This window comes from Myotis nattereri, assembly GCF_964212035.1.
Source record: "Myotis nattereri genome assembly, chromosome: 1".
Taxonomy (NCBI): Eukaryota; Metazoa; Chordata; class Mammalia; order Chiroptera; family Vespertilionidae; genus Myotis; species Myotis nattereri.
In genome coordinates this window covers 27,791,620-27,935,798 of record NC_138075.1, presented here as the reverse complement: position 1 = coordinate 27,935,798, position 144,179 = coordinate 27,791,620, and the positions used below count along the sequence as shown (strand labels likewise).

The 144,179-nt window shown below is 43.9% G+C and overlaps 1 protein-coding gene across 3 annotated transcripts; it reads right to left on the bottom strand.

The window, feature by feature from the left end:
- Positions 1–38,346: 38,346 nt before the first annotated feature.
- Positions 38,347–142,840, bottom strand: DCAF5 (DDB1 and CUL4 associated factor 5). Of its 3 annotated transcripts, none has more exons than XM_081110129.1 (9): positions 142,586–142,838; positions 113,847–113,990; positions 110,609–110,645; positions 109,058–109,197; positions 107,099–107,228; positions 88,788–89,001; positions 68,817–68,883; positions 48,402–48,529; positions 38,347–42,074 (listed from the first exon to the last, which is right to left on the bottom strand). In XM_081110129.1, exons 1-9 carry the CDS (start codon positions 142,797–142,799, stop codon positions 40,311–40,313), a joined length of 2,838 nt encoding a protein of 945 aa, XP_080966255.1. In that variant the 5' UTR covers positions 142,800–142,838; the 3' UTR covers positions 38,347–40,310. The 3 variants fall into 3 exon arrangements, with proteins under 3 accessions (XP_080966255.1, XP_080966256.1, XP_080966257.1); XM_081110130.1 differs by having other exon boundaries at positions 109,058–109,194; positions 142,586–142,811; XM_081110131.1 differs by lacking the exon at positions 113,847–113,990 and having other exon boundaries at positions 142,586–142,840.
- Between the last annotated feature and the right edge of the window lie 1,339 nt (positions 142,841–144,179).

Below are 144,179 nucleotides of genomic sequence, written 5' to 3'. Positions count from 1 at the left end.
TGGGGGAGATTATCTGGAATGAGAAAGGAATGTACAAAGAGGTGGGGAAAGAAATGGAGATGAGAAAGACAGTCTCCAGGAAATATAGCCTTTTCTCTCCAAAACAATGGTGTGGCTTAACAACCAACTGGAATATGTGGGTTCTGAAATATTTGCAACAGTTGAAAAGGGAAGTGACTGCAGAGCCAGGAAAGGCCAGTGAATGTGTTTAGCTCCCCCATGAATATCGCTTCCCCAGGGCGGACTCACAGATCCTAGATCCAGGCATATGGTGGTCCCAATGAGGAGGGGGGTGAAGATGGGGCTTCCACCTGGACAACAAAGACATGGGCAGAAAGGAGGGGAGGAGGAGAGCAGAGCTAGAATGAGCAAGATCCAAACAGCTCTGCTGGAGAGGGCAGGGCAGTGGACACCTGAGTGGGTATGGTGGCTTTGACTCTGAAACATGTTATCCATCTGCAAAATGGAGATGTTAACAAGATCTCTGAGGCAGGGTGTGTCAGTCAGGGTCCTCCAAAGAAACAGAACCATCAATGGGGGGCAGGGGGGACATATGTAATACTTTCAATAATAAAGAGTTAATTTTAAAAGCAAACAAAGAAACAGACCCAATAGGATGAATATATAGGAAGTGGTTTATTATGAGGAGTTGTCTGATGTGATTGAGGTGGTGGGCAAGTCCCAAGATCTGCAAAGTCAGTAAACTGAAGACTCTGGAGAGCCAATGGTGTGGTTCTAATCTGAGTCTGAAGACCCGAGAATCAAGAGAGCTGATGGTGGCCCTCGCTGGTTTGGCTCAATGGATGGAGCATCGGCCTGCGGACTGAAGGGTCCTGGGTTTGATTCCAGTCAAGGGCATGTGCCTGGGTTTTGGGCTCAATCCCCAGTAAGGGGCATGCAGGAGGCAGCTGATCAATGATTCTCATCATTAATGTTTCTATCTCTCTCTCTCTCCCTTCCTCTCTGAAATCAATAAAAAGATTTTTTTTTTTTTTTTTTTTTTTTTTTTTTTTTTTTTTTTAAAGAGAGCTGATGGTGTAGTTCCAGTCCAAAGGCCACCAGGCTCCAGACCCCAGAAGAGCCAATGTTTCAGTTCAGTTCAAGTCCAAATGCAGTAAAAAGCCAACATCCCAGTTTGAAGGCCATCAGGCAGAAAGAATCACCTCTTACTCAAAGAAGGATTCGCTTTTTTTTGTTCTATTCAGGCCTTCAACTGATTGGATGAGGCCCACCCACATTAAGGAAAGTAATCTGCTTCACTCAGTCTACTGATTGAAAGGTTAACCTCATTAAAAAAACACCCTCACAGAAACCCCACAATGTTTGACAAAATAGCTGGGTGCTTGTGGCCCAGTCAACTTGACCCATAAAATTAACCATCCCACAAGGGTATTTTGAAGATGCACCAAATGAATTTGAATGTGTAGAAGCAATTCATTTATGTTCAGGTGTATAGATGGTGGTCAGCTGAATTCTCACTATACCTGTGCCTTGTTCTTGGCCTGAAATTCCCTCTGTTGCTTCCAAGATAAAGCATGTCCTTGAGTTGAGGGAAAGGGGTGGGGACAGCCACAGAGGAAAAGGTAAGGGAAGTAGCAAGTAGAAGAATGTTTCTGTTAGTAGCAAAAAGCTAACGGAGAGTCAGGACCTGAGCACCTTGGGGAACTTTAGGATTAAGAAAAAAGATAACTAGAAAGGCTGAAATATAGGGCCACAGAGAGAGGGACCCAGGCAAGGCCCGGCCACACCCAACTAAAGGTTATGGGTGTGACGCTCACCCACACCATCCCTGTAAGGCTGGATGAAAGTAGGGCTTACGCCATGGTTCCAGAAGAATGTGCTTTTTAACTATCTAAGTGCCGGCCAAGAGCATGTTCATGAACATGTCCTCTCCTGGTCTGGACCTGATTCTGGGGCCATGTCCCTGTGTGGGGGCTAAGCAGAGTCGGCTCTCAGGGGTCCCAGAGCATGTCTGCAGCATTCCAGACAGCACGTCCCACGCAGATGCCTTTGTCACAAGGAATCCAACATTGTTGTGGGCGAGAGCAACACCTTCAGAACTGAGCAGACTGCAGAGACCACCAAACCCTATTCCCCACCCCTCATCCCTGCTGGCACCCCACGCTCAGGGGCCCCCATTTGGGTCAGGAGGGTGGGTGTGCCCAGAGGAAGGGAAGGGCAGGTGGGTGGGGGCTCGAAGCCCAGCTCTAGGGTATGGTTCCTGTGACACCTTGGGCTGGTTACCCAGCCTCTCCGGGTTTACACTCTCTTCTGAGCACAGTGGTTCTCAATCCTGGCTAGAGTCGCTTGCTGAACTTCAAAACACAACCATGCCCGGGCCCAAAGCCAGGCCTATAGAATGAGACCCTCTAGGTGTAAAACCGGGGAACTGGTAACTTAGAAACGTCTACAGTGCACGTCCATCTTTTCTAATTTGCTTCCAGTCTGCCGACTTGGCCACTAGATAATGAAGCTTATTAGGATGGAGTGGCCGGGGGCGGGGGGAGGAGGGGGTGAGGGGGCAGGGAGAGGGGTAGTGATGAGGACAATTCCATGTGGCTCTGCAATGCAAAGAGGAGCCACAGGAGCAAATTACAAGGAGGCGGGTTTGGGTTCAAGACTAGGAGGAAAATTCTAACTGTTCCTGCAATGCCTCTTCTGGAATGGCCTTCATGACCAGCCTATGAACCACACAAGATGATCAGTCATGCATAAATTTATATTGAACGCGTCCAATACTGCCAAACAGGATGAAGTACCTAGTTTAGAAGACTTCGCTCAAAATAGCTTTTGGCTGCTTCCAAAAATCAAATCCAAGAGTTACTGCGTTGCCTCTATTATTTATTTTTTAAATGTACTTTTTATTGATTTTAGGGAGAGGAAGGGAGAGGGAAAGAGAGAAACATCAATGATGGAAGAGAATCATTGATCAGCTGCCTCCTGCATACCCCCCACTAGGGGGGCTGAGCCTTCAACCCAGGCATGTACCCTGACCAGGAATCAAACTGTGACTTCCTGGTTCATAGGTCAATGCTCAACCACTGAGCCACACAGGCTGGACTGCGTTGGCTCTTACAGCAAGTTCCTTAACCTCTCTGAGCACCCTGGCTTCTTCCCTAAGCCAGTTGCGAGGATTACCCACACGCCTCACTGTGGTGAAAGTTGAATGACATTAGGAAGTGAAAGTTCCTGATTTCCCTGGTTGAACCTGAATGAAGGTGACTCCTCACACCATTGGTCGGGATCTGATAGGACAACAATTATTTCGAGTTCTGGAGTCATTCTAACCCTGGAGTGGAGAGCTCTGGGCCAGGCTTCCACTCCCAGCTTTGCCACCAGGAGTGACACACGTGACTTCTCTGAACCTCGATTTCCTCGTCTATTAAGAGGGCTATGAGGGTCAATGGGAAATTCTCATAAAGCTCTTAGCAGAGTCTGCCATTTGGCCAATGCTCCACCAGTGTTGATGCCTTGTTATCATCGTCACCCTTGAGGTAAATCTATGGCCTGCCTAGCGGCCTGTTTGGAAGGAGACAAAGTTATGTGGATGCGTAAGTCTGGTTGCTTGTTATGGAAGCGGCCTCACCACTGTGTCCACAGCTCACCTGTGTTGGCTGAGTTCCATTCCAGACCCAGGTTCTGGGCTCAGGAGCTCTGCTCCTGCTGAGCCTGTCTGGGCACGAGAACAGAAGCCAAGACAAGTGTTTGCTTTGGAACAAAGAAGGGACAAGGATGGATTTCTGGAGGCGCCCGCCAAGTCCGAGAAAGGAGTCATGTGTTTCTCATAAGATGGAATGCTGGGAGTGGATCCATTTTCCTGAACTGTCTGGGGTAGTTTGTTACTAGCCTGGCCAGGGCTTGTGTGGGTCGGGAGAGGGACTGCAGTAGGACCAGGGCCCACCTAGCCAGGCCTAGATTTGAAAATAGACTTGAATTTCTTTTGAGTCTTCAAAGGTTAGTCTAAAAATATTTCTAAGTTCCTATGCTCTGCTCCGTAACTGGACGTGTGTGTGTGTGTGTGTGTGTGTGTGTGTGTGTGTGTGTCTGGGGGCGGTGAGGGCGTGGCTGTGGATGGGGAAGGTGTCCAGGTGAGCAATCCTGAGTCACTGGTTCTGGGAAACACTGCTATAGCCCTGGTTTAAATTTCTAAGGGCTCTTTAACTTCTCCTGTCCCTCAGGATAGGATTCAAGAAACTGCTGTCCCGATGCAGCTGAAAGTAGCAGCCTGATTGCAAAGCCCCGCCCTGCCCTCCCACTCCCGGGCAGCGCAGAGCCCTGCCTGGGACAAACCCGAAAGGCCAAGGTGCTTTTTCCAAGGGGGTTTGCTTCTCCCTGTTGAGCTCTCATGTTCATGCTTTGCTTCTAACACCACCACCACCATTTCATTACATTTTACATACATACATACATACATACATACATGGCACCCACAGCTCAGTTTTGTGTTTAGTTTACTTATTTATCTTCTAAATGTTGTTATTAGAGTCAAGGCATGGACTAGTGAGGCTCAGAGGCTCTGCCGAATGCTGATATTCCCCGAAGTATTTTGTGCTGCTTGGCGCTGAGGGGACAGTTCATGGCAAAGGAGGCAGGAAGGCTCCCCTTCATCACCCCTTCAATATCCGCCCTCCTCGTGGGGGCAGTGGTGCGGGGAGATGAGGTTGCCACAGCTTGTTGCAAGTGGGAGGTGGATGCCAGGGGCTGTCGGTGCCACATCTCTCAACAGCTCCAAATTACGGCCCCAGGATTTGGATGGAAAGAACTGGGAAGTGTGGAGAGACAGAACCCTTAACACCTGCTGCTGAATGAGGACTGTGTGTCAGGAGGAACCACTGACCTCATTGCTGTGCCCCTGGGGCCCATGGGAAGGTCCGGTCAGGTGGCCTGTCTACCTTTGCCAAGAATGACCATCTTGCTAGGGGAGGGTAAGAATCAAATGCTTAGTGAGCTCATTCTGTGGGCCAACGTTGAGCTAAGAGCTTGACACACATTCGCTCATGAAATCTTCACTGCAACTATGAGAAATAGGTATTCTCCCAGAGGAGGGGAAACAGAGACTCAGGCTGAACATTAGCCAGGATAGGCTAGGTTGCCTTGCGGTAACAAACAGCCCCAAGAACCTCATGGGTTTTATGTAATTAGAGTGTATTTCCGCAAAGCCGCACCCATGTCAAAATTTCAAAATGTACATTGCTTCACCAAATCCCTGAAACACCATGAAGAAGCAAGCAGGGCAAATTTCATAGCCCCATTTCTCGAACCCCACAGCTCAAGAAACTGAAAACGCAAAGGTGAAGAAACTTGACATGCTCAGAGCTAGTCACTGAAATACCCAGACTCAAGCCTAGTGCTTCTGAAGCCTGATTTGAAGTTCTTCTCGATACGTCCAACTCCCTGTCATTTTAGTCTCTGGCAAGATGATGATTCTTTGCTTTCCCCCAAATTATCTCCTCTCCTCTACCTGCTCACTAATACAACCCCATCATCGGGACATCCTGCCTTCACTGGGCCCTGCTCTGGGGGAAGTCATCATCAATGTGTACAAAACAGCTCAAAGTGTCACAGTGTGAGGCCCTGGCCAGGTAGCTCAGTTGGTTGGAGCATCATCTCAATATGCCAAGGTTTCGGGTTCAATCCCCAGGCAGGGCACATACAAGAAAGAACCAAGGAATGCATAAGTAAGTGGAATAACAAAGAAGTGTTTTCTCGCTGTCTCTAAAAAATAAAAATAAATTTAAAAACAAATGTATCATTGTATAGCCTTAAGTTTAAGAACATCTAAGACAGAGTTCAGAGAACAGAGAATCAGGGCAAAGGGGAGGGCCCAGGAAGGCCGCGCTGAGAAGCGCTGACCTTGATAAGATGTGGGAATTCATTCCAGGTGAAAATTCCCTCCTCATTCTCTTTCCTCTGTTCTACTGCAGTTTAAAATGTTGCAGGTTCCATCCCTGGCCCCAGTTGGATGTGTCTCACATCGATGTTTCTCTCTCTCTGTCTCTTCCCGTCCCTTTCATTCTTTCTAACAATCAATGGGAAAAATATTCTCAGGGGAGGGTTAACAACAACAACAAAAGATATATAGTCTTGGTACAAAATTCAAATCATGCAGAAGATGGAAACTTTAAAGTCCCTTTTCCCATCCTGTCGACCTCTGAATTGCACTCCCCAGGGAAAATGGCTGTTAACAATTGAACACATGATCGTATATATATTCATTTTGGAAAACAATCCAGCAATATATATCAAGAGCCATAAAAACGTCTGTAACTTTTGGTCCTGTCACCCCACTGTAGGCATTTACCCCAGGAAAAGACCTCCTAGGCTTCCTTCCCTTCTGAGAGACGGTCAAGCTCATTACCACACACATCTCTTTCCCGTTGCTGTTCCTCTGTCTAGAACTCTGTCCCCCCAGATTTGCTCATAATTGAGTGTCCATTTAAGTCTCAGCTCAAATGTCACCACCTCTGAGAGGTTGCCCATAGTCAGGCATCTAAACTTGCCCCCTCTCCCCAGAAACCACCTGGCGCGCAGTAGGAATGCAGATCTTAGTTGAGGGGACAAATGTGCACTCACAAAACCACCACCTGATCTATTAGGGAAGGGATGTTATTTGACTCACCTTGGAACCCAGGCAGCTGCTCCTGCAAAGAAACCATTCATACTGGCTTCACCAAACAAGAAAAGCCTGTGGGAGGTCTGGCCGGCCTGGGGCTGTCCTGCCAGTCATTTCTTCGGCTGAATGGCTGCCTTTCAGATGTAGATACTGCATGGAGGCATTCTAACCTAAAGCCTTTTCATTCTTGGCTTCTAAAAACAAAGAAGAGGTAGAGAAAATCCGTGAGTGAGAGGCTCTGTCATTAGAACACCTAGGCCCTAGTTAATTAGGATGAATAATTGAACACTCTCAAGTCAGACAATGGAAACATTAAGAGTTTCCACCAAAACATAAACTTGGCCAAGTGGGCAGGGTGTCCAGAAGTCTCCAGAACACTGGGGGTGGGAGGGACTTCTTATAAAGCCTAGGGGTAGAGGAAAGATGGGTGAAAGAGACCTAGATCCCTACCCAAGCCCCCCAACATTTGCTAGGTTGCCTGGGCTGAGTAACTCTAACTTTTTTCCTTATAGAAAAATAAAACATGTTTCTATAGAGGGGTTAAAACAAAAATTAAAACCTACCATCTAGAAAGACAATATTGTTATAGTGTTTCCTTGTAGTCTTTTTTTTCTTAGCATACTTTAAAAAGTTAAACTGTGATTATATTATGTACTGTCTTATAAACTTTTTTTCACTTAATAATATATTGTGAACATTTTCCCATGCCATTAAACACTACTTAATGCCATAATTTTTTAAGACTGTGTGGTATTCCATAGTATGGCTGTATCATCCAACCAATGCCCTGTCAGACATTTAGGTGGTTCCCAATTTTTATAAGCAGCTTATCATTTACTATTTCTTTTCTTTTCTTTTTAAAATATTTTTTTATTGATTTAGAGAGAGAGGAAGGGAGAGGGAGAGCTAGAAACATCAATGATGAGAGGTAATCATTGATTGGCTGCCACCTGCACTCCCCCTACTGGGGATGGAGTCTGCAACTCTGACCAGGAATCGAACTGGTGACCTCTCAGTACACGGGACAACACTCAACAAACTGAGCTACACTGGCCAGGGCACCCTAAATAAATCCTATATAATAAAAGGCTAATATGCAAATCGACCAAACAGCAGAATGACTAGTCACTATGATGCACACTGACCACCAAGGGGGCAAATGCTCAATGCAGGAGCTGCCCCCTGGTGATCAGTGTGCTTCCACAGGGGGAGCGTCGCTCAACCAGAAGCCAGGCTCATGGCTGGCAAGCACAGCGGTGGTGGCGGGAGCCTCTCCCGCCTCTGTGGCAGCACTAAGGATGTACGACTGACGACTTAGGCCCGCTCCCTGTGGGGGGGAGCGGGCCTAAGCCATCAGTCAGACACCCCCCAAGGGCTCTTGGACTGAGAGAGGATGCAGTCTGGGCTGAGGGACACCCCCCTGAATGCACAAATTTTGTGCATCAGGCCTCTAGTTTAATAATATAAAAAATAAATAAAGGAAGACCTTGATCTTTCTTGTTCTCTCTCATTAAATATTTATTAGGTTTTCCACATGTGCATTTGTATTTCATGTGTGCCTTTTATGGCTGGCTACCCAGTAGCCCTTTCTAATCCCCTTCTCCATTTTCTGCTTCCTATTATGGACAATGAAAAAGCCAACTTTCACTTTCCCAGACTCCCTAGCAGCTAAGGGTGGCCTGTTGAGAACCAAGGAGACATTTGTTATTGGGATGTGGGAGCCTTTTTTCCCTTTCTCTCTCTCCCCCCAACCCCCTCCACACACCAAAAAACCTTTTTTTTTAAAATATATATTTCTTTATTGACTTCAGAGAGGAAGGGAGAAGGAGAGAGAGAGATAGAAACATCAATGATGAGAGAGAATCATTGATTGGCTGCCTCCTGCACACCTCCCACTGGGGAACGAGCCTGCAACCCAGGCATGTGCCCTTGGCCGGAATCGAACCTGGGACCCTTCAGTCCACAGGCCGACGGTCTATCCACTGAGCCAAGCCGGCCAGGGCCACCAAAAAACTCTTATCACCTTGGCCCTGTCTATGTGGGTGCATGATTCCAGGAGCTGTGGCAGCTGTCTTAGAATCATGAGGCAAAAGCATAAGGATTTAAAAAGAAACCTCTATCATATAAGCATAACCAATGGACGCAGACACCAGGGAGGTGAAGGCATGAATGGGAGTGGGGGAGGGGGGCAATAGAGGGATAAGGACACATATGTAATACCTTAATCAATAAAGAAAAAAAAAAGAAAGATAGAAGAAAAAAAATAAATAAAGAATAAAAAGAAACCTCTGGTAATGGTTAGTCCTCAATTACATCCAGGGATCAGGGGGCTGCGGTACCTATACTGGAGCTGCTCTGGAATCTAACTCCCAAAATAATAACTTTATGGTTTACGTTAGTGGTTTTCAAAGTTAGTGGTTAACAAATTAGAATCACCTAGGAATTTTGTTAAACTAAGATTGTGAGATTCTGTATTGTTAGCAAGATCCCAGTTGATCTTGCCGCCGCTGGTTCAGGGACCACACTTTGAGTAGCAAGCATCATTGTTACACTTAGCTAGACATGTCCAAACTGATACATCCTTTTCCTGGATGTGAAGGTCACCCTCCTTATTTCACAGGTGCAAGTATAGGGAGCCCTCTGGGAGCAATAAGACAGCCAGAAGGGCCCCTCCCTGCCAGGGGTCCATTAGCCACTGTGGCACCAGCCCCCAGCTGGTGGGTTCCTAAGTTACTGCATCACCCAGGGATAAGCCAAGTCCTGTTCGTGAGGCTGTGGAGTATCTGTGGAGGTGCTGCCCTGTGCTCGCTACCCAGCCAGGCCACTTTGTCCAACCAGACCCATAGGGGCAGATTCCGCCTGAAGCAAAAGGGACTCTAACTAGCGCTCATCCTTTTTTGGGGACCTGCCTCCACCAGCTTCTCCTCAGCTACATTCCAGGTAATGAGCGGAGGGGCACTTCAGGTAGCATCTTTCTGTTAGGTTACTAAGAGCCAGGTCTCCAAAGACAGTGGTGGTGAAACTTCAGGCCAGAGAGAAAGGATACCCGCAGGAGCCTCCTACAGACTCATCCACGGATTTATCCTTGCTTTTCTCTTTCCTTCCAACCTCAGGAAGACTGCGGCTTCCCTACGGACACACAGTGCCTGCCTCTCTGCTCTGCGCTCTGAAACCCTGAGCAAGGTCACAGTGGCCGCAGGATTCTCCTCCTTCTCCCTGCAGGTCCCGCGGCCCGCCCGTGGCTCCATTTCTCTGTTCCCTGGTAAACCACATCCCTCAGATTGATTTGTCGGTTCTTGTACCTCCGTCTCCTGGGGTCCCTTCACTCCTGTCCTCACTCTCATCAGGCCTAAGTCCTCGCCACCTGCTGAAGCGCTCTAGTCAAGGTCACCATGACCTCCAGCTTGCCAATCTAAGCATTTCAGGGTCAGTCCCTGTCTCACCTCTGACTGCAGCTTTGGGCACAGTGAGGCCCTCCCTCTTTCCTGTCTATCTGATTACCTTTGTCAGCCCCCGCCCCCCGCCTTCCCCCCGGCCTGCCCCTTGCCCAGCTCATCCTTTCCTCTTTTTCAGTCTCCTGGGCTGGTTCAGCCCCCTCTTCTGGACCTCTCCAAGGTGGAGGCCCATGGCTCAGCGCTCACTCCCTGTCCCTTCCCTTCTAAGTGTCCCCAGGGATCCCATCTCTCCCACAGCTGCCAGTTCCATCTACAAGCTGTTGAAATGGGTGTCACCAGCCTTACCTCCCCTCCATGACCCTCACCCCAGGTCCATCAGCCTCACACCTCCAGCTGCACACTCAGCGTCTCCCCTAGGGTGCCTGACAGACACCTCAAAGAGAATTCTTTTTTTCTTTCTTTTTTTAAAAATATATTTTATTGATTTTTTACAGAGAGGAAGGGAGAGAGATAGTTAGAAGCATTAATGAGAGGGAAACATCGATCAGCTGCCTCCTGCACACCTCCTACTGGGGATGTGCCCGCAACCAAGGTACATGCCCTTGACCGGAATCGAACTTGGGACCTTTCAGTCCGCAGGCCGACACTCTATCCACTGAGCCAAACCGGCTACGGCAGAGAATTCTTAATATATATATTCTTATTGATTTCAGAGAGGAAAGGAGAGGGAGTGAGAAATAGAAACATCAATGATGAGAGAGAATCACTGATTGGCTGCCTCCTGCGTGGCCCATACTGGGGATGGAGCCCGCAACCCAGGCATGTGCCCTGACTGAGAATCGAACCTTGACCTCCAGATGTATGGGCCTACACTCCAAAGACCCTGGAGCGGCACTGAGACTGTGAGAAATGCTGATGCCTGGGCCCCGGCCCTGGAGATCCTGACTTGGCTGGTCGGGCTGTGAGCCTCTCTGGGAGGGGTGAGTCACTCAGTGCCGTGAACAATGCGGCCTGGCGGGTGTTTCTGAAGGAGCCCGGTGCCAGGCCCTTGCTGGCTGCTTGGAAATACAAAGGGATGTGGTTTCTCAGAGTTTCCATTCGCCTTGGAAAGCCAGACTCAGGAAGTGAGCTCAGGGTTCTGGGGATGAAGTGCAGGGTGAGGGGAGGAAATGGCTGCCGTGAGGGGCGTCTACACTGTGCCAAGCCTGCTCCGTTGGTTCAATCTTTCCTGCAAACCTGTGTGTTGGTGTAAAAAGGACCCAGGTGGTCACCCAGGCGTTTGGCCCTGGAGGGCTGGGAGACCTTGGACGCTTGCTGCCCAGGTTAGGGTCCCACCAGCCCACCCGCCTGCCCCCAGTCCTGTGCCCCAGGTACAGACCTTGGACTTTGAGTCTGAGCTCCCGCCTTGGGCTTCTCCAGCCCTTTTCTTCATCCTGGGGACAGTCAGGCCAGGTGACCTTTACAGCCAATGACCTTCATAGATTTGGGGCTTGGTACCTAGGAAGCCAGTGGAGCTTGGCTGGCTGCATGCTAGAATCACCTGGGGAACCTTTGAAAATGCCGCTTAGACCTGGCAGGCTAGTTCAATTGATTAGAGCCTTGTCCCGATTAGCCAAGGTTGTGGGTTCAATTCCAAGGTCAGGACATGTTCAAGAAGCAACCAATGAATGCATAAATAAGTGGAACAACAAGTTGATCTCTCTCGCTCTCTCCTTCCTCTCTTTCTCTCTAAAATCTATTAAAAATTATTTTTTAAAAATTAAAATGCTCTATTAACTTAAAATCTCTGGCAGTAGGACCCAAGCATCAATACTTTTTAAAATTCTTTATTGTTGAAAGTGTTACATAATTCCCCTTTACCCCCCATTGACCTCTCTCTGCCCACTCCCACCCCCCAACACATGCCCCCACCCCCCTATTGTCTGTGATCACTGGTCATGCTCATATGCATGAATACAAGTCCTTTGGTTGATCTCTTACCCGCACCACAACCCTCCCCTGCCTTGCCTCTGAGGTTTGACGGTCTGTTCGATGCTTCTATGTCTCTGGATCTATTTTTGTTCATCAGCTTATGTTGTTCATTATATTCCACAAATGAGTGAGATCATGTGATATTTATCTTTCTCTGATTGGCTTATTTTGCTTAGCATAATGCTCTCCAGGTCCATCCATGCTGTTGCAAGTAGTAAGAGTTCTTTCTTTTTTACAGCAGTGTAGTATTCCATTGTGTAGATGTACCACAGTTTTCTAATCCATTCATCTACTGATGGGCACTTAGGCTGTTTCCAGATCTTAGCTATGGTGAATTGTGCTGCTTTGAACATAGGGGTGCATACATTCTTTCTCATTGGTGTTTCTGATTTCTTGGGATATATTCCTAAAAGTGGGATCACAGGGTCAAATGGGAGTTCCATTTTAATTGTTCTCCACAGTGGCTGCACCAGTCTGCATTCCCACCACAGTGCACGAGGGCTCCTTTTCCTCCACATCCTCACGAGCACTTGTCCTTTGTTGATTTACTGATCGTAGCCATTCTGACTGGTGGGAGACAGTGCCTCACTGTTGTTTTGATTAGTGAGCATCAATATTTTTTAAAGCTCCCAGAAGATTCCAACAAGCGGCTAACCCTGGGCAGTGCTCAAAGCTCATTCTTTCTGCTCGGGAGAGGCCGTCCTCTGGTGGCTAGAGCCTGGGCTTGGGAGTCAGACAAGTTTGACCAACTCTTGACCTACTAGCTACATGAAGTGACCTTGAACAAGTTACTTAAGATCCCTCTGACCCAGTTTTCTCATTTATAAAGTGGGGGATGGTACCAATCTCAAACTAGAGTTTTCTTGTCTGTTCGTTTGTTTTGTTGAAAGTGTTAATCCTCACCTGAGGATATTCTTTCCATTGATTTTTAGAGAGAGTGGAAGGGGAGGGGGGGGATAGACACAAAGGGAAACATTGATGTGAGGAAGACACATCATTGGTTGCCTCTCACATGCACCGGACTGGGGCCTCGGCTGGAGCCTGCAATTGAGGTAGGTGCCCTTGACCAGAATCGAACCCTCAACCCTTCAGTCTGTGGGCTGACACTCTAACCATTGAACCAAACTGAGTAGGGCCACAATTAAGTTTTGAAGGATAACATTAAATTAAATAGGGTACCTGATTCATAATAGGCATTTAATATGTATTATGGTTGCCCTAACCGGTTTGGCTCAGTGGATAGAGCATCAGCCTGTGGACTGAGGGGTCCCAGGTTCGATTTCGGTCAAGAGAATGTACCTTGGTTGCGGGCACATCCCCAGTAGGGGGCGTGCAGGAGGCAGCTGATCGATGTTTCTCTCTCATTGTTTCAAACTCTCTATCCCTCTCCCTTCCTCTCTGTAAAAAATCAATATATTAAAAAAAATAATATGTATTATGATTTACTAGTATAGTTCATTGCTCAAACTTGTCCTCATTGGTTGAGTAAACCTTCCAACGTGCCAAGGAGATATTCACACACACACACACACACACACACACACCACATTTTAAATTCTGTTCCCTGAGGCTACATAAATCCTATTGTAAGCCTTTTTAGTTTCCTTCTTACCTCTCACCATTGCCAGCCACTTTCTTGGGCTTGTAATGTTTAGGAGGTTGCCCCTGGCTGCCATCGTTTTGTGTTTTTGTTTTTTAAATTTTTATTTATTGATTTTTTTTAATGTACTGATTTGAGAGAGAGAGAGAGAGAGACAGACAGAGAGAGAGAGAGATAGAGATAGAGATAGAGAGAGACATCAATTTGTTGTTCCACTTATTTATGTATTCATTGGTTGCTTCTTGTATGTGTCCTGACTAAAAGTTGAATCCAAACCTTGGTGCATCGGGATGACACTCTAACCAACTGAGCTGTGGGCTCAGGGCCTGGCTGCCATCTTTGAAGCCTCTCTGTCCTCCTTGAGTCCAGCTTGCAAGGCACTGCTGCTGCTGGTGGGTCCCACCAGGTAGGACTTTTCATTTCAGTCTTCAAATCCCTGGGTTAGGAATGGGGCAGGGGCTCCGGTGCACTCACCCAGGAAAAGCTGCACCGCCTGATTAAAATGTTGTTACCTTGCTTTGGACTAAAATTATCTCACTTGGCAGGTGAATGCCTTGGATTAATTAAAATGCACAAATAAATCAATGAATACTTATTCAATGCATTTTTCCTCAACAGAACCTCTCAAATGTGAGATTTCTAGAGAAAAATCCTGGCAATAAAAGGGATCACTGGCCATGACATGATCGGGGACCCCTAGACAGGATAGGATCAACCAGAGGGGGACAACATTTAGCCAATTCATATTCAGGCCTTGGGGTTTGGGTTAAAACCAAGATGTGGTGGCTGACCTTTGAGCTCTGAGTAAATGTCAGGAGGTCACACTCACAGAACCTGTCTGCCATCCTAGGCCAAGACTGATGTCTGAGGTGAGGGGTGGGAGCTGAATTACAGAGAAATCTTCATGGTTGAGTCTTTGCCTTAATAGACATGATTATTATAATAGACTAGAAATTTGTGCACGGTGGGGTGGGGGGAGGAGAGGGTGTCCCTCAGCCCGGCCTGTACCCTCTCACAATCCGGGACCGCTGGCTCCTAACCGCTTGCCTGCCTACCTGCCTGATGGCCCCCAACCACCTCTGCCTGCCTGCCTCATCACCCCTAACTGCTCACCTGCCTGCCTCATCACCCCTAACTGCCTCTGCCTGCCTGCCTCATTGCCCCTAACTGCCTCTGCCTCAGTCCCCGCAGCCACGGCTTCGACCAGAAGGACGTCTGGAAGATTGTTTGGCTGTCCAGTCTAATTAGCATATTATGCTTTTATTATTATAGATATCATCTCTGAATTCCTATCTTATACCAAGCATTTAACATACTTTCTCTTGGTAAGTTCTCCCAATAGCCCTATGAATTAGGTACTAATGTCCCCAGAGAGAATATTTTCATTAATTCATTCAACAATATTAAGCTCCTGCCCAGCCTGTGTGGCTCAGTGGTTGAACATGGACTTATGAACCAGGAGGTCAGGGTTCGATTGCCAGTCAAGCCACATGCCAGGGTTGTGGGCTTGGTAGGGGGTATGCAGGAGGCAGCCCACCGATGATTCTCCCTCATCATTGATGTTTCTTTTTTTTTTTTTTTTTTATTAGTTAAGGTATTACAAATGTGTCCTCATCCCCCCCCATTAACCCCTAACCTCCCCCCCTCCCGCCCCGCACACTCATGCTCCCATCCCCCTGTTGTCCATGTCCATTGGTTTGGCTTATATACATGCACACAAGTCCTTCGGTTGATCTGTTCCCGTTACCCCCGCCCTCCCCTACTTTCCCTCTGGGATAATTGATGTTTCTATCTCTCTCGCTTCCTCTCGAAAATCAATAACATTTTATTTTAAAAATATATATAAGGCTCCCAACATATGCTCAGTTCTTTTTTGGAAGCAAAAGCCAACGCAGTCCCTGTCTCGTGGAGTTTGCAATCTAGAGGGGGAGACTACTATTACTGAGATAATACACAGACAGATGTATCAGGACGCTTTTGGCAACAGGGCAGATTAAGCTATTTCAGACAACCCTCTCTTGCTACCATATATAAATCCTGCATAACATACAAGAAAAACACCTGAAAATATACAGCTGAGTTCAAAAGAAAGAAAGGAACATTCTCACATTCCAGAGATAGTATAAGAACTCAAAGCCAGAGTAAGCTGATCAGATGGATGATTCACAGGGTTTTGACTGGATAAAGGCTCTAAAGCCTGGATCCTAAGAGTTCTAGGGCCCTTGGAAAAATAGGAGGCAGCCCCAGGCTGTTTGAGGCAGGAGAGCTGGAATTTGTCCCTTTGAATTTATCCTTTTAAGGCTTGGAGCCTTAAAGAGAACTCTTATCAGGGAAAAAGGCTACAAAAACTCTACCACCAGGGCTGCAGAAGGAGACACAAAATGCTCTCACTGTCCTGGGCTTGGGAGGGAAGTTGCTGTGAAAGATGGAAGGTCTAGGCCTGCCCCACAGGAAGGAGAGAGGTACATGGCTCTACCACATCCCCCCTCCCTCGGCGAGCCCCTGACCTCAGGACTCTTGTGCCAAAAAGTTAATATAAAAGTTAGTCCAGCCCTTAGGGCCCTGACAGAAGCAAACCCAGAGTACTCTGTAAGAATATTTTTACAACTCACGGCAAAAACAAACCCCAATGAAGATGCGTTCCCAATCAAAAAATACAAACTGCACAGGGAAACACACTACCATAAGAGATAATCAATAAATACAAAACAAGACCAAAAGACACAGAAGAATTTACCCCCTAAGAAGTGGAAATAATAGAAAAATCTGAAAACAGAAGAGAAACATTTTAAGTGATTATGAAGAATTTTTAAAAGAAAGAAAATAATAATAATGGGATAATATGAAAAATAGATGGAAAACAAGCCAAATAGAAGTTCTATAAGTGAAAAATACAGTTTAAATACTTTATTAAAATTGATAAGTTGAATAAGACACAGCTAAAGAGACATTTAGCAAATTGGGTGATACCTCTAGAAAAAAATCACTTTGCTAGTAGCACGGTGAGAAAAAGGAGAGAAGAAACATATGGAAGGAACCAGGGCTAAGAGAAGAGGAAATGATGGCAAGATCTAGCACCCTTAGCTGGCAGATCCAGGAGAATGGAGAGAGAATGGGGGAGGAGCAGTATTTGAAGAGTTAAAGCTGGGAATGAATCAAAATGGAAGAAAAACCTAAATCTTCAGATTGAATAAGCACCCAGAGTCCTGAGAAGAATAAATAACACACATTCATACCTTAGGCACTGGAGAACAGCAAAGCTAAGCAGATAATATTAGGAAGTGTCACAGTTCTACGATGGGGGTAATAAACACATTCCTAGAACTGCATGCAAGTAGGAGGGGAAGAGGAAAGGGGTGCTATGCTGATCTTCCCTAGAGGTCAGGGAAAGTGTGGTGGTTAATTTTACGTCAACTTGGCTAGCCAGTGGTCGACAAACTGTGGCTCGAGAGCCACATGATGCTCTTTGGCCCCTTGAGTGTGGCTCTTCCTAAGCCTTAGGAGTACCCTAATTAAGTTAATGACAATGTACCTACCTATATAGTTTAAGTTTAAAAAATTTGGCTCTCAAAAGAAATTTCAATCATTGTACTGTTGATATTTGGCCCTGTTGACTAATGAGTTTGCTGACTACTGGGCTAGGCTATGGCACCCAATTGTTTGGCCAGACACTAGTCTAGGTATTCTTAGATGCAACTAACATTTACAATCACTAGATTTGAAGCAAAGAAGATGAACCTTCATAAAGTGGGTGGGCCTCGTCCAACCAGTTGGAGGCCTTAAGAACAAAGGCTGAGGTTTCAGAAGAAGGAATTCTGCCTCAAGACTGCAAGTTAGAAACCTTGCCTGAGTTTCCAACGTGCTGCCCGGCGGATTTCGGAATCAAGACTGCGACATGAAATCTCACCTGAATTTCCAGTCCACCAGCCTGCCCTATGAATTTTGAACTTGCCTGCCCCCACAATCAAGTGAGCCAATTCCTTAAAAATCTCTCTCTCAGCCCAGCTGGCAGCTGTGGCTCAGTAGTTGAGCATTGACCAGGAGGTCATGGCTTGATTTCCTGTCCCGGCACATGCCCAGATTGTAGGCTTAATCCTCAGTGTGGGACATGCAGGAGGCAGCCAATCAATGATTCTCTCTCATCATTGATGTTTCTATCTCTGTCTCCCTTTCACTTCCTCTCTGACATCAATAAAGATATATTTTAAAAACATTAAAAAAAATAAAAAAATATTATATAGATATAGGTAGATAGATATAGATATGGATACAGTTTCTCTAGAAAACCCTAACCCTGCTCTTCTCCAGAGACCCTCATCCACCTCCAGAACCCTGCCCAGCTCCTCAAGCTGAAGTTATTTGTTTGATCAGTGCCCTCAAGTGCCAGTGGGTATGTGGAGTATCACCCCCCTCATGAACTTCCTATACCCAAGATACCAGCTGCTTCCTGGCCAACGGGTTTGGCATGGGAATGGGCAGAAGAACCACTTAGCTAAGACCACAGGGGCTGACCTATACAGGATAACAGCCACAGAGAACTCAGGTGGCACTCGGCATTCCTGCAGGGCTCTCATGGCCAGGAAACGGCGTTGGGAGTACAGTGCTCCCTGTGCTGTGGTGGAAACACCCTGGACCTCAGAGCCAGAAGACTGGGTCCTCCTCTGGTTCTGAACACCTAGCTGTGTGACCTTGAGCAATGACCTAACCTCTCTGAGCTCCTGAAAATGTCCCTTGCATAAGGTTGCCAGGGGGATGAACACATTGACGACTTGGGAGCTCAGCCCCTCGTCTCAAGGTCCTGTGCTAAATGCAGACCTGTAAATATAGCAGAGGATCTGCCCCCGCCTGCTGGCTGCTGCTGCTCCCAGAAGCACTCCCAGTCCCTGGCGATGGTTACCAGGATGCCGGCTGTAACCAGGTGCTCCTGTGGTCAAGGAGACACTCCCCTCCCCCTGAAGGGCCTGTGGATAAACAAACAGGGACGTACTCGAGGGGCTGCTGGCCCACATGCCTTTTCTCTGCCCTGTCTGTTCCTGGTGAGTAGGGCTCATTGCTGGGGGGCAGGGGAACGTGGTCACCCCCCACTAGGGCCCTTCATCCTCTCATCTTCCTCCACCCCATCCCACCAGACACTCATGCACACTATGCACTCAGACACACTCAGGACATATACACTTACACTCATTCACACACACACACACACACACACACACACACATCTATACTCACCTACCAGGCAGCAACATTTACATATACACTCACGTGCATATTCATTGACATGCCCATGCTCACATCCACCCATATGCATACACATGTATAACTACACACACATCCCATTAGACACACACATGCTCACACACATTCATACACATATTCCCAAGAACATGTAAAACAAACAGTATGTGAAATAATTTTAGGTGGTTCACATATTTTAGAATATTTTTAATGGTTCGGGATTTATTTTAATATGTAATGAAGAATAATGGCATACCTGTCAAACTAGTGATTTCACAGCAGTGATTGTTCAGGACAAAGGTAAAGAAGGCGGGATAAGACTTAAGTTGCTTTAAAGGGAATTGTTGAGTGAATTGTGGCAGGGGTCCTGGAATGACCCCTGGAGGCTTGTGCTCTGGGGAGACATGGAGACTTGGTGGCCATGGAGTGGAGGGCTGGGGGCTCTGCGTGGAGCATGTGGGGAGTGTTGGCACCTTGAGGTGCAGGGGGGCATGGCTGCTGTGGAAGGAGATTCTCGGACCCTCCTAGAAGGAAAGGGAAAGTTATACATTTTTTTTTCTTTTAATCCTCACCCAAGGATGTAATTTTTTTAGAGAGGAAGGAAGAGAGAAACATCAATGGGTTGCCTCCTGCATGTGCCCTGACACAACCTAGGAATTGAACCGGCAACCTTTTGGTGTATTGGACAACACTCCAACCAACCCAGCCACCCAGTGAGGGCATGTCCATTTTTTTATGGTTATTGCTTTCTGTGCCCTGTATTTTTAAAACAATCTTTGCCTACTCGAAGCTTATGAAGATAGTCTCCCTGTTCCCTTCCAGAAGCTTTAGAGTTTCAACTTGCGTTTTGAGGTTTGTGATATATACTGAACTACTTTTTGTGTATGAGATGGGGCCGAGGTTCATTTTTTTCTACATGAGTAACTTGTTATTCTAGCACAAATTATTGCTATAACTTCCCCTACCCATTGAAGTGCCTGCTGTCTTTCTCAAAATCAATTGAGTGCATTTTGTGTGGATCTGTTTCTAGACTCTACTTGTTCCACTGATGTATTGGTTAACCTTTGCCAATACCACACTTTTTAAAAAAATCTTTATCGTTGAAAGTATTATAGATGTTCCCCCCTTTTTTCCCCATTGACTCCTTCCATCCCACCCCAGGCCTTTACCACACTATTTTCTGTGTCCACGGGCTATGCATATATGCATATAGGTTCCTAGGTTAATCTCTCTCCCCCCGAACCTCCCAACCCCATCCTCCCTCTGAGTTTCATCAGGATTATTACAAGAGCCTCCCAGTTTGTCTTCCTATTTAAGTTCTTGTTTTCCTTTGTTTATTCTCCACATAGCAGCACACTCAGGTGATTGTGCTAACATTTCAGTCAGATCATGTCATCCCTTTGCACAAAATGCTCCTTCCTCAGGGCCTTTTGCACTTGCTATTCTCTCTGGCTGAAACCCTCTTACTCCAGAGATTTGTGTGATTCACCCCTCACCTCTTTACATCTTTTTTTTCTTTTAAATTAATTTTATTGATTTCAGACAGGAAGGGAGAGGGAGAGAGAGATAGAAACATCAATGATGAGAGAGAAACATTGATTGGCTGCCTCCTGCACGCCCCCTACTGGGGATTGAGCCTGAAACCTGGGCATGTGCTTTGACCGGAATCGAACCCAGGATCCTTCAGTCCACAGGTTGATGCTCTATCCACTGAACCAAACTGGCTAGGGTTAGTCAGTCAACCTTTTTTTTTTTACAAAAGCACCAAGGTTGTTTAGTGGAGAAACAATAATGTTTCCAACAAATGCTGCTGGAACAATTTGATATCCACATGAAAACAAGTAACTTCAACCCTTACCTCACACCATATACAAAAGTTAACTCAAAACAAATTATAGAAATACAGGTGATTTTTGTATATTGACTTTGTATCATTTGACCTTGCTAAACTTGTTTTGTCTAAGGAGATGGGCAGTCAGGACAAATAAAGTGGGGTGAGGTCATGTATGGAATGGCTAATTTGGATCAGGGAGTCAGGGAGGCAGTGACGTATGAATAGATTTGAAAAAGAGGCAGGGAGCTCTGTGACAGGGGGAGTGGGTGTCTTCCAAGGCTGCCCAGAATCTTTACTCACAACAATGGTGGCAGCAGAAGCAGGGGGTTGAGCCCAGCCTGAGAAAAGGAGCTTCCTTGGGGGTGGGGGGTAATACAGACTGTAACTTGGGACATCCAGACTGATTCTGATAGTAGGCTGACTGCCTGGGGAAGCAGGTGCCTATTGTCTGGATGAAGTAATGCATGGAAAGTTACTTGTCACTTTCATGGGTGGCAGTAGCTGGGGGCCCAGTACTATTGGGGCAGAGAATGTTTCACAAAATACTTTACATATTCACTCATGTATTTGTTGTCTGTCTGTCTCCATGGGGACAAGGACCCTCAAAGAACAAGCAGGTGACCCCAGTTTCCATGTGATGAGCAACCTGGCAAGTCCCCTTGCATCCTCCCAAACTCCGTGAGGACCCTAGGATTCCTGGGGAGGAAGTCAAGTGGAGGGCCAGATGGCCAGGGACAGGTGGTGCAGGCTCTGGGAAAATTCTTGAGCAGAGTGAGTCATAATTCTCATCCCACACAGTGAAACGGAGACTAGGTTGCATGTCCTTTACTTCATTTAATTCTCATAACTGCCAGTGTAGATTATACCACTGTCATTTCCCAGGTGAGGAGGCCCAGCTCAGAGGTTAGATGGCCTGTCAAAGGCCACACAGCTAATAGGCGGTGAAGCTGCTTTTCCCCAGGGCCCAGTGTCTTTCTTTTCACCTGGCCACACACCATCCAGGATGCTTGGCAGGCTGAGCTTGGGTGTCGCAAGTGGCTAAGGGCTCCCATTAGGCACTAGGAGCCCTTGGGTTGGAGAAGAGCTTGGGTCAGATGCTGCTTCACACTCAGCCATCTTGTCCTAGAAACACTGTAACTCTGAAGATTATACAAGAGCTGGCCAAAGGCTCCAAACCCAAGGGCAAGTCCATTCAAATGGAGGGAGACTCCAGTGACGAAAGGGATCATTAGCCAAAGGTTCAACTTGGAGCATCTGTGAATTCACAACAGTGACAGCACATCTGGTGAGTCTTCAGATATAAAGCACCTGGTACTGTGTCTGGCACACAGTAGGTGTTCAATCTCTGGTTGCTATTATTATAATACAGACTTAATTTCCTTCTGTAAAAATTGAATTGGAAGCTGGATTTCCTTCTGGGCTGAGACTTGGAGAGCTCTCCAGGGCCAGGGCTGTGGAAACCAGATGAAATTTGTTCCTAATGGGGGTTCTGTGGAAGCTCAGCAAGTAGTTCTATCAAATTAGCAGGCCCAACAGACACGAGGGAGCGGATTTCTTCCTGAGCCTGGGCCTTGCCACCCCTTAGTCCCTTGAAAATCAGATTACCAGAAGGGCAGGGCCAGGGAGGAAACTGAACTAACACAATTACCAGCCCCAGCTTGTCCATCTCAGCCTGGGAACAAGGCGGGGAGGAGGGGAAGCAGAGGGGAGCCAGAGCCTCTCTCAGGAAGTTATGAATCCAAGAAAGTGGATAGGATGAGCCCATCCCTGCCGCAGGGCCCATCTCCACCGTCCCATCTTGGGAGTAGTTGTCTCATCTCTGTGCTCTTCCCACAGAGCACCAGTAATAGAGGCCTCTGTCCTCCCTTGAAGATCACTGTGGTCATTCCTTTTATAGCTATGATGCCATCCAGCCTCGGCTTGACTCTCCCTAGTGATGGGGCGTTTGTTACCCATCAAGGCCTTATTTTTCATTATTGATGCAAAACCAGCCAGCTGTGGACTTGGGGTGGTGAAAACACAATACAATAAATATACAGATGACGTTTTATAGAATTGTACACCTAAAGCCTTTATAATGTTATTAACCAATGCCCGCTCCCCAATACATTCAATTAAAAAACAAAACAGCGCTAGCCAGTTTGGCTCAATGGATAGAGCGTCAGCCTGTGGACTGAAGGGTCCCGGGTTCGATTCCGGCAAGGGCACGTACTTCAGTTGCAGGCTTCCAGCTCTGGTCAGGGGCATGCAGGAGGCAACCAATTGATGTGTCTCTCTCACGTCTGTGTTTCTCTCTATCTCTCCCTCTCCCTTCCATGCTCTCTAAAAATCAATGGAAAAAATATTCTCCAGTCAGGATTGATTAAATAAATAAATAAATAAATAAATAAAATTCACCTGGACTCAAGTTGGGAAACTTTTGGGAAAACAACAACAATAAAACAGAAAACCAGCGAACTGTAGCCAAGACCACTGATACCTGGTCTTAGATTTGCCACAAACTAGGCGTAGAACCTTGGGAGGTTTTGGGCCCCATTTCCTCATCTGTAAATGAACTTGTGGCCCCGTGGTAGGCAGTGTCTGTGTTCTTAGTGTCTTTCCACCCTGTCCCATTGTTAACTTGTGCTTTTCCAGGTGGACTCTGATCTATCAAAATGCATCAGCCCAACGCCATGACTCTTGCCATTTAGTCTCAGGAGTCATCGTGGGTGTTGCCCTGGCCATAGTGTCCAGGCAGAGCCATCCCTTCAGACTTTCCTTCAGTGACTACAGGAAGCCACTCTTGGCCCATCCCCAGTTGGGAACAAGGCTCTGACTGATTATGATGGAGGAAGCCAGTCTGCGACAAAGCAGACACACATGGAGACAGAGCTGGGAGAACTGCAGGGGAAGAGACAGAGCCCTGACGAGTCGAGAGGCCACTCTGCCACAGGACTTTCCCATTATGTTGGGAGCCAATCGATCACCATCATTGTTCATGCATTTTGAGCTGCATTTTCTGTCACTTGCCACCACCAATCTCCTAATGGGGAGAGACATCATTCAAGCTTAAAAGTGTTGGAATTGTTGACAGGAAATTGGCTTCTCTGTCATTTCCATCCAATGACTGTAGTCCCACCACTGGACATATCCACTCTGTTTCCACAGGAAGGGGGATTAGGAATCTGTTGGAAGATTCCTCTCATCTCCTACCTCGGTCCATAAGCTAGGAGGGACAGGAATTTTCTAGGCCAGTGGTCGGCAAACTCATTAGTCAACAGAGCCAAATATCAACAGTACAACGATGGAAATTTCTTTTGAGAGCCAAATTTTTTAAACTTAAACTATATGGGTAGGTACATTATTATTAACTTAATTAGGGTACTCCTAAGGCTTAGGAAGAGCCACACTCAAGGGGCCAAAGAGCCGCATGAGGCTCGAGAGCCGCAGTTTGCCGACCATGGTTCTAGGCCATACAGCAGAAGCCCACCCACAGAAAATGATATGGAGGAGGAGGCGGAGGAGGAAGAAGGGGAAGAGGTGGAGCATAGAGAGGGAGGAGGAAGTCCCAATAACTCAGCTCTGTTACTGAGCCACTGCAATCCCTTTTTCTTTTCTTTTTTTAATATATTTTTATTGATTTCAGAGAGGAAGGGAGAGGGAGAGAGAGATAGAAACATCAATGATGGGAGAGAATCATTGATCGGCTTCCTCTTGCATGTCCCCTACTGGGGACTGAGCTTGCAACCTGGGCATGTGCTCTGACTGGGAATAGAACCGTGACTTCCTGGTTCATAGGTCAACACTCAACCACTGAGCCATGCCAGCCGGGCCTGCAATCCCTTTTTCTGCTGCTGTCACTTTAAATTGGGTTTCTGTCATTTGTACCTGACAGAAGTTATAAAGATTATAACTTTACTTCCCATGATATGGACTCTTCTACCAATTTTGCCAAATTCAAGATTGTATTAGTATTTTTCATTGGCTGTTTGGAGAAGCAGGTGAGGTTTTTGGGGGAGCAGATTCAGCAAACATCGGCCAAGTACTGCCTGTGTGTTAGGAACAGGGCTAGGTTTTCACATGGTTAACTTCATTCATTATCCCAAACTGCTCTAGTTAATTTTAGACCCACTTCTCAGAGAGAGAAACTGAAGCTCAGAGAAGTTAAGTAACATTTACACAGCTAATACTGGCAAAGCCAGGAAGGAAAGACATGTTTTCTTAGAGTCACACTGTTGACTGGTGATAAACTTATGGTTAGTTAACAGAACAGCCAAGACCCCAGAGTCCTTTGCAACTTCCATGCCGAGAAAGCCCTCTGTGGCGTCTGGCGGTGCGCCTCCTCAGCACTGAGGAAGTGGTCTGCTGCAGCCCATTAGTTCTGCCCTGGAGTCAGCTTTGAGTCAGCTCCAGGGAGCCTTGGGCCAACGCTGGGTTTTCAGGCAGGAAGGGCCAGAGGCCACTGTGCACCACTCAAGGGCAATGGCCCGTGGGCAGGGTTAAGGTGGGTGAAGCTCACCCAGTTCCCACATGAAACCAGAAGCACAAAGCAGAAGGACCAGGGGCAACCACGTGAGAACACACTCCCCTTCTGGTTTTTTTCTTAAACATGTTTATGGAGATATAATTTGCATATCATAAAACTCTGGTATGCAAAAAGTACAATGGTTTTTTAGTCTATTTTGAGTTTTATAACCACCACTACAAACTAAGTTTAGAAGATTTCTTGATACGCCAGGTTACGGGTTTGATTCCCAGTCAGGGCACATATAAGAATCAACCAATGAATGCATAACTAAGTGAAACAGCAAATTTCTCTCTCTCTCTCTTTTCCTCTACAATCAATTTTATTTTATATTTTTATTGAATCTTTATTGTTCAGATTAATACAGTTGTTCCTCTTTGTTCCCCCCATAGTTCCCCTCCATCCGGTTCCCACCTCATACTCCACCCTCACCGCCCCCCGCCCCCCACACACACTGTCCTCATCCATAGGTGCACAATTTTTGTCCAGTCTCTTCCCGAATCCTCCACACCCCTTTCCCCACCCACCCCCCCAAGAATAGTCAGTCCACTCCCTTTCTATGCCCCTGATTCTATTATAATCAACAGTTTATTCTGTTCATCAGATTATTTATTCACTTGATTTTTAGATTCACTTGTTGATAGATGTGTATTTGTTGTTCATAATTTTTATCTTTACCTTTTTCTTCTTCTTCCTCTTCTTAAAGGATACCTTTCAGCATTTCATATAATACTGATTTGGTGGTGATGAACTCCTTTAGCTTTTCCTTATCTGTGAAGCTCTTTATCTGACCTTCTATCCTGAATGATAGCTTTGCTGGATAAAGTAATCTTGGTTGTAGGTTCTTGGTATTCATCACTTTGAATATTTCTTGCCACTCCCTTCTGGCCTGAAAAGTTTCTGTTGAGAAATCAGCTGACAGTCGTATGGGTACTCCTTTGTAGGTAACTGACTGTCCTTTTCTTGCTGCTTTTAAGAGTCTCTCTTTGTCTTTTGCTCTTGCATTTTAATTATGATGTGTCTTGGTGTGGTCCTCTTTGGGTTCCTTTTGTTTGGGGTTCTCTGTGCTTCCTGGACTTGTAAGTCTATTTCTTTCATCAGGTAGGGGAAGTTTTCTGTCATTATTTCTTTAAATAGGTTTTCAATATCTTGCTCTCTCTCTTCTTCTGGCACCCCTATATTTCTGATGTTGGTATGCTTGAAGCTGTCCCAGAGGCTCCTTACACTATCTTCATATTTTTGGATTATTTTTTCATTTTGCTTTTCCGGTTGGGTGTTTTTTGCTTCTTCGTATTTCAAATCTTTGACTTGATTCTTGCGATCCTCTAGTCTGCTGTTGGAACTCTGCATAATATCCTTTATTTCAGTCAGTGTATGCTTAATTTCTAGTTGGTCCTTTTTTATAACCTTGAGGGTCTCACCAGATTTCTTGAGGGTCTCACTACATTTATCTGCGGTCTCACCAGACTTTTTGAGGGTCTTATTAAATTTATCGGCGGTTTCTAGAAAGTTCTTAAAAAACCTTAAAAGTGTGGTTTTGAACTCTATATCCAGTCGTTTGCTTTCCTCCATTTCTGTCATTTGTGACCTGTTTCTTTGTCTCCGCATTTTTTATGCTTTCCTGTGTTGGTAGAGTGGCTTTGTGTGCTAGGTGTCCTATAGGGCCCAGTGGCTCAGCCTCCCCAATTACCTGAGGTGGACACTCTTGGTGCACCCCTTTGTGGGCTTTGTGCAGTCTTATTGTAGTTAAGCCTTGATTGTTGTAGGTATCACTGGGAGGAATTGACCTCCAGGCCAACTGGCTGTGAGAATCAGCTGTGCCTACAGTGGGAGAACTTCTGTGCTGAAGGTACCCTTATGAGGCAAGACTTGCTTCAGTGGGGCTTTGATGCTTACTGAGTGTAACCCCTGAGTGTGTCTCTTATGGATCTGAGGAGTTGTAATTGGATGGTCCCACTCTGACCACTGGGTACACTGGCTCTTGGATCTAAGGAGGTGCTAATTTAGCCTCTGCCTGAGGCTACCCAGCAGGAGCTACGAACAGATCTGCAGATTCCCCTTCCTTGTTTGGGGTTTGGAGGTGCCCAAATGAGGCCCAGCTGTGAAGCAATGCAAGCTGCTGTGGGGTCTTGGGCCTTCTCTTGGAAGTTCTGGGTCTCTCTGACCCAGCTGCGCTTTGTTAGGTAATTTTCAGATTTCAAAGAGCCAGGGCATTCATATGCAAAAGCCTCTGGGCACAGCTTGGGTGGGGCGGGGTCTCAGGGAATCAACAGGGCGGAACAAGCAGCTATGGCTGATCCTCAGCCCTGCCCTAAGGGGCCCCATGTCTCAGGGTCCCGGTAATCGCTGCAAGAACCTCTGAGGGAAAGCCGTCCTCAAGTTCTGAGTTCTGCCCGCTGCCAGACAGTCCAGTTTCTCCCTGTATGAGTCTGGGTCCCCAGAGACTTCCCGGAACTGGAGTTCAGAGCAGTTGGGGGCTTGTGACTCCCTCCTGATTCAGAAAGACAGCCACGTCCTCAGTTGCCAGCCCTTGCCACGTGCGCCTCCGTACCTCTGCACTTCCGCACCTCCTCTGAGTCTCAGTGTGCTTTTCTCTTTCCTTCTAGTTGTAGAATTTCCACTCAGCCAGCCTTCCTGTGGTTCTGGATGATGTCCGTTTTGTCTTTTAGTTGTATTTTTGAATTTGTTGTGGGAGGCAGCAATTTCCAGTGTTTACCTATGCCGCCATCATCCTCTAAAATCAATTTTTAAAAATAGAACACTTCACCACCCCCTAAACAGCAAACCTATGCCCATTAGCAGTCACATCCCTTCCCTCCCAACCACCCCCCACCCTCCCCACTCCAGCCCTAGGCAACCTGAATCTGTTTCTTTAGATTCGCTTATTCTGGACATTTCATGTAAGTGGAGTCATACAATATGTGGTCCTTTGTAACTGGCTTCTTTTACTTAGCATAATGTTTTCAAAGTTTATCCATGTGGTAGCATGAATCAGTACTTTATGTCTGTTCATGGCCAATTCATTGTAAGATGGACCACAGTTTATTTATCCATTCATCAGTTGATGGGCATTTGGGCATTTCCACTTTCTGGGTATTATGAACAATGCTGCTATGAACATTTGTGTACACATTTTTGTATGGTCCTCCCTTCTCTGAGTTTCTTTCTGTGTTCCCCACTCTCATTTTCCTTCCCACGTTGGTAACAGTTCTTGTGCATGTAATGTGTATCTTATGATAAATGTGTATTCCTCTCGTGCGAGTGTACTTTTAATTTATGTATGTGGTATTGTGTTATAATTCTTATTCTATTTCTTCACTCAACACTGTTTTTGGATCTACCTATGTGGGTCCTGGGATGGGCTGCTACCACATTTTGCACATTCATTCCCACAGAAACGAATATTTTACTGCTCCCACTTCCCTGACACCACCCACCAACCCACTGTGGACATCCTGGTACATGTCCCCTCCACGACCTGGTGAGAATGTGTAGAGCGTATGTTTAGGAGTGGATTGCTGGGACACAGAATATGCACACACTCACTCTGGGTAGTGCCGGATTGTGAACGGTCTCCTGACGGCAGGCAACAAGGAGGAGCTGGAATTTTTCATCCATTTTTCTTACACAGAAATAATAGCCAAAGCACACTCACCATGCAGATCCGCAAAGCCGCAGGACACCAGTGCTGAGATGCACCTTGCCCAGGAAGGAAAAAAGACAGACGTATCATTTTGTTTCATGTCTTACATCACTTTGCTAAGTTTCTAGAACACTGACTCCATTTAAACATTCTGGTCTCATAAAGTGAGGTTGTTCTTAATCCCTCATGGATTAAAATTTTGAGGGAAAACTACTGTTCCCAAAACTTCTTTTTGTGCAAAGATCTGTGACCCTATAATGACCATTTTTGTGTGTTATAACTGAAGAGGAGGTGCTGGGGGGATGGGGAACTGGCTCCTAAAACCCTCCCTAGCACTCAGGAGCGCCAAGGAATGGAAGGAGACGGAGGAATCCAGTGATCAGCTGGGAATTTTTACCTCTGATTTGCCGTGACTTCCTAGAGGGAGAGGTTAGAATCCTTACAGATAGTGGAACCTGAGAAATTTCTTCCCTGGGGGAAGGTCCTACATTTTGGGCCTATTGCCCATCTCGGCAAAGCTCAGGATGGTTATATCACTGTGGGTCTACCGAAGGGCTTTCATGTTGAAGAACTCACCTCCAGTTACCCTGCATCCCGACACCCAAGGTTGCCCTTCTACACACCAGATGTGTGCCAGCAGGTCTTTAGCAAAGAATCTATTTACACATCCTGTGAATCCCTTTGTCCTCATTTTGGTTTGCCCTAAGTTTGAATTTCTCAGGCTTGGCTTTTTAAAGGTGAAAGCCATACTCCTGCTGGACAGTCCCCGCAAGGCACTGGGAGGGCAGCTGGGAGGGGACACAGTGGCTGCGAGTGCCTGGTGCTCCCTCTACCCATTGCCCCTTCTTTCCCCTCACTAGCTTCAGGTTTCCAACTCTAGCTCTGTGGCTGCATTTCCTTGGAAGTATTCAGGACAAAAAGAGAACCCAGCATTACACAAAACCAAGCTTCATCTCCAGTGCCACTTTCTCACAAATGCTGAGGGAGCAGAGGAGGAGGAGAAGACATCTCTGGAGTCCTCAGGACTCTGCTGCCTTCTGTCCTCATCCTGGACATGCAGGTCATTGTCCCTGGAAGAAGACATGATTATGATGACAGTGATAGCAGCTCTCTTTACCCAATGCCTATGGCCTGCTGAACATTGTGCTGGTGATATATAATATAAACATAAATTTATTTATTTATTTATTTATTTATTTATTTATTTATTTATTTACTTACTGCAGGCAGTCCTCGGGGTACGTCAGACTCCACATAGGTCGTTTCGTGGTTACGTCACCATCTCCCATTTATTTATAAAAAACAAAAAGTTCGGTCATTTCGACGTATGTACATAGGTGCTTTATGTTTTTTATTATTTATTTACCACAAGTAAAGGTCAGGGATTGTTATCTCTCTTTTAAATTTTTTTTACTGTTTCACTTCATTACTGCTGTGTATGTGCTCCATGTGAGTGACGTAGGTGCTTATGTAGGTGGGTTCCGACGTACGGCCGCGTTACATCGTGCCATAGGAACGGATTTCCAACGTGACCCAAGGACCGACTGTAATCCACACAGCAGGATTACAAGGTAAGCTCCATCTCAACTTTGTGGGTGAAGAAATTCAGGTTTCGAAGCCGGTTCCGTGTCACAAAGCAGAGAATTGCCGGTCTCTTTGGCTCTGCAGGCCACATTCTACTACCCCAGGCTACCCTGGAGCCCTACTTTCCAGCCCACCACGGGCCTCATCTCTCCCTGACTCACTACTTCTGCTATTCTAGGGCGCCTGAGCTCTGACTCAGCGCATGAAGGAAAGGAGGTTTCTTGGCACCAAGAGGGGACACAGAGCTCAAGAGACGGTTTAGAGATGGGATAAACTTGTTAGTTCCCTCTCTGCCTGGACGAAGGGGAAGCAACAGCAGCAGAGGAGAAATGCCCAGAAGTGGGCCGAGGGGGGACCTGGTCATGAGAGGCTATTTCTCAGTCTCACCCTCCGATCCCACTGCCCCTCCCAGAGTGGGGCCCACATTACGGCTCAGGGGAGAAGGACTCGACCACAGCAGCCTGGGAAACTGGGCAGCCGAACCTCTCCTAGGCCTTAAAGTCACACTGAGGGCCGAGAAGAAGAAAGTCCCTGTGACTGGGCTCACAGGGCGTTTTCCCTCCACCCTTGACTGCACAGCAACCTGGGCTCCCAAGCCTGGCTGGTCATGGGTGTCAGAAGAGGGGAGAGGAAGGAAGACTGGGGAGGATAATGTGCAAAGCTCGGGGGAGGATCCCTAGTGCACTCGGCACGGGGGACAGGGAGAGAATAGAGGAGGAGACCCTGGGGCTCACATGCCCGCCTCTCTGGACTGAGTTCCACTTGACAGAGTGGGGGAAGGACGATGATGCATAGCTCTGGGAGGTGCCATTCAAGTAGACCATGGGGTTAGGCGCTCCACAGGCTGCAGAGGCATAGGAGGGTCCTGCGTTCGGGTGCCGAGAGTCACCGTAGAGAGGCTCCCTTATTCTAGATTTTGAAGATAGGGACCCTGGAGCTTGCACACCGTCCGGGAATTGAAGAGGCCATCTACTGTCCCGAGGTCAGCTGTTCCTGGCAAGGGCCTGGCCAGAGTCTCCTTCCTGGCTGTCCAGGCCTTGCCCCTGGCTCTCTGGGCCCGCAGGGCTTCAGGGGCAAAGTCCTTAATGTATCACCGCATCAGCTTCACAAGAGCCAATTCCACTTCAACACAAAGTCTAAATGATTTTGTTGGAAACAACAGCTGATCCTCTTGAAGACATAGCTTGGCCTCTCAGGCCTCCTGTTCCAATAATTCCAGTCTATTCCATAAGTCCAACTTCTTTCCAAAAGAGACCCCAGAGGCAGGCTTGCCCATGTTCCTCCACCTTTTCGGGCTCTCATCCTCCTCCCAAATCTCTGCAGCCGCTGTTGTCCAGTGCATCGTGTTCAGGATTGGCCCACCAACACTTCTCTTCCCTCCCTTCTGGGTGGAACCCAAGAACTCGCTTTTCCCTGAATTCTCATTTCACACATGCTAATCTGTAGAACAGTGGTTCTCAACCTTATGGCCCTTTAAATACAGTTCCTCATTTTGTGACCCAACCATAAAATTATTTTCGTTGCTACTTCGTATCTGTCATGTTGCTACTGTTATGAATCATAATGTAAATATCTGATATGCAGGATGGTCTTAGGCAACCCCTGTGAAAGGGTCGTTCGACCACCACAGGGCTCGCAACCCACAGGTTGAGAACCGCTGCAGTGTAGAATGAAGAGGTAGAAACCGCATTGATGTTTACAGGCAGGGGATCCAAATCCCACCCCTCAGAGATACCATTTCATCTTAGGAGGACATGAGGTTGCCAACTGCACCACGAATCAGGAGAGGAGAGGGGGTCGATGGGCCAGATGTAGCTGCTGACTAGACCCAACTGGCCACAGGAGGAATAGACAGAGGGCCCTGATTCAGCAGGAGCCTGGCCTGGGACAGCCTCACTGGTCTCATCACAGAAGGACAAGCTGGCAGAGCTGTAGGCTTTGGACTCTGGCCTGAGGAGAAGGACAAACTTGCCTTCCAGCCAACTCTTGCCCCTCCGGTCAGCCAGACCTGGAATGAGACAGTCCCCACCAGCTGTTCTATCTACTGGGGCTGGGCCCAAGGCTGTCACGTTGGCACTGACCAGCCTTCCCTAGGAAGGCTCAACTTGGCAGCTTTGCTCATGAATTCCAACCCAGGCAGCTGCTTGAGGAACAAAGTGCTGGAGTTTCCTTTGGGCAGGCAAGTTGAAAACTGAGATAATGATAAAGGGATCTGAGCTGTAAGCTGTTTCTCACACCTAGTTTAGGAAAAAGATATTACTTACCGGGGCCGGACAGCCAAGAAGAGCACAGCGCTTTGAACCAGTTTTCTGGGCCTGCAACTGGGCGGCTCCCACTTAAAACTTGTTCTCTCCTCTTCTGATCCTCGGTTGCTCACCACTTGAAAGGTCTCCACTGTTGAGCCCCTGCCTTCCTAAAACCTAAGGACCTCAGCCCGCTCGTCCCCCCACCTGGGCCTTTTATTTTTTTCTCGTTTCAACATGTTGACTGCTCCTCTCTGAAAGGCATTCGAAGGATAGGGATTCATTGACACCTCCTGGTACTGAAAGGAGTGGTCAGTTGCTGAAAGGTACAGCCTGGAGGGACAAGGCACATGTTAGTCTGCATGTAGGGCCCTTGTGTTGATTTTCTGAGGGTGGCCCAAGCTCAGCTGGCCCCGTTTTTCCTTTGCATAAAGCTTTTCCCTCTTAACCCTGCCTCCTTCCGGGCCATTTCCAACCCTTTGCTACAGCTGAATACTGTAAGCAGAAACCCACTGGAATCAGGCTGACTGTGGGTGGGGAGATCAAGGTAAGCACCCGCCCCCCCTAATTAAAGAACCACATCTAGGAAGAGCAAGATGTGAGGAGAGCACTAGCCTTAGGCTCTCAATCTCTAAAATAAGGGCTGGACAGGATGATGTCGCTAACCACCCCACCTCCTTCAGGATAAGGTCAAAATGCTAATTTAGGCTTGAACTCATCTATGACCTCCCAGTCTCCCCCACCCTTGCTCTGGCTTTTCTCCTGGCAGATGTGTTTTATTTGAAAAGCTTGTTCTCCCGAGTATAATTCCATCGCCTCTTTTCCATCAGCAATTGAAAACCTTCCTCTCTCATATTTCTCTGCCTGCCCTCTCCACGTGCCACAAACGGGCTAGATCTCTACTCCAGATCTGTCCTGAGGGTTTAATGGGATGGGACTGAACTCTGACCCTTTTTCCCCTTGGCTGAGCCCGATGTTACGAAATATTTAATACACACACACACACAAAACAATCCTGCATGGAAAACTCTGGTCAAAACCTTTCTTTAGCAGAAGCACAGAGCATTCCCATGGCTTGCAACTCTCCTGATTCTCTAGGGCTGGCCCAGCGCCAGGTGGGGGAATTTCAGCTCAGGCCAGAGAGAAGTTTGCTGTCCCAGCTCCTGAGGTCTGGGTCATCTCCAGCACCACCATATTAAGACTTCAGTTTACTCTGCCACTCCTCCCCTACCCGCTGCAGACTTGCTGCCTAAGCAAGGATCTGGAGGCCTCTGTCAGCCAGACCTGTGTTTTTTTTGTTTTGTTTTTTAAAGCTCCCAGCTCTTAGAGTCTTTATAGACAGTTGGCTCTCCTAGTTGGACGTGGTGTCCAAGGTTTCAAACTCAGCTTTAGTCAAGTCCACCATAATGGGGATACATTACTTTTTTCCTATGGTTTCAGGCTAATTAACAGTAAATTCTTTCTCTGAAGGACTTACTTTCTATGTCTTGGCAGACCCCATCCAAAAGCCTTCCTACTATGTGGTGTGCATGTTGCTATCAACAAGCAATGAGACCAGACAAGAGAAGATATGCTAATGAAGCAAATACTAGTGCTTTCTGTATACAAGGCGCTGGTCCAAGCTAACTAAATATATGCTCAGTCAGTCCTATAACAATATGCCAAGACAGGCATTCTTTCCCCATTCTACAGATGAACTTGAGGCTCTAAGCCAGCCGTGGGCAAACTACGGCCCGCGGGCCGGATCCGGCCCATTTGAAATGAATAAAACTAAAAAAAAAAAAGACTGTACCCTTTTATGTTATGATGTTTACTTTGAATTTATATTAGTTCACACAAACACTCCATCCATGTTTTTGTTCCGGCCCTCCGGTCCAGTTTAAGAACCCATTGGGCCCTCGAGTCAAAAAGTTTGCCCACCCCTGCTCTAAGCAGTTATACACTTGTCAGAGATCCTGGCTCACCCACTGGTTTTGGTAGGCACTTAGACCTGGGCAGAGCAAGGACGATGGGCCAGATACAGAAGGTCACCAGGGCAGAAAGCCATAGGTGCCTAGCAAAGGACAATTGTAGGGTGGGACCTTGCCTCCAGGGAGACCTTTCCTCTCCTAGCATATCGCTGGTCACATGGTTTGGATCCCCTGACCTTTCCTCCCTAGAGATAACATCTAGGCCTCAGTGTATTTCAGCTCCATGCCCAGAAAAGAAGAAAACCAGACGAGTGACGCCTTGACGCCAAGGCTGACGGCAGGATCAGCTGCACTGAATGACCTCTGCCCTGGTGCTGACCAATCAATGAGTAGAAACTCCAACTCTGAAAGGACCCAGCTGGAAAGCTGCTGAATAGTCTACTGAGATCTTCCCCTGGGACCTCCCCTAAAATCTTCACCCTTAAAACCCTTAGGACAGAGGACCCAGGGCACTCTCCCTCTTGATAGCATGCCGTGCCTGTCCCTTCCCCATCGCCATCTCCTCAGGCGTTACCATTGCCTTTCTCATTCCCAAGCTCCAAGGGCCCTTCCTTTACTATAACTTGTTTCCAAAGCCCATTTCTTCTACAAATTACTTTTACTTCAGTGATTTTCCAAATAAATGTTCTCTTATAGTTTGAGTCTTGGCTCTGAATTCTTTCCTAGCCAAAACTCAAGTACCCAGGTTGCTGAATCCAGGTCCGGTCTGACCCCACCATCTAGCACATAACACCTGGGCAGGTTCTCACCATCCCCAACTTGAGAATTCATGGGATGGGGGGGGGGGGGGGGGGGGAAGAACCAGATTTCAGAGTTGAGAGGGACCTCTGTATTTGTTTTCAAGAATTTGAGTTAGTCTTAACAATTTAAGAAAGGGTCTTGGACAGACTAGAAATGTAAAAAAAACATTGATTCTGAGGCATAGAGAAAATGAGTGAAAAAGGTGGTAGGGGTAGGCCCTGCATAGCATCACTAATCTGTCTGGGAAGTCAAGTTGGGGGATGTTTGTTTCCCTATGAAAGCCTATGCCAATCACCAATCACCACACACTCACCTGTTTTGGGTATGCAGTATATTTAAGTGTGCTGGTGTTCAGGTGACTATATGATCGTCATTGTATGGAATGTATGCATTCTAGAAAAGGGAGTTTCTCCCAAACCAATCCTGCATTTTCAGTGATGCCCATTATTGTAAATGAAGACTTTTACTTGGGGATTTTGAACAGTCTTAATGACCAAGTGTTTCAGACACTGGTTCATGTCCTGTTCAGTGCTAGTTCTGTGGATCTGGAAAGCTGTTGAAGCCACCTGACATTTCATTCCTTCCACTGCAGTCTTCCTAATCCCCTTCCCTACAAGGGTCTTCCCTAGACCACAAGAACGTCCCTCATGCCTCAGGATCCTGGATCAGCACCCAGATTCCTTAGTGTTTTATTGACTTTCTCCGGCGTTGGTGGGGTTACTAACAAAGCCAGATAGATAGAGGGAGACTTGTAAGCTAGCATTCTGTACTTCAGCTGGAATATCCCATTAGCTCATGGCATTGGGCTCCAGAAAGAAGTCATTTCCCAACTTCAGTCATTTGAAATGCTAGACATCCCATTTCCTTACTGTGACTGTCTTACAGATAAGCACTGCAGGGCCCTTCTGCATGGCTCCAGGAAAACCTGTTGTGTGAAGAAAATTGAGCAACTCCTCCTGCTTGTTCCTGGCCATGTGAGTGCTGGGCCCAGTGACGTTTATCTTTACCTCTTAACCTCCATTTCAGAAGCACCTCATCACCTTCGTACTAACAGTAAAATGTACTGAGGGTACAGGTGGCTCAGATTGTCTTTCACACACTTCTCTTTGGTTCATGTGGAAAGCACTGTCCTTAAAGAAATTCAAAACCACTTCCAAGCACTTGAATTCACATTATTTCATTCCAGGATGATTACTCAAGGACAAACGAGCACTAAGACCGAAATCTCTCTTCTGAGAGAACCACACACCTTGTCCATTTTCCTGCTGCTGTGGGCAGGTCTGGACTCACAAGCCCTGCTTTACCTTACTGTTTCAACTCTGGCACAGTGTCTTGCTCAGGTCATAAGGGAAGACAGTCTTTCATTGGAAGGTTTATTTTCCTCACAAGAGTCTTGGCTGGCAAGATTTTTCAGTTAACTGGAGGCAGTTTTAGAGGCAGGATGTATAAGGCCTTTTGTTTGTTTTTCTTTTAAGAAAACAAGTTTGCAGTGCATGCCTGAGACAGGGCAGGAAAAGCAATCTGATATTTGAAAACATCACAAAACATTTCTTTGGGGGCTGTTTATAATGTTGCTTTACTGCCTCACTCACTCAGTTCCAACTGACGAAAGGGTCAATTCCAGACCAAGTAGATACCTCTGTGTATCCTACATTTTGTTGTTCAGATGTGACATTTGTCCCAATACCTAGAAGTGACAGTGACCACTGGCCAATTTTTCTTCTGGTCTTCAGTGTAGCTTTGAATCAAGTTTCCAACGAGGCAAGAATTAAACCAGGAAAGAAATGTAAGAAGAGGGATGTCTAAGAAACCTAGTCTCCCTTGGAAGAGAAGAGGAAGCCATGAGAAGTGAATAATAGGTTTATTTGCATATACACAGAAGAGTTAGCGCTGCTGGGAGAGGTGGGCTTGTGAAGAGGTAAGGCTTCAGCAGAGGAAGGCACCGTGACAAACAGGGGACTCCGGCTTAGAAAACCAAGCACAGTAGCAACCTTCGTTTGCCCCAAGCCAACTACTCATTTACTTGCTGTCCTAGGACACAGGAATCACAAAACCAGGTGAAAAATAAAGTGGAGAGAAATGGTTTTACATATCTGGACCAGCCACTTAAAATTTGATGTATAGGATGCAGAAAAAGACATGAGGCACTTTTGAATAGCTCTTGATCTGATCAGTGCCACAGTCTTGCTGGTAAAAAGACCTTTCCTGGAAGAATCTGGAGATTAAACATGCCTCCCAAGTTGGAGCCTCTATACCAGTGGTTCTCAACCTTGGCTGCACATTAGAATCACCTGGGAACCTTTTTAAAATCCTGGTTTCTGGGCCTCATCCTCTGGAAATTCTGTTTCTTTGTTATGGGGTGGGGCCACAACATTAGTAACAAAGAAACAGAATTTCCGGAGGATGCGGCCCAGAAACCAGGATTTTAAAAAGGTTCCCAGGTGATTCTAATGTGCAGCCAAGGTTGAGAACCACTGCTCTATACTATAGGCCCTAAGTTAGGGGTTTGGGCAAAGGGATCCTGGAAGTGGTTCCAGCCAGGTTTCCAGGACCACAATCACAGACAGATTTCTAGAAATGAGAGTGGAGTGGCCACAGAGACAAGCATTTCTCCTGCTCCTGTGGATACCCTGAGGGCCTATCTCCTGGCACGCTGACCCTGGGGTGCTGGGAAGAGTCTCTCCCAAGGATGAAAGGCATCCTTACTAAAAAAGGATCTTTCTTGGATACTAAAGTTGAACCAGAATAAACTTTGACTTCTCTTTTGAGTACCCAAATGAGATGAAGGTTTTTTAACATGAAAAGACCAAATTCTGCATTTGGGAACAGTAACTACCAAGTGGCTAGTTCACAAGGGAACTTGAACCACTTCTTTATTCCCCAGGAAGATATGTGGATTATCAGAGAAGTCAGAAAAGGATACCTACTGATTAAATAAAAGAAAAAGATTAGGTATGCTGACTAGGAAGGGGAAGAGAAACACACACTGAATGATTATATCTTTTTTAGTATATAAAGGATTAAAAAATTCCAATTTAATAAATTTTGGAAAAGCAAATGTAAAATGACTTGGGCTTATAAAACCAGAATTTACAATTATCTGTGAATAGTCAAAGACAAATCATAAAACCATTTTGATTACAAATCCAAAGCAATTCTAATGGTTACAGAACCATTTTTATTCCCCCAGTGAGATTACAATTGTTAAATTGTAAGCATCCCCACTGCTACTCACACTCCTTCAGCTCCTTCTCCTAAGACAGTTTTCACTCCCAAGTCACATCACACAGACCAGGCACATCTTTCCTTTCACAAAGCTTAGCAAGTTATCTCCTTTTGGCTTAACCAACAACCTTCTATTTATAAATAACCCCTCGTCCCCCAGTGCCTAAATCCATCCGAGTCTTCATCCTGCATAGGTTTTCTCCCGTTGGTCCCAGTTCCAGTAGGGCAGGTCCTCCTCTAAAAGGATCAGTGAGGCCACATCAGTCACACATTGGTTCTCGCCTACACCAATGCTGACTGGGCTCCTAGTTGTCTAGCACCTTTGTGCCCAAGAAAGTGACTGTGTTCTCCTCTCTCTCTTCTTCATTTCTTGCCACTATTCTCCTGCCTTTTCATGACATCTATGACAATAAGATATCTGGTCATCCTTAGTCCTTCCTGTCTTGCACCACCCTTCATTGATAACCAAGTGACTGTAACTACCATTGTAATGCTGAAAATCTCTTGGTCTTTTCCCCTCTCAATCTGTATGTACCTCAATGAAACAGAGTCTCTTCTAGGAGCCAGGAGTCTTAAACCAGTGACTCCTCTCTCCACACACACTGCCTCCTAACAGACCTACGTAATAAGAATCTGTTACTTCAAGATGTCCACTGCTCTGCAAGATCTAGTCAGAACACCACAGCCTCTGCCAATTGCAAGCCTGGGGGAAGATGCTAGGCCCACCAATTCTCACCAATCATTTTGGGTTGAATTAAATTAATATAGTACCACACTCTGCTCTTTACTACACTTTTTAACACACATATAACATCCACTTTAGTAGTTTGAGCACAAAGTTCTTGACAGCTATCTTTCCCCCTTCTTTCAATATGCCTAGACACCATCCCATAGGGCCAAGGAAGCACCTGTCGGCCTTCTGAGTATCTCTTAGAACTAAGTATCTAACTGGTTAAAGTGTTACCCACAACTAGTTATATTTTATGGCCTCCATATAGTATGTGTTGCAGCATCATTCAATTTGTAATCAGTGAAATTTATCAGAGATCTATGTTCTTCTTGAATCCGATCTTAAGTGCTAACCTCTTATTCGCATTAAAAATGCTTCACTTTTAGTATGTCTATGTTAAATGCTCAATGTAGAAGTGCTACTGAGAGAAAACATGGAAGATTTCTTTAAAAAGGAACCATGCTTTCCTTTCCGGAACAGCCAATGGGCTGAAGGCCTGTCTCTATTCTCCTCCCCAGTCTTTCGGCACAAATCCACTACTCACTGGCGGCACAGCCTGACTTAGCAGGTACTCATCGTTAAGACCAGGACACCTACTGCATGTAAACAAGGTGAGATGGCAAAAAAACACAGACCCATAGATCCTTTTCTGATGGAGAACTAAGGACAAGTCTGAAACAATGAGTTCACGCATACCAGTGTACACACACACAAGAACAAATCAAATGTCTCAACAAGGGTTCACTTTGACGGAATCTAATCTGCACAGGTACACTATGCTCAAGTTTTACTAGAAAGGAGTCACTTGGATTTTTTCCCTTTCTTAGCACAGCACAAGCCAATGGACAACTAAATATCAGACCCATTGTTGAACAGAAGGGAGCAGCATCAGACACAAAATTCAGGCCCTGGTTTTATGTGCCTTTAATACTTTTTTTCCTTTCCTCTGTATTCACTAAACAGGATTAAAAATTTTTTTGTAAAGCTCCTTTTTGTAGCTTTTTGTTTTCCCTTTGTATTTATCATGTTTTTAGTTTCTTCTCTGAGGAGGAATTCTCTGAATCTGTATCTTCCAATTCGACTCGGTGCCTTTTGAGGCCACCATGGCCATGAACAGCCCTGCTGCTGTCTATGCCTGGGGAGTCAGTGGGGTCCTCTCTCATTCCAGCACTGGGGGTCTCACAGGCCATTTCAGACCCACAACAATCTTTGTGTAGGAGTCCCCCTGTGAAGGACAAGTTATGGTCATTGTCCGAATGTCCTGGAGAAGAGCAGGCCACTGCTTCCAGCTCCCCAAAGTTCTGTCCATTGTTGTGAGGGTGAGGGGGGCGAGGGTGTAAGCGTCCATTATTGTGGTTGGCACAGATGGTTTCGAGGCTTCTCTCTTCACTGTCATCAGATTGGGTCCTGGGACAGTTGCCAGACTCACTGTTGAGAGTAGAGCCAGATGCCTTGGGGACAGGAGGAGAAGGCGGCTCCTCGGCCCGGCTGCTCAGGGCCTTGCTCAGAGCCTTTCCATTGAGCTTCTTGGTTTCAAAAGAGTGTTCTACGGAGCCACTGTTGTTAGTGTCCTGAGCGGTGTCCTCTGGTGCCTCTGCCCAAGAGTGGCCACTGTGCTCATGGCCTGGGGCAATGCTGGGATTTTTAGCAGAAGTCCCTTCTTTTAAAGCATCCTTGCTGCGGCCTTCAGGGGGTAGGTCCTGGTTCCTTTGGGCCCCCAAGGTGTTTAGACAGGTTTCCTTACTGGAGGAAGGGCCTGGGCTGTCCTTATGGCTGGTTCCCGCTCTCCCTTCGTCTGCTTCCCCAGACACCAGGGAGCTCTCTCCATCCTTATTTGAGTAGGAGATATAGGAGTAGCGGAGCCACTTGTAAGCTTTATAAATCTTGCGCTCCACTGACTCAATGTCTGAAGTTGGTGATGCCCGGCCTGGCTGCATCTCCAGAGCGGAAGTGCTCCGCTCAGGAGAGGAGGTGGGGGAGGAGGAGAGGTCATCCACTTTGATCTGGGGATAATCATAGTTGTCTTCTCCAATGTAGGTGTTGGCAGGCTTGGGTGGGGCGCTGGGCTTCTCTTCTCGGGGCGCCTTTTGCCGGCGCCGCATGGCATTCCGCTGCCGGGTGGACGTTCGGCGTTCATTCAGTTCCTCCTCGTCCTCAGAGCTACTAGAGCTGCTGGAGCTGCTGGACTCATCTTCGGGGCTGGGAGACCGAGGCCGGGGGAAGAGATCCGTGTCCAGTTCAACCTCACAGGCATTTTCTTCAGAGTCCGACTCATTGGAGAGCGCCAGGAGGCGTTTGTCCTGGTAGCGCCGCAGAGACGACAGGCGCTGCTGGCGGGAAGTTGCATCCTCACAAGCGGGTGGCGGAGGAGTTGCGGCCACTGCGTTCGAGGTGGTGACCCGCAGGGGCCCCAGGTGGAAGGCGCTGTCTGCAGACTCGTCCACTGTAGGTGGCGGGGAGCGGGGCAGCGAGGCCGAGGACTCGGAGTCGGTATAGCCTGAGCGCTCGCTGACCCCCGCGTGCAGCTGGAGAATGGTGCTCTCGCTCAGGTCACTGTCGGAGTCAGAGCTCCAGCCCTCGATCTCGCGGCGCACCAGCGAGTCAAAGAAGGCCATCATCCGGGGGTCCTCCTGCACAGACTGGTTGGCATAGTCGTGCGACAGACCACTCCCACTGTTCAGCACGAGGCTGATGTACTCTTCGTGGGTGTAGAGGCAGCGGGAATCATCCTCAATCCGACCGTCAAGGTCTCCGGTACATCCTGGCTGCTTGTACGGGCTCCAGATCTGCACAGAAGGTGAAAACAAGACCAAGGAGGGCTGATTGGAAAGTATTCTAAACCTGGTGGCAACAGAGAACACCAAGGCAGAGCTTTCCCAGACCCTTCCTGTCATTTAGCCAGAACTTGTCCACCAACTTTAAAAATAGTCTTTATCAGACTGGATTATATTGGGCACATATGAAAACCAGGCTTCTACCGTCAGATGTGGGAAAAAGCCTGGTCTAGTCTGCAGCATTAGTCACGGGACCTAAGTCCTGTCTCTAGGCCCAGGATAATCACCCACCATCTCCCCCAAAACCCACCTGCCCCTTTCACCTCCTCCCTCTATTAGAATGAAAGTTATAATACTACCCTTCATAATCTCAGAGGATAGAGGATTTAAAGATTGGCCAATGTGTTCAAAACTCTCAGAAGACTGAAGCTGTGCACAGAGAGGCACCACTTTGCCAAAGTGAAACAGACCCAGCAGTTAGTCCTCTGTGACAGTTAATATTTTAGCCTCTAACTCCACTTCCCTCCAACTGCAACATTTCTATTTTTAACTAATGGGAATTGCTTCTGGAGCTTGATGAGAATAGCCAACTGCCTACATTGCACTTCCCTCTTGGACATGCAGGCATTAGTTACCCAGGAAACTGGGTTCTCTTAACCAGGGAGTTGCTGGCTTGCTCCTCAACTCTTCTGTTACTGCAGGAGTAGATAGGGCACCCCTCACCCCAAGACTGCAGCCCCATCCTTTAACATCCCTCCACTCCATGGTCAGAAACATGGATTCATAGCTAAAATGTGGCTAAACTAGGATTCAAACTCAGGTCTGTCTGAATGCAAAGGCCCAACTTTACAAGTTGAGTAAATTATGCAAAAATCAAGTTTGAGGTAAATTAAGCTGTCACTGCAAATGAGGACAATTAGCTTCACCTGACTGCCAGACTGGTCCACGGAGCAGCACAAAGAAGCTTGGTTAGATCAGCTAGTAGCCATGGCAACTCAGATAAAATTCCAGGCGATTTTCTTGCCTGACAGGCTGGTGTCTATCTTTAGATGGCACCCAACCCAGAAAACAGTGGCTTCTCATTCCCTATGCTCTGTCAAGACAATGGCTTCATTTCCCCAAAGCTATCCAAAGCCAAATTTGCCTCCATAAATTTACTGAAGCCTGTTCCCTCCATGCTTTACTTAACTCCTGATTAGTGCTTCTTTGGAGGATCCCCACTTCAAGAGGGGCTGAAGAAACCTTCTAGGTTAGCTCTCTACCAATTCCCAATTCAGATTCATTCCTCCTCCAACTTGTGCCCTGCCTACAACTCCTCAGGTGTTCTCCCCCCTCCAGCTATATAATCTCACCCAGGGGAGTTTGAATACAGTGGTTCTCAAACTCTGGAGTGCACAAGAATCACCTGAAGAATAATTATAACATTGATTCCTTAGCCCCACCCACCTTTAAAGATTCTGATTCAATAAGTCATGGGAAGGTGTCAGGGTTCTGAATGTTTAACAAGCACTCAAGGAATGAGCAAGTGGAGGGGAACCAAGTTTTAAGAAACACTAGAATATAGTCAGTAGAAAATAAGTAGCAGAAAACAACAGATATATCTAAAGAGTCTCAAATCCTTTTTGAGATTCAACTTTTGAGAAACATTTAAACAGGGCCTTCAGCAACAGGCTCAAACAATAAATGATTATCTCTGAGAACAGATGTCCAAAGGAATAGAAGTTTGTGGCTTAGAAAGGAAAATGAGGGGCCCTAAAGGCAAAACCCTTAGGATGTTTTGTGGTTCTACACTATATTCTGGACCAAATCTCACACTTCCCCAGTTTAAAAAATGGTGAAATGTTACCAACCATGTGGTCAAACATGAAGCCAAATCTTTATGTACTTCACAGAAACTCAGAATTTGTTAACAGAAGCACAAAATATTAATAGCAAGATGCTGGTCTAACTAGCCAACAAGCTAGTTTTGAGGTTCTAATCTACTACCCAGAGCCCTACGTCTTCATGTAAAGAATGAAAACCAAAACACTGAAAGTCAGCTTTTATTTGGACTCTGGAATACATTAAGCTGAGGCAGAGTTTCATTCCTGAAGCTTGGAGTAATGGAACAAGAGGCAGGAGACTTGAGTGTGGGTTTTCACTCAGCTTCTACTTAGCTGGTGACCTTGGGTGAAGCTCAGCTTCCTCATCTAAGCAGTGAATAGATGTATTATCCAATCCTAAGATTCATAGACAGCCAGTTTTCTAGCCTCAGGAGACCTGAAGCACAGAGCTGCTGGAGCAGGTAGAACAGATAGGAGGAACCCCAGCCTCATTGCATATCCCTGTGCAAATGACTTCACCCTGTTCTGTAGAAAGTCCTTTTTCTCAGCTGTAGAAATAAGAATCATTTCTATAGTCCATACCAAAACACCAATAAATGTGGTGCTTTCTTTCATTTAGCAGCTGAATGCCTCAATCAGAAAGTTTCAGACTCATCCTCAAAGAGACTTTTGGTCACAAGAAATACTGATGGTCCCTATTATCTTAGTCCTCCATCATCCATAATATAAATTTCAAGCATTTGTGAAATTGTTTATTTATTTACAGTGAAAGTGAAAAATGAAAATACAACTTCCTGTGACATATGAAAGGTAGCTAGACATGCCTCCTCATAGGGCAAGGCTCATGAGAAAAGGAAGAGGGATGAGCAGCTCTCTCTTTCCAAGTCCAGTGAAAAGTTTAGCTCAAGAGGCTGCCGATGAAAAGGATACAGTTCAATTCTTTTTCAAATGTTCTCCACATTCTTTAATCTGGCCCACCTCCAGCCTACCTTCCCAGCCTTATATCTTAGTCCTCCCTTCTTGTGCTCTTCACTTTGGCCAAATATTATCATTTTGGCCTAAACCAGTCCTACACTTTGCTGCTTCTGAGCATTTATTCATAAGCACAATGCTTGGAACACAGTAGGTGATCAATAAATATTTGTCAATTCAATGAAGTAATTAAATATCCATTCCCTCCATTTAAAATGTTCTTCCAATATTACGCCTGTTCTTTTTTTTTGCAGTGTTTATTCTTCAAAATCTAGTTCAAATATTACATAAACTGAGATTTCCCCCACATGGGAAAAAATATCTCTCTCCTCCCACAGCACTTTTTAATGTCTCTTGTATACCTATTGCATTTCCCATTATCTTTATTTCTTATCTCTCCTACCAGGTCATCAATTCCTAGGGGACTTGCATTACCTTTCTTTACCTTTGTGTTCCCTATAGGGCCTAGCACAAATGGCACACAATAGTTATATCACACATATGGGGTGAAAAAATATTGGTCTTTGAGAAAAAAAAAAAAGTCAGTATTTGCCCTGCTGGTGTGGCTCAGTGACTGAGCGTCGACCTATGAACCAGGAGGTCACAGTTTCATTCCCGGGCAGGGCACATGCCCAGGTTGGGCGCTCGATCCCCAACAGGGAGCATGCAGGAGGCAGCTGATCAATGATTCTCTCTCATCACTGATGTTTATCTCTCTCTCTCTCCCTTCCTCTCTGAAAAAAAAAAAAAATATTATTTGCCCCATCTTGCCCCTGCTTGTGTTTAACTACAAAATAGACCCCTCTTTTGCTAAATGTGAACATTCAGGGGGACAGAGAACCTGTTATGGGTGAGAAAAGGCTGGCCCTTACAACAGGGATTCTTCTCTTCTGGGCTAGAAAGGCAGCAGTGAAGGACAAACAGGAAGAAGGTGGGATAAAGTGGAGAGAGAGAAAAGCAGGAGTCAGGCTGGAGTAGAGCATGGTGGGATGATGTTCTTTGAGCCACTGACCCTCTCAGAAACAGCAAATAGGAAAGTGAAATTTATTAAAACAGTCAGAAATTGATAGGCACAGGTCATTCATAGGCTCTCCTGGGTGACATTTCATGGTTAGTATTTTCACTTGACAGATGGGAGACAGACTCAAAAAGCTGCTTGAGGGTACCAACTGACTTAAGGTTTCAAATGGCTTAATGTGCCTCCTGGTAGGACAGGATTCAGACCCTACTGGAACCTAGAAGCAGTAAGCGCTATAGTTTAGTCTGGATAACCTCACAGAGAAAACATTTTTTTCTCTTTCTCCCCTGAGAGCTTGGCTAGTTTCCAACCTATGACCTTTAGGGTAAGGATTCCAGTTGACTAAATAGTAATTGGGGAGACTCAGCACAGAAGCATCCCAGATTGTATAGTCACGCAGGAAATTTTCTTCTAAAGGAGATGCCCAAGCAGAGCTCTCTGAGAAAAAGAATGACGTCAACAGACCTGGAAAGGACATGCCAAGCCATTAGTCATAGGCCAAAGGAGAAAGGAAAGCAATGCAAGGGACAAGGCCACTTCAGTGACTGCCCAAGTCAAGGACTACTGAGATGATCAAGTGCAGCAGGACATCAGCTTGCCCCCTTCCCACTAGCATGGTAAGTGTGGCAGTGCTCTGGGAAGAACAAAGAACAGGGCTCTATCCTAGCTTTACCATTAAGTAGGTGTGTAATTAACCTCAACCAGTTAATTTATATCATAAACATCATCATCTCTAAAAAGAAAAAGTCAATAAAAATGATCTATAAATCCTGTTCTAGCCCTATGGGGAAATGCATGCAATCATGAAAGTCACAGGACCAACAAAATCTAAATACAAGAAGCTGGAATAAGGACAAATAAGCAGATTGATTGAAACTCCAACATTATATCTCTGATAGCTTTCCTTGCCTCAGATATAACTTGGTTTAATTTTAGATGCCTTCTTTAAAGAGCAAAACAAAACGAAAACTACCAAATCATCACAAACCAAGTTTTACTTTCCCCCTAAAACAGTGGTTCTCAACCTGTGGGAGTCAAACGACCCTTTCATAGGGGTCACCTAAGACCATCGGAAAACACATATATAATTACATATAGTTTTTGTGATTAATCACTATGCTTTAATTATGTTCAATTTGTAACAATGAAATTGGGGGTCACTACAACATGAGGAACTTTATTAAAGGGTCGCGGCAATAGGAAGGTTGAGAACCACTGAACTAAGGGGATGGTGGCTTCTTTTTTGCTTTTTAATATATTTTATTGACTTTTTTTTTAAAGAGAGGAAGGAAGAGGGATAGAGAGTTAGAAAGATCGATGAGAGAGAAACATCGATCAGCTGCCTCCTGCACACCCCCTCCTGGGGATGTGCCTGCAACCAAGGTACATGTCCTTGACCGGAATTGAACCTGTGACCTTTCAGTCCACAGGCTGATGCTCTATCCACTGAGCCAAACTGGTCAGGGTGGGATGGTGGCTTCTTAACCTCCAGATGGGGTTTAGAAATCAGAATTCATCAGACTCAAGATCAAAGGCCACTGGAAATATTGGAACATACAGATGTTTCAAAGCCTAGTGACTATTTTAAAAATGGTCTTGAGACACAGAAGAGAAGGTGATATAACGACAGAGCAGAGAGAGATCTGAAGATATTGATCCTAGTGTGATGTGGCCACAAGTGAAGGAATGTTGGTAACCTCCAGAAGCTGCAAGAAGGTGCTCCCTAGGCCTGGCTATCTCTAGAGCTTCAAGGACAGGAAAGGAAGCAATTTCTGTTTCTTGAAGTTGCATAAAGTATCTGCCAGGATTTATCATGTGTCCAAAAGAGAGACAGTGCACATTTCGTAAATTTACCTCTTCTGACCATGAGGAAGAAACAATTCTTTTGTTTTCTATTGATGCTTTTCAAAACCCAGTTCTTTACAAAAGCCTCTAAGTGAATATCTTGTGAGTTAATACGTCAATATCTATGTATATAAAAGCCTAAGCGACCATTAAGACCCGTTGACCGGTCGCTATGATGTGCACTGACCACCAGAGGGCAGACGCTCAATGCAGGAGCTGCCCCCTGGTGATCAGTGTGCTCCCACAGCCAACCTCCCACAGCCAGACAACCTCCCGTGGTCCCTCCCCGCAGCCGGCCCCAATGGCCCCAATGGGGTCAGCCAAACAACCTCCCACAGTCCCTCCCTACAAACTGGGCAAGACACCCCGATTGCCCAATTGCTGGCCAGGCCAAGGGATCCCACCAGTGCATGAATTTGTGCACTGGGCCCCTAGTATTTGAATAAATGACAATACATTGTTCCTTATCTTAAAAAAATAAAATAAAATAAGGTCCCTGAAAGGAGTTAAGTTTTAAATCACTCTTGTTAAAATCAATTTTTCAATATTTTATAGTATGCCAAAATAATTGAGAATTTTAATAGACTGTTAGTATGTTTAGATATGAGGTCCTACATACATTTCTTCCAACTGTGAATTGTAATAATTTCTCTAAAACGACAGAATAGGAAGGTGCCTCACCTTGATAATCTTTTCTACACCAGAAGAGCAGATCATGTAGGTGTGGGGGTTAAATCGGACCTGGTTAACAATAGACCGATGCCCTTTCAGCACCATGAAGGCTCCGTTGACCACTCTACCAATGCCACCTGGGAAGACATAAGGAAACAAAAATCCAATGAGGAAAGTATATATGTTCCAGTAATGGCAGGCAAACAGCTCTGAATTGGAATCAAGTTTCTTTTTTTTTTTTTAAATATATTTTTATTGAGTTTTTACAGAGAGGAAAGGAGAGAGATAGAGAGTTAGAAACATCGATGAGAGAGAAACATCGATCAGCTGCCTCCTGCACACTCCCCACTGGGGATGTGCCCGCAACCAAGGTACATGCCCTTGACCGGAATCGAACCCGGGACCCTTCAGTCCGCAGGCCGATGCTCTATCCACTGAGCCAAACCGGTTTTGGCAAGTTTCTTTATTAACTATTCCACCAGCAGATAGCTTAATCTTACAGATAAAGTTGCTATGGGAAGAGGGAAGATGAAATATCTCTCGGCATATGTGCTCTTACCAAGAGCCTTTATTTAGCCTTTAAGCATTGCCCACGCCCACCCACTGTAATTCCATTGTCAATGAAGCTACATCCATTTAAAACATTTCATAAGTTTTTTGATACCAAGATAGCATCCAAGTGTTACCTTAGAAAAAGCCAGTCATGAGCAAAATGAGACTGAACTGCTTGGGAACAGTTAGGCAGCTGAGCCAGGGACAAGCAGAACCAGAAGCATGTAATTATTCAAATGCACAAAAACATTTCTGGTACATTTGCCCTCAATTTCTATGATGCAGATAGTTAACAAAACAAACAAATATATAAAACCACTGGGAAATAATGGAAGATATACTTTTTTTTTTTTTTTTTTTTTTTACCCTGGTAGAAGGGAAGAACTAAGGCTAAAGAGAGGAGATTTGGGTCATTTTCATAAGAAGCAGAGCCCAAGTTTTGAGAATCTGAATTAAAGTGCGTGGGCCTTAAAGACACCATTTATGGATTAGAATCAAGAGGCCACAATAGAAAGCTGTACTTTAAAGACCATCCCATAAACTTTTTTCTTCAATGGCTGAGAAAAGTACTAGAGGCCTGGAACTTGCACCATAAATGAATATGTCATCATTTATGAACTTGGGATAATCCCAAAGGTTCAACCTCACTGGTCAGGACATCACAGTCACACAGAACACATGCACCCAAGTCCTGAGCAAGGTTGCGTCTGAGTAACCGTCAACAACAGCTCAGTACACACAGGCCAACCTGTGACTCTAGCAAAATGGCAAACACGATGCATTCAGACACAGGCAAATGAGTGTTCACTTATCAAAGCAATAAATACCTTCTTAGTACTCTACCTTTGAATCAGAGTCAAATTGGCTATAATGCCTAATCTACTACCTTTCCACCATATTGGTAGCCTTTGAGAAATGAAAGGAGTTGAAAAGGAATGAAGTAAGAAGCTCATAACTGATTTCCAAATCTTTCTAAATCTTTATCTTATAGATTGGTTTTCTTTTTCTTTTTTTCTTCTTTGAGAGAGAGGAGAAGGGAGAGGGAGAGAGAGAGAAACATTGATGTGAAAGCAAAACATCAATTGGCAGAGTTTCCTCAAAAAGTTAAAAATGGAACTCCCATTTGACCCAGTGATCCCACTTCTAGGAATATATCCCAAGAAACCAGAAACACCAATCAGAAAGGATATATGCACCCCTATGTTCATAGCAGCACAATTTACCATAGCTAAGATCTGGAAACAGTCTAAGTACCCATCAGCAAATGAATGGATTAGAAAACTGTGGTACATCTACACAATGGAATACTATGCTGCTGTAAAAAAGAAGGAATTCTTATCATTTGCAACAGCATTGATGGAACTGGAGAGCATTATGCTAAGTGAAATAAGCCAGTCAATGAAATAAAAATACCACATGATCTCACTCATTTATGGATAATTAAGACCATTATAAACTGATGAACAAAAATAGATACAGAGGCAGAGCAACATTGAACAGACTGTCAAACTACAGCAGGAAGGCCAGGGAGGGTTGGGGGGCGTGGGTAAGAGATCAACCGAAGGACTTGTAGGCATGCATATAAGCATAACCAATGAACACAAGACACTGGGGGGTATGGGAGGCTAGGGGAAGGTCAAGGGGAGAAAAAAAAAAAAGGAGACATATATAATACTCTTTGTAATACTTTAAGCAATAAAACAAAACAAAACAAAACAAAAAAGAAACATCAATTGGCTGCCTCCTGACCAGGGATTGAACCAGCAACCTTTTGGTGCACGGGGCAACACCCAACCAACTGAGTCACACTAGCCAGGGCTGGTTTTCGTTTTAAGTCCTGAATTTAAATGGGGTATCAATGCTTGAAAATTCCAGACCACGGAAAAACCATTTCTATTACTCTTTCGTGCACTGTAACCTTATCTGGTTTCTCTTCTTGGTAGCAATTTTAATATGAAGTCTTCTCTCTTTTTTTCCATACAAACTGATACCTAGGAAGTCTGAAAAAGAGGAGGAAGCCAATAGACCAAGAGACTGATAGTGTAAACAGCTACAGAAAGAATTATTGCTTCCATTTGTTTAAGGTAACCAAAGCTATGTACACAGAATCATAGCAATGAAAGGACTTCAGAAAGGTTCTCTATAGTTTCTTTTCTGGTTCCCAGGTTTCAAGTGATTGGCTACAGCTGCTACTATATAGTTAAATACAATGATTTTTAGAGAATAAATTTTTATCAGTTCCGGAGATTGAGTAATTCAGATAGGTAAGATTTCTTTATTCTGAAATGGCTAAAGTAAAAATACCAGCATCAGTAAGAATTCTGGGATCTCCTCTCCTCCATTACTTAGCCAGACCCTGCCCATCATTAGATGAATCAAGTTGAAAGGAGCTAGGCAGAGATTATTTCTTCCAAGAACTACATGACCTATATACTCCCCTGAGGGTCATCTCTAGACTATAGGTCAGGGGCCTGGTGAGGATCAACCTCACCCATGGTTACCAAATGAAGCCATGACCTAATCATTAATAATGGGTACCAATGAATAAATTAGGACACACCCAGGAAAAATGGCACTCATCCTTGAGCTGTCATTTATTTGTACAGTTCTGTACAAACCGATGGTCATTTCTCTGGTGCATCAGTTTGGCCAGCTCAACCAAACATGTTAGCACCACTTTGTAGGTCTCTTTAATAAGTCAAGGCCAAAGTTCCCTTATTTCCATCTTTCCTTTGGTTCAGTAGGGATAATAGGGACATGGGGAAGGCTATAAATCACTTGACTCTAAAACCTCAGAAAATAAAATAATTGGGCCATCTCATAAGATTCCAACATCAGTGACTCACTCACTACCTTAGGGGATTTAGGAAACACAAGGGACTCAGAGAGGACCCCTTGCTTAGAACTCTGAAAAAGACCTTTCTAAAATGCCAAGGCCAAATGTTCCCCTAGAGAAGAGAAGGCTCCAAGTGTATAGGTCCTCACTTCCCTCCCCTTCTTTACCTATGCTCCTCTTTTCACAACATTCAGAGACTTGTCCCTCAGGCTCCTCAAGGGTCAGGGACACCACTCTCATTTCTCACTAACTTGTTACTTCTCTTTTTGTCAATTTAATTTGCTTCAACAAAGTCCTCCAAGAATGACTATGCTTTCAACTCAAAAGCTAAAAGCAACCTGGTCATGTATTTTTGATGCCTTAGTCTAACAGCAACTTATCAATCATGCTACAAAGGGGTCCTCAATGACACTTGGGGCTACAGAACAGGACACTGCTCCCCATCTTCCCCAATCTAGTCCATCAGGAAATTCTGATGGTTTTACCTTCATAGTATATCTAGATTACAACCCTATTGCCTCGGTTCATGCCACTATCACCACACAACTATATAATGTGACACTCTTGCTAGTTCTCATTTCTATGGTTGGCAGCCTCGTTCAACTCAGTAACTGGAGTGATCCTGTTAAAATAAGTCGGATCACGTCATTCCTCTGCTCAGAATTCTCTAATGGCTCTCTATTTCACTCACAATAAGAACCCATGAGACACCCTGTGTCCCACTTACCTCTATGACTTCAACCCCTACATACGCTCCCCCCTCCCTCACTCTGCTTCAACAGATTGATTTCCTTGCTGTTTCTCATACACACCAGGCACATTTTAACTTTAGAACCTTTGCACTGATTTTACCTGAAATGTTCTTCCCCCAGATTTCTGCATGGCTAACTCCCTCACCACTTTGAGGATTTGCTCAAATGTGATTTTCTCCATGAGGCCTATACGAAATATCCTATCAAAAACTGCATTTCCCTGATCCCCCTCCCCCAATACCACTTCCTGTCCCCCTTATTCTACTTTTCCTTTTCCGTGGTACTTCTAACTTTTTAAACATAGTATATAATTTATTGTGTCTGTTGTTCATTGTCTGCTTTCCCCTCTAGAATGTAAGCTACATGTTGGCAGGGCTCTTTTGTTTCTCTGTTGTACTCCAAGCCTATAGAATGGTGCTGATCATATAATAGGTTTTCAGGAAATATTTGATAAGTGAATGAAAAGATGTGAATGTATTAGACCATGGGATATAAGCATGCAGGGAAAAATGCAGTCTCTACTAGTGGGCTCCATCATCCAACATGTGGATTGTCCAAGGGTTCCTCTTTCTCCTTGCTGCTGTCAGTTTTGAATGTTTCATTTTCTTCTTTTCTTTTTTTTTAAAAAAATATATTTTATTGATTTTTTACAGAGAGGAAGGGAGAGGGATAGAGAGTTAGAAACATCGATGAGAGAGAAGCATCGATCAGCTGCTTCCTGCATACCCCCCCACTGGGGATGTGCCCGCAACCAAGGTACATGCCCTTGACTGGAATCGAACCTGGGACCCTTCAGTCCCCAGGCCGACGCTCTATCCAGTGAACCAAACCAGCTAGGGCCTTGCTTTCTTTCTTTACAGTATTTTATTTTATTTTATTTTATTTTATTTATTTTATTTTTTTTTTTGCAGGTAAAAATTATATTTTTATTTGAGTCACCAGAAAGATTCACTTGTGGTCCAAGTCAAACGTTCAGAATCATAACAGGCCAGAGGATCTGATCCCAAGCACAAGCCCTATGGTAAGAGCAGAGAAATAAAGGGACTAAAATCCTACCTATCCTTCATGGTCCTCTGAAATGCTAATCCCATGAAAATTTTACTGATATCCACAATCTCTTCAAGCCCTCCTTAATCATCCTTTTTATGGGCCTTGGAACTCATTTTTAAATTTAAAGTACCATACATACGTACCCTTTTTCATCCCCCTTAGACTGGAAGTTCTTTGAGGGCAAGAAAGTGTTTATCTTTCAATTGCTCATAGGGCTTTGCATAATATAATGTCTTATATAAGGATACTCAATAAATAAACAAATTGAAATAACTGCCCTCATCATTTTCTCTGGAACAAGGCTTGAAGGAGAAGGCTAAAGCTATCATAGTGGAACCTCAGTTCTTGAACTTAATTTGTTCCAGAAGGCTGTTCAAGAAGTGATTTGCTAAAAAACTCAATCATTTTTTTCCCATTAGAAATAGTGTAAATGGGATTAATCCATTCTCGATCCCCAAATGTTTCTGTTTTAACCTTTCTCAATTACTCGTGATCGTTGTTTCATCAGCACTTTCACACCCTTAGCAACATAACATCAGCACTCTTTTTTTGTTGTTGTTAATCCTTACCCAAGGATATTTTTTCCATTGATTTTTAAAGAGTGGGAGGGGGAGATATATATATAGACATCAATGTGAGAGAGACAGATTGATTGGTTGCCTCCCACATGCACCTGACCAGGGCCAGGGATCGAGCCTGCAACTGAGAGGTACGTGCCCTTGACTGAAATCAAATCTGGGACCTTCAGCTTGTGGGCCGACACTATAACCACTGAGCAAAGTGGCTAGGGCAACATTAGCACTCTTGTTGGCCTCTTTATGTTTTAAATTTTTCTTTTTTAAGCTCTACTGTTGTTCTCACATCTTTCCTTTTCACTTTCCTGTTATCACTAACCTTCTTAGGACCTAGAATGACTTACTGTACAATCCTATATATTAAAAGGCTAATATGCAAACAGACCAAACGGTGGAACAACCGGAACAACTGAACAACCGAACAACTGGTCTCTATGATGTGTGTTGACCATCGGGGGTGTGCGCGGAACATGGCGGGCAAAGGCTGCGGAGCGATGGTGGAGCAGGTGAGTGGGGGCACCAGACCAAGGCGGGGCACCAGTCGCCATCATTGGGATGAGCCTCTGTTACTGAAAATTCTTTGCTCCCGCGCACTGCGGTCCCGCCTGGTGCTCGCACCTGCTGCTGGTGTTCACCCTGCTTGTACCCGTTGCTGGTGCCAGAGCCGCTGCTCGTACCCACTACGAGCAGCACCAGCCCTGCTCGCACCAGGTGCCGGTGCCCAGCACCGGTCCTGATTGCTCAGCGCCATCAGCGGGTACAAGCAGTGGCTGCCAGCCCTGATCACCCCTGAGGGGCTTCTCCACTTCCCCCTGCTCCTGAGGGGCAATTGGGGCAGCAACCACCACTCGCATACACTGCTGGTGCCGGCCCCAATCACTCCACACTGTCAGCAGGTGTGAGCAGGGCCGGCACCGTCAGCACATGGGAGTGGCGGCAGCAGGAGCAGGGCTGCCAGCAGACAGGGGACTGGGGGCCATGGCTGGAGAGGCTGGGCGGGCATATGGAGTATGGGCTAAGACCTGCACCTGTGCCTACTGCTGCCTCGTGGCCCACAGTTCCTTTCAAGGTGCATGAATTCATGCACTGGGCCCCTAGTTTAATAATAATAAGCAGCAATAAAAGCACAAAAAATAGCCACAGCACAATCTCATGAGATGTTAACAATGCAAGATTTAGTGGTAAACTAGTTTTACTTATACATTCTCTCCTTTGTTTGACAAGTAACTGATCATATCAGCATGGAAGTGTTGTTGGGCAGAGAACCAAAGTGTTGTTCAACAACCGAGACATTCTTTCATGAACAACTTGGTTGAGAACTGAATTGTTTGAGATGGGAGATATTCAAGAACCAAGGTTTGGTTTGATAAGTACCTGTTGAGGCAATCTATTTCATTCCTGACTCCACTGGTAGAATTAAGAATTTATAGTTATAGCTCTGGCCAGTGTGGCTCAGTTGGCTGAGTTTCGTCCCATGCACTGAAAGGTCTCTGGTTTTATTCCTGATCAGAGCATGTACCCAGATTTCGGGTTCAATCCCCGGTTGGGGTGCATACGGGGAGGCATCCAATCGATGTTTCTCTATCACACTGAGGTTTCTCTCTCTCTCAAATTAATTAAAACTTTATTTTTAAGGAAAGAATATACAGCTATAAGAGTAAAGGGACTACTTCTTTTCTTTGCTATCTCTCAAAGAATTTTCTAAACATCCTTTTAGCAATTCCAAAAGGCTTGAGTGAACAATCCTAAGGTCTCCAAGTTTCAAACCATAAAGAGAAGTACAATCAGGGTACTGACAAGACAGAAAGAGTAGTGGCTATCTCCTGGGGATCATGAGCCACTTAAGAGTTAAGAAAAGCCAGATGGGGACAGGCAGTGCTGTCAGTAAAGCTCAAGGCGCCCATAGACAGCAATGCTTAATTGCATAAAGTCAATTAGGCTAAGTTCTTCTTTCATCATCTGTATTTCATATGTGTTTGCAACCAACTACTTGTACCAATTAAAACCAGTTGTTCTTCTAATTACATGGGGAAAAAGCAGGTGCCCAGGCCTAACTCACTGAGTCAATGCATGTGCAGAAAAAGGAGGAGACAGAGCATGTACACATAGGCAGGCCTCTGAAAATGCATTTACAGCTATTTCCAGCCTACTTCATCAGCCTACTGGCAGTGGGGGTAGCTGCAGTGACTTGGCAACGAAACTGCACGTTTACCCCCTCCATTCAGGGAAAAACTTGTCATACAACTTTTCCCCTCTTAAACTACATAGTCAAAAGCAACCTTCATGCAAAAACAATGTAACTGACCACTCAGGAGGGCACCAGAGGACAATGTCTTGGCCTCTAAGTAGTTTTTCAGAAGAAAGTTAAAAGGGAGAAAGTTTTTTAAATGAGAAATAACAATTATTTCTTATTAATTATTAAGGGGGGGAGGAGGTGGAGAAGAGTATGGTGGGATAAATGATGATGGAAAAAATTATTAAAAAAAAAAAAAAAAAAAAAAGCCCTGGCCAGTGTGGCTTAGTGGAGTGTCATTCCATATACCAAAAAGTGGCGGGTTGGATACCAGATTGGGCTCTCTCTCTTTATCCCTAAGAAGGTAGGTATTACTATTGTTATTGTTAACATTTTTATTTTACAGATGAAGAAACAGAATTTTGGCCATGGCCAGTGGGGCTCAGTTGGCTGAATATCATTCAATGCACTGAAAGATTGCCGATTCCATTCCTGGTCAGGGCACATGCCCAGGTTGCTGGCTCCATCCCTGGTCGGGAGGCAGCCAATCGATGTTTCTCTCACATCAATGTTCCTCACTCTCTTCCCCTTTCTCTCTCTCTCTCTCTAAAAAAAAACAACAAAAAAACACACACACACAACAGAAAAACCAAAAACATATTTAAAAAACAAACAAACAGAAGCTTGGCAAGATTAAATAATTTTCCCAAAACTTCCAACTAGAAGGTGAATGGATTAGGAATTTAAACCCAGGCCTACCAACTCAATTACATTCTGCTTCTTCCCATAAACAGTAAGGTCTTAGTGTAGAGGCATGTCTCAGGGGAAGCAACACTATCTGTGAAAACCCTAAGCCCTTTCCAACAAGAATTAGAGGAATGGGAAGGAGTGGACAATATGAGTATTTTCTAGAGACACCCAACTCCACCACATGTTACCAAATCCATTAGGTCCATACTTAAGTTACCAGGGAGAAAATGCTTTGGAAATTATGGATCTACTAGGGGCCCAGTGCACGAATTTGTGCACCTTAAAAGGAACTGTGGGCCGCGAGGCTGCAGTGGGCACAAGGGCGGGTCTTAGCCCATCCTCCATGCCCCCGCAGGGCCCCTCCACCACAGCCCCAGTCCCGTCTGCCAGCAGCCCTGCTCCTGCCGCTGCTGCTCTCACACGCTGACAGCACAGAGTGACTGGGCTGGCGCCACCAGTGGGTGAGCGGCAGATGCTGCCCAGATTGCCTCTCAGGACCAGGGGGAGGTGGAGAAGCCCTCAGGGGTGATCTGGGCTGGCAGCCGCTGCTCACACCTGCTGATGGTGCTGAGTGATCAGGGCCGGCGCCAGGCGCTGGCAGCAGGTGCAGCAGCGGCTCCGGCGACGGCAGCGGGGCCAGTGCCGGCAGGTGCAAGCACTGGGTGAGACAGTGGTGTGCAGGTTATTTTCAGTAACCACCAGAGGCTCTCCCCGATGACAGTGACTGGCGTCCCGCCTTGGTCTGGTGCCCCAACTCACCTGCTCTACCATCCCACCACAGCTGACACCCACCATGTTCTGCGCTCTGCCACCTGCTGCCAACTCCTGATATGTTCTGCACGCTCCCCTCCCACCCACCCCAGTGGTCAGTGCACGTCATAGTGACAGGCTGTTCCGTTGTTCTACCATTTGGTCTATTTGCATATTAGGGTTTTATATATATACTAGAGGCACGATGCACAAAAATTTGTCCACGTGGGGGAAGGGGGGGTCTCTCAGACCGGCCTGTGCCCTCTTGCAGTCTGGGACCCCTCGGGAGATAACAACCTGCTGGCTTAGGCCTGCTCCCGGGTGGCAGAGGGCAGGCCCAATCCCTAGGTGCAGCCCCTGGTCGGGCTCAGAGCAGGGCTGATTGGGGAGTTGGGGCGCCTTACCCTGTCATGCACAGAGCAGGGCAGATTGGGAGGTTGTGATGCCACCCTCAGTCACGCTCAGGGTAGGGACGATTGGGGGGTTGGGGCGCCGCCCTCTATCACCCACAGAGCAGGGCCAATCAGGGGGTTGGGAGCCGCCACTGTCACACTCAGGGCAGGGCAGATGGGGAGGTTATGACTCTACCCCATCACACACAGAGCAGGGCCCGTGGAAGGGGAAGGGGGGTTGGGGCGCCGCCCTCTATCACCCACAGAGCAGGGCCGATCAGGTGGTTGGGGCACCGCCACTGTCACACTCAGGGCAGGGCCAATGGGGAGGTTATGGCTCTACCCCATCACACACAGAGCACGGCCCGTGGGAGGGGTGGGGGTTGTGGCGCCGCCCTCTATCACCCACAGAGCAGGGCCGATCAGGGGGTTGGGGCGCCGCCACTCTCACACTCAGGGCAGGGCCAATGGGGAGGTTATGGCTCTACCCCGTCACACACAGAGGAGGGCCCGTGGGGGGCGGGGGGGTTGGGGCGCCGCACCCTGTCACACACAGAGCTGCAGGGCGATCAGGGGGTTTGGGCGCTGCCCCCTGTCACGCTGATCCCGGTGCCGGGAGACATATTACCCTTTTACTATATAGAATAGAGGCCTGGTGCATGGGTGGGGCTGGCTGGTTTGCCCTGAAGGGTGTCCTGGATCAGCGTGGGGGTCCCCACTGGGGTGCCTGGCCAGTCTGGGTGAGGGGCTGAGGGCTGTTTTCAGGCTGGGGGTGACTGAAGCTCCCAACCACTCCTTTTTTTTTTTTTTCTTTTTTATTCTGGGCCAGCTTTAGCTCTGAAGCCTCGGCTGCTGAAAACAGATTTCTGGCCTTTGTTTACTGTCTGTATTTGATACAATGTTGCGGTCCGGCTGGCTGAAGCTCCGCTGAGTAAAGCAGGTTTCTGGGTTTTTTTTAGCTTCTTTATTCGCAACATAGTTGCTGAGAGTTGCAGCTGAGAGGCCGGCAAGTCAGGCGGGGAATGTTGGAGTTCTCCGTCACTGAAGCAAGCAAGCCTCCCTGTTCGCATCAGCTGCCTGGCTGCCGGCCGCCATCTTGGCTGCCAGTTAATTTGCATATCTTGGCCCTACTCTGTGAGTGACAGGGGGATTAGCCAATGGGAAGGGTAGCGGAGTGACACTAATTACCATGTTTCTCTTTTATTAGTGTAGATTTAGATGGGCACTGGTCTTATTTTACATAGAATAATAATGTCTTACATTTGAAAGCACACAATTTTCAGAAAGCTTCTAAGACTATTAAATCATCTCATGAGCCCGGCCAGCATGGATCAGTGGTTGAGCATTGACCTATAAACCAGGAGGTCATGGCTTGATTCCTGGTTGGGGCACATGCCCAGGTTGCGGGCTTGATCCCCAGTGTGGGGCGTGCAGGAGGCAGCTGATCAAGGATTCTCTCTCATCACTGATGTCTCTATCTCTCTCTCCCTCTCCCTTGCTCTCTGAAATCAATAAAAATATATTAAAATGAATAAATAAACAAATAAATAAATATTTTAAAAAATCATCTCATGATTTGGGGCAGTAGGTGCAGAGGCAATTTTATAGAAGAAACTGAGGTTCAGACAATCCTATCTAATAAAAGACAAAAAGGGTAATTAACCGTACCTCCACTACGCTTCCCATTGGCTAATGAGGGCAATATGCAAATTAAGTGCCAACAAAGATGGCGGCCGGTAGCCACGCAGCTGAAGCGAACATGAGGCTTGCTTGCTCCAGTGATGGAGGAAGCCAAGGTTCCCCGCCTGCCGTGGGCAGTTCTGAGCTCCGGAAGCAACAATGTTTCAATTATAGAAGCTAAACAAACCCCAGATACCTGCTTTCAGCTGGCTGTGGCCTCAGAGCTGGGAGCGCCAGTAACGGCAACAATGTTTCAATTATAGAAGGTAAATAAATCCCAGAATAAAAAAAAAAAAAAGGAGAGGCTGGGAGCTTCAGTTGTCCGCCAGCCTGAAAACGGCCCTCAGCCCCTCACCCAGACTGGCCAGGCACCCCAGTGGGGACCCCCACCCTGAAGGGGGTGTGACCAGCTGCCAACAGCCATCAGCCCCTCACTCAGGCTGACCAGGCACCCAAGCAGGACCCCCACCGTGATCTGGGACACCCTTCAAGGCAAACCAGCCGGCCCCCACCTGTGCACCAGGCCTCTATCCTATATAGTAAAAGGGTAATATGCAAACTGACCCGAACAGGAGAAAGACTGGGAATGACTGGTCACTATGACACACACTGACCACCAGGGGGCAGACGCTCAATGGAGGAGCTGCCCTCTGGTCGTCAGTGAGCTCCCACATGGAGAAGCTCTGCTCAGCCACAAGCCAGGCTGATGGCTGCCAGTACAGCGGTGGTGGTGGGAGCTTCTGCCTCCTCAGCAGCTCTAAGGATGTCTGACTGCAGCTTAGGTCTGCTCCCCGCTGGCAAGTGGACATCCCCCGAGGGCTGCCGGGCTGCCAGAGGGATGTCTGATTGCCATCTTAGGCCCAATTCCCCGGGGAGCAGGCCCAAGCCAGCATGTGGTCATCCCCTGAGGGGTCCCAGAATGCGAGAGGGCACAGGCCGGGCTGAGGGACACCCTCCCCCCACCCCCCCGCCCAGTGCACAAATTTTTGTGCACCAGGCCTCTAGTTGTTACATAATTTGCCTCGAATGGATCACTGGACCAGCTACGTAGAGGCAGCACTGGACTCGAAACCAGGTATGGTTTTAAGCTCAATGCTCCTTCCAATACACCACAGTGACTATACTTAACCACAGGTTTATTTATTTTCTTTTCAGAATTACCACAGGAAAACAGATGCTCTTCCTATGTGCTGCAGAGGTGTAAAACATATTCTGATGGGCTTTTTTGCCACAGTAAAATTCCCAGTTCTAGTCCTCCTCTAATTTTTAAAGAGGTTTTTAGAAATGAGTTATGTGACATTAACTAAAATATCAAGCCTAATCTTGCCAGTAACAAGTTTTACAATGGGGTTATATCTTACATTTCAAAATGATTTTCTCAGCCCACTAGGACGCCTGATGAGAATTACTTAGCCAATTCGTTGTCAGTGTTGTTTATATAATGAATAAATTTCATCTCTCTGGAGTCTGTGTAGCAAAAAAATTTCCCCAGTGATTGTCAGTCTTTCTGAACAGAAGAGCGAAAAAGAAAAAGATGCCCTTGCTTTTGGCTCACACTCAGGACTTCTCTCCATTTAGCTCTCCCAGCATTTGGCATACACTGTAAAGCACACAGCAGGCATTCAATAAATGCTGATTGCTTGTCATCTGATTATGCCACACGGCATATAACAGCAAACCAACTTCCCTGTAACAGACTGCTTTAGTATCTTATGTTCACCTGGCATGCACAGAGAGCGAGTCCAGCCTCATTCCATATTTGTTTAAATCAAAGAGGCAGTAGATTAGATGAGAAATCCCCTGACAGACTTTTCATCCTTTAAGCATTCTAAGCTAGAATCCAAGAACCACATCTAGCCCTTATATGTTATGTTTAGTTTGCTGAACTTTGCCAAATATTTTTTGAACTATGAATTACCAATGTTTAAAAAATAGAGAGATTACATAGAAAAGTAAGAGGTGCTAAGTATCCCTGAAGCCAGGTTGAAGGGTAGGGCTGTAAACAGGATGAAGTGAAAACCTATATAAAGAGCAATTTCACCATCATACTCTTCCCGAGTATGCATGGTCAGGAAACTACCCCTTCCCCACACAAAAGCAGAGGCTGGGGGTTGCCAACTGAAAGAGAATTTGGACTTGGAATAGACACAAATGGGGGAATGGGGACTAAACAAAAATCTGTGTACAGATCTGAGAACCATAGTTCTATTCCCCTATTTGGCTCTTGGTACCACAGCTCAACCGCTAGGTAAATATCCCGATAGAAAATCAAAGATTCCTACTTGGGGAAACTGGCTAATTTCAGTAGTAGAAAGCCAATGGACAATGGCCAAAATTTAAAACTTAAAATATTATGTTTATTATAGGAAGAAAAAGAAACTTGCATTTTAAAAAAAGCTTTGTAATATTATTTGATTTAAAATGTATGTACCTGTATTACTTTGATAATAAAAGTACTTAACTCTAAAAATAGTAAAAAGTAAAATAAAAATGAAAAAAGAACAAGGAAGAATAGAAAAAAAACCTTTTTTTTAAATGTGGGTTAGAATAGTAGCAGGAAGACTGAATCCCAAATGAGCCCAGGTTTGCTAAAAATAATCCAAAAAAGTACTTTAGTTACTTGCAAAGCAAGATGATGATCAAAGAGACAGCCTCACTGTGACAGACTGACGATGCAATGTTGAAGGGTAATACAGAAAAAACAAACACCTCAACTACCAGTTAGTGAATCTAACAAGAGAAATAATTATAAGGTCCTGTCCTTTTGTACAGTGAAACCCAAGCACCAAATAAAGGATGTGATCCAGGACCAACCACACAGCCCCATGTGGAAACTATGGGGTTTCTAGCCAACTCTAAGTATAAGTGGATCATGGGTCTGTGAACTCCAAAAACAGCTTTTTGTGATCCTGTATACTTTCTGAAACACCATGTAGCAAGGAGCCAAAGCTTTTCTCTGTTCTAGTCAGACTACATCTGTTGCACTTATTCATTATTCAGTTAATCCTTAAACAGAGGTAAAACAAATATAGAGGAAAGAAATCAGTACATTCAAGAAATCGGTATCATTTCCTTGAGGTGCTGCTAAATAAACGTGGGGGTGCTATCTCTGGAGGAAATAGAGAAGGGGACATGAGAGCCACCTTCAAATGAGTAAAAGGCTTTGAAAAGGAAGGATGATAATAAGGCCGTTCTCAGTAAGCCACATTCAAAAGATTACAGAGGGATGCAGAGTAAGGATTCCAGAAAACTTTCTCACCAATGAAGTTACCTTGGGGCAACAAGCACCTTTCCATGGTGGGCATCTTAGCAGAGGGTTTAAATTATGCCTAAATAAAAGTGTACTTTAATATATACTCTGTATATGTAACTTATAACTCAAAAAAATGATTGTGGGGGTGGGTATGTGAACAGAAAATTTTGTAGATCCCTGATCTGGGCCAAGTATCCATGCAATACTTGAACACCTTTCATGTTTTTATTTTTATTAAGAAAATTTTATTCCTATTGTGATTTATTCTTTGACCACGGCTATTTACTTATTTTTTTCAATGAGGAATTTTTAAGAAGATATGGAAACAAATATAAAAAGTATAGCTTAATGAAGTTCATAAGTTGAATACCCTTATAACCAACACCCAGTTCAAGAAATGGAATTTTTCTGGCTATTCATTCCGAGGCCCCTACATGCCTCATTGCAATTACAACCCCTTCATTCCTCCAGCCTATCTAAGCTAATCTAATAAAAGAGAAACATGCAAATTGACCATAGCTTTGCTACTCCCCAAACCATGTCCACCAGCCAATCAGAGCAACTATATGCAAATTAACCCAACCAAGATGGCGGCCGGCAGCCATGGAGCTGGAGCAAGCAGGAGGCTTGATTGCCCCGGCGATGGAGGAAGCCAAGCTTCCCGCCTGCCCTGGCCGGCTGTGGCCTCTGCTAAAGGCAACGAAGTTTCATTATAGAAGATAAATAAATCCCAGATACATGCTTCCAGCCAGCCTCCACTGGGAGCTTGGGTGGCTGGGGGCTGTGGAGAGCCTGCAAACAGCCATCAGCCCCTCACCCAGATTGGCCAGGCACCCCAACAGGACTCCCCACCCTGAAGGGGGTGTGGCCAGCCTGAAAACAGCCCTCAGCCACTCACCCAGGCTGGCCAGGCACCCCAGTGGGGACCCCCAACCTGAAGGGGCTGTGGCCAGCCTGCAAACAGCAATCAGCCCCTCACCCAGGCTGGCCACACCCTTAAGGGGTGAGGGTCCCTGCTGAGGGGCCTGACCAGCCTGCAAACAGCCCTCAGCCACTCACCCAGGCTGGCCAGGCACACCAGCAGGACACCCCCTCCCTGAAGGGGGTGTGGCCAACCTGAAAACGGCCCTCAGCCCCTCACCCAGGCTGGCCAGGCACTCTAGCGGGGACTCCCACCCTGACGGGGGTGTGGCCAGTCTGAAAATGGCCCTCATTCCCTCACCCAGGCTGGCCAGGTACCCCAGCGGGACCCCCACCCTGATCCGGGACACCCTTCAGGGCAAACCAGCCAGCCCCCACCCATGCACCAGGCATATAATAAAAGGGTAATATGCAAATTGACCCTAACAGCAGAATGACTTGGAATGACTGGTCACTATGACACACACTGACCACCAGGGGGCAGATGCTCAATGCAGGAGCTGCCCCCTCGTGGTCAGTGCGCTCCCACAGGGGGAGCTCTGCTCCATCACAAGCCAAGCTGACAGTTGCCAGCACAGCGGTGGTGGCGGGAGCCTCTTCCGCCTCCTCAGCAGTGCTAAGGATGTCCTACTGCATCTTAGGCCTGCTCCCCGCTGGCAAGTGGACATCCCCCGAGGGCTCCTGAGCTGCCAGAGGGATGTCTGACTGCCAGCTTAGGCCCATCCCCCGGGAAGTGGGCCTAAGCCAGCAGGTGGACATCCCCTGAGGGGTCCCAGACTGCGAGAGGGCACAGGCCGAGCTGATGGACACCCCCACGTGCACAAATTTTTGTGCACCAGGCCTCTAGTCCTATATAATAAAGAGGTAATATGCAAATTGACCATCACCCCAACACACAAGATGACCACCCCCATGTGGACACAAGATGGCTGCCACAAGATGGCTGGCAGGGGAGGGCAGTTGGGGGGACCAGGCTGGCAAGGGAGGGAAGTTAGGGGTGACCAGGCCTGCAAGGGGGGGCCAGTTGGGGGTGACCAGGCCTCCAGGGGAGGGCATTTAGGGGCAACCAGGCTGGCAAGGGAGGGCAGTTAGGGGTGACCGGGCCTGCAAGGGGGGGGGTGCAGTTGGGGGTGACCAGGCTGGCAGGGGAGGGCAGTTAGGGGCAATTGGGTTGGCAGGGGAGGGCAGTTGGGGGTGACCAGACTGGCAAGGGAGGGCAGTTAACGGTGACCAGGCTAGCAGGGGAGGGCAGTTGGGGGTGACCGGGCCTGCAGGGTAGGACAGTTATGGGCAACCAGGCCAGCAGGGGAGGGCAGTTAGGGGCCATCGGGCCGGCAGGGGAGCAGTTAGGCATCGATCAGGCTGGCAGGGGAGTGGTTAGGGGGTGATCAGGCTGGCAGGCAGAAGCGGTTAAGGGCAATCAGGCAGGCAGACAGGCGAGCGGTTGGGAGCCAGCAGTCCTGGATTGTGAGAGGATCCCAGATTGGAGAGGGTACAGGCTGGGCTCAGGGACACGCCCCCCTCTGCCCCGCCCCTCGTGCACAAATTTCGTGCTCCAGGCCTCTAGTTAAGTAATAATGGATAATAATGTAACCATTATTCTGACTTCTATATTAATCACTTCTCTGCAGTTAAAAATAATTTTATTTACCCAGGTGTGTATTCCTAAATACTTTAATTTTGCCTGTGGTTTTTTTGTCTCTTATGTTTCTTAACAACAGGTTTCTTCCTATCCATCCTTCTTTTCCCATTCAAATGTATTTGTTGAAGAACATGGGTCTGAGAATTTCTGACAGTTTGGATTTTGTGGGTTGTATCCTCACAATACAGTACAATATACTCCTCTGACCTCTATTATACTTCCTGCAAATCGAAAGGTGGATCCTGAGGTCTGTTCAGATTTGGGTGGTTTAATTTTGAAAGACCTTGGTAGTATTGTTCTTTCATCCAGAGGCTCATGTCTAATTGCCTTTCCTTTTGTAATGTTAAGTTGTTGTTGATGTTCAGTATTTAGATGTATTAATTCATTAAGGGCTGCTAAGTCATTATATTAAAATTCTATAATTTTTTAAAATGTCTGTTTTACCGACATTTTTGAATGATTATTTTCCCTATATATAGAATTCAGGTCATCTGGCTTTCATTCTTTAAGCACTTTATTACTGAGTTTCTTGAATCTAAGAATTGGTATATTTCATTTGTTTTGAAAAATTCTTTTAGCTATTATCTTCATACATTGTTTCTGCTCATTTTCTTTATCCTTCTGGAACATCAACTTCATATATATCAGATCATCTGTGTTCCACTTGTTTCTAATGCTCTCTGTTCTGCTCTTTCCATTCTCTTTTCTCATTGTCCTATGGTTTGGTTATCTTTTTGGGGGTGGGGGGTGGGGGTGGGAGCAGTTATCTTTTATTGATCTGTCTTCTATTCACCAAACCTGTCCTCTGGAGGTTAAACCCATCCAATAAATTCTTAATTTTAGACATTTCAGTTTTAGAATATCTATACGATTATTTTCCTAAATAGATTCCAATTTTGTTGAAGTTCTCCATTTTCTCATCCATTTTTGTCCATCTTTTCTCCTATTTTCTTTATGATGCCTATAATATAAAGTCACTGTCAGTTAATTTAAATATCTGCATAAAATTGTGGGTTGGCTTATATTTTTTTTCCTCTCTTGATTAGTAGCCACATTTTCTTGCCTCATAATTTTTTACTGTTTACTGAACATTGAGTATAAAAGAACCATAAGACTGTTATGGTGCCCTGGCCAGTGTGGCTCAGTTGGTTGGAGTATCATCCTACCTGTGCATCAGAAGGTTGCCGGTACGTGGAATCTGAAGTCTAACATGTTCTTTTTTAAATAAAAATATTACATCATTCCTTTTTCTTCCTTTAAATAATATTTACACTTTATCCCCTAAAGTTTCAACCTAATTTATTTTTATGAAAACTCTATCATAGTTTTACTAACAAAAATACAAATTAAAATATTTCTTTATTTACTGTGACTATAAGGTTCTAAGTGTTAAAATTTTTGTCTTGGATTCAAGTTACCATTACAATTATTACTGGAACACAAGTGATCAAAACAAATATGCTTTTAAAGGATTCCTTTAAACCAGCTGTGCCTATACAATCCTTGGAAAGTCCAGGTACCCATTTTTCCAGTTTTAATATTGGAATCCTAAATCCGCTATGAGGTTTCCACCAACCCAGAGATTACATAATCATCTACTCACAAAGTTAGCCCAACAGTGGGCCATATCCTAAGTCAGAAGAGAAATCAACAGGGAGAGGAAAATATTGCAATACTAGAAGCCCAGCACGTGAAATCGCGCAACCCGCCCACCTGCGCTGGTCATTGGTCATTACAGGCCTTTTATAATACAGACTATTGCTAATTCTTTCCCCTTTCTCTGTTTATACAAACATGAAAAAGATTCCAGAGAACATCCTGGGGAAAGAGGATTATCCACTTTCTATTTTGACATATTGATTTAATAATTAAAAGTTTTCAAGATCTAATAAAAGATACAATTAAGCCCAAAGCGTATTCATCAATCAATTTAGAACATATGGGGCCAGGAACACTGTTTTTGGTTCAGATAGATGCTGCTGTCCCTTCTGGTTCTGTTTCAAAGGTAAGCTGCTTTACTCATGCTTTCCAAATTCCAGAAGGGGAAATAGGCCTTTTGCAATATGTTTAGTAACTAGACCACAGCAACAAGAGTTATACCAAAGGTGGTCCTCAACAAGTTTTGAAAGGCAAATGTTTGTTAATTCAGCAACAGGCAAGCCAATAACTTCCTTAAATTAAGCACTAGATACACTGTGCAATATACACTGGGCATAGTCCTCTATAATTTTCCTAATGGCCATTTTCCATCCAGTTTGATGCCATGTATAACCCAGAACGGATGGCTACATTAAGCTGTCCTGAGAATAAAAAAATATATAAACTTTCTACCAGTAGGAAAAACCAGTGTAACAGGTAACTGCGCATGTAAGGTCACTATTATCAAGAATGAAGAATGATTCATGCTATTTGAAACCTCATCTGGCCTAGAACCCAATTTATGGAAAGCTGCAGTTTGTTGTTTTTTTCAGAATACATCTAGAACAAATGCAGAAATATTCCTCCTAATTTCTTTGCTGTCTGGCATCAGCCAAACCCCAGGGAATGTACTTGTCAGTCAACAAAGAAAATTTCACTTTAGTTAACATCACCAGGGAAGCCAAAGGAAAAAAAAGAGGCCTTAACAACTATTTGTAGAGTAATAAGCACAAACATGCAGATGAATAATAAAGGAAAAGCATGTAAAAACAAGGTAAAAATATTCTATCATGCTTTGTGAAATAGGAGAGAGACAAGGACATAAAGGAGGTCTATGAAGTCTAAAATTCTTAGGAGGAAAAAGATTTGAGCATCATTATATCAGATATGTATGAAGGTTATAGTTAAATCTGGCTTCTAATTTTTATTTTATAATTTCCTTTGGTCACTTTTCTGATAAACTTTTATTATGTTAAAAGAGAAATACCAAAAAAAAAAAAAAAAAAGAGAGAGAGAGAAATACCTCCTCTATAGCTACAGATCTGTCCTTTCAGGGCACAGCATGCCAAAAGTCAGTAGAACCAACATCAGCAGCAGGTTTATACTAGGGACATACTCACCTGCTTCTGGATCTGCAGGAATTCTCCACATGTACAGGTTGAAGTCATCAGAGCCTGAAAGGATATACTGTTGAAACAAAAAAAGTATTTATATATATATCAATTGACTGATAATCTATAATAATAAAAGTGTAATATGATAATTAGACCAGACGTCCTTCTGGATGAAGTGGTGGTGGGTGGGGGCCGAGGCAGAAGCCCGCAGCTGCTGCAGCGGGCAGGGGCCGTGGTGGTGGGGGCCAAACCCCTTGCACGAATTTCATGCATCAGGCCTCTAGTATATATCTATATTCATCTTCCTAAATACAGAAAGATTCTTTGAAAATAAACAAAACAAATGAAGATATATTCAAAAGATGTCACACAGCAAACACCCTCTTAAAAGTATTTGCAAATCAAAAAACTCTTTGGCTAAAACTCAGCAACAACCAACCAACCTGATTCAAAATGGGCAACGGTCTTGACCAGACATTTCTACAATGAAAAATATACAAATGGACAATAAACACATGATCACTAATCATTAGGGAAATAAATATCAATACCACAATGAGATACCACTTCACACACATTAGGATGGCTATTACCAAAAAATAAACAACAGAAAACAAATGTTGGCAAGGATGTAGAGAAATGGAACCCTTGTGCACTGCTGGTGGAAACATATAATGGTGCACCTACTGTGGAACATAGTATGGCAGTTCCTCAAAAAGTTAAACATGTAACTATCATATGACTCAGCAATTTCACTCCTAGGTGTGTGTGTGTGTGTGTAAATGAAAGCAGAGACTTGAGATATCTGTACACCAATGTTCACAGAAGAATGCTTACAATAGCCAAAAAGCGGAAACAACCCAAATGTCCATCAACGGATGAATGGATAGATAAAAATGTGATATATACATACAAAGGTATATTATTCAACCTCAAAAAAGGAGAGAAATTCTGACACATACTACAACATGGATGAATCTTGAAGACATGCTAAAGAAGCCACACAGAAAAGCAAATATTGTATGATTCAACTTATACGAGGTACCTAGTTAAATTCAGAGACAGAAAGAATGGTAGTTGCCAAGGGAGGAATGGGAAGCTATGTTTAATGGGTATGGACTTCAAGTTTGGAAAGAAGAAAAAATACTGAGATGGATAGTGTACAGTTCTGTGGCATTAAGTGCATTTACATGTGCACTTAATGCCACAGAACTGTACACTTAAAATGGTTATAATGGTAAGTCTTATGTTATGTATATTTTACCACAATTTTAAAAATGTTTAAATGCAGAAAAAAATTTAGAAGCTTTTATGCAAGGCCAAGCATCCTGAACTTCCCTGTTGTCAGCTGACATCTTTCAGCAGGAAGTCATTGCCAACCCAGCCACAAGTTAGTGCCAGGGGCATACACAATCCCCTTTTATGTGGCAGCTTCAAACAGTTTAATCTCAAAAATGGTGGGCCCACTGCAGAATAATATACACTTGCTAGATGTATTCTAATTAGGACTCAGAAAAGCACTAACAGCAACCAATGAGCAATTCTGGGAGCTTATTTATTTTCAAAGATTAACAAAAGAATTCTACTTTAAGTTGAGGTCAGCATTACTAACTGCCTTTTGGCCTCATCTCCTTATTTCCCTAGGGAGAAAAAGGCCTATAGTTTTATAAAGAAAATTTCTTAAAAATAACACTGAACAATTAAAAAAAGTCTAAGTCCAATATATATACAACTTCATGCCTAATGCAAATACTTTACTCAACACTTGAAAAATCAATTTACCAGTTTTCAAAATATTTGTAGGAACATGAGAAAGGAGACAAAGAAAAGCATGTTTAAAGATGACGAAAATGCTATCCACAGAGCACAGAGCACAGTGGGAAAAGAAATGGGTTCAGTTTCCTTGTATGGTCACTTTGTTCTATGGTCTGAATGTATCCCCCTCCAAATTCACATGATGAAATCTTAATACACAATATAATGGTATCAGGTGAGACCTTTGAGATGTGATTAGGTCATGATTAGCGCTCTTATAAAGGAGACCCAACATAGCTTCCTAGCCCCTTCTACCATGTGAGGATTCTGGGAGAAGTCAGCAGTCTGCAACCTGGGAGAGGACCTTCACCAGAACCCAACAAAGCTGGCATTCTGATCCTGGACTTTCAGCCTCCAGAACTGTGATAAAGAAATTACTATTGTTTATAATCCACCCAGTCTGTGGTATTTTGTTATAGTAGCCAGAACAGACTAAGATCTCTGAGGCTCAATTTAATTTTAAGATTCTATGATTACTCTGTGAAAGAATGATAGAAGACAGATCAGAGCTGAAAGTCCCTAAGCTGCCAGTCCATGGTTACTTGACAAATCACTACATAAATATGCTCAAGGCAAGAAAACTCAAAGACCAACCCTGTTATACTTCAATTAAAAAGTTTCCATGGGGGGGATGAGGACACATTTGTAATACCTTAACCAATAAAGAAAAAAAAGTTTCCTTAACAACAAAAAAACAAACCATTTGATTTTAAAAATGGGCAAAGGACTTGAATAGACATTTAAAAAGAAATATATAATGGCCATTTACAAATGGGCAATAAGCACATGAAAAGATGCTCAACATCACCAATCATTAGGGAAATGCATATTAAAACCACAATGAGGTACCAACTCACACTCATTAGGATGACTACTATCAAAAACAAATAAACAGCCAAAACCAGTTTGGCTCAGTGGATAGAGCGTCGGCCTGCGGACTGAAGGGTCCCAGGTTCGATTCCGGTCAAGGGCATGTACCTGGGTTGCGGGCACATCCCCAATGGGAGATGTGCAGGAGGCAGCTGATCGATGTTTCTCTCTCATCGATGTTTCTGACTCTCTGTCTCTCTCCCTTCCTCTCTGTAAAAGATCAATAAAAATATATTATAAAAAACAAAAAAAAAACACCAAATAAACAAACAAAACAAAACAGTTCCTCAAATAATTAAAAATGAAATTACCATCGATCCATTAATTTCACTTCTGGGTATATATCTGAAAGAATTGAATGAAGGATCTCTAAGAGATAGTTTTACACCTATGTTCATAGTAGCATTATGCACAATAGCCAAAGGTGGAAGCAACGCAAGTGCCCAACAGATGAATGGATAAACAAAATGTGGTCTATACATAAAATGGAATATTTTTCAGCCTTAAAAGGGAAGGAGCCCTAACCGGTTTGGCTCAGTGGATAGAGCGTCGGCCTGCGGACTGAAGGGTCCCAGGTTCGATTCCGGTCAAGGGCATATACCTTGGCTGCGGGCGCATCCCCAGTGGGTGGTGTGCAGGAGGCAGCTGATCGATGTTTCTCTCTCATCGATGTTTCTAACTCTCTATCCCTCTCCCCTTCCTCTCTGTAAAAAATCAATGAAATATATATAAAAAAAAAAATAAAAAAGGGAAGGAAATTCTGCCACATGCTACAACATGGATGAACCTTAAACATTATGCTAAGTGAAATAAAAGTCATAAAAAGACAAATACTGTATGAGTCCACTTATGAGGTTCCTAGAGTAGTCAGTCAAATTCATAGAGGCAGACAGTAGAATGGTGGTTGCCAACGGCTAGGGGTGGAAGGAGGGGGGTTGGTGTTTATGAGTACAGAGTTTCAGTTTTGCAAGATGAAAAACATCTGGAGATGGATGGCAGTGATCGTCATCCAACAATGTAAATGTACTTAATACTACAAAACTGAATACTTAAGAAATATTTCCTCATTGCTCTGATTTCAGGGTCCATCCAGTAGCTCCCTGCAGTTTATGACACTATACTAGTTGAAGTTAGAAAGTTGGAATTCAGAAGCTCAAAGGCGTTCCTCTCATAGCAAAACCACCTACTAGTTGGGAGGAAAGATTCGTTCTAACTAACCAAGCACTTATATATCTTTGGTGCTTACAAAGATATAAAAGTAATACCTGGGTTCCCAAGGAGCTTAAATCAAGTAGAAAATTTATATGTAGGCACATAAGTACCATGCCATGAAGTAGAAATCACTAGAGAAAACATGTGCCTGGTGATTCACAAAAGAGGCAAGGCAAGATAGATGAGCACTGAGCCAGTTCAGGTAAAGATGTGGGTAAAAGAGAGAACCGAAGGAACAAAGATAAAGGAATGGTGCCCAGGTAGATTACTGTTTTAACAGGAACAGAAAGTATGGCATAGGTCACTCCTTGATGCTTATCTCTCTCAGGCCTTACTGCTCTGTATACTCCACTGGATCTCCAACTGGCAGGATCCACATCCCTTTACCAAGGTTTCTCCAAAGCCTAGGAGGCTGCAGCCAGACTGCTCTAGGGAATGAACATTCCTTGGGAGCATGCTCAACCAATGACTGAATATCCAACCAATATCCCAACTGCCTTATCCTCAGGTGGAATAACTCTGAAGTGCATTTTCTATACCCTTTCCCCTCAAGATCAACTCCAATTGCCCACAGTTGTAGTTGGCTCACTAAATCACCCTTTCTTTCCCTATCTCACTTCTCCTTTCTTCTACTATTTCCTGCATTTCCAAATAAACTACTTGCACCTGAAACTTTAACCCAAATTAAGACACATAGGCAGGGCGCGGGAAAAACAGAACACAAAAGAACTGTCCACTGCCATAACCGGTTTGGCTTCAGTGGATAGAGCATCGGCCTGTGGACTGAAAGGTCTCAGGTTCGATTCCGGTCAAGGGCATGTACCTTGGTTGCGGGCACATCTCCAGTAGGGGGTGTGCAGGAGGCAGCTGATCAGATGTTTCTCTCTCATTGATGTTTCTAACTCTCTATCCCTCTCCCTTCCTCTCTGTAAAAAATTAATTCAATATATTAAAAAAAGAAATGTCCACTAATAATTTATATACAGGCTGGGGCAAAAGTAGGTTTACAGTTCATATGGAAAGTAATACAATAATTAATAAATACAAGAATAAACTCTGTGGCTTGGCCAGTGTGGCTCAGTGGTTGAACATAGACCTATGAACCAGAAAGTCATAGCTCAATTCCTGGTCAGGGCATATGCCTGGGTTGCAGGTTCAATCCCCACTATGGGGCATGCAGGAGGCAGCCGATCAATAATGCTCTTATTACTGATGTTTCTATCTCTCACCCTCTCCGAAATTAATAAATTTAAAAAAATATTTAAAAAAAGAATAAACTTTTGCATACTCACAACTGTAAACCTACTTTTGCCTATCTTGTGTGTGTGTGTATATATATATATATATATATATAGCATTTATTATTCAACATCTCATCATTTCATGCTCTATATTTCAAAGAAGCTATAAAACTTCATATAGAATTCCTACTACCCTGTCTCCCCAAACTAAACAAACAAAAAATATTAAACAAGAGTGAGCCTAGGGTGGGCTTTTCAGAGGTTTACTATTTCATTGTGAAGAACCAGCACTTTCCTATTCAGCTGTTCACCAGGGAAAGCCATGAAAAGGTAAAAGGGGACTGACTCCCAGAGGGAACGCTGACTCAGAAGACTGCCTTATAAGGAAGAAAACTCCCACAGAGTTAAGGCCTGTTGGAGTTAAAATGACGGCTCCTAAAATACGTAGAAAATGCATACAATGTCCAGGCTTCCTCTCAGGGATAAATAAGGGCAACTCCTGACCCTCTCTTCCTCTTGGAACCACCACAAGGGAACAGCTCGGGATGATTTCCAAGGAGGGTGTCTTGACCTACTGCTGTCTAGTCAGACGATTTAAGTGTTCATACACACTGGAATCACAAACCTCTCCCAAGGAATTCATTTATGGCATTTCACGGTTATCTGCCGGGCCCTTTCCAGCATTCAAAGTTGGCTGCCTAGGACACTGCTGACTCTGAGATTGAAATAAAAATGAGTCCAGCCCTCTATTCATTCAGTGGTTCTCAACCTTCCTAATGCCGCGACCCTTTAATACAGTTCCTCATGTTGCGGTGACCCCCCAACCATAAAATTATTTTCGTTGCTACTTCATAACTGTAATTTTGCTACTGTTATGAATCATAATGTAAATATCTGATATGCAGGATGTATTTTCAGGGGTCGAGATCCACAGGTTGAGAACCGTTGCACACATATTTATTAAATGTCAACTACAGGTTGGACACTGTTCCAGGAAAAGAAATACAGGCTTAAAAAAAAAAAGACCCTGCCCCTACCCTCATGAAGCTTAACCTACATTTTATTGGTTGGGAAGAGGGAAAGAATCATATACGTATACTAGAGGCCCGGTGCACAAAATTCGTGCACTTGGGTGGGGGGGTTCCCTCAGCCAGGCCTGTGCCCTCTTGCAGTCCGGGAGCCCTTGGGGAATGTCCAACTGCTGGCTTAGGCCCGGGGAGCAAGCCTAAGCCAGCAGGCGGACATTCTTAGCACTGCCACAGAGGTGGGAGAGGCTCCCGCCATCACCGCTAAGCTTGCCAGCCATGAGCCCAGCTTCTGGCTGAGTGGCGCTCCCCCGGTGGGAGCGCACTGACCACCAGGGGGCAGCTCCTGCGTTGAGCATCTACCCCCTGGTGGTCAGTGTGCGTCATAGTGACCGGTCATTCCATTGTTCAGTCAATTTGCATATTAGCCTTTCATTATATAGGATAATGTGAGTGGAGTGGGTAGAAGAAAAATAAATAAAAAAGAACATGGATATATAATGTATCCAGTGGTGGTAAGTAGTTTAGAGAAAAATTAAATAGCAGGTTAGGGCATATAGGGAGTGCCGGGGTGGTTAGTTTCCATTTTCTATAGGGTGGTCACAGACTGTCGCTCCGATAAAATGGCATTTTGAGCAGAACCCTGAAGGAAATGAGGGAGCAAGTTATTGGATATGTGGGAGATGAATATTCCAGGAAAGGGGACAGAGTTCTGGGCTATTTTAAAACATAAGGTAACCAAAAGAACTCTTGTCCTCCCTCCTTCCCTTCCTTCTTTTTAAAGCTTTGTGGAAATAAAGATTATTTCAACACATCGTATGTGGGAAACGTATTTATACGTTTTACGTTGACTGGTAGTAGAGCGCAGGACACGTATTGGTATGTTTTTAATAGACTAGTGGTAGAATGTGGGTAACATATAAATACGTTTATTTTTATACTTTTTATTGCTGTAAAGGGATGCTAACATGCAGACATACAAATTCCAAAGGACAAAATTTGGGTCTCTAACACATACAATGGTGAATTATGTATGTACTTCCAGGTATAACGGTAATCTATTCAACTGCGTAGAGTCATCCCTTTACACAATTCTCTGCCTCGCCACGCATCCAGTGCAATTCTAAGAAAAATAATTCAGTATACATTTTATAGTAAATCACAGAAAGTTTCAGTGAAAAAAAATATGTAAAACTAAAGTTATCGTAATTTTACTGAACACTGCCATTTGCTCAAAAATTTAGCAAAAATGGCCCGCGCCACCTGTTAGCGCGCGATAAAAACTACCCGCAAACAATGTGTCAAGTGGGCTGAGTGCAGAGATACATTTAACATCATCAGACCAGTTGGAATGATTCCTCTCTTCTAAAGCCTCCAACTGCGGTCCTGCAAATGGTTAGTGCTCAAGCCTACAACCCAGGTACATGCCCTTGATTAGAATCAAATCCGAGACCCTTCAGTCCCTGGGCTGATGCTCTAACTACTGAGCAAAACCAACGAGGGCCGCATTGCAAGTCTTGATCAGCCATCTCACAAATATTTAAACATTTGCTGTCAGGAGCAAGAAAACAAAGACCAAATAGTGTCAACACCGATCACTATCAAAAGAAATTCAAACTATATGTGCTAAGCCACACCCCAGCTGTGTGCATTTGTTTACTTGCGGTGACTGGTGAATGCATGCATTTACTAGACCTATTCAGTATAAATTTAAAATTACAGTAATACATATAGAAAACTTTTCTGTGAAATTACATACTTAATTTTAATTACACAAACATGTCTACATAAGTAAAAACAGGTAAACCTTTTAAAAACTATTTTTACTAGAGGCCTGGTGCATGAATTCATGCACCAGTGGGGTCCCTCAGCCTGGCCTGCAGGATAGGACCGAAACTGGCTCTCCAACATCCCCTGAAGGGTCCCGGATTGCGAGAGGGCACTGGCCAGGCCAAGGGACCCCACCAGTGCATGATCAAGGCTGGAGAGGGACGCAAGAGGTTGGCCAGCCGGGGAAAGACCATGGGAGGGCTCCAGGGTGTGGTCCAGCCCGTCTTGCTCAGACTCGATCAGCAGGACCCCAGCAGCAAGCTAACCTACTGGTCGGAGCGTCTGCCCCCTGGTAGTCAGTGCACATCATAACGAGCAGTTGAGCGGCTTTGGAATATCATTACCATATTACGCTTTGATTGGTTGAACAGCCAACCGGACACCTAGCATATTAGGCTTTTATTATATAGGATTGATTTCAGAGAGGAAGGGAGAGAGAGATAGAGATAGAAACATCAATGATGAGAGAGAATCATTGATCGGCTGCCACCTGCACGCCCCCCCACTGGGGACCGAGCCCGCAAACCTGGCACGTGACCTTGACCAGAATTGACCTGGGACCCCTCAGTCCACAGGCCAACGCTCTATCCACTGAGCCAAACCAGCTATGGCTAAACTAACTCATTTGTCAAATTTTTAACATATGCATTTGGAAAATCTACAGTGGACTTTTAGCTTTAACACCCTCTCACCCAAATTAGTCCATTATATCACAGTTCTACTCTGTTAACTTGTTCAAGCATAGAGGCAGAGAAACAACTGCTCCTCTCAATTTCAAGAAGGAACCACCACCATAAAAAGAAAAGTTTGCCGTATTAGCGCTCTGTCTCATTTGCCCACATGTCCTCTGTCAATCCACTAATCATTATAGAAAACAATCACTCATGTAATGCTCCCTACTCTCCCGTAGACTGCTGTAATGTCTAGCACTCTCCAGGAACTCTGGCCCTTTCTTCAGCTCTTAACAGTCTTGAATTACATATGTTCTTAAGAAAGACCTTTAATAGATGAATACCCAGAGAAGCCCATGCCTCTAAATATATAGATCACTTTTGTAGAGTCACTGAAGTCACAGAAATTTTTAACAACTTGAAGGTTCAAAAAAGGATCTAAACGTAGCCATAGCAAAACTGCTTACTAAATAGAAGCTTACTGGGAAAAAGTATGTATTAGTAGCCAATTTTATTCTAATTGAGTTTAGAAATATGGATATATAATCCTTCCCACCCCCACCCAAAATCCACATTAAAAAGAGGAAAAAGTGTCCTGGCGTGGTGGCTGAGTTGGTTGGACTGTCGTACAGTATGCCAAAAGGTTGCAGGTTCAATTCACCGTCAGGGCACATACCTAGGTTGCAGGTTCCATCTCAGGTCGGAGTGTTTATGGGAGGCAACCAATAGATGTTTCTTTCTCACATCAATGTTTCTCTCTCTCCCCTCCACTCTCTAAACATATCTTTGCATAAGGATTTTAAAAAAAGAGGGGAAAGTTTTAGAAGGCAGGAGGGACAGGCCACCTATCTAATAATAATACAGAATATGTTTTAACAGGCCCTTCAATGTTTCTCTCTCTCTCTCTCTCTCTCTCTCTCTCTCTCTCTCTCTCTCTCAGTATATGTGTATGCATAACTATGTGTGTATGTGTTTGCATAGATTTGATATTCTCCAACATCTGCTGATGGAAAAGGAAACATATCAATCAGTTACTATTCACTGAGTACTGATCAACTTACCCAGTTCTCCCCAAGGCTCCTTCCACAGTAACTGATTAATTATTTTCCAGTATATGACATGCTTTTCAAATTAATAGTACTGACTAGGATAGAGAAACCAGATGGCTCTCTAGCCCAGATCAGTAACAGCAGAGAAATTGCAATTTAACATTTAAATCAAGCACAGCTCTTATTTCTCCCTGACCTTTTGTCGGGGGGGGGGGGGGGGGGGATATGATTGAACAATTTCGTGATGTGCTCTCTAGAAGACTATTTCCAGAAAAAGTTTGCCAATATGCCTTTAATCATATCATTTATACCCAGTGCCTGCCACAAACACCATCCAAAATAATCAGGGAAATTTTTCTTTGAAAATGGCCAAAGCCATAGATTTATTGTATTTGCGGTTGGAAAAAATAGAATTCCACTGGCTCCCAATAAAAGCACACAAATATGCATACCCATAAGATTAACACTACTTTTGCATATGAAGTTACGTGATTCTTGCTTCTTTGGATCATTTGCCATTTCAGTTCCATTAGGCTCCTGGAATTATTTGATTTATTAAAATAACTGAGCTGTATGGGTTCTGAGTAGGAAAAATTCTATTAATAACGAAATGCTCCATAAAGACAGACAATAATAGTCAAATAATCAGTAAGGGAAAAAATTTTGAAAATATTCTAAATCTCCAACAGCTGCTTGTAACAAGGTAGCCTGCATTACTTAAAAATGAATCTTTATTTGGCAAAACTCTTTTGGAAACCTGGGCAAGATGAGGGGCTGTCAACCAAAAGGCCTTCAGCAATATCTGCTCTGTGGGCCTCAGTTGTTATATGTGGGGCCTGGGAAGTGGGGAGATGACATCACTCCTTTCAGTCTTCATATGAGTATTTATACTTTTCATTCAAGCACAGGTTTCACCATTCAGAGGAAGGAATATTATTTTCCTTTTTTTAAGACACCCCAAAAAAGGGAAGAGCGACTGAAAGTAAACTCTCTAAGGAGGATGGGGAAAGTAGAGCAGGAAAGGTTATATTCTGTTCCCGCCATTAATATCTACCAGGGAGTTTTTAGTAAAGCCCAGGCTTCTGGCCAGGAACCATAAATTAGAGAACTGTCATGTTGTATCACCAGATCTTATCAATTTCGTTTGTTCCTAAGAAGAAATCAGGTGCCTAGTGTTCCTTTTCAGCTGGATAATTATAAACCAGACCACATCAAGCAGGCCTGCATACACTCCAAAACGTTTTAAGCTTTCTAAATTCTAAAACTGCATCAGCAAATGAACTAAAAGATTATATAATCCATGGGTAAAATCTTAATCCAGGATTGCTAATACCCAAAACCCCTATTTCAAGAAATTCCATAAACTCCTTAACATTATATGCAAAACTATGTGTACATGTACATTTTTCTGAAATGAATGTTCATAGCTTTCAGAATTTCAGAGGGGCTCAGGATTCAAAAAGAGTTATAAATGGTTGACTTAATAAAGAGGTTATTTTCATGCTATTTTACCTCTATAAAATATCCTTAAATATTCACCTAAATAACATATACAAGGTATTCCTCTGCCACAACATTCTGTATTCAGCTTTTCTTCATCAGCCACGGAAGAGGCTATCACCATTTAATCTGTACAACACAGGTGGTAGCATGCCTATAGAGAAGAGGATATAATCACAGGCAAGAGACTGAGTCTAGTCCTGTTTCTACTATCGATTAGATCTGCCATTTCAAACTACTCTAGGCCTCAGTTTCATATGAAGATAAAACCTATCCAACCAAACCCAAAGGTCACTGGGAAGATTATATAAAAGAAACTGCTTTAGAAGCTAAAGGGCTAAAAACATATAAAAGAAAGGCAAAGAGAAGAAATTAGCCTAAAGCCATAAAGCAAGTCATAGGACGGAACCCAAGAGTTGAATCCCTCCCTATAAAAAGTGTGCCTTTATTTCAGAGGAAGAACCTGTGGGTTGCCAGGCCCCCAAGTGAGAGTAATCAGGACTGCATGGAATTATACAAAAAGTAAAGTTGTAACTTTATAAGGTGCTTCACTGGCCTGGAGCGTACTAACTGGTGAATTCCTGCACCTCTGCTATACCCATATAATGTCAACACAGAAAGGTTGAGTGGTGATGTAATGTCTGAGGCCAGGCCATGTATTCAAGGCCATTTTTTCACAGGGTACAAGTCAGCTCTTTTCTCCAGGGAATGAGGTAAAATGATTTAATTATCAAGATTTCAGAGGCCTTGACATCAAGTTCAAAAGAAAGACCTGTGTAAAAGCAATTCAAGTGCTCAGACCCTTCTGTGCTCAACTATTTCAAGAAAATTGTATTATACTTTTCCATTCCTCTTTCAACGAGATGTAGGGGCAGACATTAGATGAGCCCAAAGCCAGGCATTAGTTGAAACTAAAGCAAGATTTTAAAATTACCACTGTCCATTTCCAGGCAACATATACCTGTTAGCCTGAAAGACTTACTTCCCAGAAGCCTGAGCTGCTCTGCTGAATTCTTACAATGTAGGACAAGAGCCATTTAAGAAATTGTTAAAGAAAAGGAACAGGAGAAACCAAGATGGCGACATAGGTAAACACCGGAGTTTGCTGCCTCGAACAACCACTTCAAAAATACAACTAAAAGACTGAACGGACATCACCCCAGAACCACAGGAAAGCTGGCTGAGGGGAAATTCTTCAACTAGAAGGAAAGAGAACAGCATACCGAGACTCAGAGGAGGCGCAGTGCGGAAAATACAAAGGTGCGGAGGTCGAACGGAGCAGGCTGGTGGCTGAGGGCGCGGTAGTCGTTTTCAATAGGGAGGGAGGCTCAGGCCCTGAGCTCCAGTTCTGGGCGAGTCTCTAGGGACCCGGACTCAGACGGGAGAAGCTGGACTGTCTGGCATCGGTTGGAACGCGAGGGCAGCTTTCTCTCCGAGGTTTGCAGCGGTTGCTGGGACTCTGAGAGGCAGAGCCTCTGGGGACGGGACTGAGAGCAGCCATAACTGCTCCCTCTGCCCGCCCTGTTTGATGCCGTGTGACCCGCCCCGCCCAAGCCCTGCGCAGAGCCATTTGCCAGATAGCCTCAGGCAAACGCTAGATTAGCACCTCCCAGGAGGACAGAAGTTTTCCCACTGCAGACACAGCTGATTCTCACAGCCAGTTGGCCTGGAGGTCAAATCCCCCTAGTATTAACTACAACAATCACGGCTTAACTACAACAAGACTGCGCACAAAGACCACTAGGGGGTGCACCAAGAAAGCATAAAAAAAATGCAGAGACAAAGAAACAGTACAAAATTGTCAATGGAAGATACAGAGTTCAGAACCACACTTTTAAGGTCTCTCAAGAACTGTCTAGAAGCCGCCAATAAACTTAATGAGATCTACAAGAAATCTAATGAGACCCTCGATGTTATGATAAAGAACCAACTAGAAATTAAGCATACACTGACTGAAATAAAGAATACTATACAGACTCCCAACAGCAGACCAGACTAGCTCAAGAATCAAGTGAAAGATTTGAAATGCAAAGAAGCAAAAAACACCCAACCGGAAAAGAAAATGAAAAAAGAATCCGAAAATACGAAGATAGTGTAAGGAGCCTCTGGGATAGCTTCAAGCATACCAACATCAGAATTATAGGGGTGCCAGAAGATGAGAGAGAGCAAGATACTGAAAACCTATTTGAAGAAATAATGACAGAAAACTTCCCCCACCTGGTGAAAGAAATAGACTTACAAGTCCAGGAAGCACAGAGAACCCCAAACAAAAGGAACCCAAAGAGGACCACACCAAGACACATCATAATTAAAATGCCAAGAGCAAAAGACAAAGAGAGAATCTTAAAAGCAGCAAGAGAAAGAAACTCAGTTACCTACAAGGGAATACCCATACGACTGTCAGCGGATTTCTCAACAGAAACTTTGCAGGCCAGAAGGGATTGGCAAGAAATATTCAAAGTGATGAATACCAAGAACCTACAACCAAGATTACTTTATCCAGCAAAGCTATCATTCAGAATTGAAGGTCAGATAAAGAGCTTCACAGATAAGGAAAAGCTAAAGGAGTTCATCACCACCAAACCAGTGTTATATGAAATGCTGAAAGGTATCCTTTAAGAAGAGGAAGAAGAAGAAAAAGGTAAAGATACAAATTATGAACAACAAATATGCATCTATCGACAAGTGAATCTAAGAATCAAATGAATAATCTGATGAACAGAATGAACTGTTGATTATAATAGAATCAGGGGCATAGAAAGGGAATGGACTGACGATTCTTGGGGGGGAAAGGGGTGTGGGAGATGCAGGAAGATAGTGGACAAAAATCGTACACCTATGGATGAGGACAGTGGGTGGGGAGTGAGGGCGGGGGGTGGGGTAGGAACTGGAAGGAGGGGAGTTATGGGGGGAAAAAAAGAGGAACAAATGTAATAATCTGAACAATAAAGATTTATTAAAAAAAAGAAAGAAAGAAAGAAAAGGAACAAAAGCCGAGTGCTGCTGTCCTACGAATGTGTGCCAGAAGAGCTAGCAGGTGGAAAACTGGCCTTCTTTTTAATATATTTTTATTGATTTCAGAGAGAAGGGAGAGGGAGAGATATATAGAAACATCAATGATGAGAGAAAATCATTTATCGGCTGCTTCCTGCACACCCCTGCAACCTGGGCATGTGCCCCTCACTGGAATTGAATCCGGGACCCTTCAGTCCGCAGGCCGACGCTCTTCCACTGAGCCAAACCGGCTAGCGCTGGCCTTCTTTTTTTAACCCTGTTAAGAGATTGGCTCTCTGAGTAATACAGGAGGGAGTGTGAAGCTTAGGCGACAGAATGAAGTCAGGCTTCAGGGAGAAAACGAAAGATAAACACACACAAAATCCAAGTATGACACAAAGCAAGGAGAACCTTTGGGTTCAGACAGGCTGGAGAGAAAGGAATGCTGTTTTACTGCAAGATTCCTCACTATGCTGCAAGACTAGAAGGTGGGCTGGCTAAGAAAGATAAAAGATAAATTCAGTCTTTGGAGGGGCAGAAGTGTGTACTAATTGTTTCTGTGGATGCCCAGCCAATCTCATGTCACTTATGTCACCTTATCTGATGATGGAAGTTATTAAACTTGAATAACTGAAAGATTATACTAGAAATAAACCATGTATTTTTAGGCAAAAGTGGAAAGACAATATACAGTAGGGCAAAAGTAGGTTTACAGTTGTTCATATGGAAAATAATACAATAATAAATAATACAAGAATAAACTGTGTTTCACATACAACTATAAACATACTTTTGCCCAACCCTGTATATAGGGCTTTAAATGAAAATCTCAAACAGGTTACTGTCTGGCAGTTATGTGAATATGTCTACCATAGCATCTGGAACAGAGCAGATGCTCAGTAAATATCTGCTTTCTTATTTTAAAAGTTGGGATAGGGAGAGGCATGTAGTTAGGAAGGGTTTAGTAAGAGACAGAAAAAAGGAACATGTCTCCACAAACCTATGAATTAATGACAAACCATGAAACTAAACATGAGAGTAAAACATTCTGCTCAAGCACGGAAGTTTCAAACTGGTGGCTCTTGAGCAAAATAGGTATGGTGCACAGATTTGTTTTATCCATACAATAAAATATGAATTTGTTGCAATTCTTAAAAATCAGGAGATTTCACATATAAATCTTTATTTCTGGCATCCCTTGAAAAATAAAATAAAACACCCAGAGGCCCTCATGGCAACAATGGGCTAAAGCTTGAGTCAAAGATTCAAATGGCAGTCTTTTAGATTTAGATGGGGTGGGCTCTCCTGTTGGCCACAGTCCCCACTGCTCCCTATTGTACTTCTAGACCAATTCACTCATTTTTGCCACTTGCCTTGATATTGCTGGCATTAAGTGTGACTATATCGTGCAGTGCTGGCGAACCTATGATACGTGTGTCAGAGGTGACATGCGAACTCATTTTTTTGGTTGATTTTTCTTTGTTAAATGGCATTTAAATATATAAAATAAATATCAAAAATATAAGTCCTTGTTTTTACTACGGTTGCAAATATCAAAAAATTTCTATGTGACATGGCACCAGAATTAAGTTAGGGTTTTTCAAAATGCTGACACGCCGAGCTCAAAAGGTTCGCCATCACTGGTATAGTGCAAAGGGGTATCTATTGAGAGCTCAAAAGTCTGGGTTCCAGTCCTGGCTCGGCTACAAACTTATGTCTTAACTTGTGTAAGCCGTACAAACTCTCTGAGCCGCAGTTTTCTCATTTGGAAAAGGAAGATTTATACAAAACGATCTCTAACAGTTCTATAATTAGAATTCATATACAATGGTGTAATGAGCATGGGGGAGACAAAGAGTTGGCTCAGCTTATTTTATACTTTATTCCCTGAGTCCAATTCGCTGAAATGTTCCTTTCATTTTAATGCTAACGAATATTTCGTGAACCTAGGACAATCTAAAATGAAGTACATGTTCTCGGGCAATATATCTGGGTCTATTTGTGTGAACTGACTAGTCTCACTGCAATTGAAGCCAGAAGACTGTTTCAGATGGATAGGCCACTTAGTGCCTTTCTTGACCATGTTCATTCCTATTATGGAAATTCTCACATTTCTCTCTGGGATAGTTACCCAGCCTATGACTACATGAAGAGTTCCAGAGCACAGAGCCTCAGGCTGTGCACATTCTTAAAGTATACAAGAACAGATCAAATGTAAAGACCACTATATGCAAAGGGTAGTCTTTGGAATGTGAAAGCAGCAAAAAAGATCCTGTCTAGACTAGTCAAGGACTGTACATCAGTCCTACAGATCACACTATAACTGTGGCAGCTGCTGCTTCAGCCCCGAGTGTGCAAAGCCAGAGCCTATAAATCACTTTTGAGAGACTTGTTCCAGGAATAAGACAGGAAGTTGGGCCTTCTGTGCCACACTTAAAAAGTATAAACTCAGTAGATTAGTTTCACTAAAAATCCATTATTTAATTCATCTTCCTAAAGCCCTAAGAAGTTGAGCAGGAAAATGGTACTGATCAATCCTGATTTACAGTTAGCAAAGCCATGGGCCCAGAAAGCTAAAACCCCATACACATTGTACTCAAGATTCACCTCAACAAATATATTTATTGTGCCCTTGCTGTGTGACAGGCAATGGAAACAAGATAACGATGAATAGCTACATTTCTTAGTCCCCAAGGAGTGGACAACATAGGTAAACATAAATCTCTATATTTCCTATTCCCTAGGTTATATACTTTATTAATCCTCACCTGAGGATGTTTTTCCACTGATTTTTAGAGAGAGTGGAAGGGAGAGGGAGAGACAGAGAGATAGAAACATGGATGTGTGAGAGATACATCAATTAGTTGTCTCCCACACATACCCAGATCCTGGCTGGGGGTTGAGCCTGCAACTGAAGTACGGGTTCTTGATCAGAATTGAACCTGGGACCCTTCAGTCTGCAGCCGACGCTCTAGCCCAGCCGTGAACAAACTACGGCCCGTTTGAAATGAATAAAACTAAAAAAAAAAAAAAAAAAAAGACCGTACCCTTTTATGTAATGATGTTTACTTTGAATTTATATTAGTTCACACAAACACGATCCATCCATGCTTTTGTTCCGGCCCTCCGGTCCAGTTTAAGAACCCATGTGGCCCTCGAGTCAAAAAGTTTGCCCACCCCTGCTAGCCACTGAGCCAAACTGGCTAGGGCAGGTTATATACTTTTGATAATCTATATAGGGACTATGAACAGACTTTAAAGACTTTAAAACTGATCCAAAGTTAGATTCAATGACTTCTCATCCACCTTTACCCATAGAAAACCACTTACCCTAATCAAAAAGCTATCTAGTTTGTCAGAGAGGCTATATAGTACCCATAAAATCTTTCCATAGGACAAAAGTCACAAATAACAAGTCAGTCAAATTTGAATAGGGAAAATCAAAAGTCATTCAACGTTTTTAATCATCGTATATAATCTGAAAGGCAAAACAACTATATCTTGTCAAGGTACATAACCAGGACCATCACAAAATACCTTATATGGCTTTGCATGTGACAATCAATACCTGTCCCAGTGTATCTGGGGAAACTGGGTAATTATAATCTAGGCCACAGGTTATCAAACAGGGGCAATCTGCCCCCTCCTTTTACCTTTCCCAATAGACATTTGGCAATGTCGGGAAACATTTTTTGTTTGAAGAGGACAGGATGCTACCTTTTACCTTTCCCAACAGACATTTGGCAATGTCGGGAAACATTTTTTGTCTGAAGAGGAGAGGATGCTACTATCATATGATGCACAGGATAACTCTGCACAACAAAGAATTAACTGACCAAAATGTTGATAATGCCGAGGTTAAGAAACCACGGTGTTCTACATATTGATTAGAAGCATTTATTCTGAGTCTTTTAGGGACTCCATGCTTCACTACTAATATAGAAATTGAAAGAAAACACAATATCCATTTTCTTTCACCTTTCCCTCAGCCTGTTTCTAGCAAAAAGCCTATAAACCATCACATTTAGTGCCTACTCTTTGTTGTTAAATGAAACAGGATCTCACACATACATAAGAGATGGATAATCCATAAAAGCAAGAAAGAAAGGAAAGAAGGAAGACAGGAATAGAGAAGGAGGTGCTTGGTTATTGCTTCCACAGTTAAATGAAACTAGATCAATCATTCTGCAAGCAGACAATTACAGTGGTCTGTTCTATTCTGAGACTGTTCATTTCTAGACTGTTTATTGGCAGTTAGTTTCTTCCCCCCCAAGAAACAAACTGCCAATAAAAACAAAGTCATTAGCATTGTGGCCTCTCCAAGGAAACAATGCTTATACAACTGAGGCCACCTAGTGGTTTCAAGTGTGGATCACAGCTAATAGGCCCCAGCACTCCAACTTGAATATAAATTCTGAATTTGGATATATATTCCCTATTTACAAAAGAGGAAATCCCTAGCCTGGGCAACTTAAGAGGTATTCTCAATTTCTTTCATATTCAACCCAATTCAACAAGCATATATTATGCTCCTACTACATATACTAATCTTTAAACTATGACATTGGGATTCTCTAGCAACCTCAATCTAAGAAGAAAAGCCCTAGCTACCTTCCTTCAAAAAGCAGGAACTTCAAAGGTTTTCAAAGAACTGTTTCTTTTATGCCCTAGGCCCACAAATAACTTTAAAGAGATGGAGTACGGCATGCAAATTACATGTCAAAATTTGACCCAAAGAGAAAACTAAACATTAGCAGGAGAATGAGGTTTCTCTTTTCCAATCTAAATGTGAAGTAGCAATAAGATTTGTTGTTAGAGAAGAAAAAAAGTCCATTTGTTTATCTGATCAATCTTTCTTGATTACTCAGACCAGTCCAATAGGTCCATTCACTGACACCCACTTCAGAACTTCTATGGCCAAGACAGACAGTCAAGAATGCAAGTATGTTTTTGAACTGCCAGCTCTAAGTCAGTATCAATATCTTGACACTGACTGTGAAAAGGCTGGAGACTCACAGCTTGGGTTCTCCTTCTCAGTTGTGATGCTGGCAATAAAAAGAAAAAGAGTCAGCATCTGGCTTCCTCTCAAACAAAGTTGCTCAGCCCATTTCATCCAAGAAAAAAGATGCCATCCCAAGGGGCCTTTCAGGATATATGTCTCTTGGATAGTACTTAGAGTGTTTCATTCATCATTGTAGCTTATTGATACTCACGAAAAACCTCTTCTTTTGGCAAGCTAATTTTCCATGGACTTCCTCCTTTCTTTTGAAATGATACATTCTTAGAATCTTAAAATCTGTTCACAAACTTGGCAGAGCTAGATTGCTCAGAACCATATTGTAGCCAGCCTTGGTTTATGGTGTGTGCCTCACATTACTCAATGGCAGCCCTGATAAAGAAACTCACTAGTAAGCCAGAACATCCCCACACAATTAGTTTCCCTCAACTGTTTCTATCTGACATTATGCTAAAGAGAAATAAAGACCAGTACAGGAACAGCAATCGAAAGGAAAGTAAGAGTGTGGGGACTGAGCCAATTTGGCTCAGATTAAAGAGTTCTGGGTTCGATTGCGGTTGGGAGGCATGTGCCCAGTTGCAGGCTCGATACTGCTGGGATGCGTGCGGGAGACAGACTATCGATGTGTCTCACATAGATGCTTTTCTCTCTCTGTCTCTCTCCCTTCCACTCTCTCTAAAAAAACAGTGGAAAAATATCCTCTGGTAAGGATTAAATAAAAAAATAAGGGTGTGGGATGCAGAAGGCACTTACCTGGTCACGATCTCCTGCAAAACAGCAGCTTTTCATGGTACAAGAGTTGAAATAACCCTGATTGTCAAACTGGAACACAGGCAGGCGGGAGTGGATGTCATAAAGCACAGGGGGCAGGCGACGCCTCAGGGCCAGGAGCTGAGTCCCGTTGCTGTTGAATCGCACACTCATGGCACTTTGAAGGGACAGGTTGCCACCATAGCGTAGGAGAGAACTAGAAGGCACAAAGCACAGGGATAAGGCGTAAGACAGGCTGGACAAGAGCCTGCAAAACACACTGCACTTATTTCTTCCCAAAATGTGCCCAGGTTCTTGTCAAGCCTGTACATCTGAATTTCGGCAGAAAGGTATTTTTCTGCAGTAAGCTTGAAGGCAATAACAAGGATAGGAGAGCTCCTTGATTACATTAAAGCAAGTTATTTAATCTACCAGTTCCCCTTTTCAATCTCCAAAAGGTGAATTACTACTAAATTTACTTACAAGGATAACACAAGCATCTTGAAAAAAGAGACAAGTTAAAAATGATTTGCCATTTCATTTACCTGAGCTAACTATAGAATCAAACACATACTCTGTCAAGATGCTGGGAGATGAATCATGTCCATGCTAATTGGCTAATCATAGATGGTATTTAAGGGATATATTTATCATATGTATTAGAGATGTAAGAACCACTAGAAAGAATAACAGATATTTTAGTTAATTCTATGTTATTATTTTTAAAAATTTTTATTGACTTCAGAGAGGAAGGGAGAAGGAGAGAGGGACAGAAACATCAATGATGAGAGAAAATCACTGATTGGCTGCCTCCTGCACACCCCCACTGGGGATTGAGCCCACAACCCCAGCATGTGCCCTGAATGGGAATTGAACCATGACCTCGTGGTTCATAGCTCGATGCTCAACCACTGACCCACACCAGCCGGACCACTTTATAGTTAATTCTTTAAAAAATTTTTTTTTTTAATCCTCACTTGAGGATATTTTCCCCATTGATTTTTTGGAAGGGAGGGAGGATAGGGAGGGAGGGAGAAAGGGAGGGAGGGAGAGAGAGAGAGAGAGAGAGAGAGAGAGAGAGAGAGAGAGAGAGAGAAACATCGATGTGAGAAAGACACATCAATTGGTTGCCTCCTGCCAACCAGGCTAGGGATTGAACATGCAACCGAGGTATGTGCCCTTGACTGGGCATCAAACCCAAGACCCTTTAGTCTGTGGGCCAATGCTGTAACAACTGAGCAACTGGCCAGGGCTATAGTTAATTCTGAATATTTTTCAATAACAGTCACTTTATTACTTGTCTTTATTTTTCAATTTTTAATCTGTTCACAGAAAACTTTTATATTCCATATGGCATGACTCAAGAGTAAACATTAAAGAAAAAATTTTAATTAAATGCAGAGCAAGCAGTTACAACTAGAAGAGCAAGATGATGTGTTTCCCTTTACTACATCTGTAATTGGATTCTGCTTTTGGGACTTCATACTAAAAACTAGAGACACTATTTGTCAGTCATTTAAAAAGCAATTAATTGGGGCTTAAAGATATTTCCTATGAAGAGTCTAAAAAAATACTACCAGAAGAGATTTAATATTGAAAGAAGAGAACACATTTTCTTTTCCTTTCTTTTTGGTAAGAGAGTTGGTGGGGGAAATTAAGGGAACAAGAAAGAGATATTCCATGGGGAAAAGAGCCCCTGAAATCAGTGCAAAGGCAACTGCCAACCTCACCTGGTCATAAAAACACAGGCTACACCACAACTAGCCAGTCAGTCCTATGCCCCCAAAACAGACTGCTCACCAGGGGCAAGAATACTCTGGTACTCCAGCTATGTGTAGAAACAAGTCTCTAATTCTTATGATTGGAACGGCAGGAAAAAGAGACTTAGAACAGTCCCCAGAACTCCAAACATCAAGAAGAAGTCTGGTATCCCTGCAGGCCCCAACCAATAACCTCTGCAGAAAAATGTTCTTATAACGGTCCTAACACAGGCCACAGTCACTCACATACAGAGAATAATGGCGGGCTGTTAGAGCCCAGGCATTTCCTTCCCAGGGTGCCCTAGCTCCTACAGGCATGTGGTGTTATCTAAACACTGAGCTCAAAAACAATGAGAGGCTTTCAACCCAAGATCAGCATGGAGTGTGCAAATAAACCAGCATGTGTAGGACTGAAGAGGAGTTGGGGGTGGAAACAAGACTCAACAAAAAGAAACTTGGCTAGCCCCACCAGCCCAAGCAGCAAGGGGTTTGTATCAGCTCAGGCACCCCTGACAGGAAAGCTGGGGCCTCTGGCAAACGCCCTTTCCATCTGTTAACAGGAACTTCCTCTGCAGCTTCCAGTCAGGTCTGGAGGAGTCTGCCCAGGACAGGAATCTGGGCCCATCCCATCCCAGCCAGGCTCCCAGACAAACATTGGCAATCTGGCCACTCCACAGGGGTCTTAAGGAGAGTCACTATTTTCTTGCCTATGCTACTGAGCAGGGAACTCCTATTTCTTTTTTTTCTTTTTTTAAAAATATATTTTATTAATTTTTTAAAGAGAGGAAGGGAGAGGGATAGAGAGTTAGAAACATCGATCAGAGAGAAACATCAATCAGCTGCCTCTTGCACACCCCCTACTGGGGGTGAGCCTGCAACCAGGGTACATGCCCTTGACCAGAATCGAACCTGGTACCCTGCAGTCCCCAGGCCGATGCTCTATCCACGGAGCCAAACCGGCCAGGCAGAAACTCCTATTTCTCACACTGATAGGGTAGGTACATAGGAATCTTGCTCCCAGAGTGTTTACGGTGCTAACTAAAGAGCAGCATCTACTAAAGGCTGGCCAGTGTGGCTCAGCAGCTGAGCATCACCCTATGAACCAGGAGGTCAGGGTTCGATTCCAGGACAGGGCACATGTCCGGGTTGCGGGCTCGATCCCCAGTGGGGGGCATGAAGGTGGTGGCTGATCAGTGATTCTCTCTCATCTTTGATGTTTCTATCTCTCTCTCCCTTTCCCTTCCTCACTGAAATAAATAAAAATATATATACATATATTTTTTTAAAAAGAGCAGCAGCTACTAACAATGAATACTTCACATCTGGGTGCAAAATTTAATTCCTTCCAAAGGGATGAAATGACACCAGAAAGGGAGCTACGTTAATGGGAATTTCTAGTAGGGGTTCTGCAGCTGGGTCCTCCTTGAAAATGGTAAGCACGATCTAGTTCATCAGAAAGAAAAGACTTAGAAGCAGTTTGCCCTCATAGTCACAATATAATGTCAAAGACCCTATTGTTTTCAGTTCTAAGTGTAATGTGCATGAGAAATCAACTGGACGTTTTAATAATGTAGATTCTAGCTAAGATTTGGAAACAGCCCATGTGCCCATCAGCAGATGAGTGGGGAAAAAAGCTGTGGTACATTTACACAATGGAATACTATGCAGCTGTAAAAAAGAAAGAACTCTTACCATTTGCAACAGCATAAATGGGCCTGGAGAGTATTATACTAAGCAAAATAAGCCAGTCAGAGAAAGATAAGTATCACATGATCTCACTCATATGTGGAATCTAATGAACAAAATAAACTGATGAACAAAATAGATCCAGAGACATAGAAGCATGGAACAGACTGTCGAACCTCAAAAGGAAGGTGGGGGAGAATGGGTGAGTGGGAAGAGATCAACCAAAGAACTTGGATACTTATATGCATAACCCATAGACATAGACAATAGGGTGGTGAAGGACTGGGATGGGGGTGGGGGGCAGGCTAAAAGAGGTCAATGTTGGGGGGTAGGGTGAGGGGAAGGGGACACATATAATACTTTCAATAATAAAGATTTTTAAAATTAATTAGTTAATTAATTTTTTAAAATGTAGATTTTCAGGATCCACCCCCAGATAGTCTAATTCAGTGTTTTTCAACCTTGTTCATCTTTGGCACACATAAGCTAATTACTAAAATTCTGTGGCAAACGAAAAAATATATTTTTTGCTGATCTGACCAAAAAAAGGAATAATTTTTGCCCTAACAGGTTTGGCTCAGTGGATGGAGCGTCAGCCTGCGGACTGAAAGGTCCCAGGTTTTATTCCGGTCAAGGGCATGTACCTTGGTTGTGGGCACATCCCCAGTGGGAGGTGTGCAGGAGGCAGCTGATCGATGTTTTCTCTCACATCGATGTTTCTAACTCTCTATCCCTCTCCCTTCCTCTCTGTAAAAAATCAATAAGATATATATATATATTTTAAAAGGTATAATTTTGATTGATTTACAAAATAATTAATAATAGTAATGATCTACCCTTTTTGCTCCAAAGTGAATTTTAAAAAATCAGGTGCCTATACTTGTATAATGGTTTCTGGTACCAAGAATTAACCAAGAATATGCAACTCTATCATATGACCTATATATTTATGGTTCAAGACAGGGCATTCACATCGGACAGCTATTATTGTGCTAGTTTTGACAAGCTAAGGGAAAAGAGGTTAGTACCCCTGAATAAGAGTCAGGTATTGCATGTTTTAAAAATTCTTGTGGCACACTGGTTGAAAAACATTATTCTAATTCAATCTGGGAAGTGAGCTCAGGAATCTGATTTTAACAAGCAATCCAAATTAATTGCGATGAATGCAACCTTCAAATCACACTTTGAGAAACATGGTTCCATTTGGAATTTTGGGGAGTGGGAATCAGGAAGGGGGCTCGAGGGGGGGGGGGGACCAGGTGGAGAGAAAGAAGATGAAAAGCCGACCAAACTATAAGGCACTTTTAATGAAAAGCCAACCACACTATATAGCACTTTTTACAGCCCCATGTCTATTAACAGAAAGATCTCCAATTCCTTTTAAGATTAGAGTTCCACTTCACCAACAATGCCTGAAATGATGTTTTCCTGTCCTCAACACATTCTCTGAAGGGGAAGAAGTTTCTCATATCCTCTTGAAGAACTGAGGATACTTGTATATAATAAGAATGCCTCAATCCCGACTTGCTTTCTGGGTTCTGATCTTAATAACAGAGATGCCACTAACTCCACTCCTCCAGAGAAATGGCCACCATTACACACCCAAATAAGGTGAGCAGTATTTTGAAAGGACTAGCAACAAGTTAAAATGGGTTTAAATCAAAATATACCTATACAAAATAAAAGCAATATCCTATTCCCAATCTATCTTCAACCAAGGGTCTGTCATAAAATGCAACAGGAATGGGGTCGGAGGTGATCCGAGGTCAGCATACAAAAGACCCAGGATGAAAAGCAAAAGAACCCAAACATCAGAAAGATATTCTTCACTAGCGTGGTTTCCTAGTCTTTGCACACCCCGCTCAAATACTCAACTGGACTTCTTTATTGCTTGAGTGGAACATTCTTTAATATTAAAGTTTTTTAATGTTAAAGGACATTAAAAGGAGTACTTGGCCAAGGCTATGGCCTTGAAACAGAAGAGAAACAAGTTGAGGTTGTGTTCAGGTGAAATATGGGAGTATTCTGTCCAGCAGCACAAGATAAAGCAATCATAAAGGTTCCCAGATCAGGCTCCACAAACCTAGATTCCCCTAAGTCCATGACTGAGCAACTCATCTGATGGTGCCAATAAGATTTTCCAAAGCCCACTGGCATGGATTTCCTCCTCACTTCTATCTGAAAGTTTCATAAGACCTGTGAAATGCTTGGAGACAAGGCACCGTTATTCCACATCACAGACATCAGAGCTGGTATCGTACGATCAGAGAGGCAAAACCAAGCTCTGCAGGAGAAAAATCTCCTCCAGCTTCTGCTTTAGGGCAAGATGACCTATAAGGAATATGGGTCACTTTGTACTTCCCTATAACACAACACATAGAAAGAGAAATCCTAGAGGCATTAGACTTAGATAAAAAGAAAAAGTTCAGGGAGTCTCAGCCCATACCAGTTCCATTCAAGTGTGTTCAGGGTCCCAATAATCCCTTAACCATTTCTTTTATGTGATTTTTTTCTAAGATAATCCTCAATTCCAAGGCTGAGACACTCCCTAGGAAAGCAGAACTGTTGGACAACCACCCTGAAAAACACACACTGTGATCTGTGACTGAACAAACTTCTTTTCCTCAGAACAAGATTCACTGCCAAGCCTCTCTGGCTTGAAATATGTAAGTTCCATGGACATGGTAAAATTTCTTTCCCTTTTTGAACATCCAGAAATTTAAGTTTGTCTGAGGTCAGCAGAGGTCTTGACTAAATTGCTGAGGAAGAGATCTTAGATAACCAAATGGCATATCCAGTCCCTCCACAAAGCAAACATGGACAACAGGCATTGCCATGCTTCTAATCACCATCTTCCAGAACAGGGACATGCCCGGAGTTGAAGAACTATAGTCCAAGTTTTTGCATTTGTTCCAAGGATACCAAAAGCCACACAAAACTAACCAAAATCTCAAAATGAATGAAAAGGTAGTGCCATAACAGATTGTTCTAGAACACTCATGAATTTTCCATAGAATTAGAGACTCAACAATAGTTAATCAGATGACCTGGCTTAATCAAAACAACCCCTTTCCAAGCTACAGAAAATAGAGAGGTTTCGTAAGCAGCCAGTAAAATCTTCATCTTAAAACTATTCCTGGTTCTACCTTCTGAAAGATATTATCAGCCCTGATCTCACAGTGTATAAAACTAGGGAGGGAGAGTTTAATGAACAGTGCTTGGCAGGAGGAAGAGAAAAGCAAGAGAAAGAGAAAAGCAAGAGGAAGGAGAAAGACAGATGATACCAGTTGCTACAGCAACAGTTAACAGTGCAGAAGTGAGTGGGTATATACGCAGGTAAACAGGCAGTCCCTGATGGCAGGAAAAGAAACTGGGGTGAGTGTGCTGACTATTAGGTAGGGTACAAGGCCACGAAGCTAGAGAAATGTTAAAGAGGAAAGAGGCAAACTCTGGAAAAGTCCTAAGCAATTGAGGGTCTGAAAACAAAAACCGCAATTTGGTACTTCTACTATGATCTCTTACAAAAACAAGAGAGGAGGGGAACATAAAGGAAAAGGGAGAGAAGGCCAGACTGCTGACAGGTGAGACATGATTACAGGAAGACAGCTCATTTCATATAGGAGTCACTCACTGAGAATGTGTCCAAAACCCTAAGTCACCTCTATATGGCAGAAATAGAAATGTCTTAAAATAACAGCTTTCAAACTTTTTAAATAGTAATCCTTTGTACATTTTATACTGCTCCCCAGTATACCCACACTTATTTAGCACAAATTCATTGAACAATACTTACCACCTGCTATATGCAATGCATTGACTTTTTATTCTATATTTGCTATTTAACAAACACTTGTGACACCTAAATTGATTTCATGACCCACTAGATCACTGAAAGAGCTTCCTACTTTTTGTCTCCTTGCTTCCATTCTTGGACCCATGCTTCAGTTTATCCCAGTGATGGAGAACCTATGACACGCATGTCAGAGGTGACAAGCGAACTCATTTTTTTGGTTGATTTTTCTTTGTTAAATGGCATTTAAATATATAAAGTAATATCAAAAATATAAGTCTTTGTTTTACTATGGTTGCAAATATCAAAAAATTTCTGTATGTGACACGGCACCAGAGTCAAGTTAGGGTTTTTCAAAATGCTGACACGCAGAGCTCAAAAGGTTCGCCATCACTGGTTTATCCTGAACAAAACAGCCAGAGGGATACTGAACCATATAGTCAGATCACATCATTACTTTGCTGAATATCCTCCAGTGGCTCCTCCATTTCAACTACAGTAAAAATCAAATTCCTGCCGAAACTGGTTTGGCTCAGTGGATACAGCGTCGGCCTGCGGACTGAAAGGTCCCAGGTTCGATTCCGGTCAAGGGCATGTACCTGGGTTGCGGGCACATCCCCAGTAGGAGATGTGCAGGAGGCGGCTGATAGATGTTTCTCTCTCATCTAACTCTCTATCTCTCTCCCTTCCTCTCTGTAAAAAATCAATAAAATATATTTTTAAACACAAAAAAACAAATTCTTTACAATGCCAACAAGGCCTTAGACCAGTGGTTCTCAACCTTCCTAATGCCGTGACCCTTTAATACAGTTCCTCATGTTGTGGTGACCCCCAATTTCATTGTTACAAATTGAACATAATTAAAGCATAGTGATTAATCACAAAAACAATATGTAATTATATATGTGTTTTCCGATGGTCGGTGACCCCAGTGAAAGGGTCGTTCGACCCCCAAAGGGGTCGCGACCCACAGGTTGAGAACCACTGCCTTAGACAATCCCTCCCTATTCTCATCCATTATGTCTCTGACGCCACCTCCCAGAGTTATCTTTTTCTACTTCAACCACATAATGCCTCCCTACTGTTCCTAGAACACATCAGGCATGCTTCTGCTTCAGGGACTTTGCACTTGCAGATCCTGCAGCCCCGATGTTCTTCCCCAGATATGAGCATGGATCATTTACTTACCTCTTAATTTCTGGTACCCTACGCAAAAATGCAACTTCCCCAATACGCCTGGTCTCCCTGGCCTGCTTTATTTTTCTCTACTACATGAATCACCATATTACAATCACATATTGTATGCATTTTATTTTGTTTCTTCTTTGTCTTTTCCCACAGAACTATTAGCTCTTATAACTTTTCCCTGTGTATCCCAACTGCTTAAACAGTGCCAGACACACAACAGGCATTCAGTAAATAGCTGTTAAATGCAGGATCTAATGGATCAAAGGCAGTAGTTTGAAAAACACTGACTTAGAACATTAAGAAAATAAAAACAAAACAAAAAGACCCAAGTTTCACCAAGGTTCATCCGGCTCCTGATATCTGTCTGCCCACAAAACCTAATCTTGAAAGGTAAGCAGCAGAGCAGCATAAAATCAGAAAAATAGCAGGAAGATCACTGAATCAATGTCCTCTTTCACAGACAAAAAACTATGGCCCAGAAAGCAAAATGATTTGCCAACGACCACCCAGATCTCCACCTCTTCATGTAACACTGCTATACATGCTTCAAGTGAATTAAATTCATCTGCCTGCTAATTAGCAGCCAATAAAAAGGAAGAATGTGGTAAACAGGATTCTTAATTATATCATGCATACAATTTTCAGAACAAAAGTTCAAAAGGAAAATTAGTAATCAAATTTTAGGAAGTACCATGGCTGGTGTGGCTCAGGGGCCCTGAAGGGTCACGGGGTTGTAGGCTCAATTTCCAGTCCTAGTCAGGACACGTGCGGGCAGGCAAGTAATCCTTGTCTCTCTCTCACATTGAGATTTCTTTCTCTTTGTTTCTCCCTCTCCCTTTTACTCTCTAAAAATCAATGGAAAAATATCCTTAGGTGAGGATTAACAAAAAAAGTCAAAGACCCTGGGTCTGAATGGACATAGTAGCAAATTCAACAAGGGTTTCTGAATAACAAGTGTCCATCTTGTAGCATAAGCAAAGTTGCTTAATCACCTAGGTATCTGTTAAAAAGTGGCAGATTCACAGGTCCCACCATCCCAGATCAACAATTCCACCTCTGGGTCTGTGTTCCAGGAAAGAGCTCTTAAACAAGTTCCCCAGGTGATTCTGATGCCCTCTAAGGTGTAAGAATCATCAGGCTGGTGTGGTTCAGTGGTTGAGCATCAACCTATGAACCAGAAGGTTACCGTTCGATTTCTGGTCAGGGCACATGGGGGCATGCAGGAGGCAGCAGATGAATGATTCTCTCTTATTATTAATGTTTCCACTTCTCTCTCCCTCTCCATTCCTCTCTGAAATCAATAAAAAGATATAATTTATTAAAAAAACACAACCAATTAAAAAAGAAAAAGAAATGTGAGAATCACTGGGTTAGGATACCAGAAGCCCTGCGCATTCCAGTGGACAAAGTTAATTGTAGAGCTCCACCTTGTGGCCTAAAGGTTAGAAAGCAACTTTACCAGAATCTCTGGTTCCCCCACATAGTTCTAATTGACAGGCTTTCAAAGCCCAGCAAGAACTCTTACAACCTCCTCTAATGGTTTATTCCTTAGAGGCATTTTGATCCATGCAATTACACTAAGAATTTAGGCCCAGAAACATTACAGAAAGATAGTTTTGAAAATGTAGACTATTTTGGGATTAGTAAAACACTGTGTCTTCATTTCAATATTTACTGAGTACCCATAACATTCTAAGCACTATGCTAGGCACTAGAAATTGAATAAAACATGACCCTGTCCTTAAAAATCTACAGAAAAACATGACAAGTAATAGTACAGATGAGGACAAGTGCCTCCTTTCTAAGAAGCAATTATTGGGCACTGGGAAGGAAATCAAGAACATAATACTGGTATAGCTGATATAAGACACTAGAGGCCTGGTGCACAAAAATCTGTGCACTCGGGGGGGGACGGGGGCCCCTCAGCCCGGCCTGTGCCCTCTCGCAGTCTGGGACTCCTTGGGGGATGTCCACCTGCTGTCTTAGGTCCACTCCCTGGGGGGATCAGGCCTAAGCTGGCAGTCAGGCATCCCTCTGGCAGCCTGAGAGCCCTCAGGGGATGTCCATGTGCCAGCAGGGAGCAGGCCTAAGCTGCAGTCAGACATCCTTAGCGCTGATGAGAAGGCAGGAGAGGCTCCCGCCACCACCACTGTGCTGGCAGCCGTCAGCCTGGCTGGTGGCTGAGCAGAGCTCCCCCTGTGGGAGCGCACTGACCACCAGGGGTCAGGTCCTGCAGTAAGTGTCTGCCCCCTGGTGGTCAGTGTGTGTCATAGTGACCAGTCATTCATTCCCAGTCATACTGCTGTTACAGTCAATTTACATATTACCCTTTTATTATATAGGATAATCATATTCAAGATAACCAATGATGGCAAAAGCAGTGATTGAGACATGCAACATGAATGCCACAGATCATAAATGCTTTACAGAGGCTGTAAATAGAGCAATCCCTTCCTGTAGAACAGGGTGGGGAACATTGGCCCACAAAATCATTTGGTCTGGCCCTGCCAAGGCATTAGGGGTGAGTTAATTAAATTTTGACCAAATATAGTAGACTAACTTTTAAGTTGATAATTTTGCATGGTCCGAAAATGATGTTATAAATATCCAAATGGCCCTTGGCAGAAAAAAGGTTCCCCACCCTTGCTCTAGAAGGGAAAGCTTCATTCATTCAACACATACTCTGTGCCAAAATTGTGCTAGGTGCTAAGGCAGTGGTTCTCAACCTTAGCTGTACATTAGAATCACCTGGGAATCTTTTTAAAATCTGGGCCACACAAGGCCCAGAAATCAGGATTTTAAAAAGATTCCCAGGTGATTCTAATGTGCAGCCAAGGTTGAGAACCACTGTGCTAAGGATCCAGTGGGCAAAGGAAGCTTTATGAGCAGGGAGGTCTTAGCAAAGATGTTTTCCCTGGTGCCTTGACGGGTAACTAGGGCATGAATAGGCAAAGAAAAATGGAGAAATTCTTATTTGTGTTTGTATGTGGAGGAGAAATAAGGGGGAAGGGACACTGGCACCAGAAAGAGGCAGATTGCTTGTTTAAGGAGTTGTATTTTATCCTGTAAAGTAGGACATGATGCAGTCATTCCAAAGGAACATTCTCTTGGAGCATCATCCCACATAATAGGTTCTGGAGACATGGCCATGAACAATGATAACGAGAAGCCACCAAAGCTCCTGAGTAGGGTAATGGCAAAAGTGATGTTTAAAGATCTGCGTTATATTCCAGAAGAAAGAGGCAAGTTAAGAAGCCAGGAGTAATTACCTTATGGAAAGAGTGATATGGGCCTACAATGGGGCAGGGACTTTAAGAACTGAAAATAGTGGCCAGGCACTAACACAAAGCAAGGCTGGTTATGGCAGAAAGATGAAGGGACAGAAGAATCAAATGGGACTCTGGGATTTCAGCCAGGTTGATTATAAGAGTGATGGCAACATTAAAAAAAAAAAAAAGTTAAGAAAGGAATACACTTTTAGAAGAAAAAAAAATTTATTACAGGTTTCAGTGGGTGAAACACTTGCCTGAGTATTGTGTATGTACACATAGACAGTAAAAAGGAGTGAGTGGAAAAAGAGATATAGAAAGGAATGGCTAACCGAAGACATATCCCTGATTAGAGCTAACCATGCTGACAACTACACACCAACAAACCCCAGCGTTTTTCTTGCAGGTTTCTAAGATTCTGTCTAAATTTCTGGGTCCTCCTGATTTCACTCTTCTTTCCCACTTCTGCCCCTTCAAGTTGCTCCCTAAAGAGCAGGTGGTGTTGCTATAACTGGAATTGTATGGAAGAAGATAAATACCCACTTGAATATACTAGTGACCTTGGATGCTTTTAAAAATGTACGCTAAGATATAACATGAAAAAAGTGCATTAATTCTAAGCATATAGCTTAATAAATTTTTACATATACACTCATGAAACTACCACAGATATAGAAACACAGAAGTTTCCCTTATGCCTTCCTAATACCCTACCCAGAGGTAACCACTATTCTGAGTTCCATAACCTGTCTATCCTTAACAGCACACACATGAAATCACATTCTCTTTTGTATATGGCTTCATTCGTTCAACATTAGGCTATGAGAGTCATCCATGTTAATGTGTGTTTCTATTCATTCTTTTTCATGTCTGTGTCATAGTCTGTTGTATGGTTCTTCTGCAGTTTACCTATCCATTTCTTCTTTGATGAACATTTAGGTTCTATACCTAGGAGTAGAGTATGATTGCATGGAGTCATGTGTAGCTTTAGTCAATATTGACAAATAGTTTCCCCAAGTGGTTGTACCAATTTACACTCACCTAAAATGCATGAGAGTTTCAGTTGCTCCATTCCCTTGGCAACATGTTCAGTCTCTAGTTTTAACCATTTAGGGTGTATAGTAGTAATTCATTGTGGTTTTAATTTGCACTTCCCTCATCCTATATAATAAAAGCCTACTATGGGAAGTGTCCAGTCGTCTGTTCAACCAATCAAAGCATAATATGCTAATGCTATGCTAAGGCCACTCAACCACTTGCTATGATGTGCACTGACCACCAGGGGGCAGATGCTCCAACTGGTAGGTCAGCTTGCAGCTGGGGTCTGGCCGATTGGGATTGAGTGAGATGGGGCCAGACGTGCCCTAGAGTCCTCCCGTGGTCCCTCCCCAGCTGGCCAACCTCCCGCATCCCTCCTTGGCCCCGATCGTGCACTGGTGGGATCCCTCAGCCTGGCCTGCACCTCTCACAATCCGGGACCCTCGGGGGATATCAGAGAGCCAGTTTCAGCCCAATCCCGCAGGTCAGGCCAAGGGACCCCACTGGTGCATGAATTCATGCACTGGGCCTCTAGTGAGTAATGAAGCTGAGTTCCTTTCAAGTGCTTGTTTGTTATTTGGATATCTTCTTTTGTGAGGGGCCTATTCAACATTTCTACTCATTTAAAAAATTTAGTTTTGTGTATTTTACTTACTGATTTGTATTTCTTTATATATTATGGATATGAATTTTTGCTCAATACATATATTTTGAATATTTCCCCCTAGATTATGGCTTATTCTTTAGCTCATCTTTTCACTTAATGGTATCTTTGATGAACAGAAGTTCTTAATTTGAATGAAATCCAATTTATTAATTTTTCTCCTCATTATTTTTCTTTTGGGATCCTGTTTACAAAAATTTAAGAAATCTTTGTCTAACCTGATGGCCTTGCATTCTGAGAGGAAGGAGGCCAGGTCATTCTTAAAGTTTCAACAAACACCAGAGCATGAGTGCCTTTTCCAGCCTTTCAAGTTACACCCTGGGCTCTATTTTACATGGAATAGTATGAGCAACCTCGAATGCAATGTGGCAGAGAGTGTCTGGCTTGTTCAGAAGGCAAGGAGTTACACTTAATTTGGTCTCTACAGAAGTAGGATTGACACAGGTCCTGCAGGACAGACTTTTAATTAACCTGAGGCCTCCAAAGCCAGGCCAGGTCCTAAGAGTAACTTCTTTCTGATAGTAGGAACTGACGCTCATTGCCCATTTTCAGATGTGTCATTCATACATGTAAAAGCAACATCTCATGAGTTGTCTTTACAGGAATTCTTGGCTTGCCCTAGTTTTATTATTGAGTGGGAAAGAACCATTCTCTTTATTATTCTTGTCAAAGCAAGACACTGTTACCTGTCACAGAACTAATAGTTCCTAACAAAAACTGACAGGAACTAAAGGTATGAGAAGGGAGAGAGGTAGTAAGTGAGCAGACAGCTAAAACAGGCAATGAAAAGGGTGAGACAAGTAGAGTAACGGGGAAACATCACTTTTCCTGAACACTCTAGTGCAGCGGTTCTCAAGCTGTAGGTCGTGACCCCTTTGGGGGTCGAACGACCCTTTCACAGGGGTCGCCTAAGACCATCAGGAAAACACATATATAATTACATATTGTTTTTGTGATTAATCACTATGCTTTAATTATGTTCAATTTGTAACAATGAAAATACATCCTGCATATCAGATATTTACATTACGATTCATAACAGTAGCAAAATTACAGTTATGAAGTAGCAAAGAAAATAATGTTATGGTTGGGGGTCACCACAACATGAGGAACTGTATTAAAGGGTCGCGGCATTAGGAAGGTAGAGAACCACTGCTCTAGATATTAGAAGATCCCAGTTCTGAAAACTGTTCAGAGACCACTGCGACAGTCCAAGCAAGATATAACTGGGATGTGGGCAGTGACAGCAGAAAGAATCCAAACGAAACAAGTGAGACCTTTCCAAACATGCAATGTATACATGTACATGTGAAGTTTTCTCTTATCCAGTCACTTACACTCAAAGTCTCCCCCCACCCCCTCCTTGGCCTTCTCATTACCACTAAAACTGCTAAAGCAGACTTTTGCCAGGCAAGTAATGTAATGAGAAAAGCACACTTGGATTCAGACACCGAGAAGTGGTGAGATCTGTAACACATTCTAAAGGTTTAAAGAGGAATTCATGACTTAGCTTCAGCAGACTGCTGTCATGTGAGAATAAAGATCCAATGGTAACAGATCTTTTAACTTTTTAAAGAGATGTTAGAAATTGTGATTTTTCTGTGTAACTTTCTAAACATTATTACATCGTGTTGGACAAACAAAATATCTCTGTGGGTTGACTCTGGCCTACAGGGCAATTAGTTTACAATCTCTGTTCTAAAGCTTTGAAGCAAGATAAATAGCATGTGCAGGTTTCCAGGCTTAGAAGAGCAAGAAACTGGGAAAGCCAGCATGCAGACAGGGACTGGGCCAGGAGACGGTAAAAAGAAATTTAACTTTTAGAGGTAGAAAGTCTAAAGGACTTAGAGTTGGACCAACTTCAAAGTTGAACAGGTCTGTATTAAAAAACCTAAGAGGAATTCTTACGAAGTTCTATTGCAAGGAGGTCCAGATGAAGAAAAACTAGAATGTACAGGGACTCTGATTTAAAAAGGGTGGGAATATGATACACACACATACACACACACGTTATTTTACCTCTCTGTGTATTGATTTTCTTAACATTAAAATAGGAATAAATATATATTGTGACATATTTATGCATTTCAGTTCTCTATTATATGGTTTGAAACTTTGCTATTTTTTCATATCACTTCATATTTTTTAAACAATTTTTAGTGATTTTTTCCTCAATACTTCAATTGTTCTTTCGTTCTTTTATTTTTCTCTTTCATGGATGCCATGTTCTTTGGAAGCTTGTTTAGACGAAGTTAATGGCCTTTTAGGCTTCCTCCATGTGAACAGTTCACTTTTTGAATAAGAATTATATGTCACAGGGGCGGGCACCAGGATTTTAGAGATGCTTGGGTGGGGCATGGCCAAAAAAAAGATTGGAAACCACTGCCCTAAACTATGAAGCTCTTCAGCCTTGCTAAGCTAGATCTGTACAATGAGGAAGTCAGATCAAATGATAACTAAACTCCCTTCTAGAACTGACATTTTTATTCTACCAGGAAACCCTCTAATCAGCTTATTTCAGGGTAGTAGTAACAAAAACATTACCCTGCTCACACTTCTTTGGTTTACCAAGCTAAAGTAGGGAAGTATAGCTTAGGCTTGGGGTAGGTCAGAGAAACCATTCCAGTATGGAATAATCCGTAGGTTAAGCCAGAGGGGGGAAATAGTGTTCGGTGTGAGGCCTCCTTATTGATCCTTGGTGATTACATTTGTTTCCAGGAAGCCTTCCAAATAGGCCCAGAATTTATTCACATGCCCAACCTTTTACAAGCTAGAAATCACTTATTAGCCTGCTAAGGAACCACAATAAGCTCTAAATCTAGAATATTTAGAACACCAGTGACTCTTATCCTCTTGGGGGGGTCAAGGGTCTCTATGAGAACCTAGTAAATTCTCTTTCCCCATCCTTAGGGGGGAAAATGTCATGTGTGCCCATTCAGATACAAAAGCACACACATTTTACCTGCAATTATAAGGGGTTCACAAATTCCCTAGACATTTTTTTTCTCTTTACACTCTTCACCTGAGGATATGCTTAGCGAGAGGGAGAGAGAGAGGGAGGGAGGGAGGGAGGGAGGGAGGGAGAGAGGGAGGGAGGGATAGAGAGAGGGAAGGATGGAGGGAGGGAGGGAGGGAGGGAGGGATAGAGAGATAGAGAAAAAAAACTGGTTTCCTCCTATATATGCCAGGACCGAGGATCAAACCTGCAACCTAGGCATGTGCCCTGACGAGGAACCAAACCTGCAACCCTTTGGTGTACAGGATGACGCTCCAACCAACAGAGCCACCAGGCCAGGGCAAAAATCTTTCCCCAGACTTTAAGAATCCCTGAAACAGAACTATCCGGTTCCAGCTTAACCTCCCAGGGGATTCCGAATTGCCCCAAGATCTGGGTTGGACTTTCGAGGTAGCTGTGTTTAGGAGACAAAACATGTATTGCAACTCAACATAATGAATCCTGCATGGAAAAGACACAAGGCCCTTTCTTCTTCCCCCTACACCAACATGTACTGAGAGAATTCAAACGGAAAAGATCTGTAATTTAATCCCAAAATACCAGTGGATGAAGAACAGGGCCGCAAGAGTATGTCATGCCCCTTCTCTGCTTTATACCCATAAATTCACACAGAATCTCAGAAGAGTTTAAAGAAACAGGTAAAAACATCCCAGTCCTCACAGCACTGTGCTCCTCTGTTCATAAGAAAGGACTCTATCAAGATGGCCAATTAGCCTTATTAGATGACTTTTCTCCCATATGGGCTTTGAAAACTATAGATACCAAAGAAACCATATAACCTCACCCACTACTGAAGAAACAATCAAAACAAGATAATATCCTCCCCCCCCCCCCCCCCCCCCCCGCCTAGATTAGCAACAGGTTAAGTATTGGTGAGAGTCTAGAGCAGCCGTGGGCAAACTACGGCCCACGGGCCGGATCCGGCCCGTTTGAAATGAATAAAACAAAACAAAAGACCGTACCCTTTTATGTAATGATGTTTACTTTGAATTTATATTAGTTCACACAAACACTCCATCCATGCTTTTGTTCCAGCCCTCCGATCCAGTTTAAGAACCCATTGTGGCCCTCGAGTCAAAAAGTTTGCCCACCCCTGGTCTAGAGAAACATGTGGTCTTATGCACAATTGGTGGCCTTATAAACCAGTACAGTCTTTGGTGGTGGTGGGACAACTTGACAATTTCATGAACAATGTGGAAACACACACCCTTTGATAAAGCTACTCCCTACAGATATTTCTGCAAAAGTAGGCCAAGTAGATGTGCAAGCAGGTGCAATGCAGCATTGTCTGTAACAAAAGCCCTGATTGTTGGGTCTATCATATAAATGGAATATCATGTAGCCATTAAAAGAATGTACTAAGTCTGTAAGTGCTAATATAAGTAAAGCTTCAATATATATTATTAATTGGGGGGGGGGGGGAGTTGAGAACAATGGGATTACATGATTCCTTTAGTCTACATTTTTTAAAGGACACACATACATGCCAGTATATGAAGTAAATTATGTTCCAGAAAGATACATAAGAAACGATTCACTGTGGTTACCTTCAGAGAGAGTGACTTCAAACATTGGAAACATATAAAGTAAAAGAGATAAAAAAGCAAAAGCTCTCAGCCATCTGGGGAAAACTGGGCTGAAGACAGAAGGCAGGACTAAAGGGAGGTTCTCACTACTACATCGTTTATTTGCCTGGAATTGACCTTTCCAGAGTCCAGACTCCTCCTCAGCAAGGGCTGTGATTTCTCACACTGCCGGTCCCTTGGGAACATGGCTCCCCTGACTGCAGAGATATTAGTTCACGTTAGGAGATGTCCAACTGAGATCAACTGCCAAATAGGTTCTCACAACCTTTGTTGGCTGATCACATTACCTGAGAGTTGAAGTGGAGAAAGAGGCTCACCTCTGAGGTTTTCGAATATCCCAGAGTCCCACTCCTTCCTTTGAATTGGCTGTGGCCAACAACCTGGGCTCCACAGGGTTAAACATGACACTGTGAAAGGCTGATGGATAGTTTGCCAGGCAAAACGGCTCTGTGAAGAAAGAAACTACTATCAGTCCATTTCAGGCACCTTTGGGCCGGGGCAAGAAGACAAGCGGGAACGTTAATGCGAGTAAGAGCACACCCTTTAATAACCACATCAATGGGCTAGAACCCCAACTTGGTCACCCTTACTCACAAGGTTCCCACAAGTCCTAGCACACACTTGCTGCACATAGAAAAAAGCAACTTAAATACATATAAACAAACTGTAAGCTATAATATTAAAAAATACATATAGTCCCTATGCAGATTCTGTGATACAACAGAAGTAGTCACTGTAAATAGTAAGCTGTTTTACAATAAGTAAACTGAATTCCACATGAGCTGAAAAAATTCACGACCAATTAACTGCTAAGATTATTATACCTTAATCCAAATTTATGAGTTTTAAAAATTAAAAGTTTTGCCCTGGCTGGAGTGGCTGTTGGTTGAGCATCGTCCCATGCATTGCAAGATCATTGGTACGATTCCCAGTCAGGGCACAGGCCCAGGTTGCGGGTTCAGTCCCCAGTCCCTAGGGTACATGTGGGAGGCAACTGATCAGTGTTTCTTTCTCTCTCTCTCTCTCTCTCTCTCTCTCTCTCTCCCCCTTCCCCTCTCTCTAAAAATCAATAAGAACATCTTTTTAAAAAAGTTTTAAAGCTATAAAAAATTTTATTGAAGACCATGTAAAACAACGAGAAAAATGAAGACAAATAAAGGCAATAGTACAGTTTTCCCTCCTGATCAACTTCACCTAGAAATCATGCAGACCTCTGCATACTACTCTGCTGGCTCCAGGTGAGAAGGAATTACTTGCTACCTGGGAAGACACACTCCTGTGGAAGTTGTTTATAGGCAACAGAAAGCTTTCCGTCTGTAATTTCCGTATGTGACACTTCATGGTGGGGGGGGGGGGGTGGAGGGGAATCAGGCATCTCAGCCAGCAGGTGGTTCAGACAAAGGAAAATTTCACCTCCCAAGCTGCTGCTTGCAGCTACCTTACCTGCCTGACCCTAAGAACAAGCTTCAATCATGGGCATTTAACATTCCCAGCTTGTTAAATGCTCAGAATATAGAATAAAAATACCCAGATCCTGCCAGACATGCAGGAAAATAACTCTATGCACACAGGTGTAATCATGACAAAGCGGCACCAAGAGTGGGGTAGGGATGGCACCGGGGGAAAGAGCCTTTGAAGACAGGCACAGTACAGAGAGAAATCTCTCTGCAGGAAATGAGCTGAAAAGATGCATCCCGAAAAACTTTAGAGAACTTCAACATTCATGTCTTCATTTTATACTCCAGAGACTCAAAGAAAACAGGAGGAGGAGGAACTCACCCAGATAATCCCCTGTAAACAGTGTATGTGACATCATTTTAAGCTCTTATACACAGTGAAGGCGAGGTTCTCTAGTTCTTTCAGCAAAATAACAAGCCCCTGAAATTAGGATTCAAGAAAGTGCCTAACACCTCCTTCTCCGTAAATAACAAAGAATGTGTGCACGCCAGAGCCACACATAGAGCGGGCCTGTGCTTGCTAAGCTCCACGATGAAGCACCACATCTTCTGTTCCTTGGGGTGACTAAACACCAAGATACTGCATTGTTTACTATGGGTACAAGGGTTTGTGGTTGGAAAGGACTGGCAAGGGGCTTCACTTCTGACTACTTAGGGGTAAGGTGGAACCTCAGAAACACATATCTATTCCCCTATGTGAGAGTTTCCTCCCCCTTTAAATCACTCCCACCCAGGTTACTCAGGTCATAAACTGGATCTGCAATGAACTTGAAATCAAACCCTTCAACACAATCCAACAGCATTTTGCAAGTAACCTACCTCCATGGGGAGACTCCCGGATGTCCCAGATGAGAACCCGGCCATCATCTGAGGAGCTGGCAAAAATGTTGTCATTCACTGGGCTTACTGACAAGCCATATACTGCATCTTCGTGAGCAAACACGTCCAAGGTCTCGCTGCTGAGAGACAGAGAACAGAGAGAGGCACATAGGCATACATATACACATATACACAAACAGCCAGACTCCCAGCCCTCTACTCTAGTTCCTAGGGTAGGATTCCCTTTCATTTCCAGGAGAAAGTCAATTTAAATAAAGCCAAAGAGTATTATATTTCCTTTAAAAGTAGGTATTCAAGCCCTAGCAGGTTTGGCTCCGTGGATAGAGCATCGGCCTGTAGAAAGAAGGGTCTCAGGATCAATTCCAGTCAAGGGTTCCCATACTTAGGTGCAAACTCAATCCCTAACCTTGGTTGGGGCACCTGTGGGAGGCCACCAATCGATGTGTCTCTTTCACACCAATGTTTCTCTCTCTCTCTGTCTCTCCCCCTCCCTCCCATTCTCTCTAGAAATCAATGGAAAAATGTCCTCAGGTGAGGATTAACAATAATAATAATAATAATAATAATAATAATAATAATAAAAGTAGGTATTCAACTTTCAGCTGAAAAAAATAAAAGTACATTAAAGAGACTTTTTATAGATTTCAAAGTAAGTTGCTGTTGGTGCTAAATGAGCATATTTAAAAGTGACTCAACAGATGAGTTTTGTGTTTTCACTTACTACAGAATGCATCTGCTTGTGTACAGATTTAGGGGTGCTGCTTGATTTCCAAAGAGCAAAGGAAAGCTTTAAAGCAGCCAGGTCTGATGCCAGCTGGGTAAAAGAGGGATATACTGGCAGTCTGGCACAGCAGAGAAGAGCTCTTGGCCAGGTTGCCCAAGTTCAGATCCTAGGCACTACATGACCTTATATTTCCTCATTTGTAATTGAAGACCGTAATAGTACAGCTTCATAGAGTTATTGTAAGGATTAAATTTATTAGTTTTTTTAAAAAATATTTTTTTTATTGATTTCAGGGAGGAAAGGAGAGAGAAAGAGAGAGAGAAACATCAATGATGAGAGAGAATCATTGATCAGCTCCTCCTGCTTGCCCCTACTGGGGATCAAACCCACAACCCAGGCATTTGCCCTTGACTGGAATCAAACCTGGGACCCTTCAGTCCACAGACTGACGCTCTATCCACTGAGTCAAACCAGCTAGGGCAGGATTAAATTTATTAATACATACAAAACACTCATAAATATTAGCTATTATTATTATTACTATAAATTAGTTTCCTTCCCTTTCAACGATCCTTTTAAGTTTTCTTCTGAAAGCTGTATTTCATACCAACTTTGCAAATCTTTTTCTCTTTTTAATCAATCATTTATTTCAAAACTATTACAAGAATCTTCTTCAAAAAAAGGACAGCTGATTTTATGTTTGTTTTTTCTCAAAAAACAAAAACTACTGTGGTATAAAGAAATATTTGCCTCTCTTCATATGAAAAACAGAATTAATCACCTTCTCATATCAACAATTTATTTACCTTTCAACATCATGGAGGATAACTTGCTCATCATTTCCTGTAAGGGGAAAAAAGCAGACATTTGATCATTCCCACAAAGTGATCCCTATCCATATTACAATTTAGTATTTTAAGATTTTCAGTGAAAATTAAATGTGAACAAAGTTAATGTTAGTACAAATTAGAAGTGTTAATTAGAAAAATACTTATAAAAATAATTTAAGAATAGGACATTCTTTAGAGACTTTCAAAACGCATAATAGCAACTAACTGTAAGTTTCCAAAATGTTTTATCCAGTGGACAATGTAAAAAAAAAAAAAAAAAAAAAAAAAGCTGTGGCTATTAAGGAAAAAAGTAAATGATCAAGGGCAAATCAATTCAAGCTAGCTTTTTAAAGTTTATTTTTTTAAGCAAACACTCACTAACTGTGAGACCTTGAATAATATTTGTGACTTTTCGATGCCTCTGTTTTTTATCTGCAAAATGTATAATAATTGTACCTACTTCATAGGTTTATTGTGAGGAAAAGAGCACATTTGTAAAAGTATTCAGAATCTCCAACAGATGTTTGCTACTATTCACATCCTCATCTATAGCATTAAAATTTAATGACTATATGATTCTAAATAATGAAAAAGTTTTTATCCACAACTTTTGTCTCTGGCATTTTTTATACCATCAAGAAATCTAAAAACACTACATTCATGATTATGTGTAATGCTACCTTCAAAAAGATTATATAGCAAAAAATTAATAACCTAAATATGAAAAGACAGAAAGTAAAAAACTTCCCATTTTGTGCTGAAAGCACAACCAAAAGTAAAATTAGCAGTGACCCTGACCATCTTAAATCCCTGGCTATAAACTCTCTTGTGGGTGCATATCAAGTGAATCAAACCCATACTAATTAATGCCTTTTAGGTAACAGGCACAGCCAAGGTGCTGGGGATATAAGAATTCTGCCCAGCCCTTGAGGAACTCACAGTCCAACTGCACAAATAATTAACAGTGTACAAGACAGGATATCGTGTATCAATATGCTTCAAATGGCGACACCGATAAAGAAGCAATTATTTCCTTCATGAGCAGGGTGAAAGTACATGGCAGAAGGGAATGTTTTTATGGGGAAGGAGACATTTGAACAGAAACTCAAATTATTCAAAACTCTTCCTAATGGGAGACTTAGGGAAACTAGTGGGAACTGGACAAATAATCATGACCCATGGAGGAATAGCATGAGCAAAAGACACAAGGGCACCTAAGATAGCAAATGGTTTAGTGCAGTGGTTGGCAAACTCATTAGTCAACAGAGCCAAATATCAACAGTACAACGACTGAAATTTCTTTAGAGAGACAAATTTTTTAAACTTAAACTATATAGGTAGGTACATTGTTATTAACTTAATTAGGGTACTCCTAAGCTGGCCTTTGCTAAAAACGTCCTCAATCTGATTGAGGTACGTTCGCTGAGGTCGACCCTTTCCACATCTCCCATCCACACTCGTCTTGTATACTTGTTTTGTCTATCTCCTTTCCGAAAACCGACTTCTGCGCATGGCCACGAAGTTTCAATCGCACTGTACGTGCGCGCCCTCACGTGGTATTTTGTGGAAGAGCCACACTCAAGGGGCCAAAGAGCCGCATGTGGCTCGCGAGCTGCGGTTTGCCAACCACTGGTTTAGTGGACTAGAGTACAAGATGCAAGGGGGAGATTAGGCCAGAGAGGGAAACTAGGGTTTAGACATTATGCTATGAACACTACAGAGTCAAAGAGATTCACATAGTTAAACCTTTATTGTTAAACTCATAGACATAGGTAGCAGTATGGTGACTACCAAAGGGAAAGAAGGGTGGGGGACGTAGAAGGTATAGGAGGGGATAAATGGTGATGAAGAAGACTTGACTTGGGGTAGTGAACACACAATACAATATACAGGTGATGTATATTGTACACCTGAAATCTATATAATTTTATTAACCAATGTCACCCCAATAAATTCAATTAAAAAAACCCTTTATTTTTGAAAGAAAATTTGTATCAGCAATGAAATAGAAGAAGGGTTAAAAGATGGAAAGCAGAAATGACAGGACATTGCAATAGTCCAGGCCAAAGATGAGGACCTGAATCAGGGCAGTGGGTATAGGAAGAGAACAGAAACTAAAGAATTGAGAGGCTTTCAAGTCTAGCCACTGACTAACTGAATGTGTAAATGAAAGAAAGGCATGTTTGAGAATCACTTCAAGGTTTCTATTAAGCTGAACTATGTGAAATTGTCATTTCTGTAAGTTATTTTTTCCTTTTTAAAAATATATTTTTATTGATTTCAGAAAAGAAGGGAGAGGAAGGGAAACATCAATGATGAGAGAGAATCATCAATGGGCTGCCTCCTGGATACCCCTGGGGATTGAGCAACCTGGGCATGTGCCCTGACCGGGAATTGAACCATGACCTCCTGATTCATAGGTCAACACTCAACCACTGAACCAAACAGGCCAGGCAGCAGTTGCTTCAAGTTAAACCTAACAGCATAAATAATTGGGTTGAATGGGGATAATAACCGAGAAAAGAAATCCAGGGAATCAGAGGAATACTTGTGCAGGAGAGGGTAATAATCTTGGTTTTGGATTTGCGTTTAAATTGCTTCTGAAACACATAGGCAAGTCTGCAGTGCAGGAGAGAGGTCAGGGCTAGAAATGTGCTGGTCAAAAAGGAGTATGATTGAGGGAAACCTTCACCCAGAGGCTGGCTTGTGCTCCAATGGTACCCTAGCACAATGTTTCTCATGGGTCAGATGATTGACTTGAGCTACAAACTTTAAAATCTTTAAAAGTGAAATAGAATAGAATTTAGAAAAAACACAAAAAACTAGAGTGCACCACACATAGTAAGATTAAGTACTGTTTCAAATATGTGTGTGTGTTTCTGTGTAGCAGATTGCAATGTAAAAAGTTTTCTACCAAAAAAGAGAGAAATAGTGAGAGCAAAAGAACAGAAGGAAAGGAGAGAAGGCGGAAAGGAGAGAGGAAGGGAGGGAGGGAGGGAGGGAGAGAGGGAGGGAGGGAGGGAGGGGAGAAAAGAAGGAAGGTAGGGAGGGATGAATGGATTACTCTAGTACACATGTCTAAATTACTGTAATGCAGAGAAGACTAGGAATTCCACAGAACAATAAAGGAAAATAGGAGTAATTTTAGCATTCCTTTATGTAAATTATCGGCCCCAGTGAAACTTCCCAATGTGGAAAGCTCCTTTCTTCTCACCTCCAGAGAATACTTTGGTGTTCCCACTGTTGAAAGCCAGGCAGAAAATGTTAGAATGATGCTCTCCTTTAAGCTGTATGGGCTTGACTCTGGAGTGGATAGCTTGTTCCATGTGCCATAGCAGAACCCGGCGATCATCTCCTCCTTAACAGGGGAGTAAGAATTCAGGGTTAAAACAGCCGTTATTTCAAGGCTGACACTTGGTTTTGCCAGCCTTGAATCCCATTCTTTCCAAAACTGCATCTCCTCAACCCCGAGAGATTCTGATGGGGCACATAAACCCAGGACTCTACCCCCTTAATCATCAATAGACATCGCCCCTAAGCCACTCACTTTTCCCCGGGAATTAAATCTTGAACAGACATACGGAAATGGAAAGATATAAGTACAGATGCTGAAACCCTCAAATTCACCCTGTTCCTGACTTTCCAGAGAACATAAATATTTCTTCATTTACTACCTAAAATCCTTCCACTAATATCTTTTTTTGAGGGGGAGGTGGAGGGAGTCTAACAGAACCTTAGTTGGTTTCTAGTGCTTGCAACAAAATATTTGCAGCACCCTAGTTTTCAAAGCACTCTCTTTGATGTGATCTCATTGACTGTGGACACCATACAAATGACAACTAAGGAACTGCCTGTCACAGTAGCAGAACCTAGACCAGCCGTGGGCAAACTACGGCCTGCGGGCCGGATCCGGCCCTTTGAAATGAATAAAACTAAAAAAGAAAAAGACCATACCCTTTCATGTAATGATGTTTACTTTGAATTTATATTAGTTCACACGAACACTCCATCCATGCTTTTGTTCCGGCCCTCCGGTCCAGTTTAAGAACCCATTGTGGACCTCGAGTCAAAAAGTTTGCCCACCCCTGACCTAGACAGAACCCAGGTCTCATGAAGCTCAGTCCAGCTCTTTCCTCTGCATAACTAATTCTCAATAGTCTGAATTAGATGAGCAATATTACACTGTGCGAGCCAGCTCCTAGAGAATAAGAATATATACACTGAGTGGCCAGATTATTATGACTACCTGGCGTTTGTAGGCAAATTAGCTATAATTTCGCACTGAGGTTGCTAGAGGGCCAGACCATTACAAATAGGAAAGCAGGTTGTTTACCAAGACAGTAGAAGGGGTTTTTTTCTGAAGATATGGGTAAACAACGCAATTTAACAGCCTTTGAACATGGGATATATATATATATATGTAGTATAGTCTACATATTCTTTATATTTGCAGACACATTAAAAATGTCTGGAAGGATGAACTACAGATTGTTAACAATGGTGTTAACAGAGGTTACCACTTCAGAGAATAAGATTAAAAAAGAGGTAGTAGACAGATTAGAGGGTTTTTACTTTTACTTTATATATTTGGCACTGACTTTTTATTACAAGCCTATATTATATTCCTAATAAAATTTTAGGTTACAATAGGAGCAAACACAGGCAGCAAACCATAGGAAGTTCTATACCTCTGCCTCCCCTCCTCCATTCAATACAACAGACACAAATTATATAGCACATCCACTCCACGTGGAGGCGTACCACACAGCCAGTAAATCACTAGATCTTTTCCTTTTGTAAGGTGAATTTTTTTTTAACCCTCACCTGAGGAAATGTTTTCATTGATTTTAGAGAGGAAGGGAGGGAGAGATGGAGGGAGAAGAGGGAGCGGGAGAAGGAGAGGGAGAGAGAGAGTAACACTGACCAGTTGCCTCCCATGCAAGGAGCTTGCTTGCCCTATGCTCTCATATTGGGGATCAAGCTGCAACCCAGGCATATGCCCTGAAAGGGACTTAACCCACAACCTCTTGATCCACGGGATAATGCCCAACCAGAGCCACACTGGCCAGGGCTAAAAGTGAATTTAAATTTTTTAAAATTTATTTCTTACTTCAGAGAACAGAGAGATCAGGGTGAATGGCAGGGGAAGGCTGCACTTAGAAGCCGCTGACCTTGGTTAAGATGTGGGAATTCATTCCAGATGAAAATTCCTTCCTAATTCACTGTCTTCTGTTCTATTCTACTGCATTTTAAAATAATGTGCAGCGCCTTCCCATTTACTATTTTATTTAATTTCCTGAACAATTTTTGTTAGTGAATTGAGAAGTTGGTCGCATCTTTTTTCCCTTTTGACCAAAAACGGAAACCTACAGAGGATAAAGTGACTTTGCTAAGACAAATATTTGTTCAACTCCCTACTTTTGGTTCTTTTGGGTATATAATATTGAGAAACTTTTATGTTTTAATTTATACTTTCCTGTACTACTTGACTTTTTGCCATGAACATATTTTCTTTAATACTAATTAAAATACACACTAGAAGATACATTGGTCAAATCATATTCATTCTTCCTCCCCTAAAAAAACTTTAGTTTCTTTGTTTCTTGAGTTCCTTCTTTCTTCCATTGTTGGTCAAAATCAAGTTCTGTCTCCTCCTTGAAAGTATTTCATTGTCTACCACAGTGGTTCCCAAACTTATTTGGCCTACCGCCCCCTTTCCAGAAAAAATATTACTCAGCGCCCCCTGGAAATTAATTTTTTTTTAAATTTTAATAGCAATTAAACAGAAAGATATATGCCCCCAAATGCACCTGTGGCCATCACCGCCCCCCTGGATCGCTGCAGCGCCCACCAGGGGGCGGTAGCGCCCACTTTGGGAATCACTGGTCTACCAGATGCTCCCTAAGTATAGTCCACAGTATTCTTTGTTTATAATTTACCCATTTCAAGTATGAGTTCTCTGGCCTGGGGTAAGGTTATCTAAATTCTGTATCTCTTACAAGTTAAGATAATTAAAGCAAAGGTTTCCGTTTTTGTTGTTTTATTTTAATGAAAAATGACACAAAGTAGTTTGTTTGTTGTTTGTTTTACCCTGTGGGGACTTTAGTTCTACATAGTTTTTTATTGTTTTCCCCAACACTAGGCCACAGGTCAGAGACCTATTATGGCTTTTGCTACTATGTATCTTATACTAATTAGAGAACTATTTATTTGTGCCCAAGTCTCTGTCAAAAGTACAAAATTAACAGATAGAGACTTGTATATTTCTTCTTTTTACTCATGCTTCTAAACTAATCTCTCTGAGCCCGAGTTTCACCAAATATAAAATGAGGATCATAATAGCTCTACCCTCATAGGTTTATAGATTATAAAGCCAAACACCTGAGAGTTAAGTTGCCAAGGTCACACAGTAAGTGAAGTGCTTAAGCTAAGATTTAAAAGCGGGCAGTTAAGACTCCATACTTCCCCCTCTTAACCAGTACACTGGAGGGTCTGCCTTATAGAACAACAACAACAAAAACCACCCCATAAGTGACAAAGCATATTCATCTGACAGACAAGTGCCTTGGTAGCAAACTCAAAAATGTGTAGGTGAGAATAAAAAAGGGACCACAGCAATAGAAACAGAAGCCAATTTAACTGGAGTAATCAGAGGGTCCAGAGGTAGATAACCTTTATATTTAAAGAGTACTCGTTTCCAAAAAGTTTATGAGTTATAAGCAGAAACTATGCAGGCCCTCACACCATACTGTAACAAAAGAAATTATTTAACGTTCTTATTTTACAGCCAGAAAAGCTGAGGAACAAAAGGAAAGAATTTGCTTTGGATTTTCTCCTCAGAGTCAGCCAAGCACAGGACAGAACTGAGAAAGCGCTCTGAATCACATGCTCCAGCAGCACAACACCGTTTGAAGAGCAAAAAACCCCAAACATTTAAATGTCCACCAACAGAAGCCTGGTTACAATGATTGTTCAGTGAAATAAGCCAAACACAAAAGGACAAGCACTGTGTGATTCCATTTATATGAGGTACCTAGAGTAGTCAAATTCATAGTGACAAGTAGAATGGGGGCCCGGCTGGTGTGGCTCCTTGGTTGAGCACCAACCTATGAACCAGGAGGTCACGGCTCAATTCCCAGTCAGGGCACATGCCCAGGTTGTCTCCTGCTCAACCTCCACTTGATCCCCAGTGGGGGACATGCAGGAGGCAGCTGATCAATGATTCTCTCTCATCATTCATGTTTCTATCTCTTTCTCCCTCTCTGAAGTACATATACACACATACATATATATTTATTTTTTTATTATTATATTTTAAGAATAATGGTGGATTCCTGGGTCTGGGGTGAGGGGCAATGTGGAGTTGTTTAATGGGTATAGAGTTTCAGTTTTATAAGATGAAAAAGTTCTGGAGACGGATGGTGGTAATGGTTGCACAACAATGTGAATTACTTAATGCCGTTGAACAGTACACTTAAAAATAGCTAAAAGGGCCTCAGCTGGTGTGTCTCAGTTGGTTGGGCATCATCCCATGCACCAAAGATTGCCAGTTCAATTCCAGGTCAGGGCACATGCCTGCGTTGAGGGCTTTATCTCCAGTTGGGGGGCATGTAGGAGGCAGCTGATCGATGGGATAAATACAAGCTCTGAAATAAAAGTATCTGAATTCATATCCTGATTTCACCATGCACATGTCCTTGGGTGAGCTATTCCACTTCTCTAGCCTCAATGTTATGACTGTTAAATAAAGAAATATCAACTATCTTCCAGGCTTATTGTGCAAATTGAGATAATATATATCTACCTATATATATAAAAGCTTAATATGCAAACAGACCAAACAGTGGAACAACCAATCAACCAGTCCCTATGATGTGTGCTGACCACCAGGGGGCATGTGTGGAACCTGGCGGGCATCAGCTGCAACAGGATGGTGGAGCAGGTGAGCAGGAGTGCCAGACCAAAGCAGGGCACTGGTCACGGTCATTGGGGCGAGCCTCTGGTAGTTACTGAAAATTCTTTGCTCCAGCACACTGCAGTCCCGTTGGGGGCTCGCACTCACTGCCAGCGCTGAAGCCACCATTTGCATGCACTGCTGGCCCCCGAGCCCCCGCTCGCACACGCTGCCAGCGCCTGGCACCGGCCCCGATCACCTGGCGCCGTCAGCAGGTGCATCGACTGCCAGCCCTGATCGCCTCTCAGGGCTTCTCCACCTCCCTCTGCTCCTGAGGGGCGATCAGGGCCAGCAGCTGCCTCCGGCACCACTGCTGGAGCTGGCCCAAATCCCTCTACGCCATCAGCAGGTGCGAGCGGGGCTGTCGCTGTCAGCACGTGGGACCAGCAGTGGCGGGAAGAGGGCTACCAGCAGACAGGCGCCAGGGGCTGCAGTGGGAGGGGCCAGGTGGGGGCACAGAGGATGAGCCAAGATCTGCCCTTGTGTCCACTACAGGCTCGCGGCCCACAGTTCCTTTCAAAGTGCACGAATTCATGCACTGGGCCCCTAGTCTATCTACATAAAGAGCCAGGGTCCGTAACATCCACAATGACCAAAGGCTCAACTGAACACCTAGGCTGCATGCGCAACAAACTCTGGTGAGTAGGGACTTGTGGCAGTGGGGACAGAGCCGGGGGAGGCAGGGCTGGCACTCACACTCACTCACAACTGCACACATGCACAGACACACACAGCATCCACCAGCTCATAGTCTTTTCTCCCTTTCTTTCTTTCCCTCCCTCCCAGTTCGCTCTCAGAGACTCTCTCAGAATGAGGCCCCAGGGCGGGCAGAGGGCAGAGCTGCCCCCACTGGCCTTGCCCCCTCCCAGACGGGAAAGAGGAAGAGGGAGAGAGGGAGGCAGGGAGGCCTGGAGGGCTGCTGAGAAAAACAAAGAGAGACAGAGACTGGGATGGAGAGATGGAAACAAAATAGCAATATTAAAATATTTCCTCTAATTAATTCCCTTTTAATGTGCACAAATTTTGTGGCTCGGGCCACTAGTATCCTATCTAATAAAAGAGAAACGTGGTAATTAGCCGTAACTCCGCTACCCTTCCCATTGGCTAATCAGCGAGGTATGCAAATTAACTGCCAGCCAAGATGGCGGCCGGCAGCCAGGCAGCTTGAAGCGAACATGAGGCTTGCTTGCTTCAGTGACGGGGGACTCCAACGTTCCCCGCCTGCTTTGCCGGCCTCTGAGCTTGCAGTTTGAAACATTGTTACAAATATAGAAGCTAAACAAAACCCCAGAAACCTGCTTTCAGCCAGCCAGGATCTCAGAGCTGGAGTTGAAACAGTGTTTCGATTATAGAACCCAAACAAACCAGATACCTGCTTTCAGCAGCCGAGGCCTAAGAGCTGGAGCCAAGCCTCAGAGCTAAAGCTGGCCCAGAATAAAAAAAAGAAAAAAAGGAGCGGTGGGGAGCTTCAGTCACCCGCCAGCCTGAAAACAGCCCTCAGCCCCTCACCCAGACTGGCCAGGCACCCCAGTGGGGACCCCCACCCTGAAGGGGGTGTGACCAGCTGCAAACAGCCATCATCCCCTCATCCAGGCTGGCCAGGCACCCCAGTGGGGACCCCCACCCTGATCCACGACACCCTTCAGGGCAAACCAGCAGGCCCCCACCCATGCACCAGGCCTCTATCCTATACAGTAAAAGGGTAATATGCCTCCCAGCACCGGGATCAGCAGAGCCACGAGGCCTCTCGGCACTGGGATCAGCGTGACAGGGGTCAGCGCCCAAACCCCGATCGCCCTGTGGCTCTGTGTGTGACAGGGGGCGGGGCCACAACCTCCCTATCCACCCTGCTCTGTTCGTGACAGGGGAAGGCGCCCCAACCCCCTGATCAGCCCTGCTCTGTGCCTGATAGGGGGGAGCTCCCCAACCCCCTGATCGCCCTGCGGCTCTGTGTGTGACAAGGTGCGGCGCCTCAACCCCCTGATCAGTCCTGCTCTGTGTGTGACAGGGTGTGGCGCCCCAACTCCCCCCCCCCGCCCCCCCACCGGCCCTGCTCTGTGTGTGACGGGGTAGAGCCATAACCTCCCCATCGGCCCTGCCCTGAGTGTGACAGTGGCGGCGCCCCAACCACCTGATCGGCCCTGCTCTGTGGGTGATAGAGGGCGGCGCCCCAACCCCCCCCCCCCCACGGGCCCTGCTCTGTTGTGTGATGGGGTAGAGCCATAACCTCCCCATCGGCCCTGCCCTGAGTGTGACAGTGGCGGCACCCCAACCCCCTGATCGGCCCTGCTCTGTGGGTGATAGAGGGCGGCACCCCAACCCCCTGATCCGCCCTGCCCTGAGTGTGACAGGGGCGGTGCCCCAACTCCCCTATTGGCCCTACTCTGTGAGTGACAGGGGGGAGCTCCTCAACCCCCTGATCGGCCCTGCTCTGTGCATGACAGGGGGGAGCTCCCCAACCCCTTGATTGACCCTGCTCTGTGCGTGACAGGGTACAGAGCCCCAACCCCCCTGATGGGCCCTGCTCTGTGCATGACAGGGGGCAGTGCCCCAACCCCCTGATCGGCCCTGCTCTGTGCATGACAGGGTACGGAGCCCCAACCCCCCTGATGGGCCCTGCTCTGTGCGTGACAGGGGGTGGCGCTGCAACCTCCCCATCGACCCTGCCTTGAGTGTGACGGGGCGGTGCCCCAACCCCCCAATCGGCCCTACCCTGAGCGTGACTGAGGGTGGCATCGCAACCTCCCGATCCGCCCTGCTCTGCGCATGACAGGGGAAGGCGCCCCAACTCCCCAATGGGCCCTGCTCTGAGCCCGACCAGGGGCTGCACCTAGGGATTGGGCCTGCCCTCTGCCACCCGGGAGCAGGCCTAAGCCAGCAGGTCGTTATCTCCTCCCAAGGGGGTCCCAGACTGCAAGAGGGCACAGGTCGGGCTGAGGGACCCCCCTCCTTCCCGAGTGCACAAATTTTTGTGCACTGGGCCTCTAGTATCTATATAAAAGCCTAAGCAACCATTAAAACTGGCTGGCTGGCTGGTAGCTATGATGCGCACTGACCACCAGGGGGCAGATGCTCAACACAGGAGCAGAAACCACAGGCATGGAAACATGGAACAAACTGATGATTCTCAGAGGGAAGAGGGGAGGGGAGAGGGCGGGAAGAGATTAACCAAATATCTTATATGCACAGGCATGGAAACATGGAACAGACTGACGAATTCGTGCACCGGTAGGGTCCCTCGGCCTGGCCTGCAGGGATCAGGCTGAAACTGATTCTCCGACATCCCTGGAGGGGTCCCGGATTAGGAGAGGGCCTCTAGTATATTTATAAAAGCACTTAGCCTAGTATGTACATGTGAGGAATAGACACTCCTAAAAACATCCTAGTTTCTCTTTAAGTATCATCCATGACTTTGTCCTAATCTTTCATACTCTTGTTTTAGGTAGCATAAGAATATGAATAGTATGATGTACTTTATTTTATTTTTTTTAAAAATATATTTTATTGATTTTTTACAGAGAGGAAGGGAGAGGGATAGAGAGTTAGAAACATCAATGAGAGAGAAACATTGGTCAGCTGCCTCCTGCACATCCCCTACTGGGGATGTGCCTGCAACCAAGGTACATGCCCTTGACCAGAATCGAACCCGGGACCCTTGAGTCCGCAGGCCGACGCTCTATCCACTGAGCCAAACCAGTTAGGGCTAGCATGATATATTTTAATAAAACAAAAATATACCAAATTTATACATGGAAGACAGATCCAAAGTTATTAACAGAAGTTATCTCTTATGAGTAGCAATTTTCCTTAATACCCTTTACTTACATTAATCTTTATTGTTGAGATTATTACAGATGTCCCTCTTTTTTCCCCCTATAGCTCCCCTCCACCTGATTCCCACCCCACCCCAGGCCCTCACAACCTTATTGTCTGTGTTCATAGGTAATGCATACATGCATATAAGCTCTTTGTCTAATCTCTCCCCATACCCCCCACACCTGCTTCCCTCTGAGAATCATCAGTCTGTTCTATTTCCATGCCCGATTCTATTCAATTCACCAGTTTATTCTGTTCATCAGATTTTTTATTCATTTGATTTTTAGATTCACTTGTTGATAAGTATTTGTTGACACTTTATTGTTCATAATTTTTTATCTTTACCTTTTTCTTCTTCTTTCTCTTCTTAAAGAATATCCTTCAGCATTTCATATAATACTGGTTTGGTGATGATGACTCCTTTAGCTTTTTCTTGTCTGTAAAGCTCTTTATCTGACCTTCAATTCTAAATTATAGCTTTGCTGGGTAGAGTATTCTTGGTTGTAGGTTCTTGCTATTCATCACTTTGAATATTTCTTGCTACTCCCTTCTGGCCTGCATAGTTTCTGTTGAGAAATCAGCTGATAATCGTATGGACATTCCCTTGTAGGTAACTGTTTTTTTCTTGCTGCTTTTAAGATTCTCTCTTTGTCTTTTGCTCTTGGCATTTTAATTATGATGTATCTTGGTGTGGTCCTCTTTGGATTCCTCTTGTTTAGGGTTCTCTGAGCTTCCTGGACTTGTAAGTCTATTTCTTTCACCAGGTAGGGGAAGTTTTCTGTCATTATTTCTTCAAATAGGTTTTCAATATCTTGCTCTCTCTCTTCTTCTGGCACCCCCATAATTTGGTGGTATGCTTGAAGTTGTCCCAGAGACTCCTTACACTATCTTCATATTTTTGGATTCTTTTTTCTTTTTGCTCTTTTGGTTGGGTGTTTTTTGCTTCCTCATATTTCAAATCATTGACTTGATTCTTGGGATCCTCTAGTCTACTGTTGAATCCCTGCATATTATTTGCCAACTATTCTTTAATAAAAAATTTTAAAAACATGATTTTATTGATTTCGGAGAGGATAGGAGAGGAAGAAAGAGATAGAAATATCAATGATGAGAGAGAACCATTGATTGGCTGCCTCCTGCATGCCCCCCACTGGGGGATCAAGCCTGCAACTTAGGCATGTGCCCTGACTGGGAATCAAATTGTGACCTCCTGGTTTATAGGTTGATGTTCAACCACTGAACCACACCACTCAGGCCTTCAAGCATTGTTTTAAGAGAAGTCAACTAAAAAAAATTTTAAGTAACACCACAGATGATACCCCTCCTTTACATATGACAAAAGTAAAAAAGGTAGGGCTCAAACTTCTGAAATTTAGAAGCTATCAGGTGCCTTTATTATAACTACAGCTCCTTAAGGGAGGGCCTCTAAATTTAAGGCTGGGATTTGATAACACACCCAAATGCAAATAGGGTAACTGTGCACATAGGAGAGTGTGACTATAGGAAGAAAGTTGCAATCTAATCCATTGTGATGTAATCAGCCTAAAGAAAGACTACAAAAATGGCCAAAACTAAGATAAAAAGTATTCAGACTCACTAACAATCAAGGTTATATGAGAACTGAAGCAATAACAATTTTTTAAATGATACAATTTTTCACATGCTGATTGAATTGGCAAAGATTAAATGATGCTCAGCAATAACCATGAACTGACACAAGTACAAATTAGTTTTTCAACCACCTTGGAGGGCAAATATCCTATGTATTTTATAAATATAAAAAGACATTCATATCCTTTGACCCAGAATCCCATTTTTAAGATTTTACTTCAAGGGGGGGAAAAAACAAATTTTCACAAAAACTTAGCTACAAAAATTGTGATGAAAGCAAAAAATAAATAGAGAACTGGTCAAATTCTGATATAGGCCCTGGTCAGGATACAATGCTGCCATAATATCATGCTTTAGAACAGTTGTTCTCAGAGTGTTCCATGAACTCCAGAAGAACTGCAAAGTTGAAACTATTTTCATAATAACACTAAAATGTTATTTGCCTTTTTCACTGTGTTGACATCGCATTGATGGTACAAAAGCAACGGTGGTTTGTAAAACTACTGGTGTCTCAGCGCTAATGAAGGCAGTACAGCAAACTGTGCTAGTCATCAGGGTATCCTTAACTGCCATATGCTGGCAGTAAAAAACAAATGTCAATTTTACTTAGGTCCTTGATGAAGCAGTAAAAATAATTTTATCACATTTCAACCAGAGTTCACCTCTTAATACTCTGTATGATGAAATGGGAATTGTACACATAAAGCACTTCCACTAAATAGTGAAGAAGAATGGTTATTTTGTGGAAAAACATGTGTATGATAGTTTGCATTGTGAGCTGACTCACATGGTTTCTTTTTTCATGAAATACCATTTTTACTTAAAACAACTGACAAACTATGGTTATTCAGACTTGAGTATTTGGCAAATATTTTCTCAAAAACAAACAAGATGAACCTGTCACTTTAAGGAAAACAACTGGTAGTATTTGTCAGCCAATGATAACATTCAGAAAACCTGTATTCACAACAGCAAGAGCTATCATCTCCTAATACTTAAAAACGTTTCTGACGAGATTGATGGTGATAGAAACAAATATAATTTCTTTCGGAAGGAAGGAAGGAAGGAAGGAAGGAAGGAAGGAAGGAAGGAAGGAAGGAAGGCAGGCAATGTTTTTATTGATTTCAAAGAGAGGAAGGGGTTGGGAAAGAGAGAGAAACATCAATGATGAAAGAGAAACATCCATTGGCTGCCTCCTACACACCCCCTATTGGAGATCGAACCCGAAACCCAGGCATGTACCCTGACTGGGAATGAAACCATGACTTCTTGGTTCACGGGTCAACACCCAACCATTGAGCCACACTGATAGGGATGATTTCTTAAAATATATAGTGAAACGTGTCAAGATTTGGAAAATGGGCAGGACTCAGCCAACCAATATCTTCTAAATGACTAATGCATGAGGTTATAAAACAATACATAGGACTCTTCTAATCCTTTACCAACCCTATGAAGCAGGTATTGTTACCCTTTTTATCCAGGTGAAACTACAGAAAAGCTAAATAACCTGAAGATACAAAACAACAAGAGTGTGAGCTGGGATCTGAACTAGGTCGTCTGACTCCAGAGATTGCTCCTTACCAAGATACAACCCAGCCTCTCAAATATAACAGGGGCAAGGCAGCAAAGCTACCAGATAAAATGGCATACTGGAGAATACACAACCCTTTTTCTTTATTTTTCTTTTTGTTAATCCTCATCTGAAGGTATTTTCCAATTGCTTTTCAGAGAGAGAGAGAGTGGAAAGGAGGGAGTGGGAGAGAAACACTGATGTGAGAGAGACACATCAATTGGTTGCCTCCCCCCCCCCCCCCCCCCCCCCCAGCTAACCACTGAACAAGGCTGGCCAGGGCTACTCAACCCTTTTTAAAGGACAAACCACTACTCGTCTCCAGCCAGTTATTGCCATAGAGCAGGGGTGAGGAACCATTTTTCTGCCAAGGGCCATTTGGATAGTTATAACATCATTTGCAGGCCATACAAAACTATCAATTTAAAAATTAGCCTGCTAGGAAAAAGCCAATCAATGATTCTCTCTCATCATTGATGTTTCTATCTCTCTCTCCCTCTCCCTTCCTCTTTGAAATCAATAAAAATATACTAAAAAAAGTTAGCCTGCTATATTCGGTCAAACACTTAATTAACTCACCCTTAATGGTTTGGCAGGGCCAGACCGAATGATTTCTGGGGCCTTACGTGGCCCGCAGGCCAATGGTTCCTCACCCCTGCCATAGAGGAATGCAGGCTCCAAGTTGCCTGATGTTCCAATTTTTCAAGAGAAACCAGAAACCTGAGGGGAAGGCTTTAAAGACAGACTAATAATTTTTAATGTAACAGATTATGAAAAGTCCTCTGATATGGTTTTAGATTATACATTGCAACTAATCTTTAAGAAATTTCCACTTGTTGAGTTCTGATTGAGTATCAAAGAACATACACAATTATTTGATAAGGCATTCAAATACTCTTCCCCTTTTCTAACTACACATCTGTTTAAGGCTAAATTTTCTTCATATACACATCAGATAAACCAATATTTCACAACAGAGTAAACATAAATGCCTTCATAACATTTATTATATTAAAGAAATTTGAAAAAGTATAACAATGCTACTCTTTTCACTATATTTTATTTTAGAAGTTATTTAAAATGTTATTAATATAAAATTTATTATTGCTATGCTTTTAGTAAAAGCCACCTTTTAAAAAAAATAAATAGATCTCTTTAAAAAAAGGTTTTATTTCAGAGAGAGGGAGAGAGGGATAGAAACATCAATGATGAGAGAAAATCATTGATTGGCTGCCTCCTGTATGTCCCCTCCCCTACTGGGGATCAAGCCAATAATCCAGGCATGTGCCCTCACTAGGAATACAACCTCTTGGTGCATGGGAGGACATTCAACCAACTGAGCCACACTGGCCAGAACTATTACTGCTATTTTTAAATAAACTTTTAAACTTTCTCAGCTTTAAATTTTAATACAATAAAAATCAGTAAATATGACCCACATAAACAGAAATTCTTTGAGGTCTTCGATGATTTTTAAAAATGTAAACTGTTCCTAAGACCAAAGAGTCTGAGAAGTTTTGCTTTAGAACAACAGTTCTCAACCAGAGTGATTTTGCTAACCAAGGAGCATTTGGCAATGTCCCAAGAAATTTCTGGTTGTCACAACTAGGGAGATGCTACTTGGCATATACTGATTAAAGGCCAGGGATGCTGCTAAACACCCTACAATGCACAGGACAGCCCTCCTAACAAGGAATTATCCAGCCCAACATGTAAATACTGTTGAGGTTGGTTGAGAAACTGCTTTTCAAGAATATTCAATGACCCATGAAAATGTTAATATTATGTAAGAGGAAAGTTATAGAACAGCAGATGGCCTAATTCCAATTTTTTATTTTTAAAATATGCACATATGCATACAAAAAGGCTAGAATATTTCCCATGTGTTAAAAATGGTCATCCTGAGTAGGTGTAACACTTCTTACTTCCTTTAAATATCTTTATTTTCCAAATTAATCAACACATGATAATTAATACATGATATTTTTAAAACTTATAAGTGGGAAGCCTACCTTATAAGTGCCATATTCTGATTACTTGTATGATTCAACAGGAAATTCCAATGGTAAAGTATGGAATTAGTGAAAAGTCCAAAAACAAAAGCTCCTCAAATAGAGCAAGAGCACACACATACACAACAACAACACAACAGATTCTCAGGCCTCAACAATAGTAAGAATTTGCAGAGAGGTTATTAAGGTAGTAGATGATGCATTGAAAGGTATTCCAAAAAACAGAAGAAAGAAAGGTACTCCACACCACAGATTGCTGCTATGTCCAGTCCCTCTTCTTTTGCCATAGACAACTAACCTGGACAATATGCTCACCCCTAATTATATCACATATGCTCTTCATTCATTCTAAGCAGGTTCTGATTTTTCAGGTTTTTTTCAATAAGAACACTGCTTGTCTGACTTTTACAAAATTCCTTCCATAAAGAACATGAACAATGCCCTGGCTGGTGTAGCTCAGTTGGTTGAGTGTCATCCCATGTACCAAAAGGTCATTGGCTCAATTCCCAGTCAGGATACATGCCCTGGTTGTGGGCTTGATCCCCAGTAGGAGGCAGCCGATCAATGTTTCTTTCTCACATCAATATTTCTCTCTTTCTCCTTCTTCCTTCCTCTTTCTCTCAAATCAGTAAAAACATATTTTAAAATAAATAAATAAAAACATTAACAAGCCCTGGCCAGGTAGCTCAGTTGGTTAAAGCACCATTCTAATACCCAAGATTGCAGGTTCAATCTCCAGGACTCATACAAGAAACAACCAATGAGTGCATAAATAAGTGGAACAACAAATTGGTATTTCTCTCTCTCCCAAATTAAAACAAAACAAAAACAACATAACAATATAATAAGGCCTTCTTTTCTCTTCTTGGGCAATTCTAAAAAGATTGAACCAATGCAGGCCCCAATGCTTTCTTGGTCCTTCTAGGAAGGTATAAATAGAGATGTCAACGCTGAAACTAAATCAAGGCTGCTTGAAGTAGGTTCCCAAGCATGCAAATTTTGGTTGTTTCTTGCTAGTATGTCTAAGGCAAAACACGTACATCAGACATCTACGGCAGAAAGTGATTAAGATATCTGCACTAGACCATCAAACATTGTTACAGCACCTGTAAAACAAAACAAAACAAAACAAAAAATATTACACTCTCAAAGGCTCCAATTAGTCACTTGGCCTTAAGTAACACGAAAGATTCAACTGGAATTTAAATACAAGATTTGAATGAAAATTCAGAATGAGGGAAGTTATGTAACAAGATCCTGACAGGCATCTGGATTTGCAAAAAATCCCTCCTCCTGAGTAATGTTCTTGGAAGGAAACAGACTTTCCAAAGTAAGGAAGTATAGACAGGCTGAGAATTAAAATTGGAGACCCAGCCAGAGTGACAGTCTGCCTCTACCCTGGAAAATCTCTACTTACTCATCTGTAAAACAATGAAACACCACCCACTTAATCAAAGCAACCATGTTCAGGAACAATGAAACCTCATTATCAAATGTACTAGCAGAGTAAGCCACACTTTACTAGACCTCATAACTTTCCCTACTGAGGGACCAGGTCAGAAGACCCACATTTTAATCCTGATTGTACTACTTAACTAGTAGTGAGATGCTGGAAAAATCACTTTACCTCTTTGTTCCTTTGTGTCCTTTTATGTAAAATTAAAGGCTTCATCATTAGTCCGTTCCAGCAATAAAATTCTATGATTCAATAGAGACAGAAGATCAGTAGCATAAGATCACAAAGTGAGAATGGGGAAATGAGGACTCCAGCCCAGATTTCTGTAACTTCTTTATTGATGACATTCCACAACATGAAAGACATTCCAGAGCCAACTGGCCATCTATCAGAAAAACTACAATTCCTGAAAACCCTTCTCAGGGCCAATCTATACTCCAAATGTGCTGGATAGATAACCCACAAAACTGTGCCTTGGTTTTAGTATCAATAGCATATCCACTTCTAGTTAAAAGCACCTCAGAAAAGAAATTCCGCTTAGTGGAGAATCATTCCTCAAAACACCTTTCATCAAAATCAACTCTGAAAAACAGCCAACCACAGGAAGACTTAAAAAAAAAAAGAAAAAAAAAGAATGCACGGTGAACAGAAGAATTGTAAGAGGAGGTAGGTATACAGGAAAAAAGTGATAACTTAAGTCTTTGGAGTTAACATTTCCTTTTCTTCTCTCTTTTTTCTTTTCAAATTCTAAGAAAAAGTTTATTTAGAAAGTTACAGAGGTAGCAAAAGTTGGCCAGCTGGGCTTCATAGACTTAGGAAACACGTTACATAAACAAAATAAGGGCCCTTGGAGTTTAGGAGAAAGGCAAAGGAATTGGGCCTTGGGGGAAAAAGAGGAGGGAGGAAAAGGCTCAGCATGCTCCCAAGAGGGAGTGTGTGCCTGGATTTAACATTTTCTTAATAGTTTTACTCGCTTTCTAATAAGAAGATGAGGACAAATAATGCCTCTCAGGCTCAATCCAGTACCTAAAAACGGCAGCAATATAGGGAGAATGGAGGCTTGGAGGCTTTTCCACCAGAGGCATTCGATGGTGAATGGGAAAAGTTAAGAGACTAGGGCTTTGGTTTTACCAGAGTACCAGACAGCTGGGATATTATGAGTAAGTGGCCATATAACTTACTCATGATACCAAGGTTGAGTACCAAGGTTCCATCCCTGGTCAGGGCTCACAGAATTAACAAATCAATGTTTTTCTGTCTGTCTTCCTCCCTTTCTCTTTCTCTCTCTCTCTCTCTCTCTCTCTCAGAATTAACAAATCAATGTTTTTGTCTGTCTTCCTTTCTCTCTCTCTCTCTCTCTCTCTCTCTCTCTCTCTCTCTCTCAAATATTAAAACAAAACCACCTTATCATCCAAACTAGTACCTTTTCTAAAAAACTATTTATCTTTTAAGAATGAAAAGCGCACTAATTGTAGTGGGACAATTGCGATGGTCCCAAGTGAACCAAGATATATGGACCTTAATTATGAAGGATCCCAGCAGGCAGCAAGACAGGCAGGGGACCTATAGAGCAAGCTACCTTATCGAACATATAAAGTAATCTTATCTCACCTTATCAACCAGCAGGGGTCACAGCAAAGGCAAAAGGGAAGAAGGGTTATAGGTTCAAATCTGGGGCCTGGTCGAGCTGTGAGCAGGAGGCAACCAATCGATGTGTCTTTCTTAGGTCGATGTTTCTCTCTCTCCCCTCTCCCTTCCACTCTCCCTAAAAATCAATGGAAAAGATATCCTTACTCCTCCCATGAGGATTAAAATAAAAGGGGTGGTGGGATGGGAAACTGCCTTTCCACCACCATCATCTCTGCAATTTGGATCTATTTTAAATCTGTCAATCTCCTCCAATGCCACTTTCTTGTTGATTCCTACATGTCTCAGCCCTGGAATATTACTTCCATATTAAAATTGGCCCCAATAGGAAAATGGCACTCAAAGCACACAGACATGATCTCCAATGTATATCAACTCTGTATCCTGAGAGGTACATGATAGAATCTCGGTATTCAACACTGCAAAGTACAAAGAATGAGGACGGTGGCAATAAAATATGAATATCAAGGCATGGGAAGAGTAGACAACTAAAGTGACAAAATACTACTATCATGTCTTTCCCTAAATCCCTTGACTTAGAAAAATTGTTGTGAGCCCAGCCAGTGTGGCCTAGTAGTTGAGTGTCGACCCATGCACCAACAGATCACCAGTCGATTCCCAGTGAGGGCACATGCCCAGGTTGAGGGCTCAATCCCCAGTATGGGGCATACAGGAGGCAGACAATCGATGTTGATGTCTGTCTCATCAATGTTTCTACCTCTTTCCCCCTTTCCCTTCCTCTCTCCAAAATCAATTAAAACATTTTTTTTTTTAAAAAAGAGCTGAACTTAAACCAGAAACACCAATCAGAAAGGATATATGCACCCACATGTTCATAGCAGCACAATTCACCATAGCTAAGATCTGGAAACAGCCTAAGTGCCCATCAGATGAATGGATTAGAAAACTGTGGTATATCTACACGATGGAATACTATGCTGCTGTAAAAAAGAAGGAACTCCTACCATTTGCAACGGCATGGATGGAACTGGAGAGCATTATGCTAAGTGAAATAAGCCAGTCAATGAAGGAAAAATACCACATGATCTCACTCATTCATGGATAATAGAGACCATTATAAACTTTTGAACAGTAATAGATACAGAGGCAGAGCTGCCTCGAACAGATTGTCAAAATGCAGCGAGAAGGCCGGGGAAAGTTGGGGGGCAGGAGGGAGGGGTATAAGAGATCAACCGAAGGACTTGTATGCATGCATATATGCATAACCAATGGACATGGGACACTGGGGAGTGGGGGAGGCCAGGGGATAGTCAAGGGCAGGGGGGGAAAAAAAAAAGACACATATGTAATACCCTTTGTAATACTTTAAGCAATAAAAAAATAAAAATAAATTCATAAAAATAAAAGAGCTGAACTTAAAGAGCAACCCTTCTTGTTCACCCATCAGTGAATAACCTTGGAAATGTATTTTTTTTAATATATTTTATTGATTTTTTACAGAGAGGAAGGGAGAAAGAGAGCAATAGAGAGTTAGAACATCAACGAGAGAGAAACATCGATCAGCTGCCTCCTGCACACCTCCTACTGGGGATGTGCCCACAACCAAAGTACATGCCCTTGACCGGGATCGAACCTGGGACCCTTCAGTCCGCAGGCCGAAGCTCTATCCTCTGAGCCAAACCGATCAGGGCAATGCCTTCTTTTTCACAGAAACATAATGAAGGTGCTGATGCCAGAAGTAAATTTTACTTGCAAGAACACTATACTTCCAGTTCATTAAGGAGTAAACAGGCTTATCATCTGGTCTAGGAGCTATATCGCTCTTTATGATACTGTATCTGTGGAAAAGTGCTTCCAAATGACTTGCCAAGTGAGTGCACTCTCTGGGCAAACAATCCCATGTGACACTATTTAAACCTTCTTCTGAGAAGCACTCTATTCTGAACTACATTATTCATCTGTGCCTCAGGCACAGATATTTCCTCCCCATGTATAATTATGAGGAAAGATACATATTTATGTTGATTGACATTCAGCCAAATGTACTCAAATCAGCATGCTTTCAGCAGATATCAAACTCAAACTACCGGCTCAGTAAATACATATATATTTGTTTGTAATTTTAGTTGGGCTAATGTAGAACCACCACCAACTTGGTAACCAGAGCCTTACTTACTCTTAGTCTAAAGTAGGTGAGGTTAACCCAGTGTGAAATTAGTCACATGGTTTATGTACACAAGTGTGGATATACACAAAATATAAAAAGGAGACTTTAGATGACTGCCAAGACCAATCCCAGGTGAAGTGATTTCTAGCACCAAGAGAAACCTGCTTGAGGGGTGAGTATAGTAGCTGTGACCAGAACAGTGCTGACTGGCTCCAAGGTCACTGATCTACTCCCTCATGAAGGGATTTTTAAAAAGCAGCTAGTAAAGTATCAGAGTTACAGCACCAAGAGATGAGAATGCAGGGGGGGAATCAATCCTTTTAAAATGTACATAACATTCTACAAATTTCAGAGCAGATAGCAGCATGTCTTGGAGCTCATGCAGACCCAGGCTGGAAATCCAGTTCCACCACGAATTATAGACATTTTCAAAGTTACTTAACTTCTCTAAGCCTCAGTTTCCTCAGATGTAAAATAAAAAAAATAGGACTGCTCAGCTGGTGTGGCTCAGTGGTTAAGCATCAACCTATGAACCAGGAGATCATGGTTCGATTCCCAGTCAGGGCACACGCTCAGGTTGTGGGCTCAATCTCCAGTAGGGAGCAGGCAGGAGGCAGCCAATTAATGATTCTTTCTCATCACTGTTGTTTCTATCTCTCCCTCTCTCTTCCTCTTTGAAATCAATTTTTTTAAAAAAAATTTTTATCTCAAAAAAGGAAAGAAAAATAGTACTATCCCTACCTTAGGAAAGATTCTATTAAGTATTTAGATGTACTCATGTATGTAAATATGCCTGACATATGAAACGCCCCCAAATAATATTTGATAAATAACATGATCAAATATTAGCTATTTTTATTGGTAAACATTTATTTTATAAACAGTAATGTCTCAACTGATAGACACTGGGGAGCACTGTAGATTTTTGAGGGGTCAGCAGGGGATGTGAGAAAATGAGAGTGAAGTTTTAGGAAGCTATTGTTATGTTGGCAGTGGTGCCTAGTAAGTATTAAAGCTGAAAAGAACAAAAATTTGGGAAGCACCTATTGGAACGAAATTTTCTACAAAGACCAAGGTAATAAAAATATTTTTTTATCCCTAGAATTATATTTCATTTCATTTTAACCAGAAACAATGTGTTGTAGTATCTATTTTTTCCACTAATGCTCTACCTGTTCTCTGTATTATAGAACCCTCAGCAGTCCTTTATTAAGGTCCTTCCTTGATTCTTCAGCACTTAGTTACGACAATTAATACAAACCCTTCAAATTCCTTTGTCTTTCTAGACTGCAGATAATACTGGCTATTTTTAAAGTGGCAAATAAGACATATAAAGTGGTTTAACAGAGGGCCTGATACACATTACATGCTAAATAAATGTTAAAAAAAATAAGTCTTATAGTTATTACGATTAAAGAGGCACACATAATAAGTTCACATCAAACAGTTTTAATGAATAAATAAACAGAAGATACTTGTGTGGACCAAGTTAAATGTACAGCAAAACACAGAAATACAATTTATCATCTAAGAGGAGCAACTAGAATTATACATGTGCTCAGAAATTGCTAGCATTCAACTTTTATTTTTTTAATTTAATTTTATTATTTTTAAAATATATTTTTCTTGATTTCAGAGAGGGAGAGAGAGATAGAACCATCAATGATGAAAGAGAATCATTGAACGGTTGCCTCCTGCACACCCCACACTGGGGTTGGAGACCACAACCCGGGCATGTGCCCTTGACTGGAACTGAACCCGGGACCCTTCAGTCCGCACATTCTGCATGTGATGGCACATCTCTGCATGTTTGACAGGCCCCTATGCACACGTGCAGTCTGTATTGGCGTGTGTAGATGCCTCCAGGGGCATACTGATGCGTTTCTCTACATGCATGATGGCATGTGGTGGGTATGTTGGGATGGTATTAGTAGGTACGGCATATGTGGTGTGAGAAACAAGGCTCACACTCAACACTCAATCCACTGAGCCAAACTGACGAGGGCGCATTCAACTTTTAATTCTTTAAAAAAGATCCAGAAAAACTGGCCTGCCCTATAAGAAAAAAAAAAGGCGGGGGGGGGGGGGGGAGAGGAAGAAACATATAAAAAGGCAACTTAGAAACAGCCCCTTCCTGGGAGCAATGAGCCCTACTGAGAAGTCCTGACTGCCAAAGACTGACTAACTGGGCAGCTCTGGATAAGCATTTTTCTATTGCTCCACTCTTCTTCTATAAAATGAAGATCACTCCATCCCTGATTCAATGAGGAAGAAAGAAGATATAAAAAAGGTTACCTAATATAATATTTCCCAAGCTTCAATCTCGATCATCTTTTGAATTTTGCTTTATCTGAATAACAAATACACCATTATTTTTCTTTAAATTGATTTTTAAAAATTTAATCATACCTTAAGCAATAAATTCATTGAAAATATGTTATACATGCTAACTTTTCTAATAGGTATAAAAATAAATGTACTAACCATTAAAATTTAAATATTAATTCAGTATCACCTAAAAATCTGCTTACATACCCAAACTTTGGCAAATAATAACCTAATCCTTATAGTTTAAAATAAAAATTTTTTATAGGACAGAATTAAGTATATTAAGAAATATAACTTCATATTCTCACAATAACCTAAGGGTTAATCCTAAAAGATTAATACTCAGTTCTTTAATTATAAGAAACAATATAATATAGGGCACCAAAAATTAATAACAGAATTGATTCCTTCTTAATCTCCATTTGAATTAGGGCTTTAGTTCCTTTAAACTCAAAAGGCTTTTAGTTCTACCCTTGAATATACTAGGGTATAAATTCAAACTAAAACAATAAGAAAAGCTACTTCTTTCTTGAAACTATGAAAAAAGAAAAAAGGATTAAAATCACATTTTTTTAGCAATGCGTGAGAAAATAAATGCAAAAAAAAAGAAAACGCATGGACATGGACAATAGTGTGATGACTGTGTGGGGGACATTGAGGGGAGGTGGAGGAGGGTATGGGGGGGATAAATGGTGATGGGAAAAAAAAAAATAAAAAAAATTTTTAAAAAAGAAATGCATCCATTTTGTAACTCAGCATTCAGAAAGCAGTATCCATTTGTGTCTCAAATTTTACTGGTCAATAAAGTTTCCCTGATCTGAATCATTCCAGCTGTACCCGACAACCAAATCCATCAATTATCAGTGAATAAGCACAAACTTGCACCGGGCTGACACCTCTTTCAATACGGAAAATAAGAGCTGCCACTCTTAGGAACTCTTAATAAACAACCACATCGGTGGCCCTACCTGGTTTGGTCAGTGTTTAGCGTGGGCCTGTGGGCTGAAGGGTCTTGGGTTCAAGTCCAGTCACGGGCACATATGTTAGTGCAGGCTCAATCTGGGACACATGCAGGAGGCAACCAATCAATGTGTCTCTCTCACATCGATGTTTCTCTCTGTTTCTCCCCCTCCCTATCACTCTCTCTAAATCAATGGGAAAAATATCCTCTCGAAGATTAACAGAAACAACAAAAACACATCGGTGTAAGTCAAGTCCTTTGAACAATAGGAACACAAAGACAACTTTTTGATGTGCTAATAATGTCTAATGAGACTGGTGGTCATCGATTAAGCCTCACTAGGTTATTTTAAAGCAGAGGTGACAAACCAGGGCATAATTGTAAATTTGACAATCTTTGACAGATATCACTTAGCTGACTGAAAAACAAGTGGGAAAAATAATGTGTCTCTATAAATATCCATGTTACCTTATCCTTATCACATGATCTATATAATTTATCATAGGACTGTCCTCCAAGGCCATCTCTATGAGCCTTATTTTCTTTTCCATTGAAGCTCATAGGCAAGAGGATTTTTACTATGCTAAGTACCAAAAAAACAGATATCTATTAAAGTATCATAAATTAGAGGGGGAAAATTAAAGAGTTATGCACTGTTACAAATGAGAAGTAAATGCTCCTAAATGCAAGCTTCTTGAGAGCATGATTTCTACCCGATTCATCATCTCTGATCCTCTCATAGCTCCTGTCTTATAAATAGTATGCACTTATACTGCTTGTTGAACTAATAAATAGAACAAAGAATAAAATTTAACTCCTTCAAAACAATGAACTATCAGTAAATAGAAAAGCCCAGAAGAAAATCCAAGAATTAATTCCCTAATCACTTTGTCAACAAACTACTCTGAAAGCTTTTCAAAGTCAGAAATCTGCCTTACCAATAGCCATATTTCTCATGATAAATTCACCACTGGATCAATAAATTCATTTTAATTAAACTCATGAGTTTTATCAGTCAAACTGTAACTGGCTCAAGCCAAACACTTTACCTATAGGTAATATGCTTTTAGGTAAATTTTATTTTTAATTGATTCTATAAAATGTGATATAACTAATGACTGGGCTACAGGAAAAGATAATTAATGGGTTCAAATTAAGCATATAGTTATTATCATAGCTATTATTTGATACTTAAAATATGCTTTGATGACACTGGGGTTAAGCTTATTCACAAAGCATTTTTAATAGTTCACTTAACAAGATCTTTCTCTGGGGGAAAAAGGAGACATATGTAATACTTTCAACAATAAAGAATTATTTTTTTAAAAAAGATCTTTCTCAATTTTTTCACTTTGTACTCTGCCATAAATGTTAGGTGTTACTGGTGTCAATCTCTTAAAAGCTTTTTGTGAGCTTCAAGTTAAACAAAAATTTTAACAGTTGCAGTAGCAACTAGAGCAACAGCAGGGGCTACGGCCGGCGGGCTGGATGCGGCCCGTTTGAAATGAATAAAACTATTGAAGAGTCAAAAAGTTTGCCCACCCCTGGGCTAAACCCTTGTGCTAAGGAAGAACTTTACAAATGTTATTTCATTCAATCCTCACCACAACTTATTATATGGATGAGGAAACAGGATAAATGACTAGTCAAAGGTGACCCAGTTAGCAAGTAGTTGCGCTCATATTCACCACTATCTCCCCTCAATCCCGCCCACCCTCCCCTTTGCCTGACTCCAGGATTCATGCTCTTAATCTCTCTATATAAACTGTGGACACTTAAAATGATCACTAAAGTCAGAGGCCCATGTGAAATAGAAATAAATTAGTTATCCCGGTTATAAATAGAAGGCAGAGTTACAATCCAACTCAGATATACAGAGCTACATCCTGATTGGTCTCCCAATCAGATCCCAAAGTATTCATCTTCTTCCCAGAGAAAAAAGATACTTTGAGCAAACACATAAAGAACTCCACTCTAGAGAAAAGGAGAAGCATAAAGGGAGGCAATGAAGGCAATGTAAAGTACTAGATGAAACCAAAGACTTAAAAGGTAAATTTAGGATATCCTTAAATATGTGTACAATATCCTTGATCTTTCATAAGCAGGACTTAAACATACATTTTTCTTTGACCCTCAAAAAATTAACACATAAATATTCTGAGACTGCAAGCATCAAGTATAAACTGGTCCTTATAAATAGTAATGTTCACTCAAACCCACGCAGTTTACAAAGTACCTTCACATATAACATTTCATTGAATACTACTGCCCTGTTAGGTAGTGCAATTTACGAACCCCTTTGTACAGATGTTGAACGAGGGACTTGCCTTCTTACCATTTGTGACTGGTAGAGCCTCCAACTCCTGTCATATGGCACCAAATTCCAGGCTCCCTCCACACCACATTGTGCCTCCTCATTCCACATCAAAAGGTCACAAACTATCCTGCCTGCCCCATTTGCACAAGTTCATTATCAATATTGTAAAAACAAGTATCAGCTAATAATGACACCACAAGAACGAAGGGGAGAGAAAACAAACTCGGAATTTTCTCTGAGAGGCTGGTACTTGTTTAGCTCCCAACCTAAGCTTTGCCTAATGTGGTTCCTACAACAGCCCTTCAGGTAGGTGCTGGTGTTCCCATTGCATAGATCAGGAAACAGACACAGGGGCTCAACAACTTAAGGTCACACATTAAGTGACGAAGCAGTGATTTTAACCATGTCACTATGCTAGTAGCTACACTGCCTTACACAAAATCACAGTAATACCTTTTTCTGATCAACAATAAAAAATATTTTAGGTTAAAATATTTTAATGTTTTAAAATGTCAGAAAGAGCCGAAACCGGTTTGGCTCAGTGGATAGAGCGTCGGCCTGCGGACTGAAAGGTCCCAGGTTCGATTCCGGTCAAGGGCATGTACCTGGGTTGCGGGCATGTCCCCAGTAGGAGATGTGCAGGAGGCAGCTGATCGATGTTTCTCTCTCATCGATGTTTCTAACTCTCTATCTCTCTCCCTTCCTCTCTGTAAAAAATCAATAAAATATATTTTAAAAAATAAAATAAAATAAAATGTAAGAAAGAAAAAAAAGTACTCTGCCAATTGTTGCTGTCACACTCTCTTCCCAGCAGAGTGCCTTTTCTCCTTCCTGATTTCTCCAGTTTACTCTTTTTTTTTTTTTATTGATTTTTTTACAGAGAGGAAGGGAGAGAGATAGAGAGTCAGAAACATTGATGAGAGAGAAACATCGATCAGCCGCCTCCTGCACACCCCCCACTGGGGATGTGCCCGCAACCAAGGCACATGCCCTTGACCGGAATCGAACCTGGGACCTTTCAGTCCGCAGGCCGACGCTCTATCCACTGAGCCAAACCGGTTTCGGCCAGTTTACTCTTAATATCTACTGGTTTCACTGTACCCTGGAAGGAGAGCTAACTGTTAGAACAAAAAGCAATGACATATCCTTAACAAATAGCATTTTATAAAGCCACAGGAATCATGCAAATATTACTTTGTCCTAGGTCTAATTTAATTCTATAAATTAGTTATGTCAGTTACAAGAATTGTGAGCCTGCCTAAACACTGAGGAAATGAGAACAATGAACAAACTCTGAACAATCATTTTAATCATCACTTTCTGAGGACTTTAACCAATCCAGACACGATATAAGTACAAAATGCATTAAAAAGAATCTCATTACCATCCTAGAGTCTGGCCTCCCACCCACCTTATCCTGAAGCATTAGGGATCAACAGCATTAACCTCAAAATACTGTGCCCCTCCCCTCAGGTACTACACTGCTAAAGGACAGTGATAGATAAAATGTAAACATGACACTATAAATAGTTTTAAACATGGAAAGATTCCTGACAGACTCCCCAGAACAAAATTTAAGTAGCTTTAACAAGTTAAGCTGTATTTATGATTCCCAAAGGCGGCTTCCTTATCTGAAGCAAACAGGAGGAACATTCTGTTAGCATAAGTTGTACTCATAATGAAGCTGAATAGCTTAACAGGCTTTTAAGGAAAATTCTATGTTCTGGGGACAAGTAAGAAAAGCTAAAGTCTATCTGAGCTAAACTGGAGGAGTGGGTGGAAAAGCCAGCCGGAAGGACTAAAAACAGGGCAGGAGTAGATAAAAAGGAAACAGGAAGAACTGGGCTAAAGGAAGTATGAGGCTTAGGGGCAAAGACAGCTAGGGGCAAAGACAGCTCAGACCTTGAAAAGCGAGAAACCAGTGCCTAACAGTGGTTCTCAACCTTCCTAATGCCGCGACCCTTTAATACAGTTCCTCATGTTGTGGTGACCCCCAACCATAAAATTATTTTCGTTGCTACTTCATCACTGTAATTTTGCTACTGTTATGAATCGTAATGTAAATATCTGATATGCAGGATGTATTTTCATTGTTACAAATTGAACATAATTAAAGCATAGTGATTAATCACAAAAGCAATATGTAATTATATGTGTTTTTCCGATGGTCTTAGGCGACCCCTGTGAAAGGGTCGTTCGACCCACAGGTTGAGAACCACTGGCCTGGAACCAAAGGACTAAAATCAAGATAAAGGAAATGAACTGGCCAAGACTAGAGAAAATGGAGTTCATTTAAGGCGTAGAGGAAGGTCCTCAACAAGGGTAACTATAACTGGTAGAGAACGGAGGCAACTTTTTAGTGCTTTTTAAAAAGTGTTAACTTTAAATGGGTGAACTGTATGGCATGTGAATGACGTCTTAATAAATCTGTTATGTCTTTTTAACATTTATTGATTTTAAAGAGGGAGGGAGGGGAAGAGAGGGAGGAGACACTGATTGTTGTTGCACTCCCTGGCTGATTTTGCATGTGCCCTACGGCGAGTCTCCCTGTGTCTGGGACACCTGTGTTGGAACACATCCGTCTGGAAAGGTGACAGAACTACAGAGGAAGCCTTAGGGGGAAACGGGCAGGTTTTAAAGAGGCCTCTCCCATTCTGCCTTTGGGATTTGGGGCCCTGGGGGGGGGGGGGGGGAGAAGGCTTTTTTTCGGGTATGCCTTGAAGTAGACTATCCGGTTTCTCCCGGGGGTGATCTAGGGCCAACATCTGCCTGGTCAATGAGACAACGATCTGGGGTGGAAAAGTCAAGTCAGCTCTAGAGAAACCCCAGAAGGTTCATCGTGAAGTGATCACAGGGCTTATCTCTGCTCCCCCACACTGGACTGCACGCCCCGCGTCACTTCGCCTGCTCATCGTGAAGACAGGCCCACGCTGTGCCCTCATCCCGGGCGCCGCTGGCCAGTTGCCCACTGACGCAAATCAGAAAATCACTCCGGACCGGCCTGGGGGAGGCGAAGCGCCACGTCCAGCCGGCCTGCGGCCCCCGTGCCTCTCAATGTAGGAACAGGGACGCGGAGGCAGAAGGCGAGCGGGGACGCCAGACCGCTCCCCTCCTCCCCTGAGCCGGGTTTCGGGGAGCCGCCCCCTGGGCACCCCATCCCCACTCGCCAGCCTCCGGTCGCGACCCCTGGGAGGAGGGCGGCGGGCGGCGGCGAGCGCCCCCTGGAGCACAGGCGCCCCTCCCCCGGGCAGCCGTCGCCCCTCGCCTCCCGGGAGCGATAGGCTATCGATTCAGCGGCCTGTCGCTAGGCGCCCCGGGAGCGAGGCCTACCCGCCGGGCCGGAGCCCCGGCCTCGATTTCGCCACTCTCCCCACACCAGCGGCAGAGCCCGGGGAGGGGGGGCGGCCAGCCCAGCCCAGCCCGGAGGCAGGCCAGGGGCGGGGAGCCCACCGGCAGCGGCAGCCGCGGGAGGGGACGCGGCGCGGGGCTCCCCGCCAGCCCGTCTCCGGGGTCCCACTCGCCGCCCGCCGCCTCCCAAGTTGCGCATCCAAGTTCGGGCCGGCTCTCCGCCCGCAGAGCCCGCGACACCCCCGAAACCGCCCCGCACACCTTTCGGAAGGAGATGGAGCCGGGCCCCGAGCGCGCGAGGGGGCGGCCCGCAGCGAACCGCCCGCCACCTCCCCCGGCGCCCCCGGCCCGACCCTTCCGGCGGCGGCCCCGTCCCCCCGGCCCTGGCCCCGGTCGCCGCGGGGGCTCGGGCGCCCCGGCCTCCCCCCCCTCCGGCCCCCCAAATGCCCCCACCCCCTTGGAAGGGCGCGAGGAAGAGTTTCCCACCCAACTTTACCAGGAGGGCCCCTCGCCCCTCCCGGCCCGCACTCGCGGGGCGGCCAGCAGGAGCGATCACTTTACACTCGGGAGAAAGAGAATTCAGGACCTGTCAACCATTTTGGGTCCTTTTTATAGAAGACATCCTCTCCCCCCCGCCCTCCCGCCCGCCCTCCCCCGGCCGCGGTTTCCATCTGACACCGAGCCTTCCCACCGCAGGAGGGGGTGAGGAGGGAGGAGGTGGGGACGCAGGGCAGGAGGAGGGCGAGCGCCGGGGGTGGGGGGACGGGAAGGGGCCGCGGGGCGGGGAAGGGGGTTGATTTACCTGAGACCAGCCACTGGCCTCCATTGTTGGAGAATTCAATGGCATTGACACAGCCGAAGTGGCCGAGGAGGTCCTTCTTGTAGAGGTTCCGGCAGCCCCGCAGGCGTCTCCTCTGAAAGTCCTGAGTGAGCAGGGGGTCCCCATGCAAGCCCCGCTGGGACAAGAAGCCCACCACTGACCTCATGCTGCCCCCCAGGCCAGTTCTCCTCTTCATCCTGGAACCGCCGCCGCCGCTCGCGCCGCGCCCCTCCCCGGGCCCCCGCGCGGCCGCCGCTCCCGCCCGGCCCTCCCCCCCGCGCTGCGCTCCGGGCGGCGCTTTAACCCGCCATGGCAGCCCGAGCGCGGTGTGCAGGCTCCCGGCGGCGTCCGCGGCTTCCTGGCGGCGCCCGCCCTCCTCCCCGCCAAGCCCCGCCCCCTCCCTCCCCTCCTCCTCCTCCTCCTCCAGCAGCTGATGCCCAGCTGGGGCCGCGCCGCGGCGGGCCGCGGGCGCCGGGAGAACGCGGGCGGCGGCGCCCCTCCCCCGCCGCGGGCTGCGGCCGGAAGAACGCGGGCGGCGGCTCGGCTCTCGCGGCCGCGGCTCCACCTCGCGCGCGCGGGGCCCCGGGGGACGCCGGGCGGGGGCCGCGCTGCCCGCCCTGCGCGCCGCACTCTGTTAAGTTGGGGGCGCGTAACAATCCCCGTGGCCGCGGGGCTGCGGGCTCGCCTTCCTACCCGCGCGGCTCCCCGACCATCGCCTCCCGGAGGCCCCGCGCCGGGACCCGCTCGGCCCCCCGCCCCGCTCTCCTTTTCCAGGTGGGGAACATGCAGCCCGAGGGCGCAGAGAGATGAGGGCGGGCCGCGGGCAGGGGCTGCGGCCAGGCGTCTTCCCTCCTCTCGTCTCAGCCCGGGGTCGCCCGAGCCCTGTCCAAGGGAAGGGAGCCAGGACTCGCGGGGTAAGGTTGCTTAGGGGTTTTGTGGGTGCACCCGTTCTTACCCCTCCAGATACATGTTTAACACCGTCCCCCTCCCCGTTCGGTGCTATGATTTCCCCTCCGGCGATTCGGTAAAAGGCTAAACTTGTACCGTCTGGTAGATAACGGAGCGGTATCTGGGGGGAAAGAGGGTGGGAGGAGGATGCCTAAAGAAGTGAAAAGACAATTGCCAAAACCGACTTGAGAAAGCTCTGAGATGCAGAGAGGACTCGTGTCCATTAGTTCCAAGTGCGTTTGCAAGACACAAGAAGCATTATTCGAAAATAGGGATATATGTATGTTGTTTCATTGGGTGCGGTGAGCTCCTCCTCAAGGTCTCAAGTGTGGGCGTCTGGGGCTGCACAGCTGTCAGCCAGCAGCTGGTTCCAGGCCTGAAGGAGCTGCACTTGAGCAGGCTGGGGGCCTTGGCCTTGACCCCAGGGAGGTTAAGTGCTTTGGAATTCTACCAGATCCAGTGAAAAGCCCCCTTTTCAGTGTGTTGTAGTACTTTTCCAAGGAGCTATCCTCTGTCAGTAAATGGCAGTACGCTGCTAGAATAGGCAGGTGTCAGTTCTGCCCTTTGAATTTCACAGAAATTACATCCTCTGTGCTAGAGAAAGGCATATGGTAGTCAGTTTAGTATG

What these genes read in the sequence shown, in the direction of transcription:
- DCAF5 (XM_081110129.1), bottom strand. Translation starts at nt 142,799, where the DNA reads ATGAAGAGGAGAACTGGCCTGGGGGGCAGCATGAGGTCAGTGGTGGGC. An exon ending in CCGGGAGTCTCCCCATGGAG is followed by an intron (nt 107,229 to 109,057) that starts GTAGGTTACTTG and finishes CTTTCTTCACAG; the next exon opens with AGCCGTTTTGCCTGGCAAAC. An exon ending in GTGTAGAAAAGATTATCAAG is followed by an intron (nt 42,075 to 48,401) that starts GTGAGGCACCTT and finishes CCTTCTGTGCAG; the next exon opens with ATCTGGAGCCCGTACAAGCA.